Raw genomic sequence first — 131,145 nt, 5'->3', positions numbered from 1 at the left:
CGCATGCCTAGAGCCCGTGCTCCACAACAAGAGAAGCCACTGCAATGAGAAGCCCACACACCGCAACGAAGAGTAGCCCCTGCTCACTGCAACTAGAGGAAGGCCACGCCAGCAACGAAGACCCAATGCAGCCAAAAAATAAATAAATGAATAAAAATTTTAAAAAGAAAAGAATTATTGTCCCATAACGGAATGGTGGAATGGTAATAATGTGGAGTCTGAAGTCTTAGACTGACTCCAAACTGACACGGACACTTGTAAGTTTGAACAATTCATTTAGTCTTCTGTGTTTCAGCTTTCTCATCAGTAAAATGTATTCTTTTTAGGGTCAAATGTGATTATGAGCTTGAAATTGCTCTGTTAAGGACAAAGGTCTGCAGACATGGAAGGCAGCTTGGTGCAAGTGTAAAAGCTCTCCACCTTTTTTTTTTTTTTTGGCTGCGTTGAGTCTTCGCTGTTGCACATGGGCTTTCTCTAGTTGCGGGGAGCAGGGGCCACTCCTCATTGCCGTGTGCGGGCCTCTCACTGCGGTGGCCTCCCCCACCACAGATCACGGGCTCCAGCCACTCGGGCCTCAGTAGTTGCAGCATGTGGGCTTCAATAGTTGTGGCTTTCAGACTCTAGAGCACAGGCTCAACAGCTGTGGCACACGGGCCTAGTTGCTCCTTGGCATGTGGGATCTTCCTGGACCAGGGCTTGAACCCGTGTCCCCCGCATTGGCAGGCGGACCCTCAACCACTGTGCCACCAGAGAAGCCCAAGCTCTCCATCTATATCTCACCTAAAACACAGGAGAGCCAAGATAGGTTCATCTTTGCAGTGATGAGGGAGGGAGAGGGAAGAAGTAATGGTGGGTGGTCCCCATGCTCCCTTTCACTCACCTCACCTCTCCCCTTTCCTTGCACACCTTAAGGCTCTTTCATTTAAACCTAGGAAGGATCCTCCCTCCCTTCCTGCATTTACAACTCCCTTCACTGCATTAGTTTCCTAGGGATGCCATAACAAATTACCACAAACTTAGTGATTTTAAACAACACAAATTGATTCTCTCAGTTCTAGAAGCCAGAAGTCTGAAATGGAGGTGCCTACAGGGCCAAGCTCTCTCCAGAGGTTCTAGGGGCGAATCTGTCCTTGCTTCTTACAGCTTCTTGGGTAGCTACCAGTGTTGCTTGGCTTGTGGCAGCATACTCACTGCCTCAGTCTTCACATGGCCTTTTCTTCTTTTCTCTTATGAAGACACTTATCACCCTGGATTTAGGGCCCATTCTAATGCAGGATGATTTCATCTTGAGATTCTTCACTTAATTATACTTAATCTGCAAAGCATTTTTTTCTCCAAATGAGGTCACGTTCGCAGGTTAGGAGTTGGGCATATCTTTTGGGAGGCTACAGTTCAATCCCCTACTCTTACCATATCTGTAAACTGGCGATAATAACACCTACCTGGAGAGGTTGTTATTGGGACTTGAGATTATACATTTAAACTTTAGCTGATAGTACATACTCAATAATGAGGTTGTTCAAGACAATCCTGTTTTTCACCTGTTGTCCTGGCATATATATATATATACATATTTTGTTTTGTTTTGTTTTTTGGCTGCATTGGGTCTTTGTTGCCATGTGCGGGCTTTCTCTAGTTGCAGCGAGAAGGGGCTACTCTTCGTTGTGGTGTGCGGGCTTCTCATTACAGTGGCTTCTCTTGTTGCAGAGCATGGGCTCTAGGAACACGGGCTTCAGTAATTGTGGCTCGCAGGCTCAGCAGTTGTGGCTCGTGGGCTCTAGAGCGCAGGCTCAGTAGTTGTGGTGCCCGGGCTTAGATGCTCCGTGGCATGTGGGATCTTCCAGGACCAGGGATCGAACCCATGTCTCCTGCATTAGCAGGCGGATTCTTAACCACTGAGCCACCAGAGAAGTCCCTGGCATATATTTTTAATGACGTTTCCTTTCACTCTCAAAAATGTCCTGGTTTGAGTGAAAAATCACATGGTTCCCTTATTCTTATATAATTTCTAAGATCCCTTCCAGTCTTAAAATATTAGACTTTTGATAAAACTGTCAAGTCCATGCATGACCCTTGTCAACATCTGAGGCCAAATGAAGTTGTATAGGAGAATGAAGAAGAGGGATTAGCAGGTAGTCCAGAGCTTCTCAAACTTTAAAGTGGGTAGGGATCCCTGGGGCTCCTGGGATTGAAGATTCTTCCTAGGACTGGGATGGGGCCTGAGAGTCTGCATTTCTAGGAGCTCCCAGGTGATGCTGATGTTGTTGATGTACAGACACACCTTGAGTAGCAAGCCCTTAGAGTTCAGACAAGAGGGGAGTTTTATATTTAACTGATGACAAAAGGCCATGGGAAAAACAAACATATGGTTACCAAAGGGGAAAGGTGGGAGGAGGGATATATTAGGAGGTTGAGATTAACAGATACACACTACTATATATAAAATAGATAAACAACAAGGACCTACTGTATACCACAGGGAACTATATTCAATGTCTTATAATAACCTATAACGGAGAAGAATATGAAGAAATATATGTATATTACTGAAACACTTTGCTCTACACCTGAAACTAACACAACATTGTTAGTTACTTCATGAATAAAACTAAATAAATAAATAAATAAACAGGAAAAGACCGTGGGAGTCCAGGTAAGTCTCCAGGAGCCAACGCAAGAAGAATTGATTCTGAAGAGCTCCTCCTTACCTGAGGACTTGTTGTATTATCTGCATCTTTTTCCATACCCCTGCTTTGACAGCAATTGTGAGCAATTGTGAACGGAGGAGTTTAGGCTACAAAGCTTTGAGCAAATGTCAATACTCTCATGAATAGATGCCTATGGCAAATAAGATGTCATAGTTGGAGCCAAGTGGCAGATATTGATTTAATTTAAGAGGGAGGAATCCACGCTGGCAAAGGAGAAATCTGGGGGTGTAGCAGATTGCTGAAGCATTTTTTGAACAGACAAGTCTTGCATTTCTTGTCTGCAGTCTCTGTGTGAGACCTCTCTTTTCTCTCATTTCACACCTTTCTTGGGCCTTCGTCATACCCCACCTTGGTTTGGGTATTTGCTTCCTCATCCCACTGTAAACGGCTTAATACCAGGAACTGTGTCATTTATCTGTATCTCCTTCCCACTCGTCTGCCCCTTCCACCTGCACAGAGTTTTACTTCATGCCACACTCTTGTTCAAAGCCAGCAGTGACTCCCTAATGGTCACAAATTAAAGTCCAAATATATCGAATATCTTAGGCTGGATCTTAAAGCACTCCAACTTTAACTCCCTGACATTCCAGCAAAACCTTTCTCACCTTCCCCTGGTTTCTGCAGAGCTTCTTATTCTCTGGGTGCTTGATCACATCACAATGCCTCACCCCCACTCTCATCCTCCCACACCCTGCCCTTTTCACACCACTCTACTGACCTCTCACCCAAATCTCTCACTCCACAAGTTTGGGATCCAACATGGGGATCCTGCCTGTTACTGAGTATGTCTATTCCAATTATGCACCCCAGAACTGGGGAAATAGCCACAGGATGGATTCGGGAATTCATTGGGCCCAGTGTTAGATGCACCTGAACTAAAACCCCATTGTTCAGCTGACATCCACAAGCTCCTATTTTCACTGATAGACCAGAGTGACATTTTGGGTCTCTAGGAGTTAGTGTCACTTCAGAAATAGTGTCCAGTAATCCCTGAAAAGTCTGATTACTTCCCTTTCTTCAAAGAGCAGTCACCTTGATAAATGGCCTTAGGTCCCTTTGTGGAAGACTGGGAAACAGAATAACAGTATAAAACTTTGGCAGTCTTCAAGGGGACCCGGCCTCCCCTTCTTTCAAGTGGTTCTGGGTCTGTAAACTGGCTAAAGTTTGGGAATTAATCAAGAGATTGTGACTGTTTGGGGATTTGAGTTAGACATCTGTTGACTAACCTAGAACTTTCCACTTATACAACTGAGAATTTAGTTGATTGCCATATATTTCTTTTGATCAGTTATTCAATGCCACAGATTTCTTTGAGTCGGACTATTCTAATTACTCTATACTTTGACTCTGCTGCCCATTACAATCATACTCACTTTGTCTTTGGTAATTAAATACAGCCACTTGGCAGCTGGCTTCTTGGAGTCCTGTTATCCTCATTGCATTTAGGGACACTAGTTGAATGGTAGCAGTTCCCACTGTAAATTCTGACCTACCGAGAAGAGCAACCACAGAGCTCTTCAAAGATTCGGGGGCTCCTCTCACAAATACGTTTCTCAAAGTTGAAGTAAAAGGTATGTCTTTGGACCTTTCCAGGGTGAATGATCAGGTCTTTACATGATAAATCCACTCCAACATTCCATCTCCCTAAGCCTTGGATGCTTCCTCTACAGTATACCAACACAATTCTGGCATTTGAACTTATTCAGTGTAGACCACTTATGGATCCATGTTTCAATAACAAATCAAACTGTTAGAGTTCTTTCTAACCACTTGAGCTAAAACACAAAATCTAGAATTTCTGCTCAGTGGGTCCATCTCAATAAATTCCACCTGATCCAACTTTCTATTCCTTCCACCACGCTCTCACACCCTTAATATCCATTCCCATGCCTATTCCCTAGATTTCTGCCTGTATAAACTGGAAAAATCATTCAGTTCTTTAGGAGCATAGCTCGCCTTCTCATGGAGGTACCTCATACTTTGTACCTCACCTTTCAGGGCCTGCTGGGACTTGAGTTTAATTACAGTTCTAGAAGCAAAGAGTGACAGAGTTAGGTCCTGAGGAGGATCAGCAGTGTCTTGCAGGGCAAGTACTTCAGGGGAGGCCATTACAGGTTCTTTGGACAGAGGTAGAAAGCTGCTACTACTGGCAAACATGACTCAGCAGAATTTAGGGGAGGAGTTCAGTGTTCCTAGCTTCATCAAGATCTGCCCATATATGTCCCCATGCCAATTTTCAGGATCCTGTTTCTTCCCAATCAATGCCCTCACTTTTGTGTTGTAGTTCAGCCACTGAAGGATGAGACTCTAGGTTTGGTTTTCAGAAATCTTGGCCCATAGCTATAGGAGATAAGGATTTCCTTCTGGGCAGATATAGAAGCTTTCAGACCATTTATATAAAGTTCAGCCTGAGAATTTGAAGCCTTTTTCTTTTCCCTGCTGGAGGGCAGTTAGGAGCAACTAGCCAATTTCATTATATTCCTCAGTTTGACTAAAATGTTCTAAAATAACTAATACATGGTCACCCAGAACTTTGCCTTCTCCTGCTATTGATTAGAAGTATCCAATGGTCATATTTTGGGTATCTCTTACATATTATGAAATGGACTACCAGTGCCTTCTCTAGCACTGAAAATAGAGGCATTAGTGTCTTTAAGTCTAGTTAAATTAGAAAATGAACTCCAGAAAACTCATTCTTGTGATTCTGTTCTTCTTTAACCAGGCCCACCCAGGTTATCTAGGATAATCTCCCCTACTTAAAGTCAACTATGTACTTTAATCACTTATACAAAATAATGTCACAGCAGCACCTTGATTAGTGTTTGATTAAGTAACTGAGGAGCCTAGCCAGGTGTACACATCAAAAAGACCGTCAATCACACGTGTGAGAAAATAAGAGTAAAAAAGTAAAATAACTGCTAAATATTACTATAAAAGCAGTTGTGACTTCATGCACCCCCTGAAAGGGCTTCAAGGACTTCTGGAGTCCCTGAGCTATCCTTTGAGAATTACTGACCTACATAAAAGTATTTCTCCAACAAAAATATAACAGTGCATGGAGGCACATTACTTACAGTGAAGCTGCCTAATACCTCATGCCATACTTTATGTCTCATTTAATTTATTTAAATTAAATTTTATGACTAAAATAATGAAAAGAGCCAAAATTGAATAGTAGGTAGCATGTTGAGATGAGGAACATAAATCTGCTTTTCCTTCTGAAGTTCTCAGTTCCTGGGAGATCTCTAAAAGTGTGAACATTTCCTCCACTGTCTGTGATTCTGGTGTTTAATGCTAGAGTGCATGTTTTTAAGAGTTTAGCCCTGAAAGTCAAGCAACTAGTTCATCTGTGCTCAGTCCAGGAAACAATGAACCTATTCCAATACTGAAGGAAAAACTGACACGGAATTTTTTCATCCCAGGGCACACTGTTATGATATAGTGATATAGTCAATGCACACTTGCTAAATTGAACAGAATGCCCCAAAAGGGCAAGAGTGTAGCTTCAAGGATTATGTACATTGATGGAAAAAAGTCTCTGACAAGAAAGCCCAGGCTCTCCTCTTCCCAATCCATTTATTCACTGGTTATATGTAAATCAGCAGTCAGAAACCAGAGGGCCTTTACAATGATCCATACAATGTTTTTTAGAAAATTTGAATTGATTGCCCACATATTAAAATATTCACAAGATTAGAATTTCTGGATTCTTTTAGAATCAGGCAGCACTGAGCTCCCATTCCTATAGGACATAACCTCTCCTGTGTACTCTATGTCCATCCCCCTCGTGGTCTTTTGTCATCACCATGGCACTGATGTATTTCTTATAGTAGAGTGGACTTAAGGAGAAAATGACATGTACTTTTTACTTAAGCACTTAACAAAATTTTTCTTAACCCCAACCTACTTCCTCATTTTCATTACCTGCCCAGCTTCTTTCAATAGTTATTTGAATTTGAATATAGTTAAATTTCAGCTAGTCCTGATTAGTCAGAATTTCTTCCACCAGGAATTCTATTACCCCATCACCACCAAAGCTTTAGATTCTATTATTTAGATTTCAGTATTCATCATTATTTAGATTTCATTTTTTTTCTTTTCTCTTCTTTCTTCCTTTCTTTCTTATTTTATTTTTTGTTAGAAAGATTAGAGAAGGAGTTTGATGGCCAAGTGCTCTGTGTCTCCAGAACAATATTAAGACAGAAGACCCCACCATAGAATTTGGCACCTCTGGGGAAGGGGAGGGAGATGATAACAAGGATAATAAGAATGTTGGCAAAATTTTCCATTAAGAAATGGTTCACTTAGGGAGGGTCTTCTTCCTCAGACAGTTGTAATCACTTTTAGCCCCAGTAGTATCCATAACTTATCAATCTTCCCAAAATATCTCTCCAATTTTGTAAGAATCATTACATTATTATAATAACCACTAAAACCTTTAACAGATATTTTAAATTGACTTTATATTTGAATTTTCTGGATAATAACAACATTTTGCTCGGATGCTGATACATCATCTAGCTACTCTCTAGAGAGAGTGGGTAAAGTACTCATCTCTCTGGTGAAAGTATTGCACTGTATCTACATGCACACACATATATGCATGTACATAGGTCTTGCTTGTTTGGTGATTCCAGGCATGGTTTCATGATGTATAATTCTCTAATGGTATAATCAATCCCACACTGAAATTCATTCATGACTGGAAAACTTGTCATAGAGATTGATTTTCTGTCTCTTTCCTTGAAGTATTCACATTTCAGGGAAATTTTTTAAAACTTTTAAAAATAAAAAATTTAAAAGACCAAAGGCAGCTCTGAATTATATATTTGGGCAAGTGGTAATAAATGGAAACTAGTATTTTAAATATTATTCAGGAACATACCTTCCCTTCACTAAGGCAGAATAAAAATAAGTAGGTTAGTAGTTAAACAGTCAACCTTATCCCAGAATTAGTCTTGGAGTCTTCCATTCTGCATGTTCATAAGTTAAAACCTTTTCAAATCAGGAAAGTTTCCTTTAATTAATGGATTGCTGTCACCACCCTGTAATATATAGTGCTAAAGTTCATCTCTGCATTTTGAGCAGAGAGCAACTGGCTGACAACGACAATAAAAAAGAAAACAACCTGCTGACTAACTAATAGCTTCAATGCACTCTGGCCTCTGTTAAAAATAAAATATTTTCAACTACCATGATGACTGTTATAACACAGTCCGATTATTTATAATGCTTCGCCCACTACTCTTTATTTGTCCCCTCCCTGGAGTCCTGAGAAAAAACACCACCCTTATCAAACCAGAGTTTAGTTGAGCAAAGCTTGATAGAGATAATGGTGCCAAGCACTTCCTGATCGATTTCTAGGCTTCAATAATCTCCACAATTCTTATTGTTATTTTAACAAACCAAAACGTTTTTGTTTTATTTACATTTTAGTCTGTCACATACTGCTCTCGTTAAAAGACTAACAACATATTGGGCAGAACTTCAACCTAAATGCAAAGAAAACTGGTAGCCCAACTTTGTCCATGAGTAAACAATCAGGTGAAGACCATCATCTCCCCAGTGCTTCTCAAAATGGAGTCCCTGGAACCCACGGGGGACACAGACATATTCTCAGGGGTCCATAAGTCCTCTGTGAGTAAGTAGTGGCCATCCACTTTTTTAAAATTAATTTATTTATGTATTTATTTTTGGCAGCGTTGGGTCTTCGTTGCTGAGTGCGGACTTTCTCTAGTTGCGGTGAGTGGGGGCTACTCTTTGTTGTGGTGTGCGGGCTTCTCATTACGGTGGCTTCTCCTTGTGGAGCATGGGCCCTAGGCATGCAGGTTTCAGCAGCTGTGACATGTGGGCTCAGTAGTTGTGACGCACAGGCTTAGTTGCGCTGCGGCATGTGGGATCTTCCCAAACCAGGGATCGAACCTGTGTCCCCTGCATTGGCAGGTGGATTCTTAACCACTGCGCCACCAGGGAAGTCCTCCATCCACTCTTTTATTCAACATTTCTTAAATTAGCCTAAACAAACATGTTAGAGATCTGAGAATTCTCTGTTTTGAGTACCCCAAGAAGGTGGTGATATGGTTCTGAATCTGATGAACTTAAAACCAGAGGAGGTATTCTTTGGAACCAGGGAAAGCCCAGCCTATGAGTCTGTCACTAAAGACCTTAAAAAGCAGGTGGTGTGTTGAATGAGTTAAAGAGAACGTCAGCTTGCTTACTTTTTTTTTTTTTTTTTTTTTTTTTAGCTTGCTTACTTTTGACTGAAGCTTCAGCCTCTTAGATTTTCCTATTGACCTGCCTTTACAAAAGTGCATCTGGGGGGGATTTTTTCCATGACTCCTACCTGGAAAATACCATGACCCAGTCTCCCCAGACCTCCTAAAGCCAAAGCCACGCCAATGACTCCACAGCAGAGATTCTGCAAGAGAGTCTGGGAATGAGCTACCCTGAGGAGGCAGGCTCTTCCCGTAGTACTCCGATGGTGTTAGAGAGGATGAGACAGAATATCAAAAATGGGGACCCACCACGACCTTAGTGTGATCATCTCATTTTGAGATAGCTAAAATGGCCTTTGGTTTTAAAGTCAAAAGCTTGATTTGGTCGGGCTTTTGTGGCCAGTTCATAATGATCAGATTCACAGGAGACTGGGGTACAAATCAGAATACCAAGTGCCATGTACGATCCTATATATTTTTTTCTAGTAGCCAGAACATTTTCAAAATATAATGCCTCTTGCTTCAATGTGTCAGAGGGATGGAAAGCCAAACTCACAATCAAAAGAAATAAGAGCAAGAGAGCAGTATAGTGTAGAAAGTTTTTTCATCCAGGGCCAAGAGAAACTTGAAGCAGAATCACTACTGTGGGGCTGAAAGATGAGTGACCACCATCCAGTCCCCACTCCGGTCAAGCTGCATGATAGCTACGTGATGACACCCAAGTCAGCCTCTCTGGTTTCTTTTCTTTTCCTGATTTCACCTGGACTCCTTGCCTTCCTTCTTTAAACAGGTTTCTCAATAGTCAGTGAGGTCACAGGTTCCTTTCACATTAGTCATTTTCTGGTCATTCTTCTAGGACGTTTACTCTAGTCACCTTCATGGACGTTCCCCACATCTCTTTGGCAACACATTGACTGTTTTTTTTTCTTTTTTTCTGATTTTTTTTTCCCCGCTACCAATGGCTCACTATGCATAGTTTCATTCATCCCCTCAAATCATTTTTGGAAAACAGTAAGAATAAGAAATCAAGAAAAAAAATGATGAGCAAAGAAATATATATATATATATATATATATATATATATATATATATATATATATACATTATTTTCATTCTCAAAGGATGTTCTTATTTCCAAATTCTGGTGATCTGAGGATGTCTTACTCCATACTCTACATAATGACCTTTAAAATAATTTCCTAATGAAAAAGTCCATTCATTCAATAAGCAAATATGGAGGGCATACTATGTATATGCCAGATAGTATGATAAATCTTGGAAGTTTGAGGGGGAATAAAATAGTCCAGTGCATGCGAAGAAATTAACTATCAAGGTCCATAAGTACAGAATAAGCGAGAATGAATCCACTTTTGTCCCTCCCGATCCATTCTCTGCTCTGCTATTGGAGCAGTCATTTTGAAAGCAGTCATCAGCATATTTGGGGTTATGCAGTCTTAGAGTCGTGTGTAAGGTATCAGCATTCCAGCGCAGATAAGGTTGTACCAAGTCCAGGCCTCTCCCCCATTACTGTCTCCTCTAGCATAAGGTGAAGGCTCTGGCTCTTTGACCCTGTGACAAAAGCTCTGGATCTCCTGCAAGCAATTCTTGAATAAGCCCACACCCACTTCCTCAAGGGTAAACCCCCTTTGCTGTAACCATCAACTCTAGGTATAAATAAAGTCAAGAAACATTTCTCACTACAGAAGCAGATGAGTCTCAGTATGCAGTAATGATTCAATTATCTACAACTATTTAGGGTCCAAGCACTGATTAAGACTTCCGTCTAAAACATATACATCCTTGTTTTTCTTTCAGTTCTCTCCTAAAAGCAGAGGGTAAGTACTTGCTTTACATTTGTGTAATCAAAGGGTTCATTCAGGTGATATCCCAGAATAAAGAAACATTTCACAGTTGGGTCAAAATAAGATTCCAAAATATATATTAGTTTTCTCTCTCAACTCAGGTAACCCTTTCACCAAGTTTTGGTCAGGACTTCCACACCCCTGATGTTCCTTTGCCTGAGCACTGGTTCTTTCCCGGGCCCCTTTCCTTCCAAACTTTTAGGTCCTTGAGAAGACTTTTCCTGATCCCAACACTAGAGGGAGTAGGTACCTTAGCTCTCCTTGCCTCTAGCTTTCTATATTTTTCCTACAAAGTGTTGATCAGAATTGTAATTATGTCATCATATAAGAGATTATGTCTATAATGTTTCTGTCTCCAGCTAGATTATAAATTCCATTGGAGCAGACACCATATCTATTTTATTATTCAATGTACCTTCAGTAGCTAGCAGGGTACCTGATTTAAAGCAGGTATTCATTAGGAGTGAATCCATGAATACAAGGAAAGTATAAGGCAAGATTCTTGCCCTCCAAGAACTTAGAATCTTACTGAAGGAAGAAATAAATCCAAGAAACACGTAACTAGCCCAACAGTCAATAATTAAGAACCAAATTGTATTCATTCCTCAAATATTTATTTAGTGTCAACTTTGATCTGGGCCTATTCTAGGGATTGAAAATAAAGTGGGAGTTTGGGGAGAGATAAATAATCTCTATTTGTATGATGCTCACATTTTAGAAAAATGGTTGATATTGATTAAAAAAAATCTATAGGAGCAAAAATAACTTTCTACAATGGAGAAACTAGAACGCCAATAGGTGGAACGTAGAGTTATAGAAAAGAGAGAAGACATGAAAGGGATTGCTGTGGCCTGAATGTTTGTGTGTGTGTCCCCCCACCACTCATAGTTTTAGTCCTAACCCCCAGATGATGGTATTAGAGTTGGGGTCCTTGGGAGCTGATTGAGTCAGGAGAGCAGAGCCCCCAAGACTGAGATTAGTGTCCTTACAAAAAAAGAGACCCCAGAAAGCCAACACATCTCTTCTGCCATGGGAGGGTACAGTGAGAAGAAGCCCTCACCAGACACCAAATCTGCTGGCGCTATAATCTTGGACTTCCCAGCCTCCAGAACTGTGAGAAATAAATGTTGTTAATAAACTCCCTAGTTGACTGTATTTTTGTTATAGCAGCCTGAACAGACTAAAGCAGGGATATAAGAAAATAAAATGTTATAGAGAAAGAGCATGATCTTGGTGGAGAGTGGAGAAGAGGTTGTGGTTTAGGGTGGTAGAAGATTAACTGTATTACACAGTGAGGCTTTTAAACAGCAGAATAATCTTCTGCTTTAGGAAATGAATTAATATGCTAGGACTGCCTCAACAAATTACCTCAAACCAGTTGGCTTAGATAACAGAAACTCACTGTCTCACAGTTCTGGAGGCTAAAAGTGCAAACTCAGCAGGGCAGGGCTGGTTCCTTCTGAGAGCCAGGAGGGAGACTCTGTCCTGTGCCCCTTTCCTGGCTTCTGGTGGTGTTAGGGGAAACGCTGGCAGAAACTGCCCGTCCTGGCCAGGCCCGATAGTAGCCACTTGCGTGAGTTCTCTTAGAACAGGAGGTCCTGGTAAGGAACGGGGAGCTAACAAGCTACCACCAGCCAGAAGAATTTGGAAAAGGCCAAAAGGAGAGAGGAGACACCAGCCCTACCAACCTCCCAGAATCCTCCCCGCTGGGATCCACATTGGCTGAGACATGCGTGCACCACCAGGAAGGACCCTGACTCAGAATGATTGGCCAGAGACAACCCGGAAACGAATCCCATTCTCATAAAACCCGAGACTGCGAGCCACGTGGCAGAGCAGGTCTCCTGGGTTCCCTTCCCTGCTGCTCTCCGCCTGGGCGCCCCTTCCCAAGAAAGTCTCTTGCTTTGTCAGCATGCGTGTCTCCTCGGACAATTCATTTCTGAGTGTCAGACAAGAGCCCGCTCTTGGGCCCTGGAAGGGGTCCCCATTCCTCTAACAGTGGTTTGCCTGCAATCTGATATTATTTGGCCTGTATTCGCATCACCCCATTCCTGCCTTCATGTTCACAGGGCATTCTCCCTGTGTGCATATCTGTCTCTTCACATGGCATTCTTTTTGACAATAAATATAAATCTTAGGTGATTCTTAAGTGATTTGAGAGCCACTGATGTGGGAACCTATTAGCAGTACACCTCACTCGTAAGTGCTTCAAAACATTTTCTGTGGTTATGAATCATATATTGTATTTAGTTAATTCATGTTAATAAAAGCAAAGATTTGCATTTGTTTTCTCCCTACTTCATTTCTTCCTCAGTTCTGATATATCTGTAGTATGAAAAGGGTTCCCAGGAATGAAATTCCAATTTACAACATTGCATCTCTAGGAAATAAGGATTTGGTTGACGAAAACCTTTGAGAACTGAAAAAACTCTTGGCTTGAACACTCCATTCAAACCCCTGCAGAAGGAAACTCCACCAAACTTTTAAACGGCTTCTAGCAGCCTAAGCCCACTCCCTGAGGCCATCCAGGCCCTTACTGAGTTACTATATAAAAAAGTTCAAGGCTGCCAAAAGATTTACTGCTTGTTCCAGAGAAAGACAAATACCGTATGATCTTATATGTAGAACCTTATATGTAGAATCTAAAAAAGTTGAACTCAGAGAAACAGAGAGTAGAATGGTGGTTTTCAAGGGTTGAGGGGTGGAGAAAATGGGGAGATGTTTGTCAAAGGGTACAAATTTTGAGTTACAAGATGAATAAGTGTGGGGATCTAATGTACAACAAGGTAACTATAGTTAATAATACTGTATTGTATACTTGAAATTGGTAGTAGAGAAAACCTTAAATGTTCTCACCCCCCACATACAAAATGACAACTATGTGAGGTGATGGACGTATTAACTAACTTTATTGTGGTAATCATTTCATATATATATATATATATATATATATATATATATATATATATATATATATGAAATCATCACGTTGTACACCTTAAATTTATATAATTTTATTTTTAAATTATACTTCAATAAAGCTGGGGAAAAAAATCCGAGAATGATTTTGTTTTGACCTGTAGAATGATCAGCATGAATATTCATGTTGGATCAGTGATTGGAGATGATTTTTTAAACTGGCACAAATTTGAAGCTGTGATCTTTATGGCTCAGAAAAACCTTCATAGGTGTACGAAAACACAGGTACTCTGTCCTTGTGGGTCCTTCTGCTGAGAAGCAGACACAAAGATAGGATTAAATGTGCAAGAGACACATTGGGGAAAATGCCTGTGAAAGATAAATGGGGAGAGAGAGAGTAAGCAGGCAGAGGCTTCAGAATGCCAGCTCTCTGACACCTGGGAAAGAGAAACAGAAGGAAGGAAGACAGTGGAGGAGGAGTCTCAGGCTGCAGGACAAGCTAAGAAAATCTCCACCAGGCTGACAGGGAGTCCTTGAGCCACAATCCCCTGTTGAAGGACTCCGGTATCTCATAAGAATGGGCCTGCATTAGTTCCTCCAACATCTCATGCATTGATTTGAAGCAGTCAGGATGGGGGTGGGGGCAGGATGGCCACAGAATCCACAGAGGCTGCAGGTGGAGGCTTTCCACCAACTGTGCTCCCGCAGTGGGTTCTCTTGAAGGAGACCTGACTGGAGCACATCTATGGCCATCACACACTCCATTCATTTTGAAGAAACTCTATAAATAATGATATGCTGTTAAGATAACTTATTTTTTCCTTTATGATACTCATTTATTTTTATGCATATTTGTTCAAAATGTGATGTCACAAGTGCAATCATTGCTTTCCATATTCCTGCTATGATCCTTTTCATGAGAAAAATAGATGTCTAAAAATGCAAATAGAAATGTAATAAAATACAGTCTTGCCTTGAAATGATTTGAGTTTTCATTAACTCATCTATTTAAAATGCCACAGATATTTAACCGAGATGAATATTATTGGATCCCAATTTAAGCAAGAAAGCACATGCCTCTGAAGCATCAAACCTATAACGAACATGATTCTAATAACACAGCTAAAGTGTCTCCCTATTTTTATTGTTATTCTTTGTTCTGGCTTTATTTGACTACTAGGTCAATACCTTACATTGTTCCTAAAATTGTTATATTGTAGTGAACATAAATCCCTGGCTTTCATAGGAATTCCAAACAGAATGAGACTATACCTCATTACTTATGTCCCTGGTGGAAAAACTGTAATATTACTATTGATTATTACATAGACCAATGTGTAGATATGAGTTTCTCCCATTTCAAAAAAAAATACATCAATGGAATTAAAAAGTGTTAATCTACTATTTTGTCTTTTTCTGTACTCTAATGTTTATTTTATTATTAATTTGATGTTTATTTACTTATTTTTCCTGGCATAATTATACATACAGTTCAATTTTTTAAAAAGTGTCAACGTTTGCAATTCTTTCCTGGACTTTATCATTATTTACTTCATTTTGTGATTATTACTGAAAATAATTTTGTTGTATAGCGGAAGGAATGTTAAAAAAAAAAACCAACATACTTGCTCCAGGTGTCAATTACACTAGGCTCACCACTGGGAGTTTGCATGCTGGTCCAGATTATATCATCAGCCTGGCAATCCCAGTTTAGCTCTCTCAGACTCAAAATGGTACTTTCAGAAAAATTAAGAAATATTTGGCTTTTCTTGGGACTAATTCAGAGACCTTTCACTTAGGTAGTGTATTAGGAGTTTACTCTTGGTTACAATTAAACAAAGGTAAAAAGAGAATATATAAAGGAGGAGACAAGATGGGAGGAAAAAAGATAGTCTAGGAATAGTGGGCTCTATTTTTTTTTACTTGAGTCATCTGATTGACTGGAAAGCATCCTTGAGGGCCTGTCTAGGAGTCCACCCTGGGGCGTGCTGACTGAGTCCTGAGGAAAAACAATTTCAGTTACTTGCAGATTGTCCTGAATAGCAGCTCTCAAATGTTAGGGCAGGCGCTTGGAGAGGTTTTTGAGACACTGAGTGCTGTGCTCCACCACCTGAATTTCTGATTTCTTAGGTTTGGGGTGGGGCTGGAGAATTTGCATATCTAACAGCTTCCCAGATGCTGCTGCTCCAGGAATCACGTTTGGAGAATGATTGCTCTGAAAAGTCACGAGAGCTTTATCTGTAGTGTGTAATGTCTGCCTTTGTTCTTCTGTTGGCACCTCTATCTTTGTTAAACCAGGATTATACCCCTTTCCTCACCAGAAATTCTCAGTTCCACCCTTTTAGTCAATGTCGGCTCCTAAAGGAACCAAGTTGTCCATAAGGGCTGCTTTTTTTTAAAAAAAATATTTATTTACTTATTTTATTTTTGGCCGCGTCGGTCTTAGTTGCGGCCCGTGGGATCTTTTTCGTGGTGCGCAGGCTCTTCGCTGTGGCGCGGGCTCAGTAGCTGTGGTAAGCAGACTCCAGAGTGTGTGGGCTCTGTAGTTGCAGCATGCAGGCTCTAGTTGTGGCTCACGTGCTCAGTAGTTGCGGTGCACAGGCTTAGTTGCTCCATGGCATGTGGGATCTTAGTTCCCCGACCAGGGATATAACCCGCATCCCCTGCATTGGAAGGCAGATTCTTAACCACTGGACCACCAGGGAAGTCCCAGGGCTGCTTTTTTGACACAGTATTTTTAGTTGGAACTGCCTTGGGATAACGACTTCATAGCAACATTAAGTACCTGAATGTCAAACAATGGAGAAAGGCAAAAAGTGCAGTGACAATCACCAATATCATAAGAAATATTCTGAACCTATTTTTATATCCAATTCTTTAGCCAGCCTAGGACTAGCCAATTTGGATCATAATCAGGGTTAAATTATGTATCACAGATTTTTGTTCAAGAACTTGTAGTCAGGTCAAAAATCCTTGCACAAACCAGTGACATGCAGTGTCTTAGACCTCCCTTGGTAATTTATCATCTTAATAAAATATGAGCAACTGATGGGTTTATTTTGAATATCTGGAAAGTACAACTGACCACTGGTGCATGTTGTGTTCTTTGAAAGCCGCCGCTGAGATGGAATTTTGCCTGTAGGGCATTTATTAGGGACCAATGAAACTGAGCAGGACCCTGCGGGGCCTTCTTGGGTACAAAAGCCCCTCCATGTGCCCCGCTTCTTGTTTGTAGAAAACTTTTAGCCTCCTAAGACTTCCCCAAGTTCCGAAGAGCAGACTCAAGCAGTTAATAATTAGAGAAGCAAGGAAATACAGAAACAAAGGAAAAGCAGTCAAGAAACAACAATTCAGGCATAAAGCAGAGTCACAGGACTCCTAGTTCCTCCTGAAGGGACAGAGATAATAATCTGAGGCATATCTTTGAGTTGTTCTGCAGAAAATAAGACCCCCCACCCTGTGGAGGATGGTGACTACAAGCTGACCACAAGCACGTAGACCACAGACTGGTGTAAAGCAGAAGACTAATGCTTCAGATTCCCAAAACATCACCCTGTTACTTCACCACAAATTAATCAGAAGAATGCCCACAAGCTGATCAGATACCCTGTGACCCTCACCCCTAAAAATCCTTTAAAAATCCTTTCCAATAGCCCGGAGATGGAAACAACCTAAATGTCCATCATCCGATGAATGGATAAAAAAGATGTGGTACATATATACAATGGAATATTACTCAACCATAAAAAGAAGCGAAATTGAGCTATTTGTAATGAGGTGGATAGACCTAGAGTCTGTCATACAGAGTGAAGTAAGTCAGAAAGAGAAAGACAAATACCGTATGTTAACACATATATATGGAATTTAAGAAAAAAAAAATGTCATGAAGAACCTAGGGGTAAAACGGGAATAAAGACACAGACCTACTTGAGAATGGACTTGAGGATATGGGGAGGGGGAAGGGTAAGTTGTGACAAAGTGAGAGAGAGGCATGGACATATATACACTACCAAACGTAAGGTAGATAGCTAGTGGGAAGGAGCCGCATAGCACAGGGAGATCAGCTCGGTGCTTTGTGACTGCCTGGAGGAGTGGGATAGGGAGGGTGGGAGGGAGGGAGATGCAAGGGATATGGGAACAGATGTATATGTATAACTGATTCACTTTGTTATAAAGCAGAAACTAATAAAAAAATATATTTAAAAAAATCCTTTCCTGGGACTTCCCTGGTGGTCCAGTGGTTAAGAATTCGCCTTCCAATGCAGGGGACGTGAGTTTGATCCCTGGTCGGGGAACTAAGATCCCATATGCCATGGGGCAACTACTCCCATGCACCACAACTACTGAGCCCTCATGCCACAACTAGAGAGAAGCCTGCACTCCACAAGGAAATATCCCACGTGCCGCAACTAAGACCCGACACAGTCAAAAATAAACAAATAAATTTAAAAAAAATCTTTCCCAAAAGCCATCGGGGAGCTTGGGTCTTTTGAACACTGGCTTTCCATTATCCCTGCTTGATGCCCTGCAAAAAAATGCTGCACCTTCCTTCACCATAAGCCAGTGTCAGTAGATTAACTTTACTGTATGTCAGGTAAGGGGACTCAAGTTTGGTTCAGTAACACCAACACCTGGGAGGCTGGGGAGTGGTGTGGGGGAATAGGATTAGGCAGAAGGTGAAATCCAACAGTCATGCAAGCCTGGCAAAGCCTCAGCCAAACCAAATCCATAGGAAGCTCTGGGACATATACGACCCACAAGAGTTGTCCCTCATTGGGCCAAAATGGCCAGGCCTTTATACCCCTGCACAATCAGTTAGATGTCAGCCACCCTAGAAAGGGCAGGTCCTTGGACAAGGTAGCTTTCTGGAGCTAAGAGAAACCTTGGCAGCTGAAACAGTAAATCTTGTTCACCAGAATCATGTCTAAATTACAAGTTGCATTTTGATGACGTAATCACAAGAAGAACTGTCCCAGGGATTCTCTCATTCAGGAGACAAAAATGTACAGTTTAAAGTATCAGTTGCTGTCTGAATTTTGTTGGTCTGATTGTGGAGGACAAATGCCCTGAATTGTATTAAATAAATCACATAACGGTTCCTATATGACTTGGTGAGAAAATAATTAGATAACAGCTTCCATTATTACTCCCTTGTCTATATTCTTGATGTCTCTTGGGCTTCTTTAAGGCTCTGGAAGATAATAGTAATAGCAGCTAATTATTGGAGGCCTAGAGCACACTTGACCATGTAGTTATGTTGCAGTTGATAATATTCCAGAGGGTTCCAGGGTCAGTTAATCCAATAGTTGCAAAGTCCAATGGTTGGAAAGTCCAATCCTTAGAAAGATTTACAGTCACTTTGATTGTTTGAAAATCATATTTAGGGATTTTAAAGTCCATCATCAGATCATAGATCTTGATCCAAAGGTTGTGGGAGAAAGATGTTTATACTGAGAACTGCAAAAACTCTTGGCACAAAAGACTCCATCCAAACCCATACACTAAGAGACTTGACCAAACTAAATGGCTTCTAGCAGATTAAGGTCATGTCCCTGGGATGACCCTGCTGCCCGTTGAATTTCTGTCTTGAAAAGCTGAAGACTGCCAAAAGAATTTGCTGTTTGTTCCAGCCAATACCGGATGATAGGCCCCTGACTTCCCTTTCTTAGAACATTTACTAAAAAGGGTTTACAATTATAAATCCTTCCTTTGTCCCGTTAGATGTATTTGTATTTCCTACAATCCAAGAGTGTCTTTCTCAAGATCCTGATAACTATTCCTTTGAAATGTAATCATCGGGATGGATAGGGTCTCTGTCTCCCAGTCTCTTTGGAAGGGTAGAAGCCTAGAAGAAATGCCAATTAGCAGGCACAGACGATCTAGGTCTAATCATATTTACATTGACCAACCCTCATACCCTTTTCTGGTAATTTTTCACCTCCCTGCTTAGCTGCTCAAGCCTCCACTCACTCCCCCTTCCTACTCCCTCATTCTTCCTTGAAAATGCCCAGTCACCTCTGCACAAATTGGAGTGGAGCTCAGCTCTTTCTCCTATGGTAGTAGTTACTAAATAAAATCTTTTTTTACCACTTTAACTAATATCCAACTTTGTTTATCTTTGACAGTATCCGATGCCATCTTCTTGATACATAGAATGTTTGGCATGTAGACCTGAAACAAATAGACCGCCAGGTATTTCTCCAGCAAAGATGGGTTTATTGGGATCGGCAGAGAAATACAATTCGGGGGTCTGCAGCCATGGCAAGCCACATGCAAGTTCCAAAACAACAAGGGAAGGAGCACACTTTTATAGAGAGGAAATGGAAAGTGAGAGGACTATAGTAAACAAAGCATCCATGGCTTTTCATTTGCTGAGTCCTTGCTGAGTCTTTCTTCTTGCTGAGCTCTACTGTCATCGCAGGGTGTGAGAGCTCCCCCTTCTGGTCTCCCAACTTTATTTAATTGAGGTTTCTGTTTACTAATTTTTTACAGGAAAAAGCTTTCTACTTCTGGAAGTCATCTGTTTATGGAGACCATTTAATGAGCGTCAGGATCAGATCTCCAGTGAACTAGATATCTGGGACTCTAACTGCATCAGGCTAGTGGTATGGAGTGAATTGTGTCCCCCCAAATGCTTATATTGAAGCCCTAACGAACAGTACCTCAAACTGTGACCTTATTTGGAGGTAGGGTCTTTAAAGAGATAATTAAGTTAAAATGAGTTCATTAGGGTGAGCCCTAATCTAAATGACTGATGTCCTTACAAGAAGAGAAAGTTTGGACTTCCCTGGTGGCGCAGTGATTAAGAATCCGCCTGCCAATGCAAGGGACACAGGTTTGAGCCCTAGTCGGGGAAGATCCCACATGCTGTGGAGCAACTAAGCCCGTGCGCCACAACTACTGAGCCTGTGCTCTAGAGTCTACAAGCCACAACTACTGAAGCCCGCGCGCCTAGATCCCATGATCCGCAACAAGAGAAGCCACCACAATGAGAAGCCCGCACGCTGCAATGAAGAGTAGCCCCCGCTCGCTGCAAGTAGAGAAAGCCCGTGCACAGCAATGAAGAGCCAACACAGCCAAAAATAAATAATAAATAAATAAATTTTTTTTTTTTAAAGAAAGAAAGTTTGGATACACGAGAGATATTTGTGCACTGAAGAAGGACCGTGAGAAGACACAGCAAGAAGGCCTCCATCTGGAAGCTAAGGAGAGAGACCTCAGAAAAAAAAAAATATCCTGCTGGCACCTTGATCTTGGACTGTTAACCTCCAGAACCGGAAATAATTTCTGTTGTTTAAGCCCCCCAGTCTGTGGTATTTTGTTATGGTAGCCCTAGCAAACTAATACAGTTGGGAAGCATGTTCCCACAAGAGTATGCACTGGTGCTAGGAAACATAATTAGGATCTAAAATGTTCTTTTCTAGTATGTTCTAAGGCTGACTTCTCTTGGTGTGTTTTCTTATATCTCCTGGTGGTACATCAAGGAAAGGTATGTCTGATAATATTCTTTTTGGAAACATATCTTGTACCTGTTGGACATCTACTGTGGAAATGATACTTTGAAAATACTTGGTAAGATTGGAATGTTATAGGAGGAATCAATCATAGTAGGAGTCATGCCAAGCTTTATGAGCCTTCCTATAAGAATTTCGTATGGTGGGACTTTATGGGGATTTTGAGGTAAAGATTGTATTATCATTATGTTGGGGTAAAACTTGGGCTGAAGGGAGATTATGCTTTCTAGAAATTTTAAACTATTTGGATTTTATAATAGATTATCTCACCTTATCTTCTGAGTTTGGGGACTCAGAATGACATGGATAATGACATCTCTGATTCATGAAAGTATCTTGTATAGTTCTTTAAGTATTTCACCTGTAAAATGAGTTTTTTAAAAATTCATAGAATGTATTAAAGGAATCCTCAGATTGGAAAAATAAAATCCATGCTTTTTTTTTTTAAGCAAAATTTCGATTATGGCAGGGAAAGTTTCAGTCTGGCCAGAAAATTTACAAACTATTATTCAAACGTATTCAGAGCTAAGCAATTTGGGTAACTGGAGGAAATCCATTCATAACTTTTAAAAATAGTTCTTGAAGTGGAGATTTCAGAGGTGCTCTATTACTCAGGTTTTCCTGAGTTATCATATGTTAATTATAGAGAAGGCAAAATAAAATCTGGTAAAATTCTTTTCACCAATTGATCCAATTTGTCCCTGTCATTTTGGGTTATTCCTTGCAGCATTTGGTTACCTGTTTCTTTGGTTTTCTTTATTTTTTTATTTTTTATAAATTTATTTATTTATAGCTGCGTTGGGTCTTCGTTGTTGTGTGTGGGCTTTGTCTAGTTGCTGCGAGCGGGGGCTACTCGTTGTTGCGGTGTGAGGGCTTCTCAATGCAGTGGCTTCTCTTGTTGCGGAGCATGGGCTCTAGGCTTGCGGGCTTCAGTAGTTGTGGCATGTGGGCTCAGTAGTTTTGGCTCGTGGGCTCTAGAGCGCAGGCTCAGTTGTAGCGCACAGGCTTAGTTGCTCCACGGCATGTGGGATCTTCCCGGACCAGGGCTCGAACACATGTCCCCTGCTAATTCAAAAATAATTGTTACTAATCATAAGACGGGGAAGTCTTCCTAAACTCGATACATTAGAAAGATTAAGGGCATGAATAGAAGCTTTAAATACAAAATTTTAAAGCTTCTTTATTAAAAGTAATTTACCTTAAATGTGTGTAAAATTTAAAAGCCATCTGGGGAAAAAAAACACTTTCAATATTTGACAGACATAAGGTTAATACCTTTAATATATAAGTACTTTTAAGTCAATAAGATATAAACAAGAAGATATCAACTCTTCCATTTCTATACAGTATTCTCTCAATCTAACTGCAGCCCATGTTAGGGCTTCACCAAACGGTGTTGGTCCCACAGTGCATGAGGCTCCTGTGTCAAGGTATCTCAGAGACTTCTTCATGCCCAGACCCATTTTACCTCCTCTTGTGCGTTAGATTTTAGGTCCTCAGTCAAGGGGCCCCGTTTAGTCAATCTTCATCTTGATTTGTATGCTTGACTCTTGCCCCAGGCCATGCCAGGTCAGGTTTCTCATTGTATTCTTTGCTTTCCAGCTTTTAAAAAATTCTTCCAAACTGGGGTAAATAGAGCAGACTTGTTTGGTGTATTTTATTTTATTATTATTATTTTTTAATTAATTAATTTATTTTTATTTTTGGCTGCATTGGGTCTTTGTTGCTATGCGCGGGCTTTCTCGAGTTGCGGCGAGCAGGGGCTACTCTTCGTTGCGGTGCGCGGGCTTCTCATTGCGGTGGCTTCTCTTTGCTGTGGAGCTCAGGCTCTAGGCACGTGGGCTTCAGTAGTTGTGGTACTTGGGCTCAGTATTTGTGGCTTGCGGGCTGTAGAGCGCAGGCTCAGTAGTTGTGGCACACGGGCTTAGTTGCTCTGCGGTGCGTGGGATCTTCCCGGAACAGGGCTCGAACCCATGTCCCCTGCATTGGCAGGCGGATTCTTCACCATTGCACCACCAGGGAAGCCCATTTGGTGCATTTTAATATTGCGAGACCAAGAGGGGGTCCATTTGGTCCACCCAAGCTCCTTTTCTCAACCCTATCAATGTACACTTTGTTCATCCCATTTCTTAATAACCACCTAAAGATTTCCACCTTACTGAGAGAGTCCCTTGATTTTTCCCTCTGCCTTCCCCCATTTTCTTGTTAACTAATTTAATGTTTTTATTAGCGTATATAAGACCATGAGGGGAAGCTGAGACAGGGAATTTGATAGGCTTTTCAGGCAGTTCCTTGATTTTTCTCATAGAACCCTATTTTTCCATGGCTGAGTAATATTCCATTATTCCCACATCTTTTTGGGGAGAGGTTTCTCTTATTTTTACTTTGGATTATAGAAAATTTCTATACAAAAATAGAATAGTAAAATAAACCCTCATGGGGCTTCCTTGGTGGCTCAGTGGTTGAGAGTCCACCTGCCGATGCAGGGGACACGGGTTCGTGCCCCGGTCCGGGAAGATCCCACATGCCGCAGAGCGGCTGGGCCTGTGAGCCATGGCCGCTGAGCCTGCGCGTCCGGAGCCTGTGCTCCACAACGGGAGAGGCCACAACAGTGAGAGGCCCACGTACCGCAAAAAATAAATAAATCAATCCTCATGGACTCATCACCCAGCTTCAACAATTATCATCTAGAGATTTCTTATTATCTAGTTCAGCTATGACTGTATTATCCTTTAGTATTGATTAAATCACTCTCTTTTAGTATTTTTTGTTGATGTAACATTGGTTTATAACATTATATAAGTTTCATGTGTACAGCATTATATTTCTAATTCTATATATCCTACATCATGCTCACCACCAAATATTTATTTTCTCTCCATCACCATATAGTTGGTCCCCTTTACTCATTTCACCCTCCCCCAGCCCTTTCTCCTCTGATAACCACTACTCTGTTCTCTGGATATATGTATTTGTTTCTTTTGGTTTGTTCATTTACTTTGTTTTTTTATATTCTACATATGAATGCAATCATAGAGTATTTATATTTCTCCGTCTGACTTACTTTACTTAGCGTAGGTCCATCCATGTTGTCAAAAATGGCAAGATTTCATCTTTTTTATGAGTAGTATCCCATTGTGTGTGTGTGTGTATATATCTATATCTATATCTATATCTATCTATCTATCTATATATAAATAACATCTTCTTTATCCATTCATCCATTGATGGGCACTTAGGTTGTTTCCATATCTTGGTTATTGTAAATAATGCCACGATGAACATAGGGGTTCATATACCTTTTTGAATTTGTGTTTTTGTATTCTTTCGATAAATACCCAGAAGTGGAATAGCTGAATCATATGGTAGCTCTATTCCTAGTTTTTTTGAGGGATCACCATACTGTTTCCCACAGAGGCTGCACCAATTTATATTTCAATCAACAATGTATAAGGGTTCCCCTTTCTCCACATCCTCACCAACACTTGTTATTTCTTGCCATTTTTTTTCAAAGTAAAGGATAAAAACCACTTTTGTTTGGTCACTTGTAATTATTCAGTTCAGGTTGCTCTTGTCCACAGATTTTGATTCAGCATCTTATTTATTTATTTGGCTGTGCCATGGTGGCATGCAGGATCTTAGTTCCCTGACCAGGGATAAAACCTGTGTCCCCTGCAATAGAAGCAGGGAGTCCTAACCACTGGATGGCCAGGGAATTCCATTTCTTGCAGTTTTTGTTTTTTTGTTTTTTTCTTTTTGGCTGTGTTGGGTCTTCATTGCTGCACACGGGCTTTCTTTAATTGTGGCGAGTGGGGGCTACTCTTCGTTGAGGTGTGAGGGCTTCTCTTGTTGCAGAGCACAGGCACTAGCGCACGTGGGCTTCTGCAGTTGTGGCGCACGGGCTTAGTTGCGCCGCAGCATGTGGGCTCTTCCTGGACCAGGGCTCAAACCCGTGTCCCCTGCACTGGAAGGCGGATTCTTAACCACTGTGCCACGAGGGAAGTCTGCATTTCTTGCGTTTTTGATAATAGACATTCTAACAGGTGTGAGGTGATATCTCATTGTGGTTTTGATTTGCATTTCCCTAATAATTAGTGATGTTGAACATCTTTTCATGTGCCTGTTAGCTGTCTGTATGTCTTCTTTGGAAATTTTTCTATTTAGCTCCTTTGCCCATTTTTTAATTAGGTGGTTCGGGTTTTTTTTGTTGTTGAGTTGTGTGAGTTCTTTATTTATTTTGGATATTAACCCCTTATTAGATATATCATTTGCAAATATTTTTTTCCCATTTGATAGGTTGTCTTTTCATTTTGTTGATGGTTTCCTTTGCTGTGCAGAACTTTTTAGTTTGACGTAGTCCTATTTGTTTATTTTTGCTTTTGTTTCCCTTGCCTAAGGAGACCATCTAGAAAAATATTGCTAAGACTGATGTCAAAGAGTGCACTGCTTATGTTTTCTTCTATGAGTTTAACGGTTTCAGGTCTTACTTTCAAGTCTTTAATCTGGAACCCCATTCTTTAGTGGTTTTAATGGAGGTTTCATTACTTAGGCACAGTTGATTAAATCACTGGCCATCAGTGATTTTGTTGCAGCAAATATAGCAATGAAGTTTTCCCTCTCCTGAGAACAAGGAAAATAAAGGGAACAGTGAACAGGCTAGAGAAGAAACATAACGTGGCCTGAAAGAGTTAATCACTCCTAAATTTGCTGGGTTTTTTTTTTAGCTGTCACTAATCTGTAGTGTCTGTAACTAGATTTGTACTTCACAAAACTAACCTATTACTCTTTAACACTATGTGAATTACATCCTGCACTCCCTTGTAGCAAATCACCCCTTGTAGTATTTGCATTTCAGAAGAAAGGTAACAGGCCTTTATAACCCAGAGACAAACGGACCCAATTACCAATTACCGGGCTGCCAGAAGCCATCTGCAACTGTTCTGAAATAATGCAGGAAGAAGAAGAATGCAAGGCCTTCACTACTTTGATCCTTATCTTATACTCTGGACTGCAAGCCCCACATATAAAAATCTTCTCCAGTTCCCTAAGGTGGGGGGCACAGTTCTTGAGGCTCTAGCTGGCTGTGTCTTCCCTTCGGCCTGGCAGAAAAATAAAGCCATCTCTCTCTTCCTCCAAAACCTCTGTCTCCCGTATTTCTGTTCCGCATCGGAACACAGAGAAGCCGAGGTTTTGGCAACAATTTAAACTCAATCTCCAGCCCCTCTCACCTAAGAGGTCAGGAGTGGGGCTAAAAGTTTCAATCCTCTGATCAAGGCTTGGTCTTTCTGGAAACTAGCTCCCATCCTTAAGCTATCTAGTCCACCACCCTCCCTCCCCAACAGTCACGTTAGCATACAGAAGACACTATTATCGCTCCGGAGACTCTAAGTGTTTTAGGAACTCTGTTCCTGGATGCAGGAACAGAGACCAAATATATTTTTTATTATACCATTGCTATCCTAATGGGTGTGAAGTGGTATGCCATTATGGTTTGATTTGCATTTCCCTAATGATTAGTGATGTTAAGTATTGATATCTTTTCATGTACTTATTGGCCTTCTGTATAGCTTCTTTAGAGAAATGTCTATTCAAGAAGATGTTTGCTCATTTTTTAACTGTTTTTTTTTTCTGTTGTCGTTGAGTTGTAGCTCTTTATATATATTTTGGATATTAATTCCTTATCAGATATATGATTTGCAAATATTTCTCCCATTCTGTAGGTTGCCTTTTCACTCTCTTGATAGTGTCCTGTGATGGACAAAAGTTTTTAATTTGATGAAGTAAAAGTTGTCTATTTTTTCCTTTGTCTTTGCCTTTGGTGTCATATGCAAGAAATCATTGCCAAATCCAGTGTCATGAAGTTTTCCCCAGTGTTTTCTTCTAAGAATGTTATCGTTTTAGGTCTTACATTTAGCTCTTTTATCCATTTTGAGCTGATTGTTATATATGGCATAAGTTAAGGATCTAACTTCATTCTTTTGCATTTGTTGAAAAGCCTGTCCTTTCCCAGTGAATTTTCTTGGCAACCATGTCAAAAATCTTTTGACCTTACATGTGAGGGTTTACTTCCACTCTCCTGGACTAACATTTTTTATTTTTTAATCCTTTAGATCATTACTATCCATAAAACACAAATTACGTGAAAATCTCTTCATATTAACAGTGATTATGCTGAAACGACAGCGCGAAACAATTTTAGGGAATAAACACATAATCTTTCATTCTACACGTCTTCAGTGTGTTAGTGACATATGGCTGCTACACAACAAAACCCAGAAATATGTAATATCAATTCAATTCAGTCTGATATTTTGCTGGCTTTCATTTAAAAACCATAGCTTTACATATAGTGTGTGGAAAATTGGCAAGCCCTGGTCTTCCTACTCCCCTTACGTTTATATCAAATGATCCATCACAGTACGTTTATACCTATCATTAAATTGTCAGAACAATGTTAAAAAGTCTGTATATTCTTTGAACTGAGTCCTCAGTTTTCTAAAAGCAAGCAAACTCTCAAAGAAACACGTCCCCCTTCTCCCCACTGCATGGGACGGAACACCGCTGGAGAGATCTAGAAAAGACATTCTCTGAAACGGTCGTTAGTATTCCAGAAGTTTCAATGGGTAACGGGCAGCATCTGACACTCTGAAAACCCCAAACGTGGCATTTCCATTGTGATATTATGCCACTAGGCAATGCCTCTATTCTGTCAGAAGTGTTCATTTATTACAGTTTTGCACATATGCCAGGGTCCCTCAGTAGCAGCTAGCCACCAAAGCGCTGTCCGTGGCCTGGCGTTGGGCAGAGGTGCCCAACACCGTAAAGGACGAACCAGAGCCCTCGTCAGAGCCGCCAGCTCCTCACCAGAGAGCCCCAGCGACTCCCCTCCCCCCCCCGCCCCTCGGGGGAGCGCGCCGCGGCCAGTGCGCCGGCGCAGATCCCGCCTCCTCGCTCGGCCTCGCCTCGCTGCCGCGCCGCCGAGGACCGGGTCCGGTGCGGCCCGCCCCAGCTCTGTCAGCTCGAGCAGGCCGGCGGCGGCGGCGGCGGCGGCGGCGGCGGAAGCATGGAGGGCGAGAGCACGTTGGCGGTGCTCTCTGGCTTTGTGCTGGGCGCGCTCGCCTTCCAGCACCTCAACACAGACTCGGACACGGTGAGCCGAGGACCGGGGCGGGATCTGGCGTCACCTCAGAAAAGGACCCGCGCGCGCCCTCCTGGCCGCCGCTGCCCGGGTCCCGCCCGCGGGCTCCCGCCGCCGCCGCCGCGCCGGCTCTGTGCAGTCGGGGCTGCCTTCTCCCGCTCCCGGGCGGCCCTGGAAGTGCCTCCGGGCGGTGAGCCTTTTCCAGGGTTAGCCCTCCCTCTCGCAACCAGTGTTTATTTCCGCGCCCCGCCCGGAGTGTCCCGCACGCCCGCATTTCTCTCTTTCAGTAGTCCCCCTTTTCTGGTTAGTCTTGGTTGTGAAGGAATAGAAGGTTCACATCGCGCTCTCCCGCTACCGCTCGCTGGGAAGGTTGCCGGTTAACACTTCCTAACTACCGACAGTGGTTTTCGCAGAGAACTCAATTTTCCCCTTCAGAGCAGCTACTGTGCACGTTTGTTGAAATGGAAGGCTTGTAAAGGAATGAGAAATGATGCATACAGTGGCTATTTTGGGGGGAATCTTGGTAGATGAAGAAGACTAATTTCGTATATTGGATAGCTGACTTTTGTTTGCATTGGTGTCAAATTTATTCATTTGTAAGGTCTGAGCTAGTTCTTTGTCGGATGCTTTCGGTTGTAATTTAAACATTTAAGATTATCCTGAAATATTAGATATTTAAATGCTTATGTCACACTTTTGCCTAGGTTCAAAACCTCTAGGTGAAGTTAAGTAGTTTTTCAAAAAAAAATACAGTACCTATTTTTAAAAACTTTCATTTTTATGAAATTAAAAAGCACTGTAAAACTTTGAGTCTGAGAAGTAGTGTCCTAGAGTAAGTGCGTAGTAACTTGCTAATACGGTTTAGAGAATATCATACTGAACAAAACCTAGTGATTTCTGCTAAATTTTGTGCCCGTCATTTTATAATAAAGGCTTGCCTTATCCAAAATAGTTTTTTGGCGCAGTCCTAATAAGGTTGGAATTGCTGTCTTTCATGTATGCAATTTTAAATACGCTTGTAGATTAACACCTAGCAAAGAGCAAATATATGATGATTTAAAATGTGTGTGGCTGTAGAAATTACTGTGGAATACCTTAGTGTAAACATAACCAGTGTGGGACTGTAAGTCCTCTGTAGCTTAAAGGATTAGCGCTTGCAAAGTACTGTAGTGTTAGAGAGGACTCTGTGCCTTCGATCTTTTTCCTAAAGTCCTTAAAAGGTGGTTTGATGGAGAGCTGTACTTGCATTGTCTCTTTTCCAGGGGTTTGTATAGAACGCTAGAGTAGAGTTCTGGATTGTTCCCCTTTGATTCCAGCAAAGACTCACATTGTGGAAACATTGCTTTTGTGTTCTTCTTTTAATGAAAAAAAACCATTTTTAAAACATTTTTAACTAAAGAAGTTATAAAGACGGTAAAAAATTCATTGTCAAGCTCATTGGGTTTCTAAATGTGCCAAGAGAAATAAATAAGAAACTCAAAGAGATCACTGCTATTGTGGCAAAATGCCTGCATTTTAAAAAGAACCAGGGCTCACAGCTCCTCTTTTATACAGCAGACTCTAATATTGAATTACAGGTCTTTGGTATTGTGCACATTCTTAATCTAAAAGTCCATCCTGTGTCATTTCATAGCTCAGAAGCCTCCACTGACTCCCAGAAGCATGTGCCATTAATCCAGACTCCTTGGCCAGTCATTCAGGATGGTCCATTATTGGTGCTGTTCATAGCAACCTAAGATTTCCTTACAGATGGGAGGCTTCTGTTCTCAGGCTAACTGCTCTCTCCGTGTTCCTTGAACATTGTGTTCTCATTTCTGCCTTTAAGCCTTTTATACTTCCAAGAGTGCTAAAGTCACAGTGGTATTTACAATCTCTTCTACTCGTGTTTTTTAACCTGGTTATGTTGCCCAGGTAAACTGGAATGCACCTAGTCTTTCTTTTGTGTGTGCTTCAGCTGGTAACACATGCTTGTACGTTTTGTAAAATTCTGGGGAAATACTGGTTAGTTAAGTGACTGAACTTGGTAATTCTATCAATGTATTCCATATACTGCTTATTTTTATCCTCATAGGAAGGTTTTCTCCTTGGGGAAGTGAAAGGTGAAGCGAAGAACAGCATAACTGATTCTCAAATGGATGATGTTGAAGTTATTTATACAATTGGTGAGTCACTTATTTCTGTGTCTTCTATTTTGATAGTTTATGCTGAAAGGGGTCAGTATAAGTTACTTTTTAAATTATTAAGAAATAGATATCAGGACTTCCCTGGTGGTCCAGCGGTTAAGACTCTGCGCTTCCACTGCAGGGGGTGCGGGTTCCATCCCTGGTCGGGGAACTAACGATCCCACATGCCGCGTGGTGCGGCCAAAAACTAAAACAAACAAACAAACACACCAGAAATAGGTATGAATTTTTTAAATCAAATTTTTAATTTCATTTGTTTATTTATTTATTTTGGGCTGCGTTGGGTCTTTGTGGCTGCATGTGGGCTTTCTCTAGTTGCAGCCAGCAGGGGCTACTCTTCGTTGGTGTGCATGGGCCTCTCACTGCGGTGGCTTCTCTTGTTGTGGAGCACGGGCTCTAGGCGCGCTGGCTTCAGTAGTTGTGGCACGTGGGCTTAGTTGCTCTGCAGCATGTGGGATCTTCCCGGACCAGGGCTCGAACCCATGTGCCCTGCATTGGCAGACGGATTCTTAACCACTGCGCCACCAGGGAAGTCCCAGAAATCAAATTTTAAAGGAATATATTGCACTCATTTCTCAGTTAAAGTTATGGCTACGCCCTAGTCTAAAGCAAGAAACAATATGAGACATAGGAAGCAGATTAAGATTACTGTGGGGAAAGAAGGATGAAGTAGCTCCTGTGTATATGTGAGTGGCAGAAAGATGGTCCAGCAAAAGAAAGAACCAATAAGCAAGACCAAGAAAAAAGGTAAAACAGGTTCAACAGAAATGTAAAATGCTGCAGAAAAGTTGGAAGATGAGAACTGAAAAAACTCAGTGATTAAATAATTGGAAAACTTACATAATTTCGGAAGTGTAATGGGGAAAAAGCCAGACTGCAGAGGGTTTGAGAAGTGGGTGGTGAAGCAACTGCAGCTGGTGGCAGCTGTTCTTTCAGAAAAAAGGGAAACGGAGCTTTAAAATACATAGGGAGTTTTCTGATTCTCTAACATATGCATTTTTTTCTAAGCATATATATATTTTAAAACAAAATTGGTGGTATACTTTATAAAAAATTTGGTGTCAGGATCATTTTCTCATAGTAAATAATCCTCTAAATATTATTTCTTATAACTGCATTCTATTCTCTATGGTCTTACTCTTATGACTGTTTGTGATTTTAGTTGTCCTTTAAATAAATAAATTATAATCAGAGTTGTTTCCAGTTTTTCATTATCATAAATTATACTACAGGGAACATCTTGGTACATAAATATTCTACACCTATTATAGGTAGATTTCTGGAAATGGTGTTACAATGTCAAAGGGTATGAACATTTTTAAGGTTCTTGATCTGTATTAGCAAATTGCTTTCCAGAAAGATTATATCAGTTTATACTTGTACTTTTTGTTTGCTACTTTAAAAAGGTAAAAATGGAAGTATATATGTAAATTTAGTGTATATGTGTAAAGTAAACATCTAAATTTAAACTCACTCATTAAAGTCACCTCTGTGGCAATGACTTGGTTTCATGAGTATTTTTTCACTCATTAATACTACACATAATACACACATATAAATGTCTGTGTATTTTTATATTCATAAGTGGGATCATACTATATACATGGATAAATATCTCCAAGATATCATTAGTGCAGAGTAGTATGAATGTGTTTGGTTTGTCATTCTTTCTGATGTCTTCATATTCCCATTGTGTGAATGTACCATAACGTACTTAACCAGCTATGGATGACTTATTTTTTTATTAATACAAAACAATAACAATGCACATTTTATGGTGCATATATCTTTGTGCCTTTGAGTATATCTGAAAGCAAAATTCCTAGAGGTAGGCCATTACCTTTTGGAAGAGTCATGTCATCTTAGACTCCTCTATAATATATGAAAGTGCCAGGGTCCCCCTACCCTTATCACCATTAGGTATTATCAAATCTTTTAATCTTTGCCAACTTGATAAGTGAAAAAAAAAAAACATTTTAATTGGCATTTCTTTTTTTTTGAAGTATAGTTGATTTACAGTATTATATTAGTTTCAAGTATATAACATAGTGATTCAGTATCTTTATAGATTATACTTCATTTAAAGTTATAAAATATTGACTATATTCCCTGTGCTGTACAATATATCCTTGTAGCTTATTTATTTTATGTATAGTAGGTTGTACCTTTTAATCCCCTGCCCCATCTTGCCCCTCCCCCTTTCTAATTTGCATTTTTAAATTACAAATGAGGTTAAGTGTTTATGTGTTTGACTTTTGGGGAGACCTTTTTATTTGAAAAGAACAGGCCTGTTCCATGCTTTGACTATATTTCTGCTAGGCTATTTTGCTTTTTCTTATTGATTTGTAATGCTATAACTTAAGGAACTTAAGTCATAACTTAAGGAAATTGGCCTTTTGTCATGTGTTACACATGTTTATATTGTTTGTAATTTTATTTTCTTAATGTTTTTCTTTCTGCTCACACATGAGCTTTAAAAGCAAGCCCTTAGGAAGTCTTTTTTCCCTAATTGTAATTGGTGTGCTGCCCAAAGTATCTGACATATTTTAGGAGTTTAAATAAGCAACCATTTATTGAGCAACTCCACTGTGCTAGGAGCAGTGCTAAGCTTCAAGGTATCTGGCAAGTGCTGTAGTTGCACTCAAGTATTTGCTTAAATTATTTTAAAATGTTGGATTACTTTAAAATAGGTGGCAAGATCTACAAATTACTACATTGCTTTGGCTAATGAGATTTTCATCATTTTATTATACTGTGCCTTATCTACAGCAGGTTATGTTTGGCCGGTTATCAGTTAAAGACTGTTTCTGTTCAGAGGGATTTATCTGAGGGTAACATATATTTGCTAGAAGAAAAAATATCTGAAGAGGATGATAACTTTTCCAATTTTTTTAATAGCCTGAATTACTTTTATAGTAGTATATATATATATAATAATATAATATCAATAACTTTATATACATATCAAGTTATTGAAATGGTGACTTCATGTAGTTTTCTCCTTAAAGATGGCCTTTGCATGTACAAAGATGCAAAGATGTCTGCATCCTTCAGATGTTTACTTGAAAATATTCTTCAACAGCAGTTTGATATTGGGTTTCCTCACCTAGATGAAGATTCACAGATTCTCCATAATCAAACTGATGTCTTTGATTTAGGTGACAAATGAAATTGCTAGTACTCTGGGTAGGATCTCCCCAAGGAAGAGAACATCATAGTCACAGGAATTATCTGAAATAGGTGATTACTGCTACAGTGATCCTGTAAATGCTATCCGACCAAATTTGATTGTTGACACAGGGACACATAAAGATGGGCTGCCTAGAAGAATACGTATTGTCTTGATGACTTTCTGTGTGATCATATGTGAATGTCTCACTCCTTTGACTGTTCCCTACTGAATCTTGAGGGATCTGAAAGTTTGGGATGATAGAGGAAACATCATATTCATCTTGATACTTTCATGATTTGTAATGATGTCTTGTGATAGAATTTAATCTGTTTGCACAGCACCTGCAGCAACCAGAAGTTAGATGTATTTAGATGTATTATTTCTATTGACAGAAGAATAAAACTCACCTCTTCAGAGATGTTGGACTTTTTTTCTTTAGTCTACAATTAACATTGACATATCCTTTATGAAAGAACCAGTTGGAATAACAAAAGATAATTCCCTTAGCAGCTGTTTTTTATCAGTTGGGTAAAATTACAGCATAACCATTTCAGAACTCAGTGACTATAGCAAATGTGACTTAATCTTTTGTGTGGCCATCACTAAACCTATTTAGAAGGAGTATAGCATTCTATCAGTAGTTATGAGTGAGGTTCTGGGTTTGAATTTTGCCTCCACCACTGGCTTGGGTGAGCCACTTAATCTCTCTGCCTGTTACCTCATCTTTAAAGTGGAAGGAGTGATAACATCTGTCTCATAGGTTTGTGGGGAGGAATAAACGAGATAATGGTGCAGTACATCCTGGCATGAAGTGCTCAATATATCTTATTCAAATGATACTTAATGTGATCATAACTAAAAATTCTTTTTTTCCAGACATTCAGAAGTACATTCCATGCTATCAGCTTTTTAGGTGAGTAGTAAGAGCAAGTGAATGATCCATTGTGAAAATTATTCTCTGCAAGTGAATTTTTGAAACTAACAAAGTATCTTAGTTATAGCTGGTGGTACAGATTAAAATGAAAAGACTTTTTTTAAGTACCTGAAATTCACCTGTTCATTTTAACCCTAATAGTTCTTTCTCTGTATTTATCTGCTTCCTTTAGCTGGTCTTCACTGCCTCTCCCAGGTACCAGTTTACCTTGAGGATTGCTTTTCCTTCTCCCACCCAGTCACCTCATCACATATTATAAACTCAGCAACACGTTCTCATACATCAACAGCAGCCCTTTTTTCTTTTTATTCCAGTTTATTTTATCATCTGTTTCTTCACTTATATTTTTTAATGTTACCTTTTGTCTATTAACTGGTTAGGTTCTTTATCTAACCTGCTTCCTATTACTTTTCCAGGGTGGAAACTTGTACTCATAGTCCTACAGATAGTAGTAGTACTCTTAGCCCTGATAGTCTATGATATTGTTAAAAACTTTTTATTGAGGTATTTACATAGAAAGTACATAAATCAATGATGTTTCATAAAGCAAACAACTGTAACCATAAACAACATGGTGTAGTTTTGGTGAAATAGCTTTATGATTTATATAAACCATACATGAAAAATCAGCATTACTGTCTTACAGTCACACTGTATGTACCATTTCTAAGGTTGTGTAAGAGTTGCCATGGAACATAGTGTTTAGGTGAGAAACACCATTGGTAGGTGTGACAGAAGGCTTAGTGTGGTCTTAAACTGCTGTACCAGAAAGGGGCACAGCTCCTATATTGCCTAATAGACAATGCATATAAAAAATATCTTTTGAATGAGGGACTCTTGGTGGAGACTCATAAAAAGTACTTTCTTGAGGGACTCTGGGCCAGCAATGGATTAAGGAGGGAAAGTAAAAAAAAAGAAAAAGGTGATTCAGTACCTTCTGGCAACTACCTTAAATAATTAGACCAACTTAATAGATTCTTAGAGCTGAGGAAGCCATCTGATCCAGTGATGAGAAACCCATACCTAGGCCTTTTATTTATTTATGTATTTATTTATTTATTTATTGGCTGCGTTGGGTCTTCGTTGCTGCACATGGGCTTTCTCTAGTTGCGGTGAGTGGGGGCTACTCTTCATTGTAGTGCGTGGGCTTCTCACTGCGGCAGCTTCTCTTGTTGCGGAGCACGGGCTCTGGGCACGCGGGCTTCAGTAGTTGTGGCACATGGGCTCAGTAGTTGTGGTGAGTGGCCTCTAGGGTGCACAGGCTCAGTAGTTGTGGCATGCGGGCTCAGTAGTTGTGGCACACGGGCTTCAGTAGTTGTGGCTCACGGGCTCTAGAGTGCAGGCTCAGTAGTGTGGTGCACGGGCTTAGTTGCTCCGCGGCATGTGGGATCTTCCCGGACCAGGGATCGAACCTGTGTCCCCTGCACTGTCAGGTGGATTCTTAACTACTGCACCACTAGGGAAGCCCCTTAGCCTTTTAGATTTACAAAATTAGGGGATGGGGGGAAGAACTGGTTAGTGGTAGGGAAAAACTAGAAGAATCCGGATTTCTTGAGCTCTCATCCAACAGCTATGCTGTTTCTTTCTTGTTTTAAATCAGGGGTCCCCAACCCCTGGGCCCCGGACTGGTACCGGTGAGCCACGGGTGAGTGAACAGAGCTTCATCTGCCACTCCCCATCGCTCGCATTACCACCTGAACCATCATCCCCCACCCCCAGCCATGGAAAAACCGTCTTCCAAGAAACCCGTCCCTGGCACCAAAAAGGTTGGGGGCAACTTTTTAAATGACATAGATGGAACATGTTAAAAAACAAAGTCTTCTGATACCATACTTCATGGAGTCTGAGCTGGATAAGCTTTAATAACCAGTTTTATGTTTCTGATATAGAGGGTGGCAGAGTACAGCCCCATGGCCTGTTTTTATATGGACCTCTGTGAATAGTTAATATATTTTTTAAGAGTTAAAAAAAAGAACAGTGGAGGAATATGTAACAGAGACTGTCCAGCAAAGCCTAAGATATTTACTATCTGGCCCTTTATAGAAAAAGTTTGTCAATCCTGCTCTGATACATTGTTTGCAAAGTTTTCCACTGAAATACACTGTTTCCCTTACCTCAGAAATCTAGGGGGAATCTGGAAAACAGCCCACTGAAGCCTAAAACTTAGTCACTTAAAAAAATTTGCACAGTTTAACATGAATTCTACTGTACAGTATATCTATTTCTACAAAAAAAAAAAAAACTGTCCCCCTTCCCAGAAGCTTCACATAAAAATCAGTGCTTGCACAGAAGATGTACACTTTTATCCTGTTGTTTTATACACCCTGGTGTATTGCATTATGTCCCAGTTTGAGGAGCTCAGGAGTGGACCATCCTAGAGAAACACAGGAATAAACTCTTGTATTTAGATTTTTCATGTTGGAATAAATAGGTAAGGTGGAAGGATCTGTTCGATGAGCTGAATTATCCCCCTTCGGTAGGTGGAACACTTTGTAAGTTAAAAAGAAAAAATATGTTGCCTATTAGGATATGTTTTCTACAGTTTTATGTAACTAAATTTTTTCAATGTGTAGATTAGAATTACCAGTAAAAACCTATTACAATGAATAGTATTTGTCAAAGATTTTGCATAATAGATATTACATCATAGAAAAGAATATTGTTGATCTTGATGAATGTTAAAAAGAGGAGAATATTATTTGCCATCCCTGGAGGGGAAAGAAAGCCGAAAGTAAATGCTTTAGAGTCTTTTAGAAATATTTTTCAATTCTCCCTCAATCTTTGACATTCCAACTACAGAACAGAGGTCACTAAACTAAACCAATAACTATCCTCCACCCCGCCAGCCCCCCAAAACAAAAAACAACCAACTCCTAAAGCACTTCTCTTAATTTAAGGATAGCTTTTGGAGGGCTTCCCTGGTGGTGCAGTGGTTGAGAATCCGCCTGCCAGTGCAGCGGACACGGGTTCGAGCCCTGGTCTGGGAAGATCCCACATGCCGCGGAGCAGCTAAGCCCATGAGCCACAACTACTGAGCCTGCGCTCTAGGGCCCACGAGCCACAACTACTGAGCCCACATGCCAAAACTACTGAAGCCCGCGCGCCTAGAGCCCATGCTTCACAACAAGAGAAGCCACCACAATGAGAAGCCCGCGCACCGCAACGAAGAGTAGCCCCCACTCTCGCCACAACTAGAGAAAGACCGCGTGCAGCAATGAAGACTCAATGCAGCCAGAAACAATAAATAAAATCATAAAATAAATAAATTTATAAAAGAAAAGAATAGCTTTGGGAATTAGCAATGAATAAATTGTCTTTTTGTTATTGTGCTGCTTCATTACTCATATTACATTCTATTGTATGTATCATTATTGTAAAAAAAAGTTTTAATGAATAAATTGTGAACTAGCTATGTGAACTTACAAATACCTGTATTTAATGGAGAGTTTGTTTTGTTATAGGTTAAAAAAAAAATGTGGTACGCAAACTTACCCTTTAAAGTTCCTCCACTCCTTTTCCTTTTTCACTGCTTATGGACTGCATATTTCTACCACTTTAAGTCTGTTAACTTGAGAACTTTCTCTCCTATTTAATTTAGAACTTCATCTAACAGGCAAGTAAGTATATGGATTTTGGTTGGGTAGTTGGGCTAGGAGTAACTACAATTAAAAGTGCTAATAAAATCATTCATATTTTTAGCTTATTTGAAATGCCTTTAATTTTGGCTTTTACAGCTTTTATAATTCTTCTGGTGAAGTAAGTGAGCGAGCACTGAAGAAAATATTATCAAGTGTCAAAAAGGTATTCCCTGATTTACCTTTCGTTTTTCGTATTATGTGTATTATTTTCAGCTCGTAAAAACATGTAATACTTTGACAGAACTTTTTTCGGGCCTCTCGCTGTTGTGGCCTCTCCTGTTGCGGAGCACAGGCTCCGGACGTGCAGGCCCAGCGGCCATGGCTCGTGGGCCCAGCCGCTCTGCGGCATGTAGGATCTTCCCAGACCGCGGCACAAACCTGTGTCCCCTGCATCGGTAGGCGGACTCTCAACCACTGCGCCACTAGGGAAGCCCCTTTGACAGAACTTTTAAGCAGCATTTGTCTTCACAATGTCCTATGTAAAGCAAGTGAGGAAAGGCTTGTTCTTTCCAGAAATTCACAGGGGTTTCCCTAAAAGCAAAACTAGTCATTAAAAATCTTCATCTTGTTCTCATCCTCTTGACTATTCTGATTTACATTGGTCTCATCCTCTTTTACATTCTAACCATACCCCTTCCCAGTACCATGTACTCTAGGACTTAATCCATTGCTGTTCTTTTACTTAGCTACAAGTTACTATTTTTCCTAGTGCAGGGATAATTTCCTATACAGCACCTAATTTGGATCCTCTGTAGCCCACTTGGTGTTCAGTTAAAACTTGCTGAATGATCAAAATAGATTTTTTTTCCAAATACATTTTTTCTTGGTACTTTTTTCCTCTTAAAACTTTTTGAGGGACTTCCCTGGTGGCGCGGTGGTTAAGAATCTGCCTGCCAATTCAGGGGACACGGGTTTGAGCCCTGGCCTGGGAAGATCCCACATGCCACGGAGCAACTAAGCCCGTGTGCCACAACTACTGAGCCTGTGCTCTAGAGCCTGCAAGCCACAACTACTGAGCCCGTGTGCTGCAACTACTGAAGCCTGCGTGCCTAGAGCCCGTGCTCCACAACAAGAGAAGCCACTGCAATGAGAAGCTCGCGCACCCTAACAAAGAGTAGCCCCCACTCTCCGCAACTAGAGAAAGCCCACACGCAGCAACGAAGACCCAATGCAGCCAAAGATAAATAAATAATACTAACATTTGTTTAGCATGTTAATAGTTTACAAAACCCTTTAATATGATCTTAATCTTGGAACCAACTCTGTGGGATAGGTGATAACATTCCCTTATAAATTTCAATCAAAAGCTATTGGGTTCATTTTACTTACTTAGCAAACCAAGTATCCATACAGGAAGTTAACTAGTTTTCATTGGTGTTTTCTTCATTTAAATTTTGACTAAGGGTTAAAAATGTTAAGACAGTAAATGCCATGAGAGAAACTAGAGGAAGTTAAGAATTTATTTTCTTTAATCTATATTGAATAAAATTGTAGCCTGGTAACTGAATGGAAAGTAATTTAACTGCAAGTCAGTTTGCATGCTTTATAAAAGGTAAAGTGTATTCTTAAGTGTACGTTTTATTTAATATAGGCCCCAAATCTTGGTAAATATTAAGAAAGCCTTTTTTTTTTTTTTTTTTTTTGGCTGCCTTGGGTCTTCATTGCTGCGCACGGGCTTTCTCTAGTTGAGGCGAGCGGAGGCTACTCTTCGTTGCGGTGCGTGGGCTTCTCATTGCGGTGGCTTCTCTTGTTGAGGAGCATGGGCTCTAGGTGCGTAGTCTTCAGTATTTGTGGCACGTGGGCTCAGTAGTTGTGGCTCACAGGCTCTAAAGCGTAGGCTCAGTAGTTGTGGTGCACGGGCTTAGTTGCTTCGCAGCATGTGGGATCTTCCTGGACCAGGGCTCGAACCTGTCCCCTGCATTGGCAGGCAGATTCCCAACCACTGCGCCAGCAGGGAAGTCCCAAGAAAGCCATTTTTAAGGTTGCCAGTTTTACTGCTTGATTATGACAGTAAGATACATAATAACTGTAACCATTAAGGTATACACCTGATGTTTTTCTATATTTTCTTTCAGGATGTAGTTGGTTGGTATAAATTCCGACGTCATTCAGACCAGATCATGACATTCAGAGAGAGACTGCTTCACAAAAACTTACAGCAGCATCTTTCAAGCCAGGAACTTGTTTTTCTGTTATTAACACCGAGTATAATAACAGAAAGCTGCTCTACTCATCGGCTGGAGCATGCCTTATATATACCTCAGAAAGGGTAAATGTTGCCCAATCACTGGCTGTTTTCAGCTAACAGAAAAATGTACTCAATATTTTTATTGTACTTTTTATGGCTTACCAACTATTTTCATATATTGTTGCATTAGATTGTCACAATAACCCTTTTTAGCCTTTCTTACCGTCAGTTCTTTATATGGGAAAATGAAGGTCAGATAAGGAAATTAGAAGCCCAGTATGGAATGATGACTTGTGTTTCTGGCACTGAGGATTTGCTCTTATTCACCATAAAGTGGAAAAAATATGCATGCTTTAGGTATTGGTTGCTAAGGAATATAATGTAGAACTGAAGCCTGCATACCTGAGCAGCTTTTCTCTAACCTCTGCCAGGAAGCAGGGTGGTTCTTGATGATCCACCAAAATGAGTTAATAAGACTCCCCACAGGTTATATAGACAACATTTTCATGGAGTATGAGAATGAAGTTAAAAGAGTACCAAGGAAGAGTAGTTTTATCATTCACGGAAGATAGGATGAATCGCAACAATACTGCCTTTATTTTTACATGTGGTGATCAGTTAAAATAACCATTAAAGTATTTTTTCACAGTTATCTTACACTGCACATTTCACAGTTTTTAAAAGCTATTTGCCTCAAGTCAGTAAATTCTGTCATGGATAAGTAGTAAGGAATGGGGTTTTGTTTTTTAATCTTGTAGGGGAAAGGTAGTCTATATACTAATAAGTAGATGCTAATCTTTCACTTTATTTTAAATTTATTTTTAAAAATTTTATTTCTTCAGACTTTTTCATAGGATACCTTTAGTGGTGGCCAATTTGGGCATGTCTGAACAACTGGGTTATAAAACTGTATCTGATTCCTGTATGTCCACTGGTTTTAATCGAGCAGTAAAAACACACAGGTGAGATCCCTCAACTGCTTCCCCACTAAACTTAACTCCTATTCATTTTTTGAAGTTATTTTTTTTATTACACAAGAATAAAAATGAAAGGAAAACTGACTAATGACCACATTACTCAAGTAAACCAGACTTTTAATTTCTCATTATTTCCTTCTAGCACCTGTCCATTTATAAAATACAAAAGAGAGGGGCATTGTTGTATAGCCTACATATTTTAACATATTTATTCTAAAAATAAGGAGCTAGCCTCAAAATAATAATTTTCTAAGGCAGCAGTTCAGATTAAAGGCAAGAAATTAGATTGGATATGAAATAAAGACAAAAAATGAGGCTTTAGCCAAGACTTACTCACACTGTAGACTGCTGAGCTGTAACTTTTCTGTGGGCAATAAGGGAATAATTAATGTCAGAAATAACAACAATGGTACTATAGGATACTTACTAAGTGTAAACTTTATGAGAATAATGGACTAGATTTTATTTATTTTTCTGTTCCCACAGTGCTTAACAGTGTCTTATAGAAATTGAATACCATATTTCATTGATACTAAGACACAGTTTTACTTTTATCTCAAATTGGGATTTTTACAAAACATGCCTTAGAATTGTTTTTCTTTTTTCTTCGTGGTATATAAAATAATGTTGCCTCTTTCAATCAATGATGACTTAAACTTGGTAAAATAATTGACTGATCCTATTGCCAAGAAAGAACCACCCCCCCTTCAGTCTTTATCTGTTTTCACTTAACCTCTTTTTTGAGTCCTGGAAATAGTACTTAGGAGGCTAAAAAGTTTGCTGAAGTGAAGATAGATAACTAGGTTTTCTGGTTGGTTTTACTTATTCTGTAAATGAGCAGGTTGACAAAATTACGGTCCCTACAAAGCCAGTAAAAAGAATTATCTATTGTTCCTCAACTACGAATAAATTTTTCATTGTATCATTAAATGAGTTCTGTACATTTGCCTGAGGAAATGGTAATATTTTACAGCTCTGAATTTTTTAAAGAAGATGGATCTTTAAAGGAGGTACATAAGATAAATGAACTGTATGCTTCTTTACAAGAGGAATTAAAGGTAAGTTAAAAAACATTTAAAGATCACCTATAGAGTTCATATCGCATTGCTCACTGAATATATGTTTATGGATAACTTGACAGTTGATTAGACATAAATTTTTGTATTAGTTTAGCTTCAGTAACAAAGGCCTCCATCTTGGTGGGCTATGGAAACAAAAGTTTTGTCTCACCCACATTATATCTTGGCTGCAGCTCTGCTCCTGTTCTAAATGTCATGTTCATTCTAGGATCCAGCCCATCTGTGGGACATGCTCTTCTCATGACAAAGGGAAAAGAGCAAGAAAGCTGGTGGAAATTCACAACAGCTCTTAGAACTTCTGCTCAGAGCTGGCCTGTCACTTCCACTCACATTTCATTGGCCAGAGGATGTCATGGCAATAGGCAGGGATATAGAACCCTTTTACAGGATAAAAAAGGGAACAAATATTTGGGAACAAGAAAGTCTACCACAGTACTAAGTTCTACCTCGTTGTGTCCACTCAGGTCCCTTGAGGGGAAGGAGCAAGAGTGGCAGGGAGACTTGCAATGTAAGTTTGACACCTGAGGAAGGAGACAGGGAAAGGAGAATGATTGGGTAGGAAGAGCTTTAGACTGCAAGGCCTGAAAAATTTTAGCCAGGCTGATGGAGAGTCTTTGAGCAAAGGCATCCTACAGGAATAGAATTATACTGATATCCTCACTGTGCTCAGTCGGTGGCTAAGAGCAACCTAGGGGAAGCATGACCTAAGCACAAGCACAGTAGTGGACCCAAAAAGATGGCACCTGGAACTGTCAGTCAACTCTGCTTCCTGCAAATGGAGATCTGAGTAGTATATTCCATGGCCACCATACTCACCAATAGAGCACACTAAGAGAAATGGGGTTAATGCATTTTACACACTGATAATATTGCACATTGTTTTTTAATATGATAATACAGGAATTTTAGAAAATAGGAAAACATCCAGAATCCTACCATTGTAACTTAACTCTTTGCACTTTCCGATTTTCTCCAGTTTCCCCCTAATGTATACATGCTTTTATATTGTTGACAGTGATGGGGACATAGAAATTTGTGTTAGGATTTTTATTTGATGTACCATTAAACACTTTCCACATTTTAGTTCTTTTTAATAGCAGTATATTTCTTAGAGCAGTATATTAGAACTCTAATGTGAAAAGTACCAACTCGGGGACTTTCCTGGTGGCACAGTGGTTAAGAATGTGACTGCCAGTACAGGGGACACGGGTTCGAGTCCTGGTCCAGGAAGATCCCACATGCCGCAGAGCAAATAAGCCTGTGTACCACAACTACTGAGCCTGCACTCTAGAGCCCGTGAGCCACTAGTTAGCCTGCGTGTCACAACTACTGAAGCCTGCACACCTAGAGCCTGTGCTCCACAACAAGAGAAGCCACCGCAACGAGAAGCTTGCACACCGCAACAAAGAGTAGCCCCTGCTCGCCGCAACTAGAGAAAGCCTGCACGCAGTAATGAAGACCCAACGCAGCCCAAAATAAATTAACATAAAAAAAAAGTACCAACTTGAGCTAAATTAGGGAACGTAGAGGTATGTGAGAGGAACTGTAGGCAGAAGGCCACTGAGCTCTAAGAAGGAACTGGAACCAGGAGCTTGAATGCCATCAGAACTTTCTCTCCTGGAAGTTCCCTGGTGGTCTAGTGGTTCGGATTTGGCGCTTTCACTGCCATGACCAGGGTTCAATCCCTGGTCAGGGAACTGAGATCCCACAAGCCGCACTGAGTGGCCAAAAAACAAAAAAACTCTGTGTCTGCCTGTTGGTTTCCTTCGTAGTGTTTACAGATCTTGCTGTTTATTCACCCACTGGCTGACCAAAGAGCTAACCTATAGCTTCTGCATTTAATCTATTCAAGAGATTAGGATTTGCCAATTGGCTACTGTAATTATCTCTGCTTGGGTCAGCTAGGGTGAAAGTTGGTGAAAGGGTTACTGGTGAATTCTTACGGCAGAATGAACAAGTTCATGAGAAATAGGCTGGGCAGATGTGCCATGAAGTATCCACTAAAACTGGCTCTAACAACCCATTACACTATAATTGGAAATTACTTTTGATTTGACACTATTCTAAGAAACATCATCTTATATAAATTTTTGTTACTGATTCAAGATATATTCCCAAAATGAAATCACTGAGTCAAAGGGTATGAGTACTTAAAAACTGATGACACATAAGGCCATTCTCCTTTTCAAAAGTAGTTTTACAGGAATTAAAATCTTCAGTAGTTTTCTTTTGTAATAGTGAAAGTCACTTTGTTATTGGCAGTTTCTTAAATGTTTGCAATAAGTATGCATCTCAAAATAGTACAGTATTTTTTGTTTTGAAGCAGTTAAATATTTTTGTTTTTTATTTCTGTGTATTATCTAGGAAATAACTTGAATGATAAAACTTTGTATAAATAGAAAGTTAATATATCTGGAAAGCATTTTGTAACCTATGAAGCACCACACAAATGCTTGTTGGTGAGTTCCTCCAGAAAATAGCAAAATAAAATAAAATTTTTATAAAGGGAAATATCTGATGTTATACACATGGAGGATTTTATATTATTTGTGAACCTAGACTGTAGTATACAATTGGAACTTTATCTATGCTCTTAAATTACTTTATTTTCCAGAGTATATGCAATAAAGTAGAACACAGTGAGAGAGCAGTAGAGAAACTACTAAAGGATGTAAACAGATTAAAACGAGAAATTAAAAAAAGAAAGCAAGCACAGATTCAAGCAACACGTAAGTAAAAAGTTCACGTCACTACTTTCTGTGCTTTGAAGAAATTTCTCATTGGAATTATGGATGAGCTGGTTGCACTAACTGATCAATTTGTTCACCTTAGGATTAAAAATAACTTTCATTAATACTCTTAAATCCCACTGAACAGAGAACATGGTACTACTATAGATATACTACCTTGATGTTAAAAAAATATAACAACTTTAATTTTCTCTGAGGATATTGTGGCATATAAGTTTGAAATTATCATTTCTTTTAATTTAGATAATTTGATGATTCTTTAAAGTCTCTGACTTTACTAACAAATAGATAACTATAAAAGCTTTGTAGTGTAGATACTGTATGTTGAAATATTTGTTTGTTTCTTTAGGAGAGAAGAATGTCCAGAAAGACCCTCAGGAGAACATTTTTCTTTGTCAAGCTTTACAGACCTTTTTTCCCGATTGTGAATTTCTTCATTCATGTGTTATCTCCTTGAAAAACAGACATATTTCTAAAAGTAGTTGTAATGCCAACCACCATCTCAATGTGGTAGACAACCTGACCCTGATGGTGGAATATACTGACATTCCTGAAGCTAGTCCAGCTGGTAGTGCGCTGCAAATGATTAAGCGTAAAGCTTCAGGTACAGGTGGTGGATGGCAATTCAAGAAGTCACGGCTATTAGATATACAGAACAAACCATCTAAAACAGATACTGATAGTAGTAACCAAGAAAAGGCATCCACAGTGAGCAGCCCAGAAACAGATGAAGAGATTGAGAAAATGAATGGTTCTGGTGAATATCCACAGTCTCCTACCTTTTGATTCTTTTAGGCCGAAAGATTTTTCATCAGATGAAGGGTAAAGCCAAACACACCTATTGTTTTTACTATGTTCAGCTCTTTGCAGTAACACATAGGTAAGTTCTAGTTTATTTATTTTATAAAGTACTTTAAATTGAGTCAGTTCAGAATTTGAGTACAGAACAAAGCCTGGTAATGCAATATGTTTGGGATCAGCAGTTGGTTAGTTAGGTGAAAAGGCCAGTTAAGTGGGACTCAAATGATACATAAATAAGGTGTCTATCGGAGATTTCACTTTAACATAAAGCAGAAGTGTACATTCGTCCAACTTTTGTTGTAGGGCCAGGAACTTTTTTACGAATGTATTGGAGTTCCTATGTAAATCAAACCCATTACTTACCCTATATAATCCTCAATTTTAGTCTCTTTAAAGAAATTTGCCAAGCAACCTAAGTACAAAATGCTACTAGGTTTTTTTCATTTTCCATTCCCAATCTTATTTGTCCTAACCACACCTAATTTGACAACTATTTTTTTTTAAAAGCTAGTTATCTTTATCAAGTCTTCTCAGAGCATTTACTTGGTTTTCACTGCAACTGTAACTTTCTTTTTAATGCTCATATTCATCACTACAAAAATACAACTGATAAGGTCTGGGAACAAAATAGCTGGCTCTTGGTAACGTAGAACTCAACAGGTTAAGAGTCATGGGCTTCCATGTGATTTTTAAGGAGGATGTAAAGCCCCTGTTTAATCCAGTGAGTTGGTTAAGTGGAGGTTGGTTAAGAGAGCTTTTACTGTTTGTTTTTTCTATTTGTCCTTTCCATAACAGAATTTCCCATGAAGCATACACATCACATGATGCCTTCATGCTTTACTCACCGGGTGAAATGCTGAACCCACATGTTGACCACTGCTCTTCCATCACTTATTTCCTAAATGATAGAGCAAATTCATAGCTAGTATCAAAAACTATCATCTTTTATCTATGTGTTAACATGCATTAGTTACCATGGGGTGTTTATGAAGCCCACATAATACCAGGGATGATTTGTGCAAATAATGAGTTGCTGTTGGGATTGCTTTACTAGTTACATAAGAAGCACAGGGCAGGAGAGGAAATGGGGTTCATTCTGAACCCTAATTTTAAAATAATTAAGTTTGATGTCCCAACTTTCAGGGTACTCAATGAAAAGGAGGAAAAGAATCCTTGTAGGACATTTTTTTCTTAGTTATTCTCCATCTTTTGGCGATCAGTTTGTATCACTGGAGTAAGAGAAGATGATACAACAGATTGCCTATGGATCAGTTTATTTACAGGACACTACCAGTTCATGATAGACTAGTCCAGGAGTAAATGTTAGGTCCTGTGACAGACAGCAGCACCACTGTTCATCCCCACATAACATCTCTACATAGGGAAGAACCATAGTCCTAGCCAGGCATAATTATTTACTTGTTAGAAAATCTTCCTTAGCAATTTCAAATCCACACCCTATCATGTGGGATTTGTACATTATATAAGCATTCCACTTTCCCACACCCATATCCCTACAATACTGTTTACAACACAGAATCTCGGCCTAAAGTAAAATTCCAATACAAGTCATCCCTTCCATGTTTAACATCTCATTATCAGTGGTATGCTGTATGAGCTATTTGGGGGCCAGATATAAGTGAAAATCCCATAGTACCTTTTTTTTAATTCATATGTATGTAAAATGTAACAAGTATTAACATTTTAAATAATCTGATTTACTTAATGAACATTCTGATATGGAGAGGAAACTTCACTCTTGAAACACTTTTTCCTCATATAATTTCAAATTATGAAGAATTAAAAACATAATACTTCGTAGTTTGATAAGATTTAGCCTATCAGTTCTCTACTCAAAGGTTATTAAATCTTACAGTTTGAGCCAATATTACCACCACACAACTGTAAAATAAATTTATTGATGATAACTTTATAGAATTTACTCCCTGTATTTGATGTTACAAACTTTAGGGTCTTTGAGATATGCAGGATCCTTGTATGTAACTGGCATAAACCCTGTAAAGAGATAATGAAAGTTCTTCACAAAAGATAATAAGCAAAATTTTGGTTAGCATAATTCAGTTTTTCAGATGCTCTTACCCATTATTTGAGCTCTCTTAATTGCTTTTGTGATTTCTTTTTGTTTCTTCCCACAGAGACCTATAAAAGAAATTGCTTTCTTATTCATAAAAAAATGCCAGTAATCAAAATGCATAACAATTGTCTATGTCATGGAAGGATTGGAAAACCTGTAAAGAGCCAGATAGTAACTATCTTAGGCTTTGTGGGCCATACAGTCTCTGTCATCATTACTCAATTCTGCTGTTGTAGCTCAGACACTATGGAAACTAAGCTATTTACAAAAACAAGTGGCAGATCCGATTTGGCCTATAGGCAATAGGCCCCTGGTTTAAATAATAGCCTGGGGATGATTACAGTATACTCCCAAACAGCAAAGTAATTTTTTTAAGCCCAAGTTTTCTACATGTTGTCAGCCTATAGTTAACTGAGTATAAGAAGACATGCGAAATAATTATCCTTTGGCCTAAGAAGAGGCTTTCTCAAACTACCCATAGTATCTGGTGTCATAGTAATTTGTAGCACTATTTGAAAATCTGCCAGTTTCCTTAAATAACAGAAGTAGCTTTATATAAGTCTTACCTACATTTAAGTTGCTATAATATATAGAAAACAAAATACCTGTTATGTGCCTTCCATAAATGCATCCAGTAAATGGAGAAATAAACTGGGATAAAAGCTGTTTTGAGTTATATTTGAAAAGGAAAAAAAATTACATTAATACACTTGTTATTCAATCTTGAATGGTAAATTAAAAAAAAAACAACCTTATGCCACACCTTCAAGTTATGTAAAGGTTTATTAATACATTTCAGACAAACTTCAAAAATATGAATAAAAACACTGAATTATGTTAATTCTATTAATAGGTCATCTTTTTAAATAACTAAAGTAACCACTAAAGTTGACATCTCTTATCCAGTGTGTCAAAAAAGTCTATACAACAGATTAATGATCATATTCTTTGAGTGCTAAAGCTGTTCTCTTGACTTTTCCACAGATAACTTTTCTCAAATACTGTTGCTTTTATAACAAGGTACAAAACATTTCATCTATCATGATAGGCTATCACATAATATCAGACTACAATGAGGTCTTCAAGATGCACAGGTACATCAGGCCATTTGCTGTTATTTATGTTTTATTAATTTAAATTCTTTAGCACTTTCTATGTACCAGGCATCATTCTAGGCACTATGCATAATCCTAATATGTTGCATTTTAAAATTCCTTGGGTTTTCTCCCACCAAGGCAGCTATCACTTCATACTACTGTCAGTATACTTAGCTCCAGCACCATTCTCTCCCCTAAATTTGCCACTTTTAATTTGCTGAGTGCTCGACAACAGAGAAAATTACATTTGAAATAGCAATATTGGTGGTGAGGTACAGAGATCAACTTCACCAGAGGAGCTTTTCCCAAACTACTGAACTACACCAACTGAGAATCACTGCCACAGCGAGCTACTGTAAAGACATTTTGGGCAAAGAAAAAAGAGGAATGCTAAGCTGAATTAACAGTAAATGAGGGACAGCCAAGGGGCTCTTATTTGAATAAAACAGAGATGCCTTGTATCGATACGTAGAAGTATAACGAGATCTGAAATTATGAAGTTGCTAAAACAGTCACCCTACACAAAGCCTGTTATAAAAACTGACTTCTCTGTTGTATTAATAAAGGAGCCAAAATCCCAAAATCAAGTATCATAGTGAAGTAAAACCAGGTCTCACCTGTACATTCTTATAATCTACACGTTTTCCACACAAGATACATTTTTTCAGAGGCTCCTTATAAGGATTTTCCATTGGAACAGGCTACAGGAAAAAAATATATGGTAATATAGTTTGTGTTAACTTTGAATCGAAAAAACTTAAAATCTTAGGTTACCACATTTAAATCTCTCCAAGGGATTAGTTGTACCTTTCTTACTGTGAAAGAGAACACAACAGCTAGGCTTGTAAAGGAAAAATCGAGTATTTCAGAAAAAGATTCACCATTTTAAAGGTTTCAGTGTACTCAAACATATTTTGTGCAAGTGTCTTGTTTAAGTTTGGCTAAGGAGGAATTAAGTCATGGAGGAGGATTCTGAGATAAAATACAATCTTTGGAGAAAAAAAGGGCTTATGGGAGGGGGAAAAAATTCAATTCTTCAATAAATGATTCTCTCCTCAAATGCTTTGTCCAGACTGTAGGTGACTAAAAATTCTCAGATTTAAATCAAGAAAAACTTAAGCACAACAGATACCATATGCAATTCTTAAATTATAATCCCTGAATCCACCCCATATTTCTCTAGATGTTTTATCGCTATTTTTCTTGTAAAAGGACAATGCAGGACTTCCCTGGTGGCGCAGTGGTTAAGAATCCGCTTGCCAATGCTGGGGACATGGGTTCGAGCCCTGGTCCAGGAAAGATCCCACATGCCGCGGGGCAACTAAGCCTGTGCGCCACAACTACTGAGCCTGCACTCTAGAGCCTGTGAGCCACAACTACTGAGCCCGTGTGCCACAACTACTGAAGCCCGCGTGCCTAGAGCCCGTGCTCCGCAACAAGAGAAACCACCGCAATGAGAAGCCTACACACCACAACAAAGAGTAGACCCCGCTTGCAGCAACTACAGAAAGCCTGCGTGCAACAACAACAAAAAAAGCCAACGCAGTCAAAAATAATAAATTAAGATAAAAAAAGACAAGGCTTAGTGTAATACTATCAGGTTCTTTGACTACAATTTTATGGCCCCAGACTGTTTTGTAAGTTTGTGTCAGCCTTTTTCGTTTTTCTTTTTCACTACTGCCTCTAATGCTTCTATCACAAGGCCTCCCTCCTAAAATCAGTTTAGGTGTCTCCAGTATACAGATTCTTAATGTAGAAATGGCTATGAAGTCCCTGAACCACTGTAGTTGTATGCAAAATTTCAAATAAATGGGACTGTGTGCCTTTTTCTGGGAGAGCCCATAGCTTTCATTAGTCTTAGTGGGTTTAATGACCTAAAGAGGAGCTCTAGTAATTTCCTTTACTCTCTTGACTATGGTGTGAATTACATGACCGAGATGGACGCTCAGAGGGACTAGAGGGGTTTTTCTGTTTTTTTCCAACTCCTCAAATGTTCTTAATCCAATTTACATTCAGCTTACCTGTAGTGACGTGTGTTCCTTCTCTACACTGTGCAAAGTGCTTCATATGGTCTGATTAGTGTCAGATTATCTTTGCATGTAGCAAGAAAACCTATACTGCCCAAGTCCAATGATAGTACTTGAAACCCATAAAAATACATCTACAGTTTAGAAGAGACTGTACTTAATGTCCTGGTATAAAACTTTAATTTTGATCCCGCATTTATTAAAGCAGCTGCCACCCAGCCAAAGTGATGAATAGGAGGAAGACAGAATTGAATTTGAAATGAGGAAGAGAGCCAAGGTATATGTAAACTTTGTACAATCCCTTTGTTAGGTTTTCTGCAATTACTGCATGCACCAAAACTACCTTTTTTTTTTTTTTGAGGTACGCGGGCCTCTCACTGTTGTGGCCTCTCCTGTTGCGGAGCACAGGCTCCGACGCGCAGGCTCAGCGGCCATGGCTCACGGGCCCAGCCGCTCTGCGGCATGTGGGATCTTCCTGGACCAGGGCACCAACCCGTGTCCCCTGCTTCGGCAGGCGGACTCTCAACCACTGCGCCACCAGGGAAGCCCCAAAACTACCTTTTTAAATTCCCAAAGCACATATCTAGGAAGTAAATATGGTGTTAACAGAAGCCATGCTTCTTGCTAGGAATCTAGGGATTCTCTTACTTCAAAGTTCACTTAAGTAACTACTCAATAAATTATAATTTTCCAACTCAGACTAATGATTATCATCTTAATTGTTGTCCTTCAGCTGAACTCTATTCAAATAGCAAAGACATAAGAACTTGGTCGTATTTGCAAATGCTTTATTAAAAGTAAGAAAAAAATTCTTACCAGGTCCTCATTGCTGGTTACCTGTTTATATTGTGAACAACTTCTCCACAGCACTGCAATTAAACAGAAACAGCAACGAACTAATTATTTTTGTTAGCTGAGCAGGTAAGGAAAGATTTTGCTTCTGTGGAGGCGAGATGAATTAAGGGACATAGCAGAAAAGAAAGGTTTTATATTCATTATACTAACAAGGTTAAATATAGGTTAAAAGTCTTCAGATTTGAGGCAGAGTTAGACTTAGGATAAATGTGCTTTCTGGGGCTTTGGGAAAAGGGCATATATATTCCCACCCATACAATCTCCCACCTGTTCCGGAAATTTATATTCCCTTCTCTCCATGGGTAGAGACAGATTTTAATGCAAACTGAAAGGCATTGTCATACCAAAGGGAAAATGAAAAGATTCTTTACAAAGAAGCACAAAGTAGATAAAAGTGCAGAAATGATAGATTCCAGGGCCCATGTCACAATTTCGCCCAGATCTGGGCCCTCAGACATATGGAATTCGCTGCTAGGTGACTGAAAATGCTCCTTACCAAGTCTACCCGAAGATCTTGGGCAAGTCCCTGCCTCTTTTTAAGAATCACCCCATCACACTCCTCGTACTTTTTTTTTTTTTTTTTTTTTAAGTACTGGGCTGTATTTCACGCCCTCTTCAGCTTTAAAATAGTAGTCACGGACCATTACAGATTCCCATTTACCTTGGAGAAAACTGCTTAGACACCGGAGTCCTTTAGCTAACAGTGACGACTCCACCGACCTAATTAGGGCTAAGCCAAACGGCTGCAATGCTGTAAAGGAGCCTAGGATATGGAGACTTTACCTGCATGAGCCCCAGAATCTGTGAGGCAGACAGCAGCCGTTACGAAGTGCGTTAACGTTCTCCTTCCTAGCCCACTGCAAAGGGCTACCATAGCTGCCATGGTTCGTTGCTCCTCCTCTTCCTTTCCTTTTTCCAAATCGTCTGGACAAGTCACTTCCGGTATGCTTCCCCTGTTGGCCCAAGTACTCGGTTCAAAGGTTCCGAAGGCGAACGTAAGGAATCCAAGGAAAGAGCAGGTGGGGATTTCTATGCACCTGCGCAGTACCTTCCCGTTCTCCTCCTCTCCCTCTTGCCGCGCCGCAAGATTGGACGAAGAGAGGGCGGGCTCCTACGTCTGTGCTTCCGCTTCCGGTCCCAAGCCCTGACAATTGGTTTGTGACCCTTCCCAAAGGTGGATAGAGAGGCGAGCGCAGTTTCCGCCTGTTGTTACCTTCCCCCTGTTAATGCGCTCACCCCTTCACTGGGGTTTGGCGGCTGGGTCACGCGGAACGACGTTCGGGCAGGGCCCCCAGCCCCTGCCATGGATGAAGGTTGTTCCCGCATCCGCCGGCGGGTGTCGGTCCGCAAAAGGAACCGTCCTAGCTTGGAGAGCCTTTTTGCCGCCCCCACCGCGGCCGAGCTTAAGTCCGGCGATGAGGAGAAGGAGGACGAGGACGAGGAGACGGTGTCTGGGAGCCGGCGGCGAAAAACCATGGACGTGCAGCCGGTCGAGGTACAGCCCCGTCACCTCTCAAATTCCCCTGAGTTCCACGTTCCATTTCCCACCTGTGGGGTGATGACACAAATCCAGGTCTCCCACTGCGCATGCTCACTGAAAGAGGCGTGGGAGACCAGCTGAAGAAGGCGTGGTTGGAACGCCAAAAAGTTTGGCAGTTCCTTTCCCTGGTGCAAACAATTGACCAATTATCTACTAGCCTTCGTGTGCTTACCTCGTCTTTGTTATCGCTGTTAATCCTCACCTGTGAGGTGTTGCACTGTTAGCCCCATTTTTATATAGATATGAAACCCCGAGACAGAAGTTGTACATGCAGCAAGTAAGTGGCAGGACCGAGACGCAAACCTAGACTTCCAAGTTTCTGCTGCTCCTTGTACTAAAAATCTACCATTTACTGCAGACCTATTATGTGCTGGGTACTTTGTTAAACTTACGTTATCTAGATTTTACAACAGAAATCTGGCCCTGGGAAGTTAAGAAACTACACTTCCTACTCTAAATCTTGGGTTCTTAATCACTCCCCTATATTGCTACCTCCAAATTCCATCTCCTCTGTTTATAGACCATACCAAGTCAGACACTCCCTTTCAATTTCAGATTTCTAAGAACAATCTCCTTGGAGTGTCCAGTGGTACAAGCATGATTTTATTACAGGCCAGTCTCTGCAGATTGGAGTATCGGAGGTGAAACGGTACTGCGGTTATCAGAAACTTCTAGTGAGATGGAAATGGTACTGCGGTTATCAGAAACTTCTCCCCTTCCAGTAGATGGTTATCGGTCTTGCTGCCATTTTAAAGGATTTAGCACTAGCTTAAGAATTAGGATCCCAGCATCACTAGGAGGACAGTTTATGCCAGTCACTTAACCTCTCTGGGCCTCCATTTCTTGATCTGTAAAATGGGATGATAGTATCTATTTTATAAGCAGATTTACCTTTAGGTCTGTGATCCATAAGTGACCATATAATTATATGCTTGATAGAGCCCTCAGCTGAAACTTTTATTCTTAATGAAGCTAGAATTGACCATAAATCTTTTTGTTTTCTTTCCAGAATATTGACAGTGAAGAGGACATGTTTGGTGACTATGATAGCTTTGCTGAAAACTCTTTTTTAGCTCAAGTTGATGACCTGGAACAAAAATATTTGCAACTTCCTGAACATAGGAAACATGCTACAGACCATGCCATTGAAGATCTTTGTTCTGAAAGCATTAAACACAACACACTCAGCATTACTACTGTAGGCGACTGTACTGAATTAAAAATAGATGAGCACACGAAGAACCAGAGCGGGCATGAAGATGTCTCTGTTGATCCTGAAGCTGATGTTTTGTATGATATACCTTCTTCACAGGTTTTATTCTTTGAAAATTTATATAACTCTTCAAGTGATTTGGGTGATCCATCTACTGAAGAGAGGGATTGGAACTCATCCTCTCACAAGACTGCGAACGAGGAATTGCCCATTAATAACGTAGAGCATCCACAGCAAACTGATGAATCCTCTTCTAAAGTCAGAACTAGTTCAGATGTGAATAGGAGAAAAAGTCTTAAAGATCATCTAAAAAACACCATGACTGGAAATGCCAAGGCCCAAACACCAGTATTTTCTAGGACTAAACAGCTCAAAGAGACTCTTCTGTCTGAAGAAATTAATGTTGCTAAGAAAACAATTGAGTCATCATTAGATGACCTTGGTCCTTTTTATTCATTACCCAGCAAAGTGAGAGACCTTTATGTTCAGTTCAAGGGAATTGAAAAATTATATGGTAATGTTTTTTGCTGGAATGAAAAAAATTTACCATCATTACCGTAATATTGATGCAAATCAAAAGAAAACTGATGCTTCCATGGTCATATTTCTCCCCTTAAAACAAATCGAAACATCAGTCCTCTGAGCCTTCCATCCCTATCCTGCTGCTATTGAACTTCTTTCCTTCCCTTCGTGGTCACACTTCTCCAACGTGTTATCCTTGCTGCCTCCCTTTCCTCACTTCAGATAATTCCCAGTCCACTCCAACTCTGGGTTCTGTGCTGTCACTTAAGATACAATGACTAGGGGGTCGCAGCTCAGTGATACTTTTAGTTCTTAACTTCTTTGACAGTTGCTTACCTGACAAAATTGACCAAACTCTTCTTGAAACACCCATTTCTTGACTTCTTGACATTCCATTCCTGGTTTTTTTCCTCTGGTTGTCTAGCTGCTCCTCAGTTTTCTTAGCTAATGCTTCCTTAGCTGGCTCTTACTTTACTACCAAAACTCAGTTGCTGAAATTCCATTGACTACTCATATGTCTTGAGGGAAGGAAGTCAGTATTTGTAAAACTGACTGAACTGTTTAGTTTGATTAAAACTAAACATTTTTAAGGACAGCTAACATTAGGATTTAAGTACAAAGAAATAGTATTAATAATAATTCATTTGTAACGTTTTTCAAAAATTCTGGGTCCTTGCATATATTTCAAATATGTGTCATTTTAGACAGAAGGGACACTTGCTTCCATCCCTGAAGAGCAGCCTATCATCCAATTACTTCAAAGTTATTTCTGAAACTCCTAAGTTAGTATCTTATGAACCACATGAAAACATGAGTTCGCATCTCAGGAGAAGACAATCAGGTTGGAGAAATAGGACTACAGGAAACAAAGTCTAATATAAGGCTTTACAAGAGTCTTAACAAATTCTAAATTGCAAGGTTTGCAGTTTAAGAGCTACAGGTGTATATTGCCCTTAAAGTAGATGTTAACTTTCTTCCCTCTGCTTTTCTCCTAGCACCTTGTTTTTTGTCTAATCTGCATCTCTTGCCAGAATGAGTGCCCTGAGGACAGGGCTGTATCTAACTCATCTTTTTCTTATGTGACTAGCACTGTGCCTGGTACACCCTGGTAGGTTCTCAACTGCTGGGGTTTGTCAGCCTAGTTAGGAATTCTGGCCATGTCACTTAAACACAGGTTTTGCGCTCTGAGCCTTAGTTCCTGCTCTGTTAAAAAGGGATCATAATAATAGTTGTTTTTCCAGTTTTGTGTCAAGGACATGCCAAATTAGACGTTGGTAATGACTGTCAGTAATTATATTGATTGCTTCTAAGTAAGAACTTCAGTAAATAACTTTTTTTTTTGGCTGTGTTGGGTCTTAAACTGCGGCACGTAGGATCTTCGTTGCACCATGTGGGATCTTGTGTTGTGGCGTGTGGGCTTCTCTAGTTGCAGCATGCGGGCCTGGTTTGCCCTGTGGCATGTGGAATCTTAGTTCCGGACCAGGGATCGAACCCCCGTTCCCTACATTGGAAGGCGGATTCTTAACCACTGGACCACCAGGGAAGTCCCAGTAAATAACTTTTTAAAATCTCTTTTTATTTGTAAATCTGGCTTAAGGATGACCAAGTTAAAGCATAAGTATGTGTGCTACTTTTCATTGAGCTAAAACAATGCTTCTCAAAGTGCACTTCCTACTGCAGCATCAGCATCACCTGGAAATTTGTTGAAATGCACATTCCCAGGCTCCACCGTAGCCCTCCTGAATCAGAACCTTGGGGTGGGACCTGGCCATCTGCTTTAGTAAGTCCTCCAGGTTATTCTGATGTGTGGAAAGTTTGAGAGCTACTGAGTTAGAGAACTTCAACCTTAAACTGTTATTTTTGCTTCTTAAGTGTAGAATTATGCTTAATTTGTTTTATAGAAATGTTGGGAACTAAGTTAATGTAATTTAATGTGTGAAGATAGATGTTATTCCTAAATATTCATTATTTTGGTCATTTTATACTTTAAAACTCTGAGTTGGATAAAATGTGGATATGGTCAAGTTGTATTTTCACACAAACATCTGCAGTTTGATAACTAGGGGGTGATACTAGTCTGAAGTATTTTTTAATATTTAAGTATTAAATATTCAATTTATTTAAATATTTTTGAAAATTTTTAATTTAAGCATAGTTGATTTACAATATTGGTTTCAGGTGTACAACATAGTGATTCAGTATTTTTATAGATTATACTCCACTTAAAGTTATTACAGGGGACTTCCCTGGCAGTCCAGTAGTTAAGACTCCATGCTTCCACTGCAGGGGGCACAGATTCAATCCCTGGTTGGGGAACTAAGATCCCACATGCAGCACGGCACAACCAAAAGATAAAAAAATAAGTAAATAAAATAAAGTTATTACAATATAATGGCTGTATTTTCCTGTGCTGTAAAATATTGAGATACTTTTAAAGTAAAAATACATAGTCATTTGCAAATATTTCAGGCTGCAAAGAAATACATCATATGATTGTGCAATAATTCAGTCTTTACCCCTTGATGGCTCTTTGTTATATATAAACAACGTTATGGTGAACATCTTGCACATAACCTATATATATATATATATATATACCCTTGCTTTTATTTCTGTAGGTGTAGAGTTCTACAAGCAATACTGCTAGATCAAAGGCAGTGTACAGTTTTATTTTTGATGCTGCTAGATTGCTTTCCAAAAAGATTGTAGCAGTTTATGCTTTCGTCAACCATACACAAAAATGCCTGTTCATGTCCACTCTAGTAAACTCTGGATTTTATGTGTGGGGGGCTTTTTTTTTTGGTATTAGCCATTTGCATTTCTCCCTGGTGTCATATCTTTTGCCCATTTTTCTAGGGATAAAAATGATGCATATTTTGAAGACTTTTGATGATCCACATTGTCACATTTTCCTACAGAGTAGTTATACTAGTTTTCACATTGTTTTGGATCTGATGCGATCATTTTCATAAATTCCACCTTGCTAAGTTGTAGAAATTCTGGATGTTCTAGTTAATAACCCTAGTCTTTTATGGTTTAAACAGTCTCATCAGTCAGTTTAAGGTGGTATTCAGGTCATTCATACTTTAGCTCCCTGTGAGAGCTGATTGAATAGTCTTTCTTAGTTTGTGTAAAACCTCATAAATTTTATTCCTCCTCACCCTGTTTCCCTCTAAGATGGTATTTGGGTGAATGAGGAAGGGAATCTTACACAGTGTCCTTGTAGAACATAAGAGGAAGGCCTTAGAATTCACACAGATCCTTGAAGTGCCCGTTAGCCCCTCCATGTCCCAGGTGACATCTCTTGTCCAGCAGGTGCTGTCTGCCCTGTGGAATCGTAGACCTCAGCCTGCAGCTGGAAAATAGGTGGGCTAGTTGCCCACCTCACTGACCAGGCCTGAACTAGAATGCACACCATGTATTGGGGATTTTGACAATTAACATTGATATATAGTTACATTTATTGCTATGAGAAGATGCTACACAGGGTAAGATTTGATTTTTTCTTCTTAGAAAACTGAGATTGTAGAAGGGGAAATTAAGGCTTTTTTTTTTCTTCCAATTCCACAGAATGGCAACATGCTTGCTTAACATTGAACTCTGTGCAAGAAAGAAAAAATTTAATATATTCCTTGCCAACAAGTGGTGGAAAAACCCTCGTGGCTGAGATTTTAATGCTGCAAGAACTGCTTTGCCGGCGAAAAGATGTTTTAATGATCCTACCATATGTGGCAATTGTTCAAGAAAAGGTGTGATTTTTTTTTAACAAGTGGTATTTGCTAATGTAATTTTGACATTCAGATATAAAAACTAGCATAAATGTAACAACTTTTTATTGACTGAGAAAAGGTATCTCTATTAATGATGGAGAATTATTATTTTTAGCATGTGCTAATGCAGTGTGGAGTACCTAACCGAAAATCTCTTCTAATTACCTGTTTCAGAAGGGGTTTTATTTTTTTCTAAACCTGTGGATTAAACTCCATTTTACATGTTGTATTGATATTTAGCCTGCTTTTTCAAGCAGAAACTAACCAATTATTTTATCAAAATAAATGAGTTATTCTGATTTTTTAACATCAGAGGAGACACTTAAAATTTATATTTATATTATCTAGTTTAAAAGTGGCATTTATTTGCAAAGATTAATACATTAATTATGACATTTCTTATATATATATAGGTATGTATTATCTGTGACCTTGTTCCCATTGTTTGGTATTAAACACTATTTTAGATTTTTTAAATTCCTGTGAACACTTAATAATTAGGGTTCTTATCTGATTTTTTTTGTTTATTTTAACTAATATTCTAGATTTCAGGTTTGTCAAGTTTTGGTATAGAACTGGGTTTCTTTGTTGAAGAATATGCTGGAAGCAAAGGAAAATTTCCTCCAATTAAAAGAAGGGAAAAGAAATCACTATATATTGCCACTATTGAAAAAGGACATAGTCTGGTGAACTCCTTGATTGAAACCGAAAGGATTAACAGTCTGGGTCTGGTTGTTGTAGATGAGGTTGGTTACTCCATTTATTAATTTATCCACATTTTTATTATACTAACATTTATTATTATGTGGATCTGCTTAATACCTTTATGAGAATAAGTAATTTATTTTAATATATAGATAACACAGATGAAAACATTTCATGCATGGTAATCTTTTTAAACATTTTTTATTTCTTTAATGTATCTATTTTATTTATTTTGGCTGCATTGGGTCTTCGTTGCTGTGCGCGGGCTTTCTCTGGTTGCGGCGAGTAGGGGCTACTCTTCGTTGTGGTGCACGGGCTTCTCATTGCTGTGGTTTCTCTTGTTGTGGAGCACAGGCTCTAGGTGTGCAGGTTTCAGTAGTTGTGGCATGTGGGCTCAGTAGTTGTGGCTCGTGGGCTCTAGAGCGCAGGCTCAGTAGTTGTGGTGCACAGGCATAGTTGCTCCGCAGCATGTGGGATCTTCCTGGACCAGGGCTCAAACCTGTGTCCCCTGCATTGGCAGGCAGATTCTTAACCACTGCGCCACCAGGGAAGCCCCCATGCATGGTAGTCTTAAATTCAGTTTTGTGTCAAGCATTTCTTGAGGAGTGAATATATGTATATATGTTCAGTTTTATAATAGTACTTATGAATTCCAGATGCCAGAATGTTGTCCTCAGGACAACCTCATTAACTTAAAATACCAGTGAAATAATGTATATGTACTCTAGTTGCCATAACGAAAATGCTTGAGTTATAAAGCAAAGATTGCTTCTTCATTTCATCCAATGTATGCTTGTTTTACATAGGTATTTTATGCAGATTTACTTTTCTCCCCCTTTTTTTTTAAATTTCAAAGTTGCACATGATTGGTGAAGGAAGCCGTGGGGCTATACTGGAAATGACTCTAGCAAAAATCCTCTACACTAGCAGTAAGTATTCTTTCAAATGTGGTCACTAATTGATTTATAATCAAGAGACCTATAAAAGACTTAATTCTATCACTAGCTAGATTATGTAACCTAGAGTAAGGTACTTAAGCTTTCTGCCTTAGTTTTTATGTCCAAAGTAAGCTTATAAATTTTGTTGGAAGAATGGATGAGTGAGTGAAGATAAATGAAGTTAACATTTGAGGATGTCCCCTATCAGTATCCTCCACTTAGTAGCTATGTGTGCTGAGGCATGTGACTCAACCTCTCTTTCTTCATCTGTAAAATGGGGATAATAATGGTACCAACCAGATGGGATTGTTGTGAGGATTATATGAGTTAACACACGTAATGGACGCATTCAGCCATGCCTAGCACGTAGCACAATAAGGGTTTGCTGCTGTTGCCACCATCAGTATGATCATCATACCAAGAAAACATTGTATATAAATAGTCACTTTAAGGAGCTATTTTACAACATCAGATAGTCTTTAAATGTATATGAAATATTCTAAATATCTTCTCTATTATTTTTTGATATACTATTGCAATAGCTTATTGTTATATTTTATAATAGTTTATATACAGAAAATTATTAATCATAAAGGTCAGATCTTAAGAATTAGTTTTAAAATTTTGATAAAAGTGGTATTTAGGCAGGTTGTAGCACTTTATAATCATTTATTAAAAAAATATTTATTTAGTACCCCCTGTGCATCATCAGGCCCTGCCTTTATTAAACCTATATTTTAGTGAAAGTGAACAGATAATAAGCAGATAAACAAGAAAACATACGGTGTGTCAGATGGTGACAAATTCTATGGAAAAATATAAAGCAGAGGAAGAGGGGAAAATGATCATCTACTTGTCAAATCCAGTGTACACTGACTGTCCTTGTCTTAATTTCTCTTCAATATTTGATTATTTATCATTCATTTTTCTTTTGGATGCTGAAACATCATTCTGTCTTGGTTCCCCTACTATCTGTCTGTAAGACTGATTATGTGTTAGCATTGAGAGATAGCATAGCCTAATGGCTAAGGGCAGACTCTGGAGCTGGATTCAAATCCTGGCTCACTTTTAACTTTGTCTGTGACCTTGGGCAAGTTATAGTAACTGTGCCTCTTTTTCCTTATGCATCAAAAATGGGTGATAGTAATAGAACCTTCCTCACTGAATTGCTGTGAAGATAGCATGAGTCAGTCTTTGTACAGCATCTAGCATAGTACCTGCACATAATGGACATGTGTTTGCTACTGCTGTATACTTATTTGTCCTTCTGTCACCAATGCCTTACACTTAATAGATATTTGAATGAAAGGAATCTCTTTAGTTTCTCCTTTTGTTCTCCTTTGTGACACTGCTGTCAAAGCGTATTCGTCATGTACATTGGTGTCACCATAGATTCCTCTTAGACTCTTCTCTTGTTTCTTACTTCGTACAGTTTCTGCTAATTCTCATCCATACTCATGACTTCAAGGGCTCCTTGTGTTTGATGCCTCCCAATCTGTGTTACCAGCTTATACCTCTCTTCTGAGTAATATCATCTGCCAGATTAATACTCTGGTATTATACAGTTGACAGTTGAACAACACAGGTTTGAACTGCATGGGTCCACTTATATGTGGATTTTTTTCAATAGTAAGTACTACAGTACCACATGATCTGTGGTTGGTTGAATCCAGGGATGCAGAACTGAGGATATGGAGGACCGACTGTAAGTTTTACACGGATTTTCGACTGCGAAGCAGGTTGGTACCCCTAACCCTCGTGTTGTTCAAGGGTCAACTGTGTTGGTATTTTTCTTACCTGCCCCCTCTTTCTCAAATCACTCAGGAAGAATAAGAACACTAAAAGGTTGTTAAAATTACTGTTATGATATACTAAGTAACACAGTTTCCTCAATACTTTGGGTTTTTTTTTTTTTTTAGAAACAACTCAAATTATTGGTATGAGTGCAACATTAAACAATGTTGAAGACCTACAAGAGTTCCTGCAAGCAGAATATTACACGAGTCAGTTTAGACCAGTATGTACCTAAGGTTTGGTTTGTTATGTATCATCTTCTATTTAGAAAGAAAAGTAGCAAATGTACTGTATAAAAATTCTAAGAGTAGTGAAGGAACATAATGCCACTCACCATGGCTAAATGGTAGCAAGTTTGTGTGTAGAGGTCAGGGATCTTGGCTTGGGTCAGTACTGTATGGGTAACACCTGGAACAGTGCCTGACCCATGGGCCTTCAATGAATATTTATTGAATGGAATTTTTCAGACCCATTTTGCTTTTCTACTTTATATTCTGTAAGGTAAATTTTTTCATTCAGTGAGAATTTAGTGATTCAAGTTATTGGCACATAAAAAAATTTATCTTAAAAGTTAAAATATTTTCAAATATTTATGCTTTGGTAGTTTTAATGCTTTTTTAAAATAAGTTAAGACTTCACATGGATTTAAATTTAAACTCCCCAATAACAGTATTCCTAAAAGACTTGAAGAAAGTAAATAAATGTAGTTCATAGTTATTCGAAAGTAACTTATAATGTACATATACTCTGTTTGTAGTTTGTGTCTAAATAGGCTTTCAGAAAATAATTTTTTTAGAATCACCAAATTTTAATTTGAAATTTAGTGTTTTTACATTTGTACCAAATATGAGAATTTTCAAGAGATATTTTCTGACCTTAATTGTCAAATTAGATGCTGTTCTTTTAAAAATGCAATGAGCTGTATTTACAAGCCTTTTTTGTCTACAAATAGTTAAATTAATAATTTGGTCATTTTTAGATTAAAACTGATGACTAATGAAGCTTTAAATCTTAAGGAATACCACAAATAACTCCTTAATAAAAGATAGAGTGTGAACACTTGACTCATTTATACTTCCTCTTGTGACACATAAAAGTATCTGATTTTCTTTTAGGTATGTGGCTATTCAATTCATAAGTATTTCTTCAAGGATATTAATCCCTGTTTTGATTTAAAGGGAAAAATAAACTTAGATGGGAAAGAAATAACTTCTAAGTTGAAGCATTTTACATACCTTAAGAAAAGCTAAAATTTTTGTATATCTTTCCTTTTTACAACATATTTTACAAAATTTGATACTCTGGAAAAAGAAATTTACATATGATGTTAATTGCAAATGTCCTTTTAATTCGAGGTTGAATTAAAAGAATATCTGAAAATAAAGGATGCAATATATGAGGTTGACAGCAAAGCTGAGAATGGCATGACTTTTTCACGTCTCCTTAACTATAAGGTAACCTTGATAATCCCTGAAGGTAAGGTTCCCAGACTTTGTGCCCAGCTTCCCTGGGGTACCACAAAAGAGTTGCATGGGTACCATGGGGTAGTTTAGTTGTTTCAGAGAAACAGCTGATGCTTGACAACTCTTGGACACCACACAAACTACTGGTTCAAGATAGGCAGTTTCCCATGTCAACATTAGATCACACTACATTACTTTCCTACGATATTGTATCTTTGTGAAGTTGGGGGTTTTTGCACTTACTGTAAGCAAATAGCATGTGAAAATCAATGTGGGACAGGAAATGAGGATTTCTAAGGTTTGGAAGACTGCAGGGCCCAGTTGTGTGCACATCCTGTTAGTGGTCTCTGATGGTTATTTAAGAATGAAATAAAAATTTTTTTTATTCAATTGATGTGTATTATTTATTTAGATGGCTACTAATTTGTGAGGAAATACATACTTATTAAGTTGTTTGGACCTAACTACCTAAGAATCAGAACTGTTAGTTATTTCTTTTAACCTTGGGGCTCCAGGAACCAAGAACATTTGGAGACCTCTCCCATAAATGTTTATTCATTCAGCAACAATAGCAAAACAAGAAGAAATATTTGTGGGCTGTATAGCTCAGATACTGGTGCATGAAAATGTTAATGTATACTATGTTAATGTTCTGTGATTTATGTGAAGGACATTAAAAGGGGAAGAAAGGGATTTTACAACAGTTTTAGAATTCTATAAAGGTATATTATTCTAAATCTGTACCTTAATTAGTTTTCAGTAAAGTTGAAGGAAGTGAGGAGATTTTAAATAACTTTACATTTTTCTTCATGTTCTTTGAGTTCTTTGCATCTGCTTGATAAATATATTTTTTATTTCTGAAAATATGTCCTGTAGTATGATTGAATCTATGTTTTTGAAAACTGTTAGTAAAGCAGGAGGTTTAGCTTATTTCTGCAGTTCTTTGACTATTATTAGGATCAGTCTGTGTTTCTCTCTGTGGACTTTTTCTGCTTCAGTGGAGATGGGCGTGCAATGGGGTTATTAATAACTAACTATTTTCACTTCCTTTATTTAAAACTAAAGACACCTAACGAAACCCTAAGAACCCGAGAGAAAAGTGGGACTTAACATTTTGCTGTTTAATATAGGTTGTATCTTTTCTTTTAAATGATCATATTTTAAATGAGAAGTTCAAAATTATGCTTGGTTTACTTACCTTTCAAAGCTTACCTTTTTACTTACCTTTTACACTGGTAAAATGAAAGGCTTTCATGGTTGCTAACTACCTTGTTCCTAAATCTTGTTGTGCAGTATTCTGATACTCTGAAAAAGATGGATCCTGATCACTTGGTAGCATTGGTGACAGAAGTTATTCCCAATTATTCCTGCTTAGTTTTTTGTCCCACTAAGAAGAACTGTGAAAATGTAGCAGAAATGATATGCAAAATTTTAAGCAAGTATGTTACTCTTTTAAAAATATTGTTTCATTTTTATTATGATTTACATGCTGTATGTTCTGTTTATTCAACAAGCACTAATTACTTCTTGCAGAACATTATACTAAGTTGTTATAATAGATTCTAAAGGCCCTGACCTTGAAGAAAGTTGAACTGTGAAATTCACATATGTGAAATGGCCAGAGAAAAATTCTACATGTAAGAGAACGCTGACTAATATAATGGCTTGGCTGCACAGTGAATCATCTTGGGGCCTTTTTAAAATTTCAGTGCCCAAGCTACATCCAAGACAAATCAGAATATATGGGAGTGGGACCCAGGCACCATTATTTTGTAAAGCTCCCAGGGAGACTCCAACATGCAGCCAAGGTCAACCACTGGCCTACATGATCAGAGAACTAATCACTAATCACTGTGTGGATGAATCATATCTTCAGCTTAACTTTCTTTTTAAATTAAGTACTGTTGCCTTTGTTTTCTTAGTAAACTTCACACTTAGGTTGTGTGGACATTTGAATTGAATTTCCTAAATAATTAAGAAATGTATTAGTTTGTAATTTTATACTATAAAATTTTAATGTTGGTTCTGTTATGTCATAGAGATAAGTATAAAATGAACTTAAGTATGAGCAGTTTAGTTTTTTCTGTACCTTTTTGTCCCATGTGTAGTTTTATTACATTTTTCAGACTTCTTTTTGGCCCCTGAGCCAGTGCTATTTCACTGTTCACAGACCAGTACTATGGATTCTAATCTAGCCATCCTCTGCCTCCCCTCCCAAGCCTGCTGTCATCATGGATTGATCTAATACAGAGTTAAATTCACTGACTAGCACAAAGATGCAGATGTTCGGGATAAAGTCCAGGAGTTTCCCATTTCGGTAACAGAGTCTGCCTCTACATCTGCGATGTAGATTATAAAAACCTAAGGAGATTAAGTTATCATTGAGATATTCTCAGTAAATCAGTTGTTTTCTTAGAATAAGGTAGTGTAGCACTGACTAAGTGATGGGGAAATTTAGAGACAAACTTTTGACTGGGAGATGTGAGGTTTATTATTAGTCAAGTTATATCCTTGACTTATTTTGCTTTTTGGTGATAACAATTTATTTGGGTCATAAATGTTGATGTTTAATATTGAATTAGTTAAAAATTTGGTTCTCCAGAACCCTTAGTTAATGAATTATGGACACTTGATACTTTCTTAAACTCTTTCTGAAGGAAAACTTCCTTTAAAATACATTTTCCATATTACTTGCTGCTTTCGTAAGGTGAATGTTCTGAGTATAGCTTAGCCCCCTTTTTTGGTGGCTGTTGGCTAAAATGTCATGTTTAGAGCATACTTTTTTATATTATTCTATAGTTTACATGTAGATGAAGTAAAATCTGGGGCTAAATGGTTTCTGATCTCAGTATTGTCCTTAAAACATAATTTCATGAGAGTCCTGGAATATCAGCCTATGTCTTAATGATTTGCCTCCTAATCATAAATTTCATTTGAAGCAGGTATAGTAAAATCACCTAGAATATGCTTGTATGTCTAAGTGCAAAGACTGAAGCAGATTTTTTCCCAAGTGATTGTCTCAATCTCAACGAAAATTATCTTTTTTATAGCTATTACCACCTTTGACTTCTAAGTTAAGGATGTCTTTTAAACACTATTTGCTGACAACTGCCAGAGCTCTGGCCATATCACTTTCCCTAAAAATGTCCCTGAAAATGATACCACAGTGCTTCTTAGCCTAGAATTCATGCTAAGATAATGACTCAACTTACTTTTCCATCCTGATTTCTTCCTTTCTTTATCCACCCTGCACTTTATCCAGACTGAACTACTTGTCTTCTTTGTTTATTCTTGAACTTCCCATTTCCATGCCTACAATCCTGCTTTACCCTCTGCCAACACTGCACTTTCCTGCCCCCTCATTGCTGCCTCTCTAACACCTTTTCTTCAAGGCCCAGCTCACATCTCAACTTCTCCCACAAAACCCTTCTCCATATAATTATGTCTTATCTGGTCAGTTACAAATAATGTCTCCCCTCTCTAAACTTATAGGGTGATTATCCATAAGTCTTAATTCCTTGAGAAGGATTCGTCCCTTTCAGGACCTCAAACACTGGCCAGAGAGTAGTAACATAAAGTCTGCTGCTCCCTGCTCAGCAGCCACTTCTAGTTCTTGCACTGATGACTCTTGACCACTTTCTTCCCGATTCTTCATTGTCTCCTGGCCTCCCATTGCTCAGCTTCGTGTGAAATTACTGTCCTTGTGCAATTAGCACCGGCCAGAGCTCTCTATGCTTTCCATGAAGCATGCTAAAACAACATAAGGCTGTGTGTATTATATTTATATCTTGGGCTATATTTGTTTGCTACTGGTATTCAGAAGTTGTTGCTTTGTAGTCAGTTAGTAGTTAGTTGTACTTAGTCTTTCTTTCCTTTTTTTCTTTTCTAGAAGGGAATTTAAAATAATAGGTGCTTCTAGGTAAGAAGACATTGTAGGATATTACTGAGGCTTCTAAAATGCTAGAGTTTAGACAGTGTTTTACATATAATTCATATGATTTAATAATATATGTTTTCATCTTCAGAGAAGAAAATTTATGACTTAAAACAAATCATCTTCACTAAAGATGTATGTTCTTGTGAAAAAATAATTGTAACATCTAGAACAGGGGTCTAAACCTGGAGTTCATGTATTCATAGGAGGTACAGGATTGAACTTCAGGAAGTCCATGAATCCTTGAAATTATATGCAAAGTGTTGTGTTCATGTGAATGTTTTTTTCCTTAGTTTTGTGGTTTGTTTTTTTTTTTTTTTTTGCAGTATGTGGGCCTCTCACTGCTGTGGCCTCTCCCGTTGTGGAGCACAGGCTCCAGACGCGCAGGCTCAGCGGCCATGGCTCACAGGCCCAGCCGCTCCATGGCATGTGGGATCTTCCTGGGCCAGGGCACAAACCCGTGTCCCCTGCATCAGCAGGCGGACTCTCAACCACTGCGCCACCATGGAAGCCCCTTTCCTTAGTTTTAAGCAGATTTTCAGAGGGCTCTGTGATCCACAAAAAGGTTCAGAGAAACTGCCTAATAGTTAATGAAGTCAAATCAAAATTCTAAGAACATTCTATGTATTTATATCAATAAAAGTAATAAGCTCTTTTAAAAAAAGAATGTTTACATGCACCTACTGAAATTAAAATTTTAGGTACTTTGTCACTATAAGATCAAGTGTTCATGTCTAACATCTTTTTCCCAGGGAATATCTGAAACACAAAGAGAAAGAAAAACATGAGGTGATTAAGAACTTGAAGAATATCAGCAGTGGCAACCTGTGTCCTGTTTTAAAGCACACCATCCCATTTGGAGTTGCTTATCACCATAGTGGTTTAACATGTGATGAAAGGAAGCTCTTGGAGGAGGCCTACTCCGCAGGAGTTCTCTGCCTTTTTACCTGCACATCCACCCTAGCAGCAGGTGTTAACCTACCAGCTCGAAGGTAAGATATAAGTCATTGTTGGCTGGTCTCAAAACTTTCCATTTCCTAGCTTGCCAACAGTTTTTGTTGTTTTATTCTTTCTCAGTAGTGGGTGAGAATTTATCAAACTTTTTTTCAGCATTTGCTGAGTTGATTGTTTGGTTTATTTTCTTTAATATTTTAATGAAAAATAACACTAGTAGATTTCTTGCTGTTAGAATTCCTTCTTTCTTTGTTACTCTCCCTATCTGGTTTTGATGTTATGGTTTATTATCCTGGTTGTGTAGAAACAGTTGGCAAGCTTTTGACCATTTTTTATGATCTGAAAGAGTTTATTTAACAGAGATTTCCTTGAAACTTTAGAGAACTCATCCATAAAGAGTTTTGAGTCTAGTATCTTTTTCTAAAGAGTAGATCCTTGATTATCTTTTTGGTTATTACCAGTATAATTGATTTCTACTTTTTGTCATTTGTGACATTTTTTCAAATAAATAGTCAGTTTTTATAAATCATCCATGAGATTTAAAAAAATATGAATTTTCTGTTGGGTATGTAGTTTCACATAGCTCAATATATAACAGTTATTAGTCATCAGCTCCTCCTTTTTCTTTGTGATTCTTTGATTTGTCAATTTCATAGTCTCCCACTGTAATTATGGAGTTGTCAACTTCTCCTTTTTACATTTTTAAAAGTTCTTGCTTTGTGTTTCAAAACTAGGTATATAAAGGTTTACTGCAAATATCTTATTGCTGAATTATACCTTTTATGAATAGAATACATCCTTGTTTTCCTCATTTAGTGATTTTATTTTGAATACTGGGAGTACATTTTTTGCCAAGTATATTTTTTTCTATTCTTTTATTTTCAGACTCTGTCACTGGTTAAGTTTTCTGTTTTTTCAGACAATTGTTGAAATAAAAAAGGAAGTTATGTATCCTATTTCTCTTATTTCAATGGTTATTTAAATTTTTTAACAGTTGTAAAACTGTTAAAAAATGCAACTGTGTTTTTCTATCATTTTAGAATTAATCAATAACTATATCCTCTGCTGAACATAACAAGAGCCTTAGCATTTGTGTATTTTTCTACACTGCCTCATGTATTGTTGCAGTTACCTGGAATTTTAGTTCTAGATTTTAAATTTTCTTTCATCTTATAATCAATAGTTATTTAAACTTACCTGTAAATTATACTTTTTTTTTTTTTTTTTTTTTTTTTGCCTACCACTGCCTCTTGTGTCTCACATCTTCCTTCTATGATCCATTTATTTTGCCATCCTTGGGTAATTATTTTATAAATGCTGAATTGGGAGTAAAAATTTTTGAATCTTTGCGTAGCTGAAGATGTCTTTATTTTAGCCTCACACTTGAACACCTTGCTAGGAACAGAATTCTAGGTTCAGTTTTTTTTCTTTGGGGCCCTTGTAGTATTCTTCCATGCCTTTTAGGGGCTAGTGTTGGTCATTTTTGTTTTTGCATAGGCTTGCTGTTTTTCCCTTTCCAGAAGCTTTTAGACTTTTCTCTTTAACCTTAACATTTCGTCGTAGTGTATAATAATAATTACAGTTATTACACGCCCTCACTCATGTCATAACAGCTTTACATGCGTTGACTTAATAGATCCTCACAACAGCTCTGTGAGGAAGGTTGTATTTTATTATCCACATTTTATAGAAGGGAAAACTGAGGCACTGAATAATGAAGTAATTCACCCAACTTCACGGCCAACAAATGAGTTTCAAAGCCAAGGTTTGAAACTCAAGAAACTGAGAAATCTAATTCTGCAATCCTAACTCTCCCAGTTTAGCTACTTCTTATTCATAGGGCTTAGCCCTTTGGTACATGCTTTCAATCTGAAGTTTTATGCCTTTCTTCATCTTAGAGTAATTTTTTTTCAGTTATTTTATTATTTCTTTTCTTCTGTTATCTCTGTTCTCTGCTTTTGTAACTTCAGTTAGACAGCTGAAGCCTCTTAAATTGAGCTTTCATCTCTTAATTGTTCTTACACATTTTTCAATCTATATGAGCTATGTGATTTCTTCACCTTTAGTTTCTATATAACAAAATCAGTTTTTAACTGTATTCCATTAACTGTTTCATTCATTATTCAGTTCTATTAAATTGTTTAAATTAATTAATTTTTTAATTTCTAAGAACTCTCTTTTATTGTCCTTTCTTTATAACAGTCTGCTCTCATAGTGTGAATACAATACCCTTTAGAATTTTCTGTGGATACTAATTAGAATTTTTTAAAGTTCTTTTCTGTTCTGCATATTATCTGCTTCTGTCAGACATTTTTTCTGTATGTTCTCATTGTTTTTCTTTTATGTCATTAGTTTTCTTCATGTATTTGGTAATCTTGGCTGTCCATTGAGATTTATAAATAAAGAAGTAGGCTGATTGTTTTAGGTAAATGACAGGTTTTCTCTCACCTTTGAATAGGAAAGCTGGCTACAAACTTCTGTATATGTGAACAGGATTGAAATCACCATGTTTGTAGGTCAAAATCAGTTGAAATCTACACTTTTATGTTGACAGTATTATAAGCTCATAAATGAATATGCATATGTTGGTGGTCCATGGTCAGATTTTTCATTTATGGAGTATCAAATCAAAACTATTTTGAGATTATTGCTCTAGTGGATTGACCATATGTTTTACAACTAAGCAGAATTAAGTTCAAGTTATGGTTCTGGTAATTACTAATTTTGTGAGTTTCGCTAAATGACTTAACATGTATATATATGCTTTAGTTAGCTCCTTTGTAAATAAGTAAGAATATTATCACCAGGAGTTTTGTAAGATTACAAGTAATGTACATAAAGAGCCTAGAACATCATAGATTCTTGGTAAACAGTAGTTGCCTATTATTTTGAGTTAATACGTTACTAAATTTAATATCACATAAATATAATGAAAACTTTAAAAAATAGATGCTATTGCTATAGATGGAGTACCACTTTTAATTAATTTTATCAATTCCATAGAGTTATTTTAAGAGCCCCCTATGTTGCTAAAGAATTTTTAAAGAGGAATCAATATAAACAGATGATTGGCAGGGCTGGCCGTGCTGGAATAGATTCTACTGGGGAGAGTATTCTTATATTGCAAGAAAAAGACAAGCAACAGGTAATAATCTGGTGGATGGTTGGTCATTTTGTTGTCTTTTCTTGGACTTTGGTCTAGCCCTTTTATGAGACTGTCTTTTAAAACTTAATTATTAATATTCCTTTAAATAATGTTCCCTTCTCTCCCATGGTTAAGAATTAGAAAGAGTAGTTCAAATACTTTTGTATTTCAGGCAAACAATGAAAAGTATTTTCCTCATTTACCTTCTTCCATTTTCATGAGAACACCCGCTAAATTCTTATTTTTTTTTTATCTCCCCCAGCCTTCACACAATCTATGCAAAATATAAAATTTATATGGAACACCATTTATTTTTTATAGTAATGCAAAACATAAATTTATTTTTTATAATAACGCTTTAACTCTTATAGGTATTGGAGTTAATAAGCAGACCATTGGAAAACTGTTATAGTCAACTTGTTCAAGAATTCACCAAGGGAATCCAAACTTTGTTTCTTTCTTTGATTGGTTTGAAGGTATTTTTTAATATTTTTATATCTTATTGCTATTACCTGAGATAATGGAAGTTAAAAAGTTTTGAAAACTACAAAGTATGAAAAAAATGTTAACTTCTAATCTAATGTGGAAAAGAACAGTCTGTGACATGATAAATCTGAGTCTGGATTTATATGTGCATTTTTAATCCTTTGAATTATAAAGAATGTGAAAAATCAACAAATCATAACTGGGCATCCATTACAAGTAAGAAACTTTGGTGGATACTATGGGGGATAGAAGGAGCTCTAAAGGCATGGGTCCTGATGTGGGATAATCCAGCATCTCTGCCATTGTTAAGAATAAGGTTCATTGTAGTCCTGTGACCATAAACATTTGTCAGATCAGTATAGCCTTTATCAGGCAGAAAATTAAAAAAAAAAAAACTTGGGTGGGTCATAATGGGAAAACACTCTTTTTTTCCTAAGATTAGAAATTGGCACTGTTTTTTAGGATATCTCTTGAGCTAAACCTTTTTTTTAGGGTTATCCTTAAGTAAATTTTAACTTTGTGCCCAAATCACTCAGCCCAAAAGTGGCAAAGCCAGGGTTTGAATTCAGCTTTCTCTAACAATAAAACCAATGTTCTTAACCTATCATGCAGTCTCTCTTCATCAACCTGAATGGTTTAAGTGAAAATCCAAAATTTAATTGACCAACAAAAGATATCATGAGACAGGTTTTGATTACCTTGCAGATGAATGGTGTAATGTTGCAGTATCCTCTGGCCATTTACAAGAGTGAAAGCCTACAAGAAAGAAAAGGAATTAATGCTGGGCATTGAAGGAGATAGAGGTTTTAGATAAGCAGAGGGAAGGAATGAGCCATTCCAGGTACTTAAAATAGAATAAAAGATGAGAAACTTTAAGGTGATGTGGGGTTAACAGTCAATAGATATTATAGCTGTAGAGTAGGGCTGAAGATACCAAAGAGTAGAAGTTTCGGTGGAAAAAGTTGGGGCAGAGTGTGTGCTGTAGATTGGGGAAGACAGGAGAGAGTACTTAAATAGTAGACTCAAGAGTTGTGACACAGTCACTCATCAGTGGAGAAACAGTCAAAGTGTTCTGTGGTCGTTTTGAGCAAGGCCTCTGATATCGCACATATCTGTGTCTGGGTCACAGCTCTGTCTCTTGTTATCCTGTGTAAATTACTAACTCTCTCTTAAACCTCACTCAGTTGCCTTATCTGTAAAATGGGAATAATAGTATGCAGAAGTATTGCAAGGCTAGTTTGGAAGCAACTGGAGTAATCCATGTATAATGTAATAAAGACCTGCAATTGGAGGGTTGCCAAGGAATTAATAAAGAAGGGAAAGAGATCATGAAGATCATTGAGTCTTATTACATTTATATATTGAATAAGGTAACAGAATTCGTGATTAGTTTAAGGTCATTCAGTGTGTTCCGTTTAGATGAGATTATAATTCAGGTTCCTGCCTTGCTGGCCTGTACTCTTTCCAGTATGCCATTGTGTATGTGGAACATTCACTAAGTGCACTTGAAAACTCACCAAACTAGGCCATATTCTAGGCCATAAAATAAGTATCAGTAAATTTAAAGGAGTGAAATCATATAAAGAATGATATCTAATGACAACACGTATACATCAATAATAGAAAGGTAGGGATTTCTCTGGTGGTCCAGTGGTTAAGAATCCACCTTCCAGTGCAAGGGATGCTGGTTCGATCCCTGGTTGGGAAACTAAGATCCCACATGCCTCAGGGCAGCTAAGCCCTCGTGCTGCAACTGAGACCCGATGCAGCCAAATAAATATTTTTAAAAAAATAAATAATAGAAAGGTATCAGGAAAATACCCAAATATTTGGAAATTAAACAGCATCCTTTTATGGTCAAAGTAGAAATCACAAGGGAAATTAGAAAATATCCTGAATGAAGATGAAAACAGATATATCAAAATTAGTGGCAGGCAGCTAAAGAAGTGCTTAAGGGGACATTTATAGCTTTAAATGCTTATTAAAATTCAAGGAAGATCCAAAGTCAGTGATCTGACTTTCACCTTACGAAGCTAAAACAAAACAAAACAAAAAGTCCCAAAGTAAGTAGAAGGAAGGAAATGATAACAGATAAAAGCAGAAATCAATGACAAAAAATAGACAAACGAGAAAAAATTAATGAAACCATAAGCTAGTTCTTTGAAAAGACCAGTAAGATTATTGATTGAATTGATCAGAAGGGAAAGAGAGTACGCATAAATTACCAATATCAGGAATGAAAGGAAGGTCATCACAGGATATCCCAGAGATAGTAAAGGTAGTAAGGAATTACTCTTGAATAGCTGTATCCTTGAATACTGAAAAATGAATTTAACAACTTGGAAGAAATGGGGAAAATTCTTTTTTTTTAAATTTACTTATTTTATTTATTTATATTTGGCTGTGTTGGGTCTTTGTTGCTGTGCGTGGGCTTTCTCTAGTTGCAGCGAGCAGGGGCTACTCTTCATTGAGGTGTGCAGGCTTCTCATTGCTGTGGCTTCTCTTGTGGAGCACAGGCTCTAGGCACGCATGCTTCAGTATTTGTGGCATGTGGGTTCAGTAGTTGTGGCTCGTGGGCTCTAGAGCACAGGCTCAGTAGTTGTGGCGCACGGGCTTAGTTGCTCTTCGGCATGTGGGATCTTCCCAGAACCAGGGCTTGAACCCATGTGCCCTGCATTGGCAGGCAGATTCTTAACCACTGCGCCACCAGGGAAGTCCAGTGGGGAAAATTCCTGAAAGACACAACTCCCGAAATTGACTGAAGAAATAAAAAATCTGAATAGTCCTATATTTATTAAAGAAATTGAATTTATAATTTAGAACTTTCCCACAAAGAAAACTCTAGGCCCAACTGACTTCACTGGTGAGTTCTAACAAACATTTAAAGGAGAAATAATATCAGTCATACACACATTCTTTCAGAAAGTAGAGGAAGATGGAACACTGCTCATCTTATCTTATGAGACCAGCATTATGAGACCAGACAGAGATATTACAAGAAGAGAAAACTACAAGCCAATGTCTCTGGGAAACATACATATAAAAACCCATATCAAAGTACTAGTAATACAACAATATATCAATACATACATACATACAACAAAACATACAATACATTTAGAACAATATACCATGATCAACCAGAATTTATTCCAATAATGCAAAGTTGGTTTAACATTCAAAGTTCATCACTGTATTCATAATTATCCATTTGACAGAACTCAACACTCATTCATGATAAAAACTCAACATACTAGGAGTAGAAAAGAATTTCTTCAATCTGATAAAGGTTGTTTATTTTATTTTATTTTATTTTTTTACAACTTTATTGGAGTATAATTGCTTCACAATGGTGTATTAGTTTCTGCTTTATAACAAAGTGAATCAGTTATACGTATACATATGTTCCCATATCCCTTCCCTCTTGCGTCTCCCTCCGTCCCACCCTCTCTATCCCACCCCTCCAGGCAGTCACAAAGCACCGATCTGAACTCCCTGTGCTATGCAGCTGCTTCCCACTAGCTATCTACCTTACGTTTGGTAGTGTATATATGTCCATGTCTCTCCCTTGCTTTTTCACAGCTTACCCTTCCCCCTCCCCATATCCTCAAGTCCATTCTCAAATAGGTCTGTGTCTTAATTCCTGTTTTACCCCTAGGTTCTTCATGACATTTTTTTCCTTAAATTCCATATATATGTGTTAGCATATGGTATTTGTCTCTCTCTTTCTGACTTACTTCACTCTGTATGACAGACTCTAGGTCTATCCACCTCATTACAAATAGCTCAATTTCGTTTCTTTTTATGGCTGAGTAATATGCCATTGTATATATGTGCCACATCTTCTTTATCCATTGATCCGGTGATGGACACTTAGGTTGTTTCCATCTCTGGGCTATTGTAAAGAGCTGCAATGAACATTTTGGTACATGACTCTTTCTGAATTATGGTTTTCTCAGGGTACATGCCCAGTAGTGGGATTGCTGGGTCATATGGTAGTTCTATTTGTAGTTTTTTTTTTTTTTTTTTTTTTGCTGTATGCAGGCCTCTCACTGTTGTGGCCCCTCCCGTTGCGGAGCACAGGCTCCGGACCTGCAGGTTCAGCGCCCATGGCTCATGGACCCAGCCACTCCACGGCATGTGGGATCTTCCCGGACCGGGGCACGAACCTGTGTCCCCTGCATTGGCAGGCGGACTCTCAACCACTGCGCCACCAGGGAAGCCCCTATTTGTAGTTTTTTAAGAAATCTCCATACCATTCTCCATAGTGGCTGTAACAATTCACATTCCCACCAGCAGTGCAAGAGTGTTCCCTTTTCTCCACACCCTCTCCAGCATTTATTGTTTCTAGATTTTTTGATGATGGCCATTCTGACTGGTGTGAGATGATATCTCATTGTAGTTTTGATTTGCATTTCTCTAATAAGTAAAGATGGTGAGCATTCTTTCATGTGTTTGTTGGCAGTCTGTATATCTTCTTTGGAGAGATGTCTATTTAGGTCTTCTGCCCATTTTTGGATTGGGTTGTTTGTTTTTTTGTTATTGAGCTGCATGGGCTGCTTATAAATTTTGGAGATTAATCCTTTGTCAGTTGCTTCATTTGAAAATATTTTCTCCCATTCTGAGGGTTGTCTTTTAGTCGTGTTTATGGTTTCCTTTGCTGTGCAAAAGCTTTGAAGTTTCATTAGGTCCCATTTGTTTATTTTTGTTTTTATTTCCATTTCTCTAGGTGGGTCCAAAAGGATCTTGCTGTGATTTATGTCATAGAGTGTTCTGCCTATGCTTTCCTCTAAGAGTTTGATAGTTTCTGACCTTACATTTAGGTCTTTAATCCATTTTGAGCTTATTTTTGTGTATGGTGTTAGGGAGTGATCTAATCTCATACTTTTACATGTCCCTGTCCAGTTTTCCCAGCACCAGATATTGAAGAGACTGTCCTTTCTCCACTGTACATTCCTGCCTGCTTTATCAAAGATAAGGTGACCATATGTGCATGGACTTATCTCTGGGCTTTCTATCCTGTTCCACTGATCTATCTTTCTGTTTTTGTGCCAGTACCACACTGTCTTGATTACTGTAGCTTTGTAGTATAGTCTGAAGTCAGGGAGCCTGATTCCTCCAGCTCCGTTTTTCGTTCTCAATATTGCTTTGGCTATTCGGGGTCTTTTGTGTCTCCATACAAATTGTGAAATTCTTTGTTCTAGTTCTGTGAAAAATGCCAGTGGCAGTCTGATAGGGATTGCATTGAATCTGTAGATTGCTTTGGGTAGTAGAGTCTTTTTCACAGTGTTGATTCTTCCAATCCAGGAACATGGTATATCTCTCCATCTATTTGTATCATCTTTAATTTCTTTCATCAGTGTCTTATAATTTTCTGCATACAGGTCTTTTGTCTCCTTAGGTAGGTTTATTCCTAGATATTTTATTCTTTTTGTTGCAGTGGTAAATGGGAGTGTTTCCTTGATTTCACTTTCAGATTTTTCATCATTAGTATATAGGAATGCCAGAGATTTCTGTGCATTAATTTTGTATCCTGCTACTTTACCAAATTCATTGATTAGCTCTTGTAATTTTCTGGTAGCATCTTTAGGATTCTCTATGTATAGTATCAAGTCATCTGCAAACAGTGAGAGCTTTACTTCTTCTTTTCCAATTTGGATTCCTTTTATTTCCTTTTCTTCTCTGATTGCTGTGGCTAAAACTTCCAAAACTAAGTTGGATAAGAGTGGTGAGAGTGGGCAGCCTTGTCTTGTTCCTGATCTTAGTGGAAAAGGTTTCAGTTTTTCACCATTGAGGACGATGTTGGCTGTGGGTGTGTCATATATGGCCTTTATTATGTTGAGGAAAGTTCCCTCTATGCCTACTTTCTGCAGGGTTTTTATCATAAATGGGTGTTGAATTTTGTCGAAAGCTTTCTCTGCATCTATTGAGATGATCATATGGGTTTTTTTCTTCATTTTGTTAATATGGTGTATCACGTTGATTTATTTGCATATATTGAAGAATCCTTGCATTCCTGGAATAAACCCCACTTGATCATGGTGTATGGTCCTTTTAACGTTCTGTTGGATTCTGCTTGCTAGTATTTTGTTGAGGATTTTTGCATCTATGATCATCAGTGTTATTGGCCTGTAGTTTTCTTTCTTTCTGACATCCTCGTCTGGTTTTTGTATCAAGGTGATGGTGGCCTCGTAGAATGAGTTTGGGAGTGTTCCTCCCTCTCCTATATTTTGGAAGAGTTTGAGAAGGATAGGTGTTAACTCTTCTCTAAATGTGATAGAATTCGCCTGTGAAGCCATCTGGTCCTGGGCTTTTGTTTGTTGGAAGATTTTTAATCACAGTTTCAATTTCAGTGCTTGTGACTGGTCTGTTCATATTTTCTATTGCTTCCTGATTCAGTCTTGGCAGGTTGTGCATTTCTAAGAATGTGTCCATTTCTTCCAGGTTGTCCATTTTATTGGCATAGAGTTGCTTGTAGTAATCTCTCATGATCTTTTGTATTTCTGCAGTGTCAGTTGTTACTTCTCCTTTTTCATTTCTAATTCTATTGATTTGAGTCTTCTCCCTTTTTTTTTTTTTTTTTTTGATGAGTCTGGCTAATGGTTTATCAATTTTGTTTACCTTCTCAAAGAACCAGCTTTTAGTTTCATTCATCTTTGCTATCGTTTCCTTCATTTCTTTTTCATTTATTTTTGACCTGATTTTTATGATTTCTTTCCTTCTGCTAACTTTCAGGTATTTTTGTTCTTCTTTCTCTAACTGCTTTAGGTGCAAGGTCAGGTTGTTTATTAGAGATGTTTCCTGTTTCTTAAGGGGGGATTGTATTGCTATAAACTTCCCCCTTAGAACTGCTTTTGCTGCATCCCATAGGTTTTGGGTCATCGTGTCTCCATTGTCATTTGTTTCTAGGTATTTTTTTATTTCCTCTTTGATTTCTTTAGTGATCACTTCATTATTAAGTAGTGTATTGTGTAGCCTCCATGTGTTTGTATTTTTTACAGATCTTTTCCTGTAATTGACGTCTAGTCTCATAGCATTGTGGTCGGAAAAGATACTTGGTACAATTTCAATTTTCTTAAATTTACCAAGGCTTGATTTGTGACCCAAGATATGATCTATCCTGGAGAATATTCCATGAGCACTTGAGAAAAATGTGTATTCTGTTGTTTTTGAATGGAATGTCCTATAAATATCAATTAAGTCCATCTTGTTTAATGTATCATTTAAAGCTTGTGTTTCCTTATTTATTTTCATTTTGGATGATCTGTCCATTGGTGAAAGTGGGGTGTTAAAGTCCCCTCTTATGAATGTGTTACTGTCAATTTCCCCTTTTATGGCTGTTAGTATTTGCCTTATGTATTGATGTGCTCCTATGTTGGGTGCATGAATATTTACAATTGTTATATCTTCTTCTTGGATTGATCTCTTGATCATTATATAGTGGCCTTCTTTGTCTCCTCTAATAGTCTTTATTTTAAAGTCTATTTTGTCTGATATGAGAATTGCTACTTCAGCTTTCTTTTGGTTTCCATTTGCATGGAATATCTTTTTCCATCCCCTTACTTTCAGTCTGTATGTGTCTCTGGGTCTGAAGTGGGTCTCTTGTAGACAGCATATATATGGGTCTTGTTTTTGTATCCATTCAGCCAATCTGTGTCTTTTGGTGGGAGCATTTAGTCCATTTACATTTAAGGTAATTATCGATATGTATGTTCCTATTCCCAATTTCTTAATTGTTTTGGGTTCGTTATTGTAGGTCTTTTCCTTCTGCTGTGTTTCTTGCCTAGAGAAGTTCCTTTAGCATTTGTTGTAAAGCTGGTTTGGTGGTGCTGAACTCTCTCAGCTTTTGCTTGTCTGTAAAGGTTTTAATTTCTCCATCAAATCTGAATGAGATCCTTGCTGGGTAGAGTAATCTTGGTTGCAGTTTTCTCTCCTTCATCACTTTAATTATGTCCTGCCACTCCCTTCTGGCTTGTAGAGTTTCTGCTGAGAGATCAGCTGTTAACCTGATGGGGATTCCCTTGTGTGTTATTTGTTGTTTTTTCCTTGCTGCTTTTAATATGATTTCTTTGTGTTTAATTTTTGACAGTTTGATTAATATGTGTCTTGGCGTATTTCTCCTTGGATTTATTCTGTATGGGACTCTCTGTGCCTCCTGGACTTGATTAACTATTTCCTTTCCCATATTGGAGAAGTTTTCAACTGTAATCTCTTCAAATATTTTCTCAGTCCCTTTCTTTTTCTCTTCTTCTTCTGGAACCCCTATAATTCGAATGTTGGTGCATTTAATGTTGTCCCAGTGGTCTTTGAGTCTGTCCTCAGCTCTTTTCATTCTTTTTTCTTTCTTCTGCTCTGCAGTAGTTATTTCCACTATTTTATCTACCACGTCACTTATCCGTTCTTCTGCTTCAGTTATTCTGCAATTGATCCCATCTAGAGTATTTTTCATTTCATTTATTGTGTTGTTCATCATTGCTTGTTTCATCTTTAGTTCTTCTAGGTCCTTGTTAAATGTTTCTTACATTTTCTCTATTCTATTTCCAAGATTTTGGATCATCTTTACTATCATTATTCTGATTTCTTTTTCAGTTAGACTGCCTATTTCCTCTTCATTTGTTAGGTCTGGTGGGTTTTTATCTTGCTCCCTCACCTGCTGTGTGTTTTTCTGTCTTCTCATTTTGCTTATCTTACTGCGTTTTGGGTCTCCTTTTTGCAGGCTGCAGATTCGTAGCTCCCGTTGTTTTTGGTGTCTGTCCCCAGTGGCTAACGTTGGTTCAGTGGATTGTGTAAGCTTCCTGGTGGAGGGGACTAGTGCCTGTGTTCTTGTGGTTGAGGCTGGGTCTTGTCTTTCTGCTGAGCAGGTCCACGTCTGGTGGTGTGTTTTGGGGTGTCTGTGGACTTACTATGATTTTAGGCAGCCTCTCTGCTAATGGGTGGGGTTGTGTTCCTGTTTTGCTAGTTGTTTGGCATAGGGTATCCAGCACTGTAGCTTGCTGGTCGTTGAGTGAAGCTGGGTGCTGGTGTTGAGATGGAGATCTCTGGGAGATTTTCGCCATCTGATATTATGTGGAGCTGGGAGGTCTCTTGTGGACCAGTGTCCTGAAGTTGGCTCTCCCACCTCAGAGTCACAGCACTGACTCCTGGCTGCAGCACCAAGAGCCTTTCATCCACATGGCTCAGAATAAAAAGGAGAAAAAGTCGAAAGAGAAGGAGAACGGGAAGGGGTATGGGGAGGGGGATGGGGAGGGGGAAAGAAAGAAAGAAAGGAAGGAAGGAAGAAAGAAGGGAGCGAGGGAGGGAGAGAGGGAGGAAGGAGGGAAAGAAGGAGGGAAGGCAGGAAAAAAGAAAGAAAGAAGATAAAGTAAAATAAAATAAAGTATGATAAAATATAATAAAGTTATTAAAATAAAAAGTAATTATTAAAAAAAACAGACGGATAGAACCTTGGGACAAATGGTGGAAGCAAAGCTATACAGACAAAATCTCACATAGAAGCATACACATACACACTCACAAAAAGAGGAAAAGGGGAAAAAATCATAAATCTTGCTCTCAGAGTTCTTCACCTCCTCAATTTGGGATTATTCGTTGTCTAAAGGAGCGAAGGAAGGAAAGAAAGAAAGAATATAAAGTAAAATAAAATCATGTAAGATAAAATAAAGTTAGTAAAATAAAAAATAATTATTAAGGAAAAAAAATTAAAAAAAAAATAACGGATGGATAGAGCCCTAGGACAAATGGTGGAAGCAAAGCTGTACCGACAAAATCTCGCACAGAAGCATACACATACACACTCACAAAGAGAAGAAAAGGGGAAAAAATCATAAATCTTGCTCTCAAAATCCACCTCCTCAATTTGGGATGATTCGTTGTCTATTCATGTATTCCACAGATGCAGGGTACATCAAGTTGATCGTGGAGCTTTATTCCGCTGCTTCTGAGGCTGCTGGGAGAGATTTCCCTTTCTCTTCTTTGTGCTCACAGCTCCTGGGTCTCAGCTTTGGATTTGGCCCCGCCTCTGCATGTACGTCACCGGAGGGCATCTCTTCTTCGCTCAGACAGGATGGGGCTAAAGGAGCAGCCGCTTCGGGGACTCTGGCTCACTCAGGCCGGGGGGAGGGAGGGATACGGAATGCAGGGTGAGCCTGCGGCGGCAGAGGCTGGTGTGATGTTGCACCAGCATAAGGCGCACCGTGCGCTCTCCCAGGGTAGCCGTCCCTGGATCCCGGGACCTGGCAGTGGTGGGCTGCACAGCCTCCCCGGAAGGGGGGCGTGGACAGTGACCTGCGCTCGCACACAGGCCTCTTGGCAGCAGCAGCAGCCCCAGTGTCCCACGCCCATCTCTGGGGTCCGCGCCCGTCTCTGAGCTCCTTTAAGCAGCGTTCTTAATCCCCTCTCCTCACGCACCAGGAATCAAAGAGGGAAGAAAAAGTCTCTTGCCTTTTCCACAGGTGCAGACTTTTCCCCGGACTCCCTCCCGGCCAGCCGTGGTGCACTAACCCTCTGCAGGCTGTGTTCACGCCGCCAACCCCAGTCCTCCCCCTGCGATCCGACCGAAGCCCGAGCCTCAGTTCCCAGCCCTGTCCATCCCGGCGGGCGAGTAGACAAGCCTCTCGGGCTGGTGAGTGCCGGTCGGCACCAATGATCTGTGCAGGAATCTATCTGCTTTGACCTCCGCACCCGTTGCTGCGCTCTCCTCCGCGACTCCGAAGCTTTCCCCCTCCGCCACCTGCAGTCTCCACCGGCGAAGGGGCTTCCTAGTGTGTGGAAACCTTTCCTCCTTCACGGCTCCCTCCCACTGGTGCAGGACCCATCCCTATCCTTTTGCCTCTGTTTATTCTTGTTTCTTTTGCCCTACCCAGGCATGTGGGGAGTTTCTTCCCTTTTGGGAGGTCTGAGGTCTTCTGCCAGCGTTCAGTAGGTGTTCTGTAGGAGTTGTTCCACGTGTAGATGTATTTCTGGTGTATCTGTCGGGAGGAAGGTGATCTCCGCGTCTTATTCTTCCGCCATCTTCCCTGGAATTCTCAAGGTTGTTTATTTAAAAAAAAAAAAAGAAAGAAAGAACAGGTAACATCACACTTAATGGTGAAAAACTAAATGTTTTTTCCCCTAAGATCAGGAAAAGAAATCCGCTCTCACCCTACTAATCAACATGTATCAGAACTTGTAGCCAATACAATAAGACAGGAAGAAAAAATAAAGAAAACAGTTTAGAAAGGAAGGGTAAAACTATCTTATTTGCTGATGGCATTGAGCTCAAGAAAAATCCAAAGGAATCTACAAAGAAACTAGAGTGTAATTAGTGGTGTCACAGGATACAAGGTCAATGTACAAAACTCAATTATATTTCTATATACTCACTGCAAATAATTGGAAAAACAATTCCATTTACAATAAATTCAAAAAGAACATGAAATACTTAGGGATAAATTTAACTAATATGTGTCAGACCTATACACTGAAAACTATAAAACACTGCTGAGAGAAATTAAAGAAGACCTAAATAAATGGAGAGAGATAGCTTGTTCATGAATTGGAACACTCACTTTTGTTCAGATGTTACTTCTTCCCAAATTGGCCTATAAATTCAGTGCAATCCCAATCAAAATCTCAACAGGTTTTTTTGTAGAAATTTCACACTGATACTAGAATTTATTTGGAAATGCAAAGGAATAGAATAGCCAAAAATAGTTTTGTAAAAGAACTTGACTTCAAGACTTACTGTAAAGCTTCAATAATAAAGACAGTTTGATACTGGTACAAAGATTGACATATAGACCAATAGATCTGTAAGTCCAGAATTAGACCCATATATGATCAATTCATTTTCAACAAAGGTGCCAAGGTATTTAAATGAAGAAAGGATTTTTTTTTTCAATAAATGGTGCTGAAGCAAGCAGATATCCATATGGAACAACCACAAACAAATTAACCCCAACTCTTACCTCACACTGTTCCAAAAAATTAACTCAAAATGGATCATAGACCTAGACCTAAAAGCTAAAATAAAACTTCTAGAAGAAAATGTAGGAAAAAATTTTTGTTACCTTGGGGTAGGCAAAGATTTCTTACGTGGGAAACAAAAACCATAAACCATGAAAGAAAAACATCAATTTAATAGGCTTCATCATAATTTTAAAATTCTCTTCAAAAGACCCTGCTTAACAAATGAAGAGGCAGGGGAAAATATTTATACATCTGACAAGTATGAGTATGTCATGAGTGAGGACTCCACAAAAGGCAATGGAATTAGGAGGGAATTGGGACTTCAGTGCACTCCCTGTGAACTGAGACCAGTGCGCTCAGGTACAGGAATCCTGGGGGAAGTATCTTGGCCACAAAGGTCTGGTTTTATGGGCCTGGCAATGCAACCGCTGTATTCTGTTTTAACAATTGAAGTACAGCAGCAAGAAGTCCAGGCAGAGTCAGCTCAGGAGATTAGCCTATAGGCAGCTGTTGTTTCAAGCCTACCCATAGGAGGCTACTGGGCCCCGTCCTGAGGAGGACAGACCATCAGGGTTCCTCCTACTCCTTGGGGTAGGACTTCACAACAGGGCTCTAGTTGTGGAAGGAGGCTGGAATTACAGACCGGGTGGAGAAGTGGAAAATCTTTAGAGGTAGAACTGAAGCAGAAGTCAAGTCCTCTGGACAGGAACAACCAGGTGGGATAGGGGTGAGAGGCAAGAAGGGCATTGTGAGGTCAGGAGGCAGGAGGTAGAGGTGGGCATCCCTGGAGGGGATGGTCCAGGGTTTGGTGGAAGAGATGGAAACTCCAGGAATTAATAAGAGATCATATCAGTTGTTGGGCCATGGGATACAGGGAGCCTCCAATTATTGTTTCTCACAACTATGTTTCAGATGCTCTGCTAGACACTTTATATGTTTTATCTCTGATCTTTGCATACCTTTGAATAAAGTAATATAATTGTGCTTTCACAAAAAAAGAATCCAAGGCAAAAAGGTAGGTTACGTAGGCTGCTTGCACACTCTGGCGCATGCTACTGTGGTCTTGCCTGGATCACTGTAATGGTCTCCCAGTTGGTCTCTTTGCATTCACTCTGTCTGCCCTGCCTTCCCACATCCCCTCCAAGTAATTCTTCAATAGACTGATCTTCGCAAAATATAAAATCCAAATGTGTCACCCCCTTCTGCTTAAAATTTGTCACTGGTTGTTTCCCGTTGCTGTTAGGATTGAGCCCAAATTCCTTATCATGGTCTACTGTGGTAGATTTGGCCTCTGCCTGTCTCTTCATCCTCATCTCTCACCAGCCTTCGTATACTCTGTACTCCAGATATCCTGGCCTTCTATTACATTTCTCAAACATTCCATACTTGCTGCTACTGCAGTGTTCCGTAAGCCTGGGACTCGCCCTTCTTACCTCCCCGTCTCCAGTTTCAGCCTCACCCACTCCCACTTAACGGTCAGACTTTCACTTCACCACCACTTCCTCAGGGAAGCCTTCCTTTGCCATTGAGTCCAGTCAGTCTATTGTATGCTTTGTAGAAACACATTTTTTTTTCCTTTAATAGCACCTATCAGTTTGTAGTTGTATTCTTGTTAGTGCCATTATTTGGCTAATAACTACCCCAGTGGAATGTAAGCCCTGTGACAGCAGGATCCACATTTGTTCTCATTTATCACTGAATCCCAGTGACTAGCACAGTGCCTGGCATGTGGTTGGCACTTGGTAAACACTTGAAGTAATGAATGGGTTGACTTTGGAGTTGGTCATGGCTGAACTTGCAGGTTGGGGCAACAGTGAAGAACCCAGCTTTGAGAAGCCAGAAGCAGAGGCTATACCAGTGGGTTTAAACCACTATGTCTGAAAGTTTTCACAGAGGGCTAGAAAGGTAACCTGTTGGTCGCCAGAAGGATCAAGTAAAGGGTCTTGTTTGTTTGTTTACTCCCACGGTTAACTGTAATTGTCCAACCAAAAAACAATATAGAAACTAAGTATGTTGATAATCTACAAACTGAGAATCTTAAAAGTACAATTTGGCCTGAATGAGTACTATATTAAGAATGATTTTTATTAAAAGGAGAAACAATAGGAAATGTCTGTGCTCCATTTTATTTTCTGTTATCGCTTATAATGGTTTAATATGACATTACTAGTTAAGTTTTCCAGTTGAAATATCGTCAGAGTTGTGAAAGAGAGAAATATGCTTATTGATTGACTATATTTTAGTATAACTTGCTGATTTCATTGAAATTGGCTAATATAAATTATTCTAATTCAGAGACAGCTCTGCATCTGAATACCAAGTGGTGAGTTAAGTATTACTTATGATTGCCATTATAAGTTTTAAATAGTGAGTAAGCGGGGAGAAAAAAAAAGCAGCAAAAGAACAGGAAAAGGAGATGGGAATGAGAGAGACAAAAAGCAGTAAAAAACTGCTGTCTATTTTTAGGTAATATGTCAGGGAAAGTATTGCCTGATCCTGTTTTAGTGGAGGCTTTCAGTTGTGTTTTCCATGTTTTTTTTTTTAATACAATTTTTAAAGCTAAAGAATGTTTTCACGTGGCTGGAAAGGCGTGGAGGAAGGATTTCTGAAGGAGGCTGAATGGGAATTAGTGATAATTGAGGAGTAAACAGAGCACAGCTTTGGAGGTATTGTGAAAAATTATTCAAAAACCTAAGGGGTTTTTGAGTAAGAAATGTGTAGATGTTTTCATTAGAAGTATGAATATGATAACTATCTTCTCCCTTAAATTGTTTTCTTCCTGTGATTTTAAAATGTTGTTATAAAATTACCCTTATGCAACTATGTAGATTTTATAATAGTTTTTTATTTAAATAGCTTTGCGGTATGGAAATGAGTCATCATCTTGATTAACTATTCATTCAAAATGTTGCCTTGAATTAGGGAAGATGCTCTAATGATGTCCTGAATTGTTTCAGATTGCAACAAATCTCGGTGACATATATCACTTTATGAGTGGTACATTTTTTGGTGTTCAGCAGAAGATTTTGTTGAAAGAAAGAAGTCTCTGGGAAATAACTGTAGAATCACTTAGATACTTGATAGAAAAAGGACTTCTGCAAAAAGACACTATTTTGACAGAAAAAGGACTTCTACAAAAAGGCACTATTCATGGGTCAGAAGAAGAGTTCCAATATAGTTTTCACATTACAAAGTTGGGACGAGCTTCTTTTAAGGGTAAGAGTTTACCTAAATCTCATTACTAATCTGAGGAAATGCATTGGAAAAAATAGAAATTATTATGTAATGTTAAGTTGGATTTGTAATTTCATATTAATAATATTAATCTTATCTTACAAACTGTTAGACTACTTGAACTTTAAAAAGTTGAAAAGTGTTTTGAAACAAGTAATTTAGAATACTGTAAAGGTATATGGAGAAAAAGGTGGTCATCCCTCCTTCATGCTCCCCTCCCTCAGCAATCATAAAATCATAATATCTTACCAAGAATAACAATTTGATATATATTTTTGCAGACATTATCTGTAAATTTCATAATAATTTGATACATATATCCTTCCAAATATTTTTGTGTGTATATGTGTGTGTATATATATACGTATATATGTGTATATATATATATATATATATACATATATATGTATATATATATATATATACACATATATACGTATATATATACACACACACACACACACACACAGAGCTTGCTTTTCTCACTTATAAAATATCATGAGCATCTTCACATGTTAATCCCTTTAAATCTACCTCATTTTTCTTTTACTACAATAGTCATCCATAGTATGGATACCATAATTTATTTCACCACTCCCCTATTGATGGACATTTACACTGTTCCTGATTTTTCTCCATTATAAACAAGGCTGCTTGGGCATCTCTGTTCATGTATTTTTGGATATGTGTGGAAATGTTTCTCTGGGTTAGATTCCCAAGAATAGAGGGGTTGGGTCAGAAGGTATGTACTTATTAAATGCTGATGGATACTATCAAAATGACCTCCAAAATAGTTGTGTTAAGTTACATAGTAAGAGATTTTAGACTTTTGTAGTTAACTCCTAAACTAGACTTACTTTAAAGTCACCTCTTTCTCCCTTTGGTGATTATGAAAGATGAACTATTTGTGTCTTTCTTTTAGGAACTATAGATTTGGCTTATTGTGACAGTCTCTACAAAGACTTGAAGAAAGGTCTTGAAGGACTTGTGCTTGAAAGCCTTCTTCATCTAATTTACCTAACAACTCCCTATGATATGGCTTCTCAGTGCCACCCTGATTGGATGATATACTTCAGGCAGGTGAGACAATAAGATTCTGCAATACAGGCTACAGTAATGAATCAGGATTTGACTTTGTCAAGTGATTATTCACTTTTTTCTTTATTAAAATATATTTGAAATTGGGCCCTTTGAGTTTTTAAAGTAGTAATATGGCAATAGCATTTTTTGTTTGTTTCACTTAAATATTTTCTGTTAAATATAAACATGTTCATTATCAAAAAAATAAAGAAAGGTACAGAACAGAAAAAAAGATCATACCTGTTCCCATTTCCCCAAAGGTAGTTTACTCGTATGATTTGGTGACCACTACATTTTATAATGCCTGGAATATAAAGAAAACCATGAAAGCCATCCCTGATGATTGATAGTTTAATTACATGAAAGCTCTATTACAGTCACACGTGATGTCACATCATGTCACACCAAACCCGGTGATGTTAATACCTGAGAAGGAATATCATCTTCATCAACAGTAGCAAGGTGGAACTGGCCATACTTGTTACAGAACCAAGTGATAGAGTACAGTCTATTATGATTTTACTGTGAACAGGCTAGATGCATGAACGCATATTAGGCAGAAGCAATATGCAGCTTTTAATTGCAGGAAATTAACTTTCTTTTTAATGTCGTTTATTAAAATTGTTACTCTAAGTTTTTCTAAGTGGTATTATACAATGTGGTTACTTTCAAAAGCTTTCCTTCTTCTCTCTTCCCACAGAGATCTCCCATATTAAACATGAGCCCATAGTCCATGGAAATCATAGTCCATGGTCACAGTATTTGTGGCCGTGTCTTTATGTCATTCTACTAAAGTTTGTTATATTGGGTTGGCCCAAAAGCTCGTTCGGGTTTTTCCATAACAGCTTACGGGAAAACCCGGACGAACTTTTTGGCCAACCCAAATATTTTAATACTATATCTTTTTTTTTTTTTTTTTTTTTTTTTTGCGATATGCGGGCCTCTCACCGCTGTGGCCTCTCCCGTTGCGGAGCACAGGCTCCGGACGCACAGGTTCAGTGGCCACGGCTCACGGGCCCAGCCACTCCGCGACATGTGGGATCTTCCCGGACTGGGGCACGAACCCGTGTCCCCTGCATCGGCAGGCAGACTCTCAACCACTGTGCCACCAGGGAAGCCCAATACTATATCTTTTAAGCTTGCAATATTTGTAAACAAAATATGTGGGTTTTTTCATATCTTTTATAATAATGAAGGTGTGATATAACTAAATACTGGATTTGATTAATGGCAGACCTTTTAAAGTTACAGTTTAATTTTTCTATATATTTATATTCTTTTTCTCTGTAGTTCAGCCAGCTCAGCCCAGCAGAACAAAATGTGGCTGTTGTGGTTGGAGTCTCTGAGAACTTTATCGGGAAGAAAGCATCAGGTCAAGCTATCAGGAAGGTACCATAGTCTTTTTTCCTTCCTAAATAACTTAAGTTCATTAAACAAAATTAATGCTGTTGTATCATCTCTTTTGTTGAATTGATCCTTTTGGTTCACTTTTTTTCCTCTTTAATATAATTCCCATTTTACTATTTAAAACATCTGAGGACCAGAAATTTAGGTATTTTTTTTAAACAGTATTTATTTCTGGGTGGTGTGATGGCCCTTTTTTTGTGTACCTTTGTATTTCTAAAATAGTCATGCACATGTAAGTCTTTATCATAGGAAAAGGTAAACCTTATTTTATCTATTTTTCTTGGACTATTTATTATGGCTTAAATTATATAAATTGTAAAATATTTGTAAAATGTTTTCACAGTATTATGGAATCCTGAAATAAGTTCAGTTCAAGGGAGAAAAAAATCTTCTAGAAACTTTTTATTAAGCATTCTACTTGGTATCAGGGATTCTAAGATAGGACGAGTTTGGGATTTTTGTTTTTGTTGTTGCTGTTGTCCCAAAGAACCCCCAATGTACTTGAAGTACATAAAGCATTTTAGAAGGTTGAAGTGGAAAAACCAATACTCTTGTGTGATATCTTATATTTTTGTGTTTTAAAGTTTAGTCAACAAACATGAAGCAAGTGTTGAATGCACACACTAACCCTAAGAGAAGTGGAAATAATTCTGTGGCAAACATGCATTCAAAATCCTTAAGTTCATATAATCTTCCACCTCATAATACACTTTTTTTCATTTTTCATTTTCTTTGGTAATCTAATCTTCCTTGAAACCTAATTATCTTACCTACCATTTCCCCTATATGTTTTAAGTTTATATAGATTTTACTGATTTCATTTTGAAAAATGGAAGGTGTTTACTTATATTTGAATTGAATGGTGCAGCTGTCCCCTGTATTGGTGTATCATAAAATTATAAATATATATCACTTCAGTATTCATGTTGTCAATATTTAAACTGGGTCTTTTACCTCAGAAATGGCTATGTTGTTTAGGCCTTCAAAATGTTGAATAAAGATATTTCTTAAAACAAGCCTTTTGTATCAAACTCTAAAATATAAAATAAAAACAAAATCGTATTAGTTTGCAACTCATTACCAAATAATATTTATAAAACCTTATTAGAATAATGTATCTTTTAAAATTTGAATCAAATTTTATTTTTGTTACATTTTACGAAATATAGTCAATAAATGTTTGTTCAATTGATAACTAAATATTTTAAATAGTATGGGCATGGATTTGTCTTAATTACAAATGGGTTAGTTACTAGTTCAGTGCTTTAGAAGTATCTTCTTAAAAAGCTTCTGCAGGGCTTCCCTGGTGGCGCAGTGGTTGAGAGTCTGCCTGCCAATGCAGGAGACACGGGTTCGGGCCCTGGTCTGGGAGGATCCCACATGCCACGGAGCAACTACAGCCCGTACGCCACAACTACTGAGCCTGCGCGTCTGGAGCCTGTGCTCCGCAACAAGAGAGGCCGCGATAGTGAGGGGCCCGCGCACCACAATGAAGAGTGGCCCCTGCTCGCCGCAACTAGAGAAAGCCCTCGCACAGAAACGAGCACCCAACACAGCCAAAAATAAATAAATTAATTAATTACAAAAAAAAAGAATGGGCAACCTCCATTTAAAATAAATAAATAAATAATAAAAATAATAAAAATAAAAAGCTTCTGCAGAACATGATGTTTACTTAAAATCTAATTGATGTCTTCACATTGAAAAAGACCTTTAAACATTTTTTGTAAAAATCTTGGAATTGGCATAATGTGGCTTATCTTGCCATGTAATATAATTACATCATTTTTCTTGGCTTAGAAAATACATTCTAAGCAAAATCTACATTAACTCAATTTATAGTTAATAATGAAGATGCACTAAAATTGGGAAATTAAAAGGTAATCTTTTCCTACTTGTTTTTTAGCTATCATGCTTTTTCAGCTTAATGCTTTTTAAAAGGGTGATCCAGTGCAACATGCAGAATCTGTAATTCTTATATCCTTCAATGTGCCACACTAAGTTCTCATCTTAAACATTCTTTTACTATAGTAAAAGATATAATTTTATATTTTAAACCTACTTTTTCTCTTTAAAATTCATCTTTTTTTCCCTCTGATTTTAACCATGAGTTACTCAGTTTCTTTCTTTTTTTTTTTTTTTTTTGCGGTACGCGGGCCTCTCACTGTTGTGGCCTCTCCTGTTGCGGAGCACAGGCTCAGCGGCCATGGCTCACGAGCCCAGCCGCTCCGCGGCATGTGGGATCTTCCCGGACCAGGGCACGAACCCGTGTCCCCTGCATCAGCAGGCAGACTCACAACCACTGCGCCACCAGGGAAGCTCGAGTTGCTCAGTTTCTGAGTTAGCTTAATATTAGCTATGAAATGCTTTACCCAAAAAATAATCACTAGGCACCACAGGCAAAAGCACATATACAGAATAGAAATAGTCAACTACAGGAAGCATTTTTCTTTCAGTGTTTTCACTTTGGAAACATTAATTATTTACCATGACCATGTGGAAATCATAGAATCTAGTGTTTACTTTGTAAACTTATTAACATATTTATCTAAACAAATCTGTTTGTCTAATTTATAATCACAGTCACACACATATATACCACCTATAAATACTACAGTAAATGTAAAGGTTTCCCCAACTCCTTTCCTTCCTGTATTCTTTCCTAAGACTACCATAACAAATTAGCACAAACCAGGTGTCTTAAAACAACACAAATGTATTCTGGCACAGTTCAGGAGGCCAGAGATCTGAAATCAAGATGCTGGCAGGGCTGTTCCTTCTGGAGGCTCTGAGGAAGAAACCATCTTGCCTCTGCCTCTCTCCTAGCTTTTGGTGGTTGCAGGCAATCCTTGTAGATGCATCCCTCCAAAGTCTGCCTCCATTTTCACGTTGCCTACTCTGTGTCATTCTGTGTCGTCTCTCTTGTAAGGGATGACAGTCATTAAATAATGGGCCCTTAAGGGCCCCCTGTACATCCAGGATGATTTCATCTCAAGATCCTTAACTAATTACATCTGCAGAGATCCTATTTCCAAACAAGGTCACATTCAAAGGTACCAGGGGTTAAGACTTGAGCATATCTTTTTTGGGGAACAATTCAACTCACTACACTCCCTATAGAAGGAACTTTAAATTGGGAACAATTTGGCATATCTCTTTTTTTTACACTCGGAAAAACGGTAATTTGAACTAATCTAAAGTACATTTGTTAGAACTTAGATTTATTTCTGTGTAACCATTCTATCCTTGCTCTCCTGTGGTACAACTTCATGCGCTTTACCTTTTGTCCATTTTGAATGTAATGTACATTTTTTAGAAGGTCCAGTACATAAACTTACTTGTGTCTTTCTAGAAGGTGGACAAGAATATTGTCAACAGACTATACCTGTCTTTTGTTCTTTATACCTTGCTCAAAGAGACCAACATTTGGAGTGTGTCTGAAAAATTCAATATGCCTCGAGGATATATACAAAACCTTCTCTCTGGAGCTGCCGCATTCTCCTCTTGTGTGTTACACTTCTGTGAGGTAATTCCATTAAATAGGTGATATATGCTGTGTGCATCTTCTGTTTTAACTGTTACTGAACTCAAAAACCAGTTAGTCAGTATGTTCTCTTATTTCTTCTGTTATTACAAAGCACTCAAAATTTGTTTAAAATATATCTTTGTTTTTATCCACTTACAAAAATACTATATACATGCATGTAATAAAGGTATTACAGAATGACAGAATCAACAAAAACATATAATGAACAAGTAGAAAGTCCTTAGTTATCCCTACTTTTAGAACTATCATTAATAGTTTCAAGTATTTGGAATCAACTCTTTTTTTTTCTACTCTTTCTTTTTGTTGTTGTTGTTTTTCCTTTTCTTTCTTTCTTTCTTTTTGGTTGCATTGGGTCTTAGTTGCACCATGAGGGATCTTTCAGTACGTGGGCTCTTTGTTGTGGCACACAGGCTTCTCTCTAGTTGTGGCATGAGGGCTCAGTAGTTGCGCATGAGGGCTTAGGTGCCCCGTGGCATGTGGGATCTTAGTTCTTCAATCAGGGATCAAACCCGCATTGCCTGCATTGAAAGGTGGATTCCCAACCACTGGACCATCAGGGAAGTCCCTGGAATCAACTCTTAAAATAACTTTTCTCCATTGATGTAGATTCTGTGTGAGTGTCTTTCTCCTGAGTGGTAACTGTGTAAAGTGTTTGATTGGTATGTTACCCATATCCAGCAGATACCTGACTACTCAGTACCATGTTCTTTTTATTACCACAGTAATTTCCCATTTTTGCTTCCAGTGTCAAGCAGCTACTTCAGTTTCTACATCAAATGTGTGTTTTATAAAATAAAGAAAAAAACTTAATTTTGGCCATATGCATTTGAGATCGATTTATTTAAGACTTTACTAAAAGAAACTTTCAGAATTTACTTAAATAACACAATAAAGCTTGCCAGAGTTTTCTACCCAGACAATTTTTTGATGAGTTTATAAGATAAGCCATTTTTGCTGCATTGAAATTTATTATTTTGGGGTGGTATAGTAATATTTGTTTCTGTACTTTTTTTTCTGTACTTATTTTTTTAAAACTTTTTTCCACAATGAATTCTACTTTTAAACTTAAATCTACTTCATTTGCCCTATCTTAAGCCTCCATATTCTCTGTGTGTATAGGGCAATTAGTTCTATCATATACGCTAATGGAGTAAATAAACCAAAACTACTTGGCTTTGGACTGAATTATAATTATTTTAGCAAATTTACCTTTTAAATACCTTTTGTTTATGCTGATTTTTAAATTTTAGCTTATATTCCCTAATTACATGGCAGCTAATCAGTACACAAACATTATGAATAATAAGGAGAAGCTGGCCTTTAAAATGTATTTTCTTAAGCTTACTGTGTTTGTTCTTCATATTTAAAAAGGTGTTCCCTGATAATTCCATCCCTTTGTTTTACTTAGAACTATAAGGATATGAGCCTTACAGAATTGTTCAAGTGAAAGAATCTATAGGTTGAACTTCAAAAGCAACTATAATTTGATGGTTGATCCTAGGGTCAGTCTACCCGACAACTCTCATGAATGTATTTTCAATATTTTAAAGCATTTTTTTCTTTATAAAAAGTTATGGGGCTTCCCTGGTGGTGCAGTGGTTAAGAATCCACCTGCCAATGCAGGGAACATGGGTTCAAGCCCTGGTCCGGGAAGATCCCACATGCCACAGAGCAACTAAGCCCGTGGGCCACAACTACTGAGCCTGTGCTCTAGAGCCCATGCATCACAACAAAAGAAGCCACTGCAATGAGAAGCCCACGTACTGCAACGAAGAGTAGCCCCCGCTTGCCGCAACTAGAGAAAACCCACGTACAGCAACGAAGACACAACGCAGCCAAAAATAAAAATGAAATAAATAATTTTTTTAAAAAAGTTATGTAGGACTTCCCTGGTGGCTCAGTGGTTGAGAATCTGCCTGCCAATGCAGGGGACATGGGTTCGATTCCTGGTCTGGGAAGATCCCACATGCTGTGGAGCAACTAAGCCTGTGCACCACAACTACTGAGCCTGTGCTCTAGAGCCTGCAAACCACAACTACTGAGCCTGCGTGCTGCAACTACTGAAGCCCTTGTGCCTAGAGCCCGTGCTCTGCAACAGTAGGAGCCACCACACCGAGAAGCCCATGCATTGCAGTGAAGAGTAGCCCCCGCTCACTGCAACTAGAGAAAACCCACATCTAGCAGCAAAGACCCAACACAGCCAAAAATAAATAAATTAAATAAATAAATAAAAACAAAACAACAAAAAAAGTTATGTAAGTGGAATAAAATAGTACACCGATCATATTAGTTAAGATACTTTTAACTGCAAGTAACAGAAAAATTCCATAGAAATTTAAACAATAAGGAAAAATGATTATCTTATGTAGCAGGAAAACCAGAGCTAAGACAGTTTGGGATTGATTGATTCGGTAGTTCTATTCAAGGTTTTCTTTTCTTCTTTTTTTGCTGCCATACTAGTGCATTGACTACTTTCCTACTAGTCACAAAGTAGCTAGCTAATGTTGTTCCATGTATCACAGATGCTCACAGTGATACCCAAAGGTTAGAAAGGAAATTAAAAAAAAAAACCAAACTACTATTACAGAAAATTTCAACCCTATATTTAAAAAGACAAGGTAATGTAATGAATACCCATTTACCCACCCAGCTTTAAGAATTACCAACTCATGGTTTCTCATACTATTTTAAATATTGCTGCACTGGACATCATCTTGTATTTGAATCCTTCCATATTCAGTATTTTGTCTTCAGGATAAATCTCCAGAGGTAGGAATTGTTTTCAATCATTTGGGAAAGAAAAACTATGCAATCACTTGCTGATGTTTTGATAAAAATGAATAGAACTCTTCTTATTGACTTCTTTTTCTTTTTTTTTTAATTGGGGTATAGTTGTTTATTTTTCAATTTTCAATCTTTTTCCTCATCCTAAAACCATTCCATCAAATTCCTCAGTCTCTGCCATGTTTCCTTGTAATAATTTTGCCTGGAGTCATTGTTCATCTCTGGCTTAACCCAACTTCCAGAATTCACAGAAGGGAGAGTCCTCTCTGAGCCCTCTACCATGCAAACTAGATTTTGAAATAACTTACCAGATTTAAATTCTGCATATTTCTTTGTGTTCTGCAGGAACTTGAGGAGTTCTGGGTTTATAGAGCCCTTTTGGTAGAACTTACCAAGAAGTTGACTTACTGTGTAAAGGCAGAGCTAATCCCTCTCATGGAAGTGACTGGAGTTTTAGAGGTTAGTAGCCTCCCAGTTTCCCACCTGAGATGATTTCAACTAACAGAAAAATCAGGTTTTACTGTCATGTCACAGGGTAAGTGACAGTAGCCTTATTGTTCATTTATCATGGGAATCTTTTTTTTTAAATTAATTGCTGCCATGGTCTCCCAGAAATCCCTGTTAATCTGGAAGTTCTGATGAAAAATCACATTCATGGGAAAAAATAACAGTAGGGATGGGGTGACTCTCCCCAAGTATGTGTGTCATTCTTAACATCCCTTCCTTCCTCTACTCCAGTGAAGAATCACCTTCTGTCAGCTTAAACAGTGCTTGTTGAAGGTGGTGGTGACTTGGTGGCAGTGAGGGTCATTTACATTTTCTAAGGGAGTGATGAGAAGGTATCCTCACCTGGTTTCTTAGCTTTCTATTTTTGACCAACCCTTGATTTCAGTTTATCCTCTGTTATTCAGTTCTTAAATCAGAGGAGTTCTGTTTGGGAATGCAGACACACACCCCTACCTCAGAGGTCCCCTGAGTAGATGGTAAGAACATTTTAGGGATACTGGACTAAAACATTTGATTGGGGATGCCCCTAGCCTAAGTGCCCTAATGGGTTTCTTATTTCTGATTGCAGAACACATCAGCTCACTTAAGCTGCACAGAAAACTAGCTATCTTGCAGTCAGATTGGAACCACTCAAATGCATCTTTTAAAATTCCTCAGGATTCTGATGTGTTATCTCTTCATATTTATTACTTTAGTTTATTCCTGTCTCTGCAAGTGAATTTTTTCCCTTCAGTAAGACACTTAATTACTTTTTCCTAATCCCAAATTCTGATCCTAATGATTTTTGTAATACTTTTCAGGGTCGAGCAAGACAGTTATACAATGCAGGTTATAAAAGTCTAATGCACTTAGCTAATGCAAATCCTGAAGTGCTGATAAAAACAATTGATCATTTATCAAGACGCCAGGCCAAGCAAATTGTTTCATCAGCCAAGGTAAGCAAACTATTTTTTAATCTTTATGATATATATATATATTTTAAATTAATCAATTAATTTTTGGCTGTGTTGGGTCTTTTTTGCTGTGAGCAGGCTTTCTCTAGTTGCGGTGAGTGGGGGCTACTCTTCGTTGTGGTGTGCGGGCTTCTCATTGCAGTGGCTTCTCTTGTTGCGGAGCACGGGCTCTAGGCGCGTGGGCTTCAGTAGTTGTGGCTCGTGGACTCTAGAGCACAGGCTCAGTAGTTGTGGCGCACAGGCTTAGTTGCTCCGCGGCATGTGGGATCTTCCTGGACCAGGGCTCGAACCCGCGTCCCCTGCATTGGCAGGCAAATTCTTAACGACTGTGCCACCAAGGAAGCCCAATCTTTATGATATTTTGTAGTGTAATCTCTGTATACTTTAGATATAAAAGCAAAAACGTTTAACTATATATGCAAAAGTTTATACTCACAATATGTGGATAAAAATAGTACACGTGTTATGATACAAGGTTTGCTAAAAGGAGGAAAAGGATCTCCTAAAAAATAAAGACGCCTTCAAGAGTTCATTGAAGTACGAGGAACTCTGGAACTCGCTGAACTCTGCCTCCCACTACTCTTGTCACAGAAGTCCTTTCCTGAGCCTCCCCAACACCTGGTCTTCTCACCTTTAAACACCTTCACTGACAAGGAACCTACAACCTCAAAAATTAAGTAGTTCTATTTTTGGACCCCTAGTGTTACAAAGAGCATCCCAATATAATGAGGCTGTCTTAAAATGTCTACCATGGCATCATAGAGTACTACCCTGTGGAAGTAGACTGTTGCCTTTGTTCATTTGGTACCTTTTCACATACTTGAAAACGGCTCTTCTTGCCTCCAAGGGCTTCTCTTTTCTGTTTCTTTCACCTGTAGTAAATAACCTAGTTTTAGGCTATTCACTATTACTGGTTACCCTTTGCTAGATGCAATCCAGTTTGTCATTACCCTCCTGCTCCATGTGGGTAAATCCATTACACAACAGTTTGGGAATATTTCCTTCTTGATCTCAACTATAGTTCTATCCTTGTGGTCTGAAATCTCATAGTTTCTTGTTTTTGTTTTTTTAACTTCATTGTTATACTATTGTCATATATAGATCAGAACTGGCTGAAAAGTAAATTTCCATCTTACTTTTTTGAATGCTGCTCACATTGTTTGTATTGCTTTGATTGATCCTTACAACAGTCCTCTGAGGTGGGCAGAGTTGGTGTTACATTCAGTTTACAAATGGAGACACTGAAACTTGTTCCATTAGATTAGGAGTTCTTTGGGTTGATAGGGATGAAGTTATAGTTATTTCCATTTCTGTAGCACCTAGCACAGAATTCAGCCTATAGTAGATATGTAGCAAGTATTTGAATAAATAAATAAATGAGATTGTGGCCTCCCTGGTGGCACAGTCATTAAGAATCTGCCTGCCAGTGCAGGGGACACGGGTTTGAGCCCTGTTCCAGGAAGATCCCACATGCCAGAGAGCATCTAAGCCTGTGCGCCACAACTACTGAGCCTGCACTCTAGAGCCCACGAGCCACAGCTACTGAGCCCGTGAGCCACAACTACTGAAGCCTGCGTGCCTAGTGCCCGTGCTTGGCAACAAGAGAAGCCACCACAATGAGAAGGCTGCGCACCACAGCAAAGAGTAGTGCCTGCTCGCAGCAACTAGAGAAAGCCCATGCACAGCAACGAAGACCCAGCACAACCAAAAATAAATAAATAAATAATTAAATAATTAAATCTATTAATAAATAAATAAGTAAGATTTAAAGAAATTGATTTACCCAAGGAAACACAGCTAGTCAGTAAGTAGTAGAGCAGGACTATAGAGTTACAGTATATGTTATTAAGGATACAAAGGGAGCTGCAGTAACGATGGCCAAAATAAGTGACTTTAAATGTTAAAGGTTTATTAGTTCAGGGCCTCCCTGGTGGCGCAAGTGGTTGAGAGTCCGCCTGCCGATGCAGGGGATACGGGTTCGTGCCCCGGTCTGGGAGGATCCCATATGCCGCGGAGCGGCTGGGCCCGTGAGCCATGGCCGCTGAGCCTGCGCGTCCGGAGCCTGCGCGTCCGGAGCCTGTGCTCCGCAACGGGGGAGGCCACAACAGTGAGAGGCCCGCATACCGCAAAAAAAAAAGGTTTATTAGTTCAAACACAAACAGTTCACAGCTGATATGAGGAATCAGTTGTGTGTCCAAGGACCCATACTTCCCCTGTCTCATTGCTCAGCCAGTCTTAATATATAGCTTCCATCTTATGGACTGAGGTACACGCTCTCCTTCCCACCATCCCTTCTGCTTTTCCAGTAAGCTTGAAAGAGTAAAATGGATATTCCTTGCAGGATTTTGAGTAGAAGAGTGGGTTAGAGGTTGCAAATAGGGGAGCAAGAATGGAAGTAAGGAAACCAGTTAGGATTATACTGAGGTTAAACAGGTTTTTGCAGGAATGCTACAAAAAAGTTGTGTGTCCTTAGTACATCAGATCAGGAGCCAAAGGATGTCACTTTATCACATTACTGATAATGAGTTTGATCATTTGGTTAAGGAAGTGTCATCTGGCAAGCTTTTCCACTGTAAAGTTATTATTTTTCCCTTTTTATTAGTATTTTTGGAGTGGATACTTTGAGACTATGTAGATATCCTATTCTTCATTAAACTTTCACACACTTGTTTTAGCATTCATTGATGATTTTTGCCTCAGTTATTTCTATGATGTTTGTCAAGTGGTGATTTTCTAGCTCCATTGTTCCCTCTATATTTTTTATTGGCATTTTACTATGAGGAAAAGCTATTCTTTCCTCATTTATTTTTTAATTCATTTATTTATATCAGAGTGAACAATGGGTTCATACTTATTTTGGTAGTCAAATGGTCTCAGAGTTGGCCAGGAAGAGCCCCTGCAGACTGGCTCCTGTGTCTTTTGGCCTGTCCCCATCATTATTGGTGTACTTTCTTACTTTCTGGTTGTATCTGTCAGGGTCTAATCATTAGGAACAGAAACCACACAGTAATTTGAACGGGAAAGCTTAATATAAAGAATTAGTCAGCAATGAAGACCCAACACAGCCAAAAATAAAAAAAATAAATTAAAAAAAAAGAATTAGTAACAGATGTTACTAGTTGGCCTCTAAGGGGTAAACAGAACACTTCAAGTCATTTGATGTTGGTGGTGTTCTCTGTATTCTAGTAATGTTGACATGTGAGTTTTTTATGGTTTACTTATTGTTCTTTGTGATCTGTAGAGTGCTTACAGGATGTGTTGGTAGATTCATTTTGCATGGTCACCATTACCTCAGTTACTGGAAAGCTTACCTAATTACATTTTTTTTCCTTGACTTCATTGCTTTATTTTTTTTATATTTGAAATTTCTTTTTTTAAATTAATTTTTATTGGAGTATAGTTGATTTACAATGTTGTATTCATTTCTGCTGTACAGCAAAGTGTCAGTTATACATATACATCCTAATTACATTTTATAGTGCTAAATAATGCTATGCTTTATATCAAATTGGTAGAGAGTGGGTTTTTTCCTCTGTGTGATTTTGCTGACCTTTTTATTATAAAAATGTTATAAGAGAAATAGTGCAAATATTTCACACCAATATACTCAAAACCCAGATGCAACAAATACGAATATTTTATTTCTGGCTTTTTTAAAGAAAGGGGAGAAATCATTATTCAGAAAATATTCATTGACATCTACTATGCACTGGATTTAGAAATACTTTCTTTGCTCATTATGCTTCTTTTGAAATTAACCATATTAATTTTAAGAGCTTGAATAAAACTTTTCTTTGAAACACTGATAAGCTTTTAAAAGATAGCATACTAAACTTTGAGGAATAGTAAAATCCATATATAAAGGATAACATTTTCAAAAACTAACTAAATTTTTGCAAAATTGTCTTAAATTTTATAGAGTAAAAGTTAATTTTTAAGTGGCTGAGTCTTCAATAAAACAAATCTTTGAGAGTATTAAAGCTCCCTTATTTTTGGTATACCAAATGCAGTGATCAGCTAAAATGGCTTTAACTAAATGTCTCAGCTTCATTAATTGTAATCACTTGTTCTTAAGTGGCCATTTTTCAATCTCATTATTAGTTTTAATGTCTGGTTTGGTGATATGTAAGGATTCAGGTGTCAAACAGATGGTGGTAAAACGTTAGCAGTTCTCTAGAAATTGGTGTTTTTGCCTCATGTCTTGATTTTTTATTGTAGTTGCTGTTGCATGAGAAAGCAGAGGCTTTGCAAGAAGAAGTAGAAGAGTTATTGAGACTGCCTTCTGATTTCCCTGGTATTGTGGCCTCTTCTGTTGAAAAGGCATGAAACTGTCACATGAACATTTTTAAGTATGAATTATTTGTTGTACATATGTTTTATTAAAGATTCTCTGTAATTTATGAGTGAAAAAAATATATTTTGATTATATATTAAGAACTGTGGATGATGTTTGAATATTCCTGTCACCCATAATTGCATACATAATTATGCATTATTTCTCTGCTCAAAAATCTGGTGTCTACCACAAAATGAAATCCAACTTTCTCAACATACCCCCAGCCTACCCTTGTAGCCAGATCTTTCATTATCCTCTTACCCATTTCTTTCATCAAACTGGACTATTTGAAATCCCAGAATTTTCCCTGGGATTTCCAAACTGTCTCTTTCCTAACTGCCTTATGCTATTCCCCATGCATGGGAAATTATCTTTCAAATGTACTAACTACTTCAAGTTTCAACTAAGAATGCTCGAATACTATCTCCTCTAAGAAATTGTCCAAGTTCAACCTCTTCCCCACCCCATACATGGATTCTTACCCTCCTATAAGTATTGTGAGTCCCTCATTTATGCCCATGTCTTTTTTATTTTTATTTTTTTAATTCCCATTTTTTTAATTCAAACAGAAAGTCACAAAAATTATAATCATCCTCATCAGTTCACTCAGTCCCATGTAATTAATTTTTTTTTCATCTTGATCTTTTTTAGCACTTTTTTATGAATTCATCAGCTTTCCATTAGAGTTCTGAAAATGCTTATTCATTCAGTTCAGCAGTATAGTCAGTTACCAGAAACCTGTACTTGTCAGAGTCTTTTCCATGAATTCCTTGAACATGAAACCCTTTTATAGGAATATATTTGCAAAAGCATCAGAGTACACCCAGAACTGTGTGCAAATGACAAAAGACTTAAAAATGACCAAGGTTAAAGATTTGATGAAAGTTCATAATAATGCAATTGACAAGGAAATTTAGTTATTTCTGAGATATACATTTTAAAGTAATAACTAGATTTATGACTTATAACATTATACCAGCACATATAAAATTTTTAGAAATTTCATGTAATGTCTGAAACATTTGTATTAACATATTTCCATACAAATAACCCAAAGAAAGTTTAGTATTGGTTGTTTTTTGTTTGTTTGTTTGTTTGTTTATACTGCAGGTTCTTATTAGTCATCAATTTTATACACATCAGTGTATACATGTCAATCCCAATCGCCCAATTCAGCACACCACCATCCCCACCCCACCGCGGTTTTCCCCCCTTGGTGTCCATACGTTTGTTCTCTACATCTGTGTCTCAACTTCTGCCCTGCAAACCAGTTCATCTGTACCATTTATTTCAGGATGTTTGTAATGTATAAAAATTTTTCTATTAGAATTAAAACTACCACTCTAGAGGAAATGAGTGATTTTGCTCCAGCTGAACCAAACGTATTAGATGATTAAACCTCCCCAAAATGATCCACATGCACAGAGAGGTCAGTAGAAGCTTTAGTCTAAAGGCTGCACTAAAACATGTGAACCTGGCAGCACAAGTTAATACACTGATGGAAGGGGCCTCAAGCCAAGGCATGCAGGCCGCCTCTAGAAGCTGAGAAAGGCAAGGGAACAGATTCTCTCCTAGAGCCTCCAGGAAGGAACTCAGCTCTGCTGATACCAGCTGTTAGCCCGTTGAGACCCTTTGAGGCTTCTGATCTCCAGAACTGTAACATAAATTTGTGTTGCTTTTAACCACTAAATGTGTGGTACTTTGTTACAGCAGCAATAAGAAACGAACACATCTGAAAATAGCCTGGAACACAATTGGGGAGCTACCATTCTGCAGGACCCCTTCTGGATCTTAGCATATGAGCAATCTCAGTTAAATGTGTTAGGCCCATTGACAGGATTATTTTGTGTTCCTGAAAACTGTAGAAATTAACTGTGGTGAATGCCTACATTTTTTAAAAATAAACGTATTTTTTATTTATTTATTTTTGGCTGCGTTGGGTCTTCGGTGCTGTGTGCGGGCTTTCTCTAGTTGGAGCAAGCAGGGTCTACTCTTTGTTGCAGTGCACGGGCTACTCATTGTGGTGGCTTCTCTTGTTGCAGAGCACGGACTCTAGGTGTGCAGGCTTCAGTAGTTGTGGCACGAAGGCTCTAGAGCTCAGGCTCAGTAGTTGTAGCTCGTGGGCTCTAGAGTGTAGGCTCAGTAGTTGTGGCGCACGGGCTTAGCTGCTCCGCAGCATGTGGGATCTTCCCAGACCAGGTCTCAAACCTGTGTCCCCTGAATTGGCAGGTGGATTCTTAACTACTACACCACCAGGGAAGTACCCCTACCATTTTTATTAATTGCATTTTCTCCAGTAAAAAGATTTCTTTTTATTTATCCCTTCAATAACTTAGGTAAAAAAGTCCTATCCCTAGTTGACTAAAACAAAATGAAACAAAAAAGATCCAATTACCACAGAGATTGGAAGTTTGAATCCCTAACTTCTGAGGAGTTTTATGAGCCATCAAGTCTATGATATTTCCCCAGACCTTGCTTTCTGTCTTCAGAGGGGCATAAAAGTATGTTCTCATGATAAAGAGATATGTATAAAACTAGGAAAATGTAGGCTAACTGCAATGTAAGTATAAAGAGCTAGCTATTGTAATGCTGCATGCTAAACGATCCTCCTTTGTAGTAAAATACAGTATTACTGTATGATCACACATAAAACTGGAAAAAATCTACAGACAAGACTACTCACTCTACATGAAGTACAATAACACTAGTCTACTTTATAAATGTGTAAGCACTTTGAGAGTCTCCTGCCCATCCTAGAAATGATGAAGGAATTCAACATCGTTTTGCTGAAATTTGTCAAAGTCATCTGAAAGCTCAATGAAAATATTTACATGCATTTTAGTGAATAGTTTTGATGTGCTTAGCCTGATACTAGACGCTGGTGGAAAACAAGAGGGAATATTTGGTTCTTGTTGCTTTTAGGAGCAGTAAAGCATAAATACATGAACCATGAGCCACTGATGGTTACATCATGAAGCACAGTGTACAAAAGATAAGTGCTTATAGGCGCTAGAGACAGAAGTGGGAGGTGATGGGAATGTCTGAGACAGAGGGAGAAGGGTGGGTGGGAGAGGGGAGAACATGAGCGACAACAGGAAGGTTCTCTTCTAGCTGAACTATACAGAGTGAAGGCTGCAAGCACCATCTGTATATTTGCACTCTTAAAGCAGTAATGAGGAACCAAAAAAGCAGCAGCAAATGATTTGTGCTGAGCCATCTCTACGTGCTCATCTGGTTCACCTTGTGATCAATGAAAGGCCCTGGTGAAACACCTGACGGGTGGACACCTGTGACCACAATATAGACAGAGCCATCTGGAGATCAAGTTCATAACCTTAGCCTTGTTAGCACTGTGATCTGTCTGTCTAGTCCTTGCTGCTGAGGACAGATAGAAAATGTAGATCTGAGCTTTGTCAAACATAAGCAGGACACTAGGTACAGTGGTAAGGATAGAATTTATTCAGTACTAAGTGCAGAGGTGATGGGCATTTTCAAGGAAGAATGGGGGACAGGAGGGGAAAGAGCGGGCCCTCCAGCAGAGACTGGGTTTATTGATTGGTGCTTATCCAGAGGAGAAGCAAGCTTCTAGTATCTGTATGACAGGAGGTAGTGGTGTAAGTCAGAGCAGGCCCCCCAGAGCCTACTAAACGGGAATGGGGGCCGTGCAGGGGCCTGTCTATTACCAGGTTTGGGCCCTCCTGGCAGTTTTCTCAGGCTGGCAGTTTTCTCAGGCAGACAGTTTAAGGGGGGAGTAGGGTCATCCTAGGGGTGCAACCTTGAGCTGTTAGGAGCTATGTTATTGTTTGTTCAAATCTTTTAGTGGGGGCTTGGGACTGGGCAGGGAGTGGGGGCACGGAATCATTTGTGCTGAGAGTCTGCAGTTTTTCTAGACCAGAGTTAAGGCCTGGTCGAAAGAGGGCTCAGATGAGCCCGTTTAAAGTTTGGTCAAGAAGAAAATCTTTGTCACTTTCCAAGGTTTGTTCCACATGCACCACTTAGCTCACTTTAAAACATGCCATCACTAAGATTGATATTTGGTTTCCTTCAGTCTACATTATGAAACCTAGACCTTGGTCTTTAATATTAGTTCTTGGTTCTTTTTCTCAGCATGATCACAGGGGAGTAGGAAGGGGGTTTTGCATGAGTTATTCCAGCTCTTCACATAGCTCTTAAGTTCACCTTTCAGGACTCCTGCAGCAGAAGGAAGCCTTCAGAAACTGGAGCGACCTTGAAAAGCTTTGTCTACCCACCACTTGGGTTTGAGCAGGTGCAGTCCAGAATGACCTCAAGGGGGCTTGAACTTTTATAGGCAACAAGCTGCACTTTAGTCGTTCCAGCCTGTGCAGACGTACTAAATCAAAATTAAATGTTAATGATGGTGGTGTCTGTGCCACTCTGCTGGGGAAACTAAAACGCAGAGAAACGAGGCTAACAGCTGTCAGTAATTGGGTCACTGCCTTCCCCTGTGCCCCAGCTTCCTAGATTTACGCCGGCACCTACTATCGTTAATGGCCCTGCTGCCAAAAAGACTCGCCTTTGCCAAAGACGTTCACTGGAGGAACATGTGTTCTTGCAGGAGAAGCTGAAAGTTCTTGAGGGAAGCACAAAAGGAGGACATGAATCCACACATAGAAAAGGAGAGCATGATGTGCCGCCTCACCAAATGGTCCCACATGCAGAAGAACAAGCTCGGCTGTGGCTGCGTCTGCCCTTCTGTTACCAAAGGCAGTGCGTACTTCCGGTGGAGGCTGACTTGTGAGGTGACCTTTTTGTTATCTTTTCCTGCGAAATGAGCAGATTCTAGCAGATGCTGCCGAAACCTCTTTCTTGTCAATTCAGCAGAGAGAAAGCGTCTTTCCCATTATTTATTCCAAATGCATACTTGGCATGTTCCTGATTCATAATGGCTAGTGGTTTCATTCATACACAGTGGTCGATTGGGTTCCTGTGTCTGAGGCAGGCCACCAAGCAGGCTAAGATCAAGGCATCCCATCCCAGATTTCTGCTCCTCCACAGTGAACTTCAGTGATCTCTGTTGAATGAGAAGCTTGAATTCTACTCCTGGAAACAGGTGCCCTGACTGGCCTCTGCTGGAACTGTAGGGAACTTGTTCTGAGACAGGCTGGGACCTGGGACCCTTTGCTGCAGTGCTGCAGTGCTTGGACCTGGACACACCTCTCCTTGAGCAACAAAATACAAAGAAACTGTATGGGACTAAAAGTAACTGTGTGCATGCCAAATTCTGGACCCAAAATATGCAAAGAGACCAAAAAACCCAACTGCTGCTTTTGAAGAGCCTGGAGCAAAAACAGGGTGTTGGGAGCAAAAGTAAGGTACTGTGCATGCCCCCTGCACACAACACCACCTAAGGGGTGGGCAAAACACCTAAGCCACCCCTCTGGCCTGACCCCTGGACACACCCCTACCCTCACCCCATATAAGAAACAAGCTTGCCTCACCCCTCCCCCAGGGAGCGGGCAAGCAAGGGAACCTGTTGTTTGTTCTCGCTCCCCCCTGCTGCAGCAGGGGCCCCACTAAAGCCTCGCCTGAATGTCTTGTCCGGCTTCTTATCAATTTCTATTGATTGGGGAAGGCCAAGAACCCTGGTTGGTAACAGTTCCATAGGTAACTCAACTTGTTTGGAAAAGAATGAGCTCTATTCGTTTTTTTCTGGGGCCACTTGTCACATCCATATTGTGAGTTAAGAGGCTTCCAAGTGTTATTTGGGTATTTTATTTAAGCACGTCAATTTGGTGTTACTTATAAGCCAACATAAAATTATATTGATAGTTTTCCTGCGTGGTGGAGGTCTCTCAAATGCAAAGAAACATGGACTGGCTGGCAAAGAAAGTGACAACTGAGCTATTTGGCCATTGTGTCTGTCCATAACTATGAGTAAGGAAGACAGAGAAAGGAAAGATGGAGTCCAGAGGGCTAAGGGGGAATAAACAGGCCCAGCTTCTGGAATCTGAACACTGCTGAAAATTTCCCTCTAATCTTACTGTGGAAACCAGAAGGGCATCAATTTAAGATACATGTCGATCACAGAGTTTGGTACCTGCTGAAGTTGCTTTACACAATCTGTACTTTCTATTGAGGGGCAGCTGTGTGCTGCAGAGGATGTAAAGGTGAATCTGAGAGGATCTGGTCCTTAGGAAACATGTAGCTCAGTAGCAGAGAGAAGCCATCCGTGTAAGTAACTATAACAAAAGTGATTAGGAGAGGAACTTCAGAGCAGAGATAGAAGCACACTTCTGAGCTAGATTAGAAGAGGATGTTAAGACCCCAAGCTCTTCCACCTCCACCTCCCTGATTCATTTGGGAAAAGAGGAAAGCATGGAGAGTCAGTGAGTGCTGTGTGCCACTTGCTTGCTGAATCCCGAACCATGGCTTTGATGGCTCACATGAACAAACAATTCAGAAGATTCCTTCAGGCATGGCTAGATCCAGGACTCAAATTTTCTCCCCAGGATACTGTCTCCTTTTCTCTTAATTCTGCTTCCCCCTGAATTTCTTCCATTCTCAGTCAGGCTCATCCTCACAGCTAAGAAAAAGAATTCCTCTTTCACACTTTTTCATGGTGGCTAGAAGGATGAGCAATTGACTAGGCCTTGGATACAAGACAACCCCTAAAGCTACAATGGTTTGGGTCATAACCCCCTTCCCTGGACTAACTGAGAAAGATAATTAAGGTGTTGTTACTTAAAAAAAAAAAAAAAAGAGGCTGACTCTGGGCTGGTCAGAGATGTCTTCCACTAAGAGGACTGACTAAGTTCCTCTAAGAATTGCAGTGGTCAGCCCACAGCAAACATTACTGCAACATGCATCAGACAGGAGTGGCTCATGGAGTGAGAGCAGAAGGCTTCAACTGGCATCCCAGCCCAGTCTGGGCTCAACTATCTGGGCTCTGTGTCTTGATAATTTGTCTAGGCCAGGACTTTTCAATGGAGGATGGTTCTCATCCCCATGCCATCTGGGACATTTGCCACTGTCTGGAGACATTTTTAGTTGTCATAGGTTGGGGGGAGGGGATGTCCTACTGGCATCTAGTGGGTAGAGGCCACGGATGCTGCTAAACATTCTAGAGTGCACAGGACAGTTCCTACCACAAAAAATTATCTGGCCCCCCAAATGTTAATAGTGCCACACTTTAAAAACCCTGGTCTGGGCAATCAGAAAAGAGTGTATTTCTTCTGTTTTGCCAAAAAAGGAAAAACTATAAACCTGAATTACTGAATTATTTATTTATTTATTTATTATTTTTGCTCATTACTGGATGCAAATTGAGTTGGTAAATTACCCCATAGTATGTTGAGGGCAAATAAGAGGCTTAATTCTTGCTGGAAAGACCCCTCTACTTTTCCCTTTTCTTTAAAAATTTCTTGCTTTGTATGTAAATCCTTTTAATGGCTAGATAAGCCTCTTCTTGGTCTCACAACTCGGGAGTATTTCCCAAGAACCTGGGAGCCATATCTAAGAAAGTTGCATCAAGGAAGACATCACCCCATCTCCCACTTTCCCAGGAGGAGATGGGCCTAACGTCAACTGTCCCCGACTGCAAATTGCAAACCCAACCTAACGCCATGGGCTGCATCCTCTCTGCTGTGAGTGTGAGGTAACTTTCGGTCTCCACCATCTCTTAGCAGATGGCCCAACATGTGAATCGCATTCCCGTTGATACTTATTCAATAATAACAATTGTTTTCTTTCTTTTCTTTGTAGATGGATTTTCTGGGCTGTGAAGTGATTTTGTTTTTAATTATATTTCCCCAATAAATGCCAATTGATTAGTGAGATTAAAGGGCAAACTCTTTAGAACTCAGACATGTGGATGTACACATTTCTCCGTGGTTTTCTAATAAGGATATTTCACACCAATTCATTGTGATTTTCTTTTCATGTTGATTCAATTCAAGATTAAGTTCTCTGTTGTTTAAATGTTCTTATAAGCTGTCCTTAACCGAATTATAATGTTAATGTTGTTTTCAAATAACTTATATGTGGTCTTACAATCACCTTTGTTTCAAAAGGAAGTTTCACTGTTTCATATTCCTTTCCAAGAAATCATTCTATTCATTTCTTTTAAAATTTTCTCCTTTCTTTTATTAATAGGAACTATACTTAATAAAAATAATTCCCATAGCTGAGCTCTAGAAAGAAGTAGTGATTAGCTGGTGTATTTTTTTGCAAAAAAATAAAAAATAAAACAAAAATAAAGCTCTAGTTTCAGATTTGGGAGGCAAGTGTTGAACCTCTGCATAGACTACAAAATCCCAGAGGAAATGACTTTACCTTCTACTACTAATGTAACCATCCAAAGAGTGAGGAGTGCTGAATATGCAGTAAATGCTTAAAAAAACAATGTCAAGTCTGGGTAGACGGTAAAACAAAAACAAAACAAAACAACAATAAAAAACCAGCTAACAAAAGTGATCTAGAGGACATTGCCTATCTTACATGGTTGATCATTTATTTTTGTTTTTATTTATTTATTTATTTTTAAAATTTTGCTATTATTATTATTATTATTTTGGCTGCATCACAAAGCATGTGGGATCTTAGTTCCCTGACCAGGGATCGAACCTGTGCCCCCTACAGTGGAATCACGGAGTCTTAACCACTGGCCCACCAGGGAAGTCCCGATCACTTACTTTTGTTTTTTAAATAATATTTATTGTGGAGAAAATAGCTTTTTAAAATTATAATACTAGTATTCATTGCTGAAAATTTAGAAAATAAAGCCCAAAAAAGGAAATTTAAAAATGGTCTCATCCAGAAATAACTCATGCTGGTATGTATTCTTTTCTTTTTCCCTTGCAAGCATCTACATTTTAACACTGTTAATGAATGTGCTGTTTATTAGTCCTGTGTAAGGGAGAGTGGTGTCACTGTGGACATCTGTGGTTCAGACATGGTCCAGCCCATCATCAAAAAATCTACAAACAATAAATGCTGGAGAGGGTGTGGAGAAAAGGGAACCCTCTTGCACTGTTGGTGGGAATGTAAATTGATACAGCCACTATGGAGAACAGTATGGAGTTTCCTTAAAAAACTAAAAATAGAACTACGATACGACCCAGCAATCCCACTACTGGGCATATACCCTGAGAAAACCATAATTCAAAAAGAGTCATGTACCACAATGTTCATTGCAGCTCTATTTACAATAGCCAGGACATGGAAGCAACCTAGGTGTCCATCTACAGATGAATGGATAAAGAAGATACGGCACATATATACAATGGAATATTATTCAGCCATAAAAGGAAACGAAATTGAGTTATCTGTAATGAGGTGGATGGACCTAGAGTCTGTCATACAGAGTGAAGTAAGTCAGAAAGAGAAAAACAAATACCGTATGCTAACACATATATGGAATCTAAAAGAAAAAGAAAAAAAATGTTTCTGAAGAACCTAGGGGCAGGACAGGAATAAAGACGCAGACGTAGAGAATGGACTTGAGGACATGGGGAGGGGGAAGGGTAAGCTGGGACGAAGTGAGAGAGTGGCATGGACTTATGTATACTACCAAATGTAAAATAGATAGCTAGTGAGAAGCAGCCACATAGCACAGGGAGGTCAGCTCGGTAGAGGGGTGGGATAGGGAGGGCGGGAGGGAGACGCAAGAGGGAGGAGATATGGGGATATACGTATATGTATAGCTGACTCACTTTGTTATAAAGTAGAAACTAATGCACCATTGTAAAGCAATTATACTCCAATAAAGATGTTAAAAAAAAACAGACATGATCTAGCAGTTGCTAGAAGCTGATGAGAGTAATAATGATCACACTTATTTTGGCGGAATCATCCATCCTTGTTAAGATAATATGCTGGGATGTTTGCATTTATACATATTCAAGCCACACAGTCACAAATGAAAAAATAGCTCTTTTCCAAAGCCTTTATAGGGAAGGAAAAAGTTTTTTTCTCTACCTTCTTATGTTTAGTGCCTGGGGCTTGTGAATTAAACTGACAAACGATTAACAGGAGAAAAAAGGTTTATTGGTATACACACAGAAGCCAATAAAAGAAGCAGCTGGCTAGTTAAGTGGTTAAAGTTAGAGGCTTGTATATCTAACAGCTTCTATGGAAAGAACAAATCTATTTCTTTAGGGCAGACAAGTGGACTTTTAGGAGAAAAATGAGAGATAAGAAAGTTTGTGCTAATGTTTGTTTATGCAGCCAAAGAGAGATTTTAGGGCAGCCTCATTTCTCAGAAGTTTCTACTTTTAGTCAGATAAGGGGAAGCTTGGAGAAGGCTTCTTTCTACATCTGTTGAATCTCAAATGTCTTCAGCCTAAAATAATCTTTAGAACAATTCTGAGCATTCTGAGTGGGTCCCCACACCTTCAGAAATGGAAAAGCAGCTAAAGGATGTACGCCAACACTTTCTGAATCATGGCACTGGGCTGGGTTCTTTACTCACAGACGTTCTACCGGGTTGGATTTGATTAATCCCATTTTACATAATAGCAAACTAGAGGCTAAGAGAAGTTAAGTAATGGGCCCAATGATCTGAGCCAAACTGTAATATTTGAGGGTCTTAGAACCATTCTTCTTCTATTCAACAAACATTTGGTGAGTGAATCCTATGTGGCAGGTTTCATACTGGTGCTGAGGATGCAAATAATAAATTCTTCCTGCGTTCAAGGCATTGCAGTGTCAGAGGAAATCAAAGCAGAGTGAAGATTAGTGTACAGTGTACCAGGTGCTGTGCTAGAGCCGGGCACCCTGCACACACAGGCAGGTGCTGTAGTAACATGGAGCAGGAACACCTGTACCTGTCAGCTGGCTGACAGCCTTCTGGCTGAATATGGCCCTCATGTGCATCTTATTTGACCTATACAGTTGTTACAGGTTGAATTGTGTCCTCCAAAAAGATATGCTAAAGTCCTAACCGCAGTACCTCAGAATGTGAACTCATCTAGAAATAGGTTATTGCAGAAGTAACTAGTTAAGACGAGGTCATAGTGGAGAAGGCTGGGCCCTAAGTCCAGTATCACTGATGTCCTCATAAGAAGACGATGTGAAGACACAGGGGGAGAACTCTGTGTCGGAGGCAGAGATTGGAGTGATGCGTCTGAAATCCAAGGATTGCCCTGCTACACCTTGAGTTCTGACTTTTAGCCTCCAGAATTGTGAGAGAATACGTTTCTGTTGGTTTAAGCCATGCAGTCTGGGGTACTTAGTTACAGCAGCCCTAGGAAACGAATACAACAGTGTAACATTTAAAAAAATAATAGTTTGGGGATTCCCTGGGGGTCCAGCAGTTAGGGCTCGGTGCTTTCAATGCCACGCTGGGGTTCAATCCCTGGTCAGGGAATTAAAATCCCGCAAACCGCCTGGCGAGGCCAATAATAATAATAATAATAATAAATAACAGTTTGATGACGTTGGTGTTGATGCTTCTTCCTCACAGCTGGCCTCCTCTTCCCGTGGAAGGAGGGAGCACTGAATTCTAACACTCCTGAATACTCCTGCCCTCTCCACCCCTCACTCACTCTTTCCCCTGCTGAGTTTGGCATAAGGAACAGGGCTGGGCTCCCACGTCTGTCTTCTCTCCGCTTCCTCTTTGGCACGATCCTGCCCTCAGGGAGCCCCCATCCTGTTCAGCTCTTGCAGGCTGTGAATGGTATCGGGCTGACCTCCCTTTGGAGGTGGGTCTTTTGTTGGGTTCTCCAGAAGCAGAACCTCAGTTGTGAATTCACGTTCAATTGCTTTATGGGGGAGCGCTCTCAGGAGAAGCAGAGTGAGGGGAGCCGGGCAGGAGAGGGGAATAAAGCGAGGCAAGCATGTGGTCTCCACTGGAGCCTAGCTCAGTCTAATCCCACAGAGCGGCTCAGGAGCACAGATGGCAACACAGAATTCGTCGTTTTGAGGCCGTTTGTACCCTCCTTCATCAGCCAGTCACTGGATAGCTCAGGGGCCGGTGAGAGGATAGCAGAGCCTCCTGGGAAGGCTGAGGCAGCCCTATGTGGCCGAGGGCAATACTCTGGCGAAGGCAGCAAGTGTGGGGTGTTATCGGTCGCCACTGCCAGCAAGCGGGGGTCGGGCGCACCTGATGGCAAAGCAGATCTGGGTCCCGCAGCCATCTCCACCACAGGGAGCCTTTTGCAGTCCGGGCAGCTTCTGTCTGAGTGAGCAAATGTGTGTAACTGAGGGAAATAAAATGGAAGAACCAGAACCAGGAGCAGCCCCTTCCTCCTGCGCGTCCTTCCCGTGCCTTCTCTTGACAAAGCCTAACAATGCGCACTCTGCAAACGAGAAGTGATGCAAGGGTCTAGCCCATTATCACAGAGCAGATAACTGTAGCTTTCGAGGTGATGGGCAGTAAATTGATAACTCACACACACACTAAGATCACATTTGGACACTAAACCTTCCTTGGCTTTTCCTCTTTTTCTCCATCCCTTTTCTTTTAAAATTTCTTTCTTTCTTTCTTTCTTTTTGACTGCATTGCATCTTTGTTGCTGCACGCAGGCTTTCTTTAGTTGCGGCGAGCAGGGGATACTCTTCGTTGTGTTGCACGGGCTCTAGAGCCCAGGCTCAGTAGTTGTGGCGCACGGGCTTAGTTGCTCTGCGGCATGTGGGATCTTCCTGGACCAGGGCTCGAACCCTTGTTCCCCTGCATTGGCAGGCGGATTCTTAACCACTGCACCACCAGGGAAGTCCTCTCTGTTCTTTCTGAGTGTTTATAATATTTACCCTCAAATTCACAAAAGAGCCTGCGTTACCTCGCCCTTTTGCTCAGGCCTGCAGTGCTGGCAGGATGGGCCAGTGTTGCTGTCTTCCCACTGCCAGGGAGCTCTGAGCCACCCACAGAAGCAGAAGTGGCACGGTAAACAGTACAAGAAAACCACCTGGCACAGCCCTGAAAGCCAGACCCTTTGGAGGTGCTGGGAAAAGTAGGGTTGAAGCCAAACAGCCAAATTCTACCAGACCTAACAGTGATGGCTGCTTGAACTGTATCGAGGAAAACGAAGAAGTTAGGTTGCTGTGTTTGGTCTCAGAGGTTGCCATGTTGATGGCTTTCCTGGAGTCTGTTTTTTGTTCTTTTTTTTTTTTTTTTTTTTTTTTTTGCGGTACGCGGGCCTCTCACTGCTGTGGCCTCCCCCGTTGCGGAGCACAGGCTCCGGACGCGCAGGCTCAGCGGCCATGGCTCACGGGCCCAGCCGCTCCGCGGCATGTGGGATCTTCCCGGACCGGGGCATGAACCCGTGTCCCCTGCATCGGCAGGCGGACGCTCAACCACTTGCGCCACCAGGGAGGCCCCTGGAGTCTGTTTTAAGGCTGTCAATGTAGCCAATGTCTCTCTTGGCCTTAAACAAAGCCCAAAGATAGTAAATTTTGATGATGCAAACATGGGAGTAATACATTCTCGTAAAAATATATTTATATTTTATATTAAAATAGGCTTGAACATAGATTTTCAAAGACTAGCAAAAGAAAATAGAATAACACTATATTCTCCAAATAATGTCTTTTTCATAGTGATAAAGAGAAACCAGTGTCATTATCATCCCCAGAAGATATAGAGGAGACAATGCGAAGCACCAGAGAAGGTTTTTTTTTAACATCCTCTTGCTTGTCTGTGTTGATTGACCTCCAAAGTCAATTGCAAATACTGTGCTCAGTCTTTAACTTATGACTTTAGAGCTGAGTGAACCTGTCAGGCTCGGCGCTCATTTGTATTCCTGAACCTTGCAAAAAACAATCCAAACTGCTCACTGGTATTACATACTTCCTATTTCTAGATATTAAGAGATAGATTTACATTACCTGTATAGCTGGCTTTTTAAAATGTTTTCATTGTGCACTTACATGTATCAGAAAAGCTATTCATTTTTTTCCAGGGACCAGTCGAAACATGTACTGAAAATCAGCAAATGGAGTGATTTTAGAAATTATTATTATTATATTCTTCCATTTCTGGGAACATTACTATTTAGGAGATTAATGGTAATTAGTGAAAACCATAATACAGTATATTTAATGAAAGATGTCGCTGATGTTATTCTATTTATTTCTGTCTACTTTTGTGAATGAAACAAATGCTTTAAAATGTCCATTTAAAAAGAATATGTAAATATACATGTATAACTGAACCACTTTGCTGTACACTGGAAACATTGTAAATCACCTATACTTCAATTTAAAAAACGTCTGTTGATCTGATGATATAGATAAGTCTGGTGAGTAAACTAGGGAACATTGAGGAGTCTTTGGACACCAGTGACGTCTCTGCAGCTGCGTTCAATGGCCTGTTCTCAGTCCTCATTCTGTTTGACCTCTTTGAAATGCCTGATTCTGTCAAGCAGTCCCATGGTCTTATTTATTTATTCTCAGGCTTTGTAAAGACGCCGATTCTTTTCTCTGCGCACTACTCCATACCTTCTGTTTGTGCCTCTTTACCCTCTGAGCTGGTGCACACCAGATAGACCTCACTCTCCCCCTCTTCACTATAATCGTAGGATTACAATGCCTCTTGCTGGTCCTAAGTTCCAAATTCCTACTCCCAAATTACCTTTGCCCAAAGATCTCCAATGAAACTCTCCTATCTATCTACAAGCCTGCAGCCAGGGCTCTTAGACAGCTGGGCCACGAATCAGAAAACCTGGACTCAAACCTCAGATTCACTCACTCCTTGTGTGAGTTCGAGGGTGTCACCTTGCCCCTCTAAAACTCAGTTTCCAAATCTGTGAAATGGGGATTTCTACCCTGCCTTGTATGAAGGTCATGTGAGATTGCATACATAAAAGCACTTTGTGAAAAAACAACTGTTCTTCATCAAGCCCTTACCAAAATGTAGGTATTTTTGAGGCTATTTTACACTTATTGTTTCATTTGATCTAACAACAACTCTGTAAGATACATATTCTTATTTTACAAAATGAGAGAAATTGGGGCTTAGAATGCTTAAGTGTCTTGCTCAAGGCTGCAAAGCTAGTACCAGGGCTGAGATGAAAACTTGTGCTTTGTTCCAAAGCCCACCCCCAAGAAACAGTCAGGGTTCTTGGTTGCAGGTGACAGAAACTGACACTGACTATTATAACAGAAGGATAGTGGGGGGTTACGATATTGGCTTGAGGCCTGAGGACCAGACTTGGAAAATTAGCTGGAACCAAGGCAGCTCTGGGGAACAAAAAAGGAAGTATATAAAGTCATCTTTTAGCCACGACAGTTGGGAGAGACACTGTGACACCAGACACTGCTGCCACGTCAGCAGAACATCACTGCAGTTGCAAACAACAGCTGCTTGTTCCAGATTCAAAGTCCCAGGTCAGCATCAGATGGAGGGAGCCTGGAACATATGACCTGGCCCTGGTTGCAAAGGGATGGGAGAGAGGTATCCTCCCATTTCCGCTGCCCCTGTCAGAAGGAGGGCACTGTGACATGTCAGGCAGGGACTCCCTCAGTTTCTGCACATGCCTCCTGCCCAACACACACACACACGTACACGCATGTACATGCACACTCCCTTTCCTCTCCTCCCTCCTCAAAGAGGGTGAAGTATTTTCTCTCTTGTCCACTGTCTCCATCTCTCCTCTGATTTCAACCTCTCCACTCCGCTTGTTTTCAATCCCCACACAAAAGAATGCAAAGCTCTGCAGTCCCCACTGAAGAGATGCACACGATGGAGTTGCTGGTTTCCACTGTAAATTCATGATCACCAACCTCAACTGGGCTCAGCCCTGCCCAGAAATCACACTGCATTTCTCTGATCAACTCCCTCTTGCACTCAACAGAACGGCTATTTCAAGCCTCCGTACCCATCAGATCTCTGAAGGTTGTAAGGATGCATCGCCCTCCAGGACAAAGGGAAAAAAATCAATCCTACCTGTCTCAGATGCCAAGAGCAAATGGTTCCACCAACCCCAGCAGCTAGCAGTGAAGCGAGGTGGAGTCTGGACCCTGGGGGGCAGCAGAGGAGACCAGAGCAAGGAGGGAAGTAGGGCCACTTGCAAATGACCATCCTCAGCTGCCTCCAGACAGACCGAGGGACGTGCCGACTGAAAACATAAAGAAGTATTCTGCCATTCGTTCTGGTGAAGGTTTGAACCTATATACAGGTCTTGGGTGCAAAACAACAGAGTTACATAAAAATACAACTTTATTTATTATTTATTTTACTATTCATTTGTTATTATTATTTATTTAGTTATTATTACTCAAATGAGTAAAGGAAGGCGTATTCGGAAGGTGATGGTGGGATAATTAGTTCAATATTTAGAGGAATAACAACTAGGTTCTCACTTGAATAAGCTCAAGATACTTGAAAGTTATATAAATAAACAGAACAAAAATAAGAAACTGTAATTGAAGAATTGGAGGAAAGATGGGCATATTTGACTACATAAAATTTTTTATCCCTTACATGGAAGAATAAAATTAGATTTGGAAAAAAATGTATTTGGTATGAAAAATGCTGAGAGCAAAATAGTTTAGTTGGCAAAGGATTTGTTATGGACTGAATTGTGTCCTGCTGAACTCAAATGTTGAAGCCCTAACTCCTCCTCAGAATATGACTGTATTTGGAGATAGAGTCTTTAAGGAGTTAATTAAGGTAAAATGAGGCCATTAGGATGGCCCTTGATCCAATATGAATGGTGTTTTTATAAGAAGAGGAGATTAGGACACAGACATGCAAAGGGAAGACCACCTGAAGGCACAGGGAGAAGACAGCCAGCGGTCTACAAGCCAAGGAGAGAGGCCTCAATAGAAACCACCACTGTCAATACCTTGATCTTGGGCTTCTAGCCTCCAGCATAGTGAGAAAATATATTTCTGTTGTTTAAACCACCCAGTCTGTTGTACTTTGTTACAACAGCCCTAGCAAACTAACGCATACATGTACAGATATTTTACAGAAAAGAATACAATTAATAAAAGTACGCAAAGCCAGAATGGAAATCCTCACAAAAGAGATGACTTTTGACTTTGGTTCTCAAAAATAAAGGGGAATTGTTGACACCCAATGAGCTTGTCATCATTATTCAGAGTTGGTCTGCTTGTTTTTAAAGAAAAACACTTCATATTTTGCCAAAAAAAATGAGTAAATCTGAAACACCAAACTTAAGGCTGTAATTTTGTATCAATGAAATAAACACAAGCAACACACTAATTTAAGCCTTATTCAAACAGGAATGCACGTCAGATACAATCTAGAAGCTGTCTGTATTGCTCTGCTAGGGTTTTGTGGTGAGCTAATCTTAGGGTAACAGATGACAAAGAGATTAGGTGCATTGAATCTATTTGCACTGAATTACTGTTGCTGCAGCATTTTTACCATGTTCAGCCCTGGGTCTGCAGCTGCCTCACAGGGATGGATGTCGTGGACATCCACGCAGCATAGCCTGACTCCCTTGTAGTGTGATCGTGAAAGCTCCAGAGGTAGGAAAACAAAAACCACGCTTTGCTTCCCAGACTTCTTTGCAACTAGGGTCCTAGACATGAAAGAGGTTACACCATAAAATGCATGCCCACCTCTCCTGCTACTACTACCTGCGCGACCTGGAGATGCTTACTCTGTCTGCCTCAGCTTCCTTGTCTGTAAAATAGAAATAACAGCATCTACCTCTAGGTTCGTTATGAGAACTAGTGAATTAAATCCTATAAACTGCTTAGTCTGGCACATAGTATCAATAAATGTTAGCTCTATTATCATCTTTGTTGTGGCGGTTATTTTGAAGGTGGAAGTGCAGTGCAGTCCACCTTCCTGCTATGTAGCTGACTTTCTCTGCCAAGTACTGCCCTGGGGTTTTCTACAGCCTGGGTCTGGTGTCCATCATTAGCTTCCTAGGTGTCCTGAGGCAGTTGGTCATGGATCAAGGCAGGGGAACTGTGTCCTTGAAGTCAATGGGTCCTGCTTCAGCCTCTGATTCCCTGGTGGGCCAATTCTGAAACATGCTTTTGAGACTCACTGCAGAGGCCCAGCCTAGAGTCCTCTCTTATAGCCCCTGCAGCAATTTTGTAAGTGCTTAATTCCCTTTTTAGAAATCCCTTTCTGCGTAGTATACATGGAGTGGTGTCTGTTTCCCACAACTGAATCTTGAGTGACCTACCCATGTGAGCACCTTTCTCAGTCTCCCTTTGTCCATGTACAGTTGTGAAAATGAACAGGAAAACTGGCTTAGGAGAAGGTGTCACAGAGCTGTGTTAGTTTTGGTAAAGCCCAGCCTGAAACCCGGTGTCCTGCTCAATGCTTTTCTGCTAGATCAGACTCCAGGGATGGTTGAAGCTGATCCAAGGTGGGTTGCTGATCACACCCCACCTCCCCATGGAGCCGACAGCAGAGAAGAGGAAGGAAGGGAACTTATATTTATTGCCAGTCCCTCTGTGTCGGACACACCTCTAGAAGCAAAAGATCATTCTTATTCATCTTGTATCCCCAATATTGGCACAATCTATTATATGCTCATCAAATGTCTGTTAAAGATCTGAACTGAGCTGTTGAACAGGGTGTATTACAGAATTCACACATCTCCTCTGAAAAGTAAAAGTTTCTGAGAAAATCAAGGGAAAATGACAATGTGCTTATTTCCATGCATGTTTTAGGTTGGCATTTTAGGTTGAACTTACTGTGCACTTTATTTGCTTTAAGCTGAGAATGGAAATCCTAACACAGTAGAACCTAATTAAACTGTTGAAACCGTGACACCTCTTTCATTTAAGATTGCGTTAACCAAATAAGTTAATTTTACAATGATATTCAGATTCTGTGACTACTATTTAGTAAGTAACTTTTCTTTCTCTCTTTTTTATTTATTTATTTATTTATTTATTTTTGGCTGCGTTAGGTCTTGGTTGCGGTGAGCGGGGGCTACTCTTCATTGCGGTGCACGGGTTTCTCATTGCGGTGGCTTCTCTTGTTGCGGAGCACGGGCTCTAGAGCACAGGCTCAGTAGCTGTGGTGCACGGGCTTAGTTGCTCCGCGGCATGTGGGATCTTCTGGCACCAGGGCTCGAACCCGTGTTGCCTGCATTGGCAGACGGACTCTTAACCACTGTGCCACCAGGGAAGTCCCAGTAAGTGGCCTTTATTTCTTAGTCAGAGTTCTTTGGGTTACAAGTAAGAGAAACCCAAGCAGAGTAATGTAGTGTGAATGGGGGGGGGATTTATTATAAAATGCAGGGTGAATTTACAGACTCCAAGGACGGGATGTGCCCTCACGTTCATAAGGGACGGAACCAGGAGCTAGAAAGCTATCAGACAGCTGCTCTGTGTCTCTCCCATGCTGCCTAGCGCATATCTACCTTTGCTTTGCTCAGCACTTCTGCATCTCTCTCTCACTCTCTCTCTCTTACTCTGCAGACAGAGTCCTTGGTCTCTACAGATGTGTGGTGCAGGATGGTTGCCGTACAGCCATAGCTTCAGAACCTCGTTCATGGGACCTCTCGTCTGCAGACCAGTAGACATTTTCCTGGCTCTCTAAGTCTTAATTTCCCAAAATGACCACGTTTAGTTTGCATTCCCATCCTTGGTCAGTCAACTGTGGCGGGAAACAGTGGCCAGCACACAGGACAAATTTACTGCACAGAATCAACGCTGTGGATGGGTGGGAGGAGCAGCTCTTGGAGGATGGAGAGCAGGTAAACACACTGTCGTTTGTATGTGACAATGTCCCGGGGAACAAGGACTTTGTAGCTTTAATGTGGAATTGATGTAACTCTTAAACTGCCCGCATATAGGAATATCATGCTTCACATTTAAAAAATGATACTCTTTGCATATGAATGTGTATTCACATACGGCAACTTAAAGTAACCCACATTAGCTCTGTGGCTTTAATATTTCTCTTATCCAAGCAGTGTGGTATGGCTACTCTGAGAATAGTTATCAAAGTAACTAGAAAGTTAACTAACGAGATAAATAGAAACAGAATCCTAGATGTTGCTGGGTGGCTCAATCATGCTCAGGATGCAAATTAAGCCATGTGGAAGGGGCCTCCATTTATTCAGGCCACCAGGGCACCATTTGAGGAATTATTATTCTGAGAAGTGAGGGTAAATAGGACCTTAGTGACTGAAAAATTTGAGGCTGCTTCCAAAAGCTCTAATTTGCACTGAGGGAGTACAAAGAAGAATCTGGGTGGAATAAATAGCTAGATAAACAATGCAAAAGCAGAGAGTCTGGGCCAAGGTGGAAGTCATATTTGAGAGTTGGGGTACTGATAGAAAGATTTAAAGTGTGTTTTGTGGGAGGGTGACCATAACAAATTGATTGATACGAGGCTTTGATATTGGGGTGTCATCTAGCACATATACCTCCATAGATACATGTTTGAGCTTAGGGCTAAGCCCCCAGAATGGCAAGTCTGAGATCTGGGTAGAAGGAGCAGGCTCTTATGCTCACCGTGTTCCTGGCATCCCCGCTTTATACAGCCTGTTCTCCTCACCACTCATCTAAAGCAAGTTTCCTCCACTGCGGCAATATATATTGTCAACACATTTTTTTTAAATGTCCTCATGGGTAGTTTCTGTGCACAGAAAAGTATTTTCATTTCAAAAATTAGAATCTCATTTATTTAAAACCTGATTATTTCCAAAGCTTTTAAGAAGTCACAGTTCGTTTTTAGAATTTTATTTTTTTTACAGCAGGTTCTTATTAGTTATCCATTTTATACATATTAGCTTATATATGTCAATCCCAATCTCCCGATTCACCACACAAGAAGTCATAGTTTTTTTAAAACATATAATTCTCTTTATATTTCTAGACAATTTTAACACTCACCTTAAAGATGGATTTTTAAAGGGAGTAGATTCCCTTAAATAGTTCCAACTTATTTATACTTTTAACATATTTGATTTACCTTTCACATACTGTTTAAACAAACAAAACCTTCCTATGTTCTTAGGTGAGTTAAAATCTATAAATTAAATTTATATGACACCTCAACTTAAAATCAGGAGCTAAATCAGTTGCTCAGTTATACATTTTTTTTTTTTTAGGTTCTCCTAACGCTTTATTTATTTTATTTTATTATTATTATTTTTTTTTTTTCTGATTCTTTTTTTTATTTATTATTTTTTTTTTATTTTACAAATTTAATCAGTTATACATATACATATGTTCCCATATCCCCTCCCTTTTGCGTCTCCCTCCTACCCTCCCTATCCCGCCCCTCCAGGCGGTCACAAAGAACCGAGCTGATCTCCCTGTGCTATGCGGCTGCTTCCCACTAGCTATCTACCTTACGTTTGGTAGTGTATATATGTCCATGCCGCTCTTTCACTTTGTCACAGCTTACCCTTCCCCCTCCCCATATCCTCAAGTCCATGCTCTAGTAGGTCTGTGTCTTTATTCCTGTCTTACCCCTATGTTCTTGATGACATTTTTTTCTTAAATTCCATATATATGTGTCAGCATACAGTATTTGTCTTTCTCTTTCTGACTTACTTCACTCTGTATGACAGACTCTAGGTCCATCCACCTCATTACAAATAGCTCAATTTCATTTCTTTTTATGGCTGAGTAATATTCCATTGTATATATGTGCCACATCTTCTTTATCCATTCATCCGATGATTCAGTTATACATTTAACTGGGAGTTACAAAGCTAAAATATTAAGAAAAGAGGCCAAATTCCCTTAAACACTTAAGTATCAAATATGTACAATTTCTTTAACCCAAAGATATTCATGTATCGGTGTGATTTTCCTAAACTCCTATACTTAATGCTTTCTGAGCCTGAGAGATGCTTACCCACCAAGGAAAAGATGATGTCATTCCACACTCTTAGGGAATTATCTTCTCAGACACTTGAGAGGTTGCAGAACAACCAGAAGTTGCAACCTGACCAGCTTTTCTTACAATCCCAGCCTAGGCTGAGTTCCCATCTGTAATCACTGTGGTGTTTTATGCCATAATTTAAGGAAGGGGCGATGAACAACAGGGCTGACTTATCCATTAAGCTGAGTGGCACAGTGTCCAGGACCTACAATACTTTTAGGTGCCCACAAATATATTCTAATTTTAATATCTTTTAAAATCAGAAGAAAAATATTAGTATAACAGTAATGAATATAGAATATCAAATCAAGCGTGGATTGTATTCATCTTTATTCCAATGCAGTAGTAAAATACAAATTTTAATATCTTTTTTCCATAAAGGCAAAAGTGCCCAGAGTCTATGAAGTCATAATGGCACTCTAGTCACTTAGCCCACTTCCCTGGGTGTGAGGTCTATCAGGACCTAATTCTTAAATCAATCTACAGAACTCTGACACCCCACCTAGATGGGCCCCTCATGCCAAATGCATTTTGCATTTCCTTGGCTCTTCAGATATATGTGTCTGAATTCTCAGAATTCTGTGTTCTTTTCAAACTCTTACTACCTTGAAGGGCATACAACCCTTACATATATTAAAATGCTATACAGTTAACAAACTTTGGGGCAATCATTTCATAAAGGAAGCTATTCAAATGGCAAATAAGCACATAAATAACATCATTAGTCATCAGAGAAATGAAAATGGAAACCACAGTGAGATAGGATTATATGCCCTATACGGGCATATAATGAGTACAATTTTTTATATGCCCTGTATGGGCATATAATGGGTACAATTTTTTAAAGTGATAACACTAAATGTTGGTGAGTCTTTGTGCTGGGTCTTAGTTGTGACATGCATGCGGGATCTAGATCCCTGACCCCGGGCCCCCTGCATTGGGAGTACAGAGTCTTACCCACTGAACCACCAGGGAAGTCCCATCACTCTTGTTTCATCCATACTCAAACCCACTTCCCTCCTCCTGCTGAGTTTATTTTGAAGCAAATCCCAAACATCATATCACTGTACCCATAAACACCTTCAGTGTATATCTCTAAAACATAAAGATTCTTGAAAAACAGCCACAATGCCATTATCCCACCTTAAAAAAAATTAGCAATAACTTGTCTTGTAACATTAAATATCCAGTCTGTGTTCCCCTAATTGCCTCATAACTTTTTTAAAACAAAGTTTATTTGTTTGAGTTGGAATCGGAATAAGGTTATTTCTAGCATTTTTTGAATAGAGTCTTTAATATAAATTTTTCCTTCAGAATTGAATGCACACTTGGCCTGAGTATGTCTGAAGAGCTTCAGATTGAGGATAAAAATTTGTTTCTAGGTGCAGCCCCTGTGGAACACAGTGTGGGGATTCCTCAGAAAACTAGAAATAGAATTACAATATGATCCAGCAATTCCACTCCTGGGCGTATATCCAGACAAAACTATAATTCAAAAAGATACATGCACCCCTATGTTCATAGCAGCATTATTCACAATAGCCAAGACATGGAAACAACTTAAATGTCCATCAACAGATGCATGGATAAAGAAGATGTGGTACATATACACAATGGAACACTACTCAGCCATAAAAAAGAGCCATGGCCACTGAGCCTGCATGTCTGGAGCCTGCGCTCCTCAGCGGGAGAGGCCACAACAGTGAGAGGCCCACGTACTGCAAAAAAACAAAAACAAAAACAAAAAAGAACAAAATAATACCATTTGTAGCAACATGGATGCAACCAGAGATTATCATGCTAAGTGAAGTAAGTCAGAAAGAGAAAGACAAATACCATATAATATCACTCATATGTGGAATCTGAAATATGACAGAAATGAACATTTATATGAAACAGAAACAGAATTGCGGACATAGGGAACAGACTGGTGGTTGCCAAAGGGGAGGGGGTTGGGGGAGGGATGGAGTAGGAGGGTGGGGTTAGCAGATGTAAGCTTTTATATACAGAATGGATAAATAACAAGGTCCTACTGTATAGCACAGAGAACTATATCCAATATCCTATGATAAACCATAATGGAAAAGAATATATTAAAAAAAAGAAAGTATATAAATATATATGCATTACTGAATCATTTTGTTGTACATCAGTAATTAACACAACATTGTAAATCAACTATACTTCAATTTAAAAAATGCAAAAAAAAAATAAAAGATTTGTCTCTATCAGCACACCTAACGATTTCCCACCTGGTTGCAAATGAAGTAAGTTAATGAGATGCATGCTTCTCAGCAAAAGTATTTTCCATTTTCTATTCTTTTTATGAAATAATGACAAAATCTAATGCAATGTTCCAATAATTGCACAATCATGCCCAAACCAACTATTCAATGGAAGTTGTAGAAACCATTGCCCGCCCAGCTCATGGAGCATTCCAACATGCACTTTGGCCACAATCTGGACGCAAACAGTAGCCATTACAATGCCTAATTCACCAGCACTAAATCAGTTCCATCACAAGGACAGTTTCCTACACAGGCCACCTTACTTATTAACTGTTTATCTAGAGTCAACAAAGCAGGAAATACTTTCACCCCACTTCATAGCACTTATTTCTTGAGAGGGCCCCAAACTACCTGATGCCTGGATCCAAGTCAAGAACATAGTAGAGAGTCTATCCTACATATAGTATGGGGATAGGACACCTCCTCCCTATCTCCCAACCACTTATTTATTTCCAATGCATTTGCTGGAAATTTCCTTCTTTGACCATGTTGGTATTGTTTATACTGTTTATAGGACCCATAGATAATAATAAATAATGTCCACTTAACTCACTTTATTGTGCTTTTTTTGGCATAAGTATAATTAACAGGGTCTTCCAGGGCCTTCACCATCCCAGAGACAGGTGACCAAAATTGGGCTGTCAGCTTCCTCTGGGGATCTTTGAATAATCCTTCAGCCTACACCGCAGTAACCTACCTGGTTACTGTGTGTGACCACTGGGACTTATAAGTCCTTATTCTAGGGACACTTCCTGCTTTCCCTGACACCCCCAGGCTCACTTCCTGGCCCCAAGTACCTACTTTCCTACAGACACAGAGTGAAATACGTATTTATAAGGTATACATAGACATAAACTTAATAGAAAAAAACTGGGAACCCAGTATAGAGCTATAGAGAAATGCACATCCATGTTCTATGAACAGACATCCACACAAGAGAGGAAACCGAACATCTATAGTTTACTTTTTAAAATATAAATCTGGGACTTCCCTGGTGGTGCAGTGGTTGGGAATTCACCTGCCAATGCTAGGGGACATGGGTTCAAGCCCTGGTCCGGGAAGATCCCACATGCTACGGAGCAACTAAGCCTGTGCGCCACAACTACTGAACCCGCGCGCCTAGAGGCCGTGCTCCACAACAAGAGAAGCCACCGCAATGAAAAGCCCGCACACCGCAACGAAGAGTAACCCCCACTCACCGCAACTAGAGAAAGCCTGCACGTAGCAACGAAGACCCAACGCGGCCAAAAAAAATTTTTTTAATAAAAAAATAAAATGAAATATAAATCTGATCATATCACATCCCCTCTCTGCCTGCTGAAAGCTTGAAGCCCTTCCAGTGCTTCAACCCCATTGCTGCAAGGATACTGCAAGACCCTGCAATGCCAGTCCCCTCGTTCTCTCTGTCCAGCTCCCCTAGACTTCTCTTAGCCTCTTCCTTCCTGGCTCCCTCACCCTGGCACATGCCATCCCCTTGGCCTTGAATGCTTCCCAGCCCCCAACTTTGCCAAGTTGTTTACTCATCTTTCAGCTCTCGACTTGTTTTATTTCCATTGGAACTCTCCCACCCACACAAATTCAAATCTTCCAACATACGCATGTAAACCACCATGATCATCTTTGAAACATCTGTCACACTTGCAATTTCACTTCTGTGTGATTTTTATGTTTTAATACCATCTGCCTCCCCAGGGAGACTGAGAGCTGCTGATTACAGGGACCCCTCCTGCTTGCTACTTCCTGCTGCCCAGCCCACTCCTTGACATTTGATAGGCACCCAATACATTTTTGAATGATCAGATGAATAAACAAATATGTGAAAGCACCTTGAAGAGTAACATATGCTTAGTGCATGTTAACTTCCTTCTTTCCAGTCTCTAGCATATATTTGCTTTTAGTTTCCCCTTGTTTTAGAGTACAGTTTGATCGTCGAAAAATTAAAAGTAAAACTTTAGTAAGTCTTAACCCAATAACTGAAAACAACATATTATCTGTGTACTATTTACACAGTCTGGAGGGAGCCACAAATGCCTGAGAGATTGCCATCACTAAGGGACTTCTACATTAGGAAAATCTTAATTTTCTCGACAGACAAGTGAAAAGATTATTTTCTGAAGACGCCCTGCAGTCAGCCGTTGTCTTACAAGTGTTTGTAGTCGTTGACCTGGTAAACTTTCTGTGAGTCACTTTTAGGCTTTTAGCCCAATGTCACTACTGAAAGTCAATCCAAGGCCACATGGAAATGATGTTACATCATAATTATTAAATGATTCACATGCACTGGTCACAGTTCATTTAAAGGTTTTTATTTCTAAATTCGTCACATAATTTGTGAATCACTAAATCTGGGAGATAATAGTGGAAAACCTCTGGACCTAGAATCAGAAAGCTGGGTCCAAATCTACTTTACAAGATTATTGTGAAGATTAAATGAATAATAATAATAACTCATCTGTTGAACATGTACTTCATACTGCATATGGAGCTAGATGTGTTACATATATTAGGTTAAATGAGTCTTAAAGGAAGCACTGTGAAATATGTATTATTACACCCAGTTTCCAAATGAGGAAGCTGAGGCTCTGGGAAATTGAAAAACTGGCCCAAGCTTCCACACCCTTCCAAGCTGCAGGGGCTCTAGCTAGGATGTGTGTAAGCTGGACTTGCCATAAAAATATAAGGTATCTAATTATAAAGTCTCTCTGAAATGACAAGTTCTTTTAATATTACCACAGAGCCCCCCTTCTACGTGCCTGTATATTCTTATCTGGTACAGTGAATCAAAGCAGCTTAGATCCAGGAACTGGGAACTCATCTGATCTCAGCCATCATTTATGCAAATCGCTTTTCTTCACTTCCTCATTTATGTTTTCCCAGTTTCCATATTAGTAACTCACATGTGGACCGCACTGACCCACATCTCACCACGTCACAGGATTTACTATTTAGAAAACTTGCCATGATCAGTTTTTGAAATCGCCCAAATATTCCAAAGAAATTGGTGTGATTTGCCCCATGACAACAGGGGTATGGGTGGAGTGGGGTAGGTTGTATGAACAAAAGCAGAAAAGGAGCCCAGGCATCTACTTTTGCATCTTCATGTCTGTGGCCATATGATCCCCTGGTAGCTTGGTGTTTATATATGAATTTTTTTCTTATGTATAATTGTAGGATAGAAACCTGATTCAGATTGCACAATTGCTAAGTAATGGATACATACACACAAAATCTCCAAACTGTAACCTTCCTCAATTAACTATACATTTAACTTTTAATGGGAATTCTCTGGAGGTCCAGTGGTTAGGACTCAGCACTTTTACTGCCGGGACCAGGGTTCGATCTCTAGTCAGGGACTTTGGGGGACCTAAGATCCCACAAGCCATGCAGCACGAGGGAAAATCTTTTAAATTGCTTAAGAATAGACAGATCTATGAAAATTAGACATAAATTTCAAAACAATCCATTTTTATTTATTACTTTATTGGTGGTACAATCTAAGCAGAAAAATCTAAGGGTTTTGGTGTCATTTGCTTACTCAACATTGATTGGATGCCTACTAAGTGCCAAGCACGGCACTGTGAGCTTCGATGAATGCAGTAGACAAGACAAACCCCATCTTTGCTTTCATGGAGTTTATAATCCAGCAGGTGAGGCCAATGTGGAGCAGTACAATACTAACAAATGTGGTAAGTTCTAGCAAGTTCAGGATGCTTGTAAGAGTGTGTCGTGGGGGGAATTCAGCTGCCTGGAGATTCAGGCGAAGTGTCTTTGAGGAAGTTACGTTTCAGCTGAGACAGACTGCCATCTGCTCCGGGCTGTGTAAGTGCATTCCCATCCCGATTCTGACCCTTGGACATGTTAATGTCTCAGAGCTTGGGTCCTCACCTGTAAAATGAAGATAATGCCCACTTGTCAGTGCTGTGGGAGTGAAAGAGAATACAAGGTAAAGCACCTCCTGCTGTACCAGGCATGTAGTAAGCCCGAAGTGCATGGCGCTTGGTGTAATTACATACCAATGTAGGCATCAAAGGGAAACTGAAGAAAAGTTTGGCCAACAGCTAAAGGTAAATGTATGGAGGGGAAACTTGGCAAAGTCTCCAAATTCAAGGGACAGTCATTACCCCACACTTGTATGGAGGCTGTATGTCCCGAGTTTCAGATATTGGAACACCTAATACTTTAAGGCTCTGCTAAATACTGTTTTCATGAGAAATTGATAAGAAATATTTGGAGTTAATCTCTTTCTAGGTGTAGGTTAGCCAATGCTCAGATTTTTTTCCTGGCAAAAGTAAGATGCCTGGGGGCCTCCCTGGTGGCGCAAGTGGTTGAGAGTCCGCCTGCCGATGCAGGGGATACGGGTTCGTGCCCCGGTCTGGGAGGATCCCATATGCCGCGGAGCGGCTGGGCCCGTGAGCCATGGCCGCTGAGCCTGCGCGTCCGGAGCCTGTGCTCCGCAACGGGGGAGGCCACGACAGTGAGAGGCCCGCGTACCGCAAAAAGAAAAAAAAAAAAAAAAAAAAAAGTAAGATGCCTGGGAATCAGCGCTTCCACCAGAGGACACATAGTTAATCAGATTTTGGCAAACTCAAGGGACAGGCAAGTGTTCAGAAGCCAGATGAGGAGGGAAGCGATAAATGCTCACTGGAGGCTTTAGTTGAGGTCAGAAGACCAGGCGCCACAGGCGAGGACCTGGAGGAGGGCACCACTGGCG

General features: G+C 39.3%; 3 protein-coding genes and 1 pseudogene across 9 annotated transcripts; 2 read left to right on the top strand and 2 right to left on the bottom strand.

Moving 5' to 3' along the window:
• The first annotated feature begins 28,182 nt into the window (after positions 1-28,182).
• Positions 28,183-50,867, top strand: ABRAXAS1 (abraxas 1, BRCA1 A complex subunit). 2 transcript variants are annotated; one of them, XR_009533852.1, is made up of 10 exons: positions 28,183-28,368; positions 30,428-30,518; positions 34,588-34,624; positions 38,380-38,446; positions 40,359-40,552; positions 41,314-41,433; positions 42,422-42,506; positions 45,142-45,256; positions 45,627-46,157; positions 50,483-50,867. XR_009533852.1 is itself a non-coding variant. In XM_060114107.1 (9 exons), the coding sequence occupies exons 1-9, from the start codon at positions 28,282-28,284 to the stop codon at positions 46,061-46,063; spliced, it is 1,233 nt and encodes a 410-aa protein (XP_059970090.1). In that variant the 5' UTR covers positions 28,183-28,281; the 3' UTR covers positions 46,064-49,392. The 2 variants fall into 2 exon arrangements, 1 of the variants encoding a protein (XP_059970090.1); XM_060114107.1 differs by lacking the exon at positions 50,483-50,867 and having other exon boundaries at positions 45,627-49,392.
• Positions 33,590-34,072, bottom strand: LOC132481839 (E3 ubiquitin-protein ligase RNF138-like; annotated as a pseudogene).
• MRPS18C (mitochondrial ribosomal protein S18C) lies at positions 47,951-53,711 on the bottom strand. 4 transcript variants are annotated; one of them, XM_060114137.1, is made up of 7 exons: positions 53,190-53,711; positions 52,936-53,105; positions 52,114-52,166; positions 49,888-49,971; positions 48,779-48,836; positions 48,179-48,238; positions 47,951-48,094 (listed from the first exon to the last, which is right to left on the bottom strand). In XM_060114137.1, the coding sequence occupies exons 2-7, from the start codon at positions 53,033-53,035 to the stop codon at positions 48,018-48,020; spliced, it is 432 nt and encodes a 143-aa protein (XP_059970120.1). In that variant the 5' UTR covers positions 53,036-53,105; positions 53,190-53,711; the 3' UTR covers positions 47,951-48,017. The 4 variants fall into 4 exon arrangements, with proteins under 4 accessions (XP_059970120.1, XP_059970132.1, XP_059970109.1 ...); XM_060114149.1 differs by having other exon boundaries at positions 53,201-53,711; XM_060114126.1 differs by having other exon boundaries at positions 52,936-53,711.
• On the top strand, positions 53,114-102,460 carry HELQ (helicase, POLQ like). 3 transcript variants are annotated; one of them, XM_060114093.1, is made up of 18 exons: positions 53,114-53,647; positions 54,702-55,419; positions 58,998-59,176; positions 59,743-59,943; positions 60,759-60,831; positions 62,760-62,857; positions 63,990-64,088; positions 65,391-65,536; positions 68,784-69,023; positions 71,989-72,130; positions 72,502-72,606; positions 87,520-87,778; positions 88,719-88,876; positions 90,167-90,265; positions 93,639-93,809; positions 96,960-97,073; positions 97,922-98,056; positions 102,293-102,460. In XM_060114093.1, the coding sequence occupies exons 1-18, from the start codon at positions 53,456-53,458 to the stop codon at positions 102,398-102,400; spliced, it is 3,237 nt and encodes a 1,078-aa protein (XP_059970076.1). In that variant the 5' UTR covers positions 53,114-53,455; the 3' UTR covers positions 102,401-102,460. The 3 variants fall into 3 exon arrangements, with proteins under 3 accessions (XP_059970076.1, XP_059970067.1, XP_059970083.1); XM_060114084.1 differs by having other exon boundaries at positions 53,115-53,647; positions 93,636-93,809; XM_060114100.1 differs by lacking the exons at positions 53,114-53,647; positions 54,702-55,419; positions 58,998-59,176; positions 59,743-59,943; positions 60,759-60,831 and having other exon boundaries at positions 62,799-62,870; positions 93,636-93,809.
• Positions 102,461-131,145: the final 28,685 nt, after the last annotated feature.

Source organism: Mesoplodon densirostris, chromosome 1, assembly GCF_025265405.1.
Source record: "Mesoplodon densirostris isolate mMesDen1 chromosome 1, mMesDen1 primary haplotype, whole genome shotgun sequence".
NCBI classification, from domain to species: Eukaryota; Metazoa; Chordata; class Mammalia; order Artiodactyla; family Ziphiidae; genus Mesoplodon; species Mesoplodon densirostris.
The sequence above is the reverse complement of the archived record's forward strand: the minus strand, read 5'-3'. Positions and strand labels throughout refer to the sequence as shown.

Excerpts from the sequence above, each read along its gene's own strand:
- ABRAXAS1 (XM_060114107.1), top strand. The coding sequence starts at position 28,282 with ATGGAGGGCGAGAGCACGTTGGCGGTGCTCTCTGGCTTTGTGCTGGGC. Across the intron at positions 41,434-42,421 it reads CGAGCAGTAAAAACACACAG|CTCTGAATTTTTTAAAGAAG; the intron begins GTGAGATCCCTC and ends AATATTTTACAG. Across the intron at positions 45,257-45,626 it reads AGCACAGATTCAAGCAACAC|GAGAGAAGAATGTCCAGAAA; the intron begins GTAAGTAAAAAG and ends TTGTTTCTTTAG.
- MRPS18C (XM_060114126.1), bottom strand. The coding sequence starts at position 53,035 with ATGGCAGCTATGGTAGCCCTTTGCAGTGGGCTAGGAAGGAGAACGTTA. Across the intron at positions 49,972-52,113 it reads TAACCAGCAATGAGGACCTG|CCTGTTCCAATGGAAAATCC; the intron begins GTAAGAATTTTT and ends TTTTTCCTGTAG. Across the intron at positions 48,837-49,887 it reads TAGATTATAAGAATGTACAG|CTTTTATCCCAGTTTATTTC; the intron begins GTGAGACCTGGT and ends AACTCAAAACAG.
- HELQ (XM_060114084.1), top strand. The coding sequence starts at position 53,456 with ATGGATGAAGGTTGTTCCCGCATCCGCCGGCGGGTGTCGGTCCGCAAA. Across the intron at positions 59,944-60,758 it reads GTCTGGTTGTTGTAGATGAG|TTGCACATGATTGGTGAAGG; the intron begins GTTGGTTACTCC and ends TAAATTTCAAAG. Across the intron at positions 88,877-90,166 it reads GGATGATATACTTCAGGCAG|TTCAGCCAGCTCAGCCCAGC; the intron begins GTGAGACAATAA and ends TTTTCTCTGTAG.